At 42.0% G+C, this 134,035-nt stretch overlaps 3 protein-coding genes across 7 annotated transcripts; all 3 read left to right on the plus strand.

The window, feature by feature from the left end:
* Positions 1–811: 811 nt before the first annotated feature.
* Positions 812–51,933, plus strand: SMAP2 (small ArfGAP2). 3 transcript variants are annotated; one of them, XM_010354220.2, is made up of 10 exons: positions 812–1,360; positions 33,668–33,801; positions 36,183–36,268; positions 37,296–37,374; positions 40,893–40,979; positions 42,034–42,115; positions 43,073–43,182; positions 43,979–44,144; positions 44,584–44,900; positions 50,568–51,933. In XM_010354220.2, exons 1-10 carry the CDS (start codon positions 1,258–1,260, stop codon positions 50,691–50,693), a joined length of 1,290 nt encoding a protein of 429 aa, XP_010352522.1. In that variant the 5' UTR covers positions 812–1,257; the 3' UTR covers positions 50,694–51,933. The 3 variants fall into 3 exon arrangements, with proteins under 3 accessions (XP_010352522.1, XP_030797997.1, XP_030797996.1); XM_030942137.1 differs by lacking the exon at positions 812–1,360 and adding an exon at positions 23,049–23,183; XM_030942136.1 differs by lacking the exon at positions 812–1,360 and adding an exon at positions 30,309–30,385.
* Positions 51,934–72,868: 20,935 nt separating this feature from the next.
* Positions 72,869–87,083, plus strand: ZFP69B (ZFP69 zinc finger protein B). 2 transcript variants are annotated; one of them, XM_010354224.2, is made up of 5 exons: positions 72,869–72,936; positions 73,424–73,848; positions 79,958–80,084; positions 80,357–80,452; positions 85,798–87,038. In XM_010354224.2, exons 3-5 carry the CDS (start codon positions 80,051–80,053, stop codon positions 86,964–86,966), a joined length of 1,299 nt encoding a protein of 432 aa, XP_010352526.2. In that variant the 5' UTR covers positions 72,869–72,936; positions 73,424–73,848; positions 79,958–80,050; the 3' UTR covers positions 86,967–87,038. The 2 variants fall into 2 exon arrangements, with proteins under 2 accessions (XP_010352526.2, XP_010352524.2); XM_010354222.2 differs by lacking the exon at positions 72,869–72,936 and adding an exon at positions 77,243–77,328 and having other exon boundaries at positions 73,234–73,848; positions 85,798–87,083.
* Positions 87,084–105,387: 18,304 nt separating this feature from the next.
* On the plus strand, positions 105,388–123,993 carry ZFP69 (ZFP69 zinc finger protein). Of its 2 annotated transcripts, none has more exons than XM_030941634.1 (6): positions 105,388–106,078; positions 107,203–107,672; positions 109,939–110,030; positions 117,268–117,394; positions 117,711–117,809; positions 122,570–123,993. In XM_030941634.1, the coding sequence occupies exons 2-6, from the start codon at positions 107,546–107,548 to the stop codon at positions 123,706–123,708; spliced, it is 1,584 nt and encodes a 527-aa protein (XP_030797494.1). In that variant the 5' UTR covers positions 105,388–106,078; positions 107,203–107,545; the 3' UTR covers positions 123,709–123,993. The 2 variants fall into 2 exon arrangements, with proteins under 2 accessions (XP_030797494.1, XP_030797495.1); XM_030941635.1 differs by having other exon boundaries at positions 117,714–117,809.
* The last annotated feature ends 10,042 nt before the right edge of the window (positions 123,994–134,035 follow it).

The raw sequence follows: 134,035 nt of genomic DNA on the forward strand, positions 1-134,035 counted from the left end.
TTGTGCTCAGTGAATGAATGAATAAGTGAATGAAAACACAAGCCAGATGGCAGGTGGATCCCTAAGGAAAAGGACAGACAATGAGAAATTATCTGTAGCAAGGGTGGCTTTGTACAACGATGTTTAATAATCATTTTTAAGGAGTTGCCTGTTCTGTGCTATGCTTTAATCGCTGTCCTCCATCCTTCCCAAATAACATTCAGTAAAAGTCTGCCACACAAAGCTCGCTGTTTTGTGAGAGTTTAAGAAATGGAAGAAGACAGCAATGTCTGGGCACCAGGCCAAACAATATCCAAAAAGGCAGGAGTCACAGAGGAGAGCTAATGAGTATTAGTGAGAGCATGTATTCCAAGTGAGAGGTGACCAGAGTCCTCTGAAAATTTGGGGAGGGGGTGACGTTCTTATATTCTGGGTTAGGGGCTTGGACTCTTTTATTTGGCTGTTGGAAAAAACAAGCTGGAGGACTTTGGAGTATCCACAACGCTTAGGTTACATAAGGATGATAAGTAATTCATAGGGTTGTTGTGAGGATTATATTGGGATAATTCATGTAAAGTGCTTAACACAGTGCCTAGCGCATAGTAAGAGCTCAGTAAATGTTAGTTGTTGTCTTCCTTCACTTTCTTCCATTCCCTCCACTCCCTTTCTACCAGGCTCCATTCATTCTCTTCCAAGGACACGCAGGAGGCGTGCCCAACCCTTCCCTCCGCCCCCACCAAGCCTCGCCCCCCGCTTCTCCACCGATTGGTTGCCGAGAGGCGGAGCTGAAGGAAGAGCCCAGTGCGGCACGGTGGGGGCGGGGCGCATGCGCGGGCTGGGCAGGGTGGAGGTGGGGAGGAAGAGCTGCCGGAAGTAGGCGGCGGAGGTGGTAGAGGAGCTGACGGCAGCTGCCAGGGAAACCGAGGCGCGGGACGCAAGGCCAGCAGACAGGCCGGCCAGAGGGTCATTTCTGCGTCCGGCACCCAGGAGGCTCGTGGTCTGCCTTTTTCTGGGCTGAGGGTCTCTGGCCCCGCAGCCTCTCCTGGACGCGGGCCTGTCCCTAAGCCCGCCAAGGGGCGCCGCGCCGAGGGGCTGCGGAGTGGGGGACCGACGCCGCCGACCCGGGAAGGGGCGTCCGGCGGGGCCAGAGGAGAGGGCTCTCCCCGCTCAGGATTTGCCCCTGGGCGGGGGACCGGGAGTCCTCACCCCCGGACTGAGGCAGGGGTCTCTGGGGGCGAGGAGGGCGCGTCGCCCTCTGCCCCCGCCGGCACCCTGGCCATGACGGGCAAGTCGGTGAAGGACGTGGATCGGTACCAGGCTGTCCTGGCCAACCTGCTGCTGGAGGAGGATAACAAGTTTTGTGCGGATTGCCAGTCCAAAGGTAGCGCATCCCACCTGGCGGGCCAGGGGTCCAGCCGCGTTGGGGTGGTGGGGGTGGGCTGCGTGAAGAGGAGGTTTCTGGAGCTTAGGCCGCCCAACTCGGCTTGTAAGTGGTAACGCGTGCTGCGCTTGCAATGAGCCTGCTGGGCTTTCTGCTGCTCGGGGATTGGTGTGGGGAGAGCTTGCGAGGGCGACTGTGTGTGTGTCGGGGAGGGTGGAAGTGATGGTGCAGGTGGAAGTTGCCTGGAGTGTTCAGGTGAGAATGTCTGTATTTGAGGGCTCTGAATGAGTTCTGGGCCGGCTGTCAGTCCAGAGCTCCCAGCATGTCACTTGCAAAGCTGGGGATGAACTGCAGTGCATGCGTGTGTGTGTGTGTGTGTATGTGTGTGTGTGTGTGTGTGAGAGAGAGAGAGAGAGAGAGGAGAGAGAATGACGAGGAGGAGGAGGAGGGAAGTGAGATGGCGGAGAGGAAAACTGCTTAAATGATTTTTAAAGGTGGTGATTGTTGCTGCCTGCTCTTTAGTTAGCAACTCCTGTGATTTTGCAGCCTTTCTAAGATCTGACAAGAGTGCTTAGGTGGTTTTATTCCTCCTGGATATGTGCAGTGGGAAACTGCCTTATGCAGTGACACAGTGCGGATTTCTAGACAGCCTAGCCCTGGCTTGTAGAGTGCTTTGGAGGCCTATGTGTGAGTGGTGGCAGAAACTAGCCGATTATGCCTGTAGTGCAGGATCCGTTTAATCAGTGGAGACAGAAAGATGAATTCGATGAATTCGTTGCTTCTATGGTGATTACACTTCTAAAGGTGAAATATGATCATTGTAAATTGGCAGAACCATTTAGTCTTTGTTTTCTGTGCCCTAGAAGATTCATGATTTGATACAATTAAAAGTCTGTACAATAGGAAATCTTGGTTATTAGTGAAATGTTGGCACTTGACACTTATACAAGCTTCTGTGAATCTTTTTTTTCCTGTATTTTCTAATTCTTTTGGCATATAATTGGAGGAGTTGGGAAAATTATTTTCCCTTTGGTTGGGGAGAAATGAATAGTTACAATTTGAGGGCGACTATGCAGTGGATTTGCCAGGGTTGTTTGCCGTATAGCGTAGTGGGCATATACTATAAAACAAAGATTCAGTTATATTTGTATTTATCTGTTTTGAGAAAGGAAGGAAATACTTAATTGATGCTTTCACATAATTACCTTTTATTTTTGAAGAATAAGGTTATAAAAGGAGAACAGGGGAATGATACAATGTGACACCTAGTAATGTGTTTTAGTGACCTCTACCAATATATAGATGGAAGTGCCATTAGGAAAACAAATTCCTAGACTTATTTCCTGACTTTTTGCATTAGCAATAATTCATTTTAAAAAGTATTTTAGAATCAATTTATGTTGAGTAGGTTAGTGTCTTATAGGTTGATTACTGTTAGATCTTCTGTTAAATCTATTGGAAGAGTCTGTTGATTTTAGGAGCGTATCTTGGCTTTATTCAAATTCCCTTATGTCCTCATTTGACAGATCTTGAGTCACAGTGAAGCACCCACTGGAATGAGCATTGCTGCATTTGGAGAGTCAGATGCCATTTTGGTGACTAGAACCCCCCCCCCCATTTCTCATATTACCCTTGTACTTACTCATATTCCAATAAAATACAGCATATAGAAGAGAGAAGCTGATTCACTACTTCTTCCTCCACATTTCCATTGCTTTTTATTTATTTTATTTTTTATTTTTATGTTTTTGAGACAGATTTTCACTCTTGTCGCCCAGGGTGGAGTGCAATGGCGCAATCTCGACTCACTGCAACCTCCGCCTCACGGGTTCAAGGGATTCTCCTGCCTGAGCCTCCCGAGTACCTGGGATTACAGATGCCCACCACCATGCCCAGCTGATTTTTGTATTTTTAGTAGAGACAGGGTTTCACCATGTTGGTCAGGCTGGTCTCAAACTCCTGACCTCAGGTGATCTACCTGTCTTGGCCTCCCAAAGTGTTGGGATTACAGGCGTGAGTCACCACACCCAGCCCCAAATTTCCATTGCTTTTTATTAATAAGCTTACTGGGGATCAGGTTATGAAGTATCAGTTAATTCTTAATGAGAACTAGTAACTGCTGGCTTGTAAACTTTATTAACTACTGTTGATGGTAGACTCCTGGATCCTCAAACAATTTCTTTTCAAAAGTTCGTTTTACATTTTACCAGGTGGCTTCAGTGACTTGGTCATTGTATTGAGATGACAATGGGTCAGTCATCTTTCGATTATGACAGGCATTTGTTGAGGCCTCTGTTTATCCAGTTTATGAATTATCTATCCCATTCCACCCCTCAAAGCCCTCTCACTCTTTTTCCCCTACTATTTTCTAATTTTGGTTGTCATAATGATCATTTGGACAACTATCAGATTGTTGAAGGAAAAGATGTTTGGATCAATAAATTGTTACCTGTTAGTGCTGATAAAAAAACACATTTCATTGGAGGAGGAATTTAAAAAGTGTTGGCTAAAATGAGAATTGGGTTTCAGTTTATTTACCTGTATTCCTGGGTCCTTTCCTAAAAAATTGGAAGTTAACTGTATAGGATATGGTGAGTGATTGCTCATCTATTAATATACAGTTAGACGATGTGGCGTAGACTGTAGACCTATAAGCAGGTATTTTTGCAGTGTTCCAAAATATAACTCTTTGGCAATAACTTTTATTTTTAAATTCTTATACTTATTTAGAAACATTTATTAGTTGACTTTTAAGGTATGTGATTTAAACTTCAGAATAGAGGCTGGGTGTGGTGGCTCAAACCTGTAATCCCAGCACTTTGAGAGGCCGAGGAAGGAGGATCAGTTGAATCCAGGAGTTCAAGACCAGTCTGGGCAACACAGTGTGACCTTGTGGCTACAAATAATTTAGAAATTAGTTGGGTATGGTGGTGCGCATCTGTGGTCCCGGCTACTCAGGAGGCTGAGGCAGGAGGATCACCTGGGCACCTGAGCCCAGGAGGTCGAAGCTGCAGTGAGTCATGATCGAGTGCCACTGTGCTCCAGCCTGGGAAAGAGCAAGACCCCGTCTCAAAAATAAAACAAAACAAATAAACATCAGAATAGAGAATAAGCATGTGTTCTTTTTACTTTGTACAAGTTTTGTTGATCCTGGGGTTTTTAACTCGCTTGGGCACGAGTCTCACCAGTTTCTGGGGCCACGAAACCATTCCAGTAATTTCAGTGTGGGAAAGGAAACTTCTTTGGTGCTGCCTTTTTAAGAAATGGTATGATTTGTTCTAGGCTCAAGATGTGATTTCTTCATTACCCAAAGCCCTGGGGTTAATGTGACTTTTAGGGTGAACTTTTGGATTGACTTAGGTAGTGATAGAACAGAGGACAAAACTACTGAAAATTCCAGCTATGTGAATGGTAACTCTGGCTGATTTATTGAGTCTGGCTTCCATTTTTGGATATGGGTCATATTTCCTTCGTACTTAGGGTCATACTGGTCCAAGATTTAACTTCTAGCTCTGCAGTTCCAGATTTTATCCGTGTGTCAGGAATAACTGCTAAGCCACCCCTTCAGAGACTATGTTTTAAACTGGACACTATCTTATTTACTATGAAAGGATCTACAGTTGTCCTTTGGTATCCATGGGGGATTGGTTCCAGGAACCTTCTGGGGTACTAAAATCCACAGATGCTCGAGTCCCTGATACAAATGGCGTAGTGCTTGCATATAACTTTTATACATCCTCCATTATACTTTAAATCATCTCTAGATTACTTATAATACCTAATACAATGTTAATGCTATGCCAGTAGTTGTTACTCTGTATCATTTAGGGAATAATGACAAGGAAAAAAGTCTGCACATGTTCTGTACAGATGCAACCATCCATTTTTTACTGAATATTTTCTTTTTTTTTTTTTTTTGAGACAGGGTCTTGCTCTGCCGCCCAGGCTGGAGTGCAGTGGTGCAATTATAGCTCACTGTAGCCTCAGACTCAATCTGTCCTCCCGCTTAGCCTTCCAGAGTGCTGGGACTACAGGCATGTGCCACAGGACCCAGTCATGTTTTGGAATATTTTCAATCTGCAGTTGGTTGAATCCACAGATGCAGAATCCATTTCTAACAGAGGGCTGACTATACCTTTCTGATGACCTAAATATTTGTGTCCACTATTGGGACACTCCTTTCTTAGTGTCAAGGTTTGTGAGAAATTAAGAGGTGTTTGATGGGCAAAGATGTATTTATTCATTTACTGGATTATCTACAATTGAGACAGGGTCTCACTATGTTTCTCAGGCTGGTTCTAACTCCTGGGCTCAAGGAGTCTTCCCGTCTCAGCCTCCCAAAGTGTTGGGATTACAGGTGTGACACATCATACCCGGCAGAGCAAAGAGTTAAAAGTACAAGACATTTGATCATCTTGAGGAATATTTACCTCAGACTGAAACACCATATGAAATTCTAGAGTCTGACAGAAAGTGTAATAATTTTTTGCTTTTCCCTTCTTCTGCTACATCCCATCTCTGAAATGTTTCACCCCAGCCAACACTGCCTGCGTTCCAACTCCTATTGTATATTTTTAAATTTACATTTAAATTTACTTTTTAAAAAAGGTAGCACTTTCATGTAGTTCAAAATTCAGAAGGTCCAAAGGGGAATATATACAGTATAAAATCATTCTCCTGTCCCTCATCTCTGAGCCACCATTTTCCCTCCCTGAAAGTAACCATTGTTGGCAATTTCTTTTCTTTTTTTTTTTTTCTTTTTTTTTTTTTTTTGTGAGACAGAGTTTTGCTTTTGTCGCCCAGGCTGGAGTGCAATGGCGAGATCTTGGCTCCCTGTAACCTCTCCCTCCCGGGTTCAGGTGATTCTCCTGCCTCAGCCTCCCAAGTAGCTGGGCACCCTCTATTTTTAGTAGAGATGGGGTTTCACCATGTTGGTCAGGCTGGCCTCGAACTCCTGACCTTGGGTGATCGACTCGCCTCGGCCTCCCAAAGTGCTGGGATTACAGGTGTGAACCACCATACCTAGCCCATTGTTGGCAATTTCTTACGTGACTTTTAAGAGATAATATATGCGTAGACAAACAACAACATTTAAATATATTCCTTTGCAGTGCTTTGATGCAAACGGTAGCATATTGCCCACAGCTCTTGACATCTGCATTTTTCAATCAACAGAACATGGAGAGCACTCACTTTCCATGCACATTGAGGAGTGCTTTGTTCTTTGAGGGTGTTTTCTAAGGCTGTGACCAAGTTATCTTGATTAAGTTGAAAGATATTCTTAAATGATTTGGAAGACACTGCTCTTTCTCTCTCTTTTTTTTTGAGACGGAGTCTTGCTAAGTGCAATGGCGCTATCTTGGCTCACTGCAAACTCCACCTCCTGGGGTCAAGTTCTCCTGCCTCAGCCTCCTGAGTAGTGGGGATTACAGGCACCTGACTAACTTTTATATTTTTAGCAGAGACAAGGTTTGACCATGTTGTCAAGGCTGGTCTTGAACTCCTGAGCTCAAGTTATCTGCCCACCTTGGCCTCCCAAAATGTTGGGATTACAGGCACAAGCCACCACGCCCAGTGGACTCTGCTCTCTTTGAAGGCATCTTAGAAAGTGTCCTAGGTCCATAGACACATATAAGCCTACCGTTAAGATGGCAGAGAGGCAGAATAATGGAAGAGTCTGTAGACTTGGTGTTGGAACAGCTAGTTAAACTCCTTTACTTTGCTTATTGCAGCTTGGTGACCTGATTCCACATACACCTAACTTTCTCAGTTTAATTTTCCTAGTTTGAAAAACGAAAGTGCTTTGTAAGCTAATGTGTTACACAAATGTCTGCATTATTTATTTTCACCATTGCTGATAATAAATTTTTTTATCTTGATTTTATTAGTTTTACTTTTGACTTTATTCCCTTAAGATAGTCTGGTTACTGGAAGCCACAGTTAGAATGACTCACCCAGTAATTCCCTAGTCTTTAAGCCAAAACCATTTTCTATATATGGAGTTCTGGCATTTTTGCAAATGTGCTTTATGGTACCCTTGAGGATGGTCTCTGGATGTTTCCTGATTTCAAACTCGTATGAAAAATTAGACCAGGGAATTTCTTTGTGTAGAAATTTTCTCATAGTTGTCTTAAATTTCAACTCATGTACATTAATCTTTAGCTTTGCTTTACATTTGTTTTCTGTTGATAGCCAAGTCATTGCTTGTTAAATATTCCTTAGAAATGAACTTTCCTATCAATTTTAAATTATTTTAGCTGTATCTGTGGCACTTTTTTTTTCTTTTGAGATGGAGTCTCGCTCTGTTGCCAGACTGGAGTTCAGTGGCGCAGTCTTGGCTCACTGCAGCCTCTGCTTTCCGGGTTCAAGGGATTCTCCTGCCTCAGCCTCCCGAGTAGCTGGGATTACAGGCTCCTTCCACCACACTCAGCTAATATTTTGTATTTTTAGTAGAGACAGAGTTTCATCATATTGGCCAGACTGGTCTTGAACCCCTGACCTCAGGTGATCCGCCCACCTTAGCCTCTCAAAGTGCTGGGATTACAGGTGTGAGCCACCACGTCGTCTGTGGCACCTTTTAAAAAGTAAAAATTCCAATGGAGCTAAACAACAGAAGGAGTTCTGCTTCCATTTCTAGTTGTTAAATGCCTTTCTCTAGCCAAGATCACATACATTTCTGGGTTTTTACAGCTAGTGCACTGTCATGGGTAGATTGATATAGTTTTACTGAAAGTGATTTATCAAAATCCCCATTAGATTGTCTTTTAATGTCAACATATTAAACCTGTTCCCTGAGAGATACTTTCCTATTTGTTCTCCTTGCCCTTTAAATATCATTTGGTGCCAGTGAGATGAAGAATAGAAAATGTAATATCTTTTAGGGGAACTTTGCAAGCCTGAGATCCCCTACTACATATAGTCATTCAGAAAATGTTTCTTAAGCACTTACTACCTACTTTTTCTCAGACATTGTACCAGGATATATAGATTAAAAGAAAGGGTTTTTGGTCTCAAGGATTTTACGGTCTAATGGGGAAGCAGATGTGTACAAATATAAATGATGCAATATAGAAATTATTGTGGCATGGTATACAGGGAGAAATGAAAGCACTGAAGAAGGCAAAGAAGTCTTCCTCAGGAAGTCATGGCTTCAAAGAGAAAAGTAGGCTGTGTCTTAAAGGATAAGCATGATTTGCCAAGTGAATTTAGGGAACTTTGCATTCTAGGAAGAGGGAACAGAATGTGCAAAGCCTCCGAGGTGCACTGTTTTGTGTGTGTGTGTTGGGCGGGGGGGGGGGGGGATTCTTTAGTATATTTTGACTGCATTTTGAGGAGTGATGAGGAGTAGAGTTTGATAGATAGTTAGGATCCTGTAAGGTTAAAACCTGAGCTCTGTGGTTGACTTGCTCCGTGACACTGAGATTTTGAATATGAACTATGCTTTAGACTTCCTGTTGTGTAAGAAGCCCATAGTATTGTAGGTCTACCTGCTATTCACATGGGGTTATAAATATTGCAGGCATGAAACACTGCCTAATCGCTGAATAGTAAGAAAGGTCTGAGCACGGTGACCATAAATTCTCCATTGAAATGTACCTTTGTGGGTACATTAAATTATTTTAGCATAAGTCTAGTGAAGTGCCAGAAGTAGATATTATGTTATTTCTGGAGCTCATGATGTTGATTTTTGAGGCTGAACATGCTCTTAGGCTCAAGCAGGTCACATTTGGAATACCTGATGTGTGCTTCTGGTTGCTCAGTGCTTAGGATGCATAAACAGGTAGCAGCAGTCTCATCTCTCAGTATATATACTTTTCAGCAAATCTTTTTTTTTCTAGATAAATTAGAAAACTACCTTCTTTCTGCATTTTTCATCTGATGTCATTATGGTATGTAGGTGGCAGCTTTCTTGGGCACAGTTGTCTATATAACTGTTCACCACATGAGTCATTGTCTGTTTCTGTTCTTCTGCCTGAAAATTCCATCTTGGAAATTGTGTCATGCAATCAGTGACTGCAACATTCTACTTGTTATGTACATTGCCACTGGCTTTATATGTTGATGGACTCTACCTGCGCTACAGAGAAGGGATATTGCCACTGGCTTTATATATTATGTTGATGGACTCTACCTGCGCTACAGAGAAGGGATAAAGTGACTTATTAAATTGAGTCAGACTCAGTTCCTCCAAATGGTATTTCCTGTAAAAATGATGCCAAGCAAGAATCTGCATAAAACATACATATGCTTTACACTGTACGCACACAGTGCCTATCTTTTGTTATTGTGTCTGTTTAAATCCTTATCACAGTTGCACTCCTGTTTGATCAAGTGGCCAGTTTAACTAGATACTAGCTTTGAAGAAGTTCTGTATTGGCCCCTGGAATGTGACAGTTCCTACCACATTGAAAAGGTAAGAACCAAGTCTTTGTAGAGTAGAACACCTTAAAGTTAATCCACTTTTATCAAATTCCTCTATTGTTAAAGCAACAGTCCTGTATTGGCTAATTTTAAAAATCGTAATGTGCCACACTTTACCCGTCCCTAGAATGTAAGCTAGGGGACAGGGGTCTATGCCTGGTTTGTTCACTGTAGTATTCCCAGCACCTAGAACAGTGCTTGGCACAGATCAAGCTCTCAGTAAATATTTGTTTGAATGCATGAATTGATTTTGTCATCTGTAAATGTTTTGTTTCATATTAGAAGATACCTTTTCTAGGTTATCTGAATAATTGTTTTAATTCTTAGGAAAGCTATTAATTTTCTGAAAAATAAGTTTTAAAATATGTTTGGAAGGTCCTATGTCAGTCAAGGACCAGTCGGGAACAGAAGCCACTGTTGGTCTTATAAGCAGAGGGAATTTAAAATAGGGAATAGGTTACACAGCTGCTAGAAAAGCCAAGGAGCTAAACAGGCTGGTGAGGCACCCCATCGATTAGCAATGCCTGGGAACTACTGTGCCCACAAGGGAAATAGATGGCACACTGGTGTCACCAAGGGCTGGAAGCCCCTGTGGTCTGGTGTGAGCTGAAGCATGGAAAGAGGAGCTGTCTGGTGACAGCTGGAACTCGGCCGAGTGAGAGAGTGTGTTACCCTGGCTGCTCCCTGCTCCTGCCTCTTATCCTCGTCAGTGCCTCCCATTGATGGAACTTATCCCGAAATCATTTGGCAAAGGGAGCCTGGGAGATGTAGTTCCCTGTGATCCCAGCGCAAACAGGCAAAGACACAAAGGCACTGAATTCTCCAAGATGTAATTTCTTTCCCTTTATAGTATTTGAATTATTTTGGACAAGAGAACAGAAGGTTTTCCGGCAGATACAACGTTGAGTGCTTCTAAAGGATCTTGACTGTTGGTGAAACAATTATTAGTCCCAGGAAGTAATGTAACAACTCATAGTTTATATACTTAGGGGGTATGACTAGGCAAATTGGCTCCTATATTGAAATGTATTTGACTGTTGGCTGCTGCCAGGAGCAACTTAGGTTACTCAGAAAATAAGTTCCCACCCTGTCAATTCTGAGAAGTCTTAGGTATGGTGTATCCACATTGAGTACATCTACAACTGGACAGCTTGAATTAATAACACAGAAGCCATACACAGAGAATGTTGAGGATTGCAGCCTTAAAACATGGTACAGCTCACTCTTTTTTTTTCTTTTTTCTTTTTTTCTTTCGTTTTTTGGAGACAGAGTCTTGCTCTGTTGCCCAGGCTGGAGTGCTTTGATGCCGTCTCAGCTCACTGCCATCTCTGACTCCCGGGTTCAAGTGATTCTCATGCCTCAGCCTTCCAAGTAGCTGGGATTATAGGTGTGTGCCTCCATGCTCAGCTAATTATTTGTATTTTTGGAGTAGAGACAGGGTCTCACCACATTGGCCCGGCTGGTCTCAAACTCCTGGCCTCAAGTGATCCACCCTCCTTGGCCTCCCAAAGTGCTGGGATTGCAGACATGAGCCACCAAGCCCGGGCCTCAGCTCAGTCTTTTCTTTATAGTTAAGGTGACTGCAGTGTGGCTGTTTTATCTTGTGCTGCATGTCAGTTTGACTAGTCTTACTGATTTGTTTGTTTTACCCCACAACTTCAGATAAGTTTGCACTGGGTGAGGCAGGCAAGATCGCTGGGTCTGTTTTCTTCTACCCTGACCTGAAAAAATATTTTGTCTTGTAAGGAATGTTGCTGCTGCTCCATTTAAGGGCAGAGCTTTCCAAGTTGTGGCTACTTGTTTTCTTCTTGATTATAAAAGTGTCTAATGAGTTATATGAGACAAGTTCAGCCCTTTCTAGAAGTGCTTTTTTTGTCAATCAGGTCACCTGCATTTGGGCCTTTGCTGTATTAATGGAATTGGTGGAACTAGGCCAGCAGAGTTTTCAGTGCAGTGTGAGTATGTTTGCTTTTAGGCTGTTACTTCCCACAGTGGCCACAGATAAAGGACTCTCATTGTTTGAGTGAAGTTACCAACTGTAACAATTGTATAGATTTCCTTGTTTCTTTCTTTTCTCCAAAAAACTCATTTCCTCTTGGCAGGCGGTTACTATAATTCACAGGTGTAATGAAAATGTAATTTGGGATTTGAAAAAGCGTATCAGACTGCTTTCCAGAGTACCGGTTCTTTTCAACTGGTCCATTTCAACTTAAGAGATCCATCTGGCTCAAGCCTGTAATCCCAGCACTTTGGGAGGCCGAGACGGGTGGATCACAAGGTCAGGAGATCGAGACCATCCTGGCTAACACGGTGAAACCCCATCTCTATTAAAAAAAAAAAATACAAAAAAACTAGCCGGGCGAGGTGGTGGGCGCCTGTAGTCCCAGCTACTCGGGAGGCTGAGGCAGGAAAATGGCGTAAACCCGGGAGGCGGAGCTTGCAGTGAGCTGAGATCCGGCCACTGCACTCCAGCCTGGGCGACAGAGCGAGACTCTGTCTCCAAAAAAAAAAAAAGATCCATCTATGCATTTTTGAAGCTTCATATTTAATAAATATAATATTTCACTGCTGTGTTTGACTATTCCGTTTCCTACACTTTCTCCTTCCCTACCCTATTCTTCTGGATCCTGTGTTTCCCCACAGGCTTTGTGAATGCCGGTCCACTGATGGCTGAACTGCAGGTCTCTCCCCAGTGGACAGCCCCAGAGATGAGCCAGATCTGCCTCAGCTGTGGCCATCCGTCAGCGTAAGGTTGCTCTGGTGGTCGTCTTCAGTTTGTCCAGCTCTTCCCCTTATCTCCCATCCTCCCTCATGTGTGGCTGAAGCTTGCCCTGGAATCCCTCCTTTGTAGCATGTCACTGGGTAGTAGTAGAATTTTATTATTGTTGCTTCTTTTCATTTTCAATTAATGTTAAGTGATTCTCTGACAAATTTTGTTGACCATAGCCCTCTTTTCCCCTCAGTTTACAGATTTTCTGTAGGAATTCTGGTTTGCTTTTAAATACATATAGAATACAGTTTATTTAAGTTCTGGATTTCATAAACTCACTTGGAAACTACTTCTTTTAAAAAAAATTTCAGGTCAAAGCTTCCAAGAAGAAATTTCTTAATCTGAAACAATGAGAACTGGGTTCCTCAGGCCTCATGTCATTTCCCTTCACCCACAAACCAAATGTGTAATGCTCTCATTTTATGATGAGTTGAAACAGTGAAGCAAATGCGAGAGGGGGAGAGACCTACTCTCAGCTGTAGCTGATAAGCGTGTCCTAGCATGGTGATTTGAGCAAATAGAGCACCTTTTCTTTTCCTTTTCTTCAAATAGCCATGCTGTCTTTTGCAGCAGTTGCTGGTGATGGAAGACCATAAATCCCCAGGCTCTGTCTACCACAGAGCTTACATCTTTAGATGTGGGTTTACATGTTAATCCTGCAGTGTTACTTCACCTCATTGGTCCAAAGTGTACACACAGTATATTTTGTCGTTTAACTTCCTCTTTTCTTGTCTAACTGGAAGTCCCCAAATGTGTGGATTTAGAAAATGGTTCTATAGCGTTTCTAGTTTTGAGTTAAGGAAATTTTGTCTGAATATTATTTAGGTGGTGGTTTTTGTTCTATGCCTTCAAAAATAATTTCATACAGGATTTTCTGTGTGAACTGGTGGCGTCATATGCTGTAGTGTAAAGCTTGTAGAGAAGGGGCATTGGTGTATTTTTGTTGTTGTTGACACTTTATCACTCCTTGTAACTGACACAAACCCTGAGAAGAGAAACAGGAAGGAAACTCCCTGTTCTTACCATGATGCTTTTGTTCAAAATAGCTGAAAACAGCAGAGCTGACGGAAACCAATTTGAGTGTGACAGCTGATTTGAGAAGGAATGAATTAAGAGATGCAGGCTCTTCTGCTATGTTGAAATCGTTTTTACTGAAAGATTAGCTGTTTGGAACAGGGATTGACTTTGTCTCTCTGAAAGTAGGCATGAAGAGTTCGGTTAGAGGAACTGTTACAGATGGAGGAGAAACTTGAGGAAAGGTCTTTCCTGTAGTGTGACTACAGTATTAACATTCCCAGATTATATGAAAGAGAAAGGAAGCTTCATTAAATGCAACATTGGAATCAGGAAGACTCCAGCTTGGCTCCTCTGAGCATTCTAACTTGTTCTGAGTCTCGTCTCGACAGAAGTAGCCTGACACAAGTGGCTCAGATCAAGGGTCCATATTATGGGCAGAGTAAAAATAGGTCCCAGTTTCATTAGACTTCTCATACATTTAAGGAAAGAAAGATTTGTTGCCATAGTTGTTTTCTGTCTTACGGGATTTTAGGAGCTGGGGAGATGGGAGGATCCCTGCACTTATAATCAGTAAATGCTGTTTGTTTTTTTTAAACAACAACAACTTTATCTTTTATGATTATGAAACCTATCCCCCATGATAAAAATCATTGGAAAGTATGAAAAATATAATGATGCTGAAGATATTTTTCATAATTCTTTTTTTTTTTTTTTTTTTTGAGACAAGGTCTCTCGCTCCGTCACCCAAGCTGGAGTACAGTGGCACAATCTCAGCTCACTGCAACCTCTGTCTACCAGGCTCAAGCAGTTCTTCTGTCTAAGCCTTCCGAGTAGCTGGGACTACAGGTGCACACCACCACGCCCAGCTAACTTTTGTATTTTTAGTACAGACAGGGTTTTGCCATGTTGCCCAGGCTAGTCTCGAACTCCTGAGCTCACATCGTCTGCCTGCCTTGGCCTGCCAGAGTGCCGGGATTACAGGCATCAACCATCACACCCAGCCTTATTTTTCATAATTTTTATCACCCATTTACTTGAGCTTATACCATAATGATTTTATATCATTCGTTTTTGCTTAACATTTATTATAAGCTTATTTCATGACGTTAAAAACATTTTTTGTATCCCATCATTAGAATATGTCATTATTATCTCTTGCCCAATTGTTAATATTTGAGTTTTCAACTTTTCAACAATACAAATAAGGAAGTATAAATTTTTGTGTTGTTGTTAGAGTGATGGGTTATTTATGTGTTCAGATTTGAGTAGTCAAGTGGGCCCTCTAATTGAAAAAGTTACCAGGGGGATTCTCTGGGTTGAGCCCATGTAGAGACGGCTTTGCTCTGGGCATTATTCTGAACTGCTTCGTTGCAGTAGATGTCTGCTAAGGCAAGGAATGGGGACTTGGGAGAACCCTGGTTTCTCCATAGGGACATAAGGAACATAAGGGACATAAGGAACATAAAGAACAGCTTTATGGGTCATATCACAGCAAGATGGGCCGGCACTTTCACCTTGTATACCTGATGTGCGGAAATACCCTTGTGCCAATGACTAGCATCTTAGGTTGTTCATATAGTCCTCATTCACTTAAACTTAGTCCTCTAGGAAGATGGATTAGAGGTCCTACATTAGTAGAAAGGAGGTAACAGCTACTGCATTATTATTTTTTTTGAAGAAGGGCCTTAGACTGGAAATGAGGACAAGGACTGTGTTTTCACATCTATCTGCATACCTCATGCACAGTGTCTGGCACATAGTGTCTGTGTCCCTGTTATGAGCAGCGTTATTCTATTAATATGTGTTCAGGTCATATACTTTTTTTTTGTTTTTTGATAGTCACCCTCATACTATTAGCCCAGATAGCTGAAGATCTGTGACAGTCCAAGAAGCTGAGCAGGTGAATCTCATGGTTGCTTTGTGGTAATTGCTTCTTTGTGCCATTTCATTTCTGTGCTTCTGCCACCTGTGCTGCTTTGAAAGCTGGAGCTAGACATGAAGCGAATCCTCTGCCCTCTCAGTAGGAGGTTTTGGTGTGACACATTGTCTTGGGAAAAATGTAGCATGAAGTGTGAAACAGGAGGCTGAAATAGCAGCCCTTTAGCCCTTTCGTGGGATGGGAGTAAATATTTAGACATTGTTCTCAGGTGCTGTAGAATTTAATAGCCTTGCAGCAGTTTTAGAAACTCTCCTTGTGCCCAATGGAACAGGTTTGCTTAATTTAAAGAATCTTACTTGGGCTTTTTTGAAATTGTGATACCTCTCCCCCCGCCTTTCCCCTGCCCTGCCCCGCCAGACCTTCCCTGGGTTCATCTGCCTAATGTTCCCTTTGCAGGATCTTTCTATTCACATGGCTGGTATCTTTGCCCCACCCCCTTGTGCCATATCTTTGACCTCTACCTCGTTGTATTCTATTCTGAAACACCTAGGTTTTGAAACGTCGTGGTGAATGTTTTCCTTTTCAAAGGGCAAATCTCCATCTTTGGCTCTCCTCCCTTAAGCCAGGGCTGTTTTGATGACTGATATTCAGCACCCGCTGGACTAACCAACCATCTGTACTTTGATCCCAGAATTCATTTTGATTCTGCTGTTTGTTTAGAACTGAAAGCTCTCTAGGTTGTTTGGATGTGGTTGTGATTCAGGGAAACTGGCACTGATTTTCCATCTGTTTGCCGTTGGTTGGGACTTCCCCAGTGTGTTAGGAAAGCTGCTGTGCTGAGTTGTGAAGAGAAATTCGCATGTCCATGGTCTTGCACAAGGGCTCATTTGCTCACTTAGAAGGTTTTGTGTAGAGCCTCTGCCTGGGTGAAAGACGTGAGCTTCCCTGGAAACAATTGAAAAACATTTTCTGCCTGGCCACGCTGTCTTGAGCTCTAGTACGTTACACTATTTTTCCCTTCTGGGCTTTTTTTTGAGGAAGGGGAGTGTGGATGGGAAGAACTTCGTCTTCACAAACAGTCTCAGGTTCCCAGGAGCAGAGAGTGAATTGTATGTTGTAACTTAAAAAAAAAAAAAAAAAAGGAACACCTAAAGAACAAGATAATCAATTTAGTGACCATTATTGAGCATCTACTATGTATAACACACATTTGGGTGTGTAAAGGTGATTCTAAGTTCAGTCCAGCGGATCCTTTCTTCTGTGAACTTGGGCAAATGACTTGACCTCTCTAGGCCTTAGCTTCTCCAACTGTGCTTAGACTAGATCATTCCTAAGGTTTGTTACAATTTTAGAATTTTGTACTCTAAATGTGTATCTGTTTGTTACAGAACAAGAGAAGAGGCCTTTCCACAAAACTGACATATTCTTATGTCTCACTTCAAACTAAATGGCTTAAAAATGGTTCCTCTAGAGCACGATTTCTCAACCTCAGACTATTGACATTTTGGGTGATTCCTTGTTGTGGGCACTGTCCAGGGCATTTTAGAATGTTTAGAAGCCAGCATTCCTGTCCTCTGCCCACTAGATGCCAGTAGCACTTCCCCACCCCTCTGCCAGTTGTGACAACCAGAAGTGTCTCTAGACATCAGCATTGCCCCTTGAGGGGAAATTGTTTCTATTGGGAGCCATTGGTCTAGAGGGACAAAGATGAGACTATTTGAATATGGCCTGTTTTTAATATCAGTTTTCATATTGTTCCACTATTGCTTATTCCCTGTTTAATCAGTAAGCATGTATCAAGTGTATACTATACACAGATGAATGCTGACACTTGATTATGAGCGACTTTAATGACCATGTCAAATTTATAAATGTTGAGTCCACCAGGCCAACTTTGAAATGATTGCCCAGCTGTTAGCTCTGCAGTCCCTATATGCCTACACCCCCCAGCCTGCTGTTAGGCTTGGTCAGGGTAATAATTGAAATGTATGAAAGCATTTACTCGCAAAGGCTATCAGGTAGCAACTTAGGAAGGCCCTGGGATTGTGAGTTATGGATTGGGACTGGGTCTTGTGCATCCAGAACCTAGTATTATGATAGTTATCCCTTCAGCTTTCTAGGGGAAAAAATCCCTTGTCAATGTGGTGGTATGGGGAGTCTATCCTAGGGATGGAGGTTGAAGAGCAATCTCACTGGACAATGACCATATCACCCTTTTGAGTAGCTTCTTCTAAACACAGGCCCCTTCCCTCCCGCAGCAGGCAGGCTCACTTTGCAGCTTTAGTTTTTTGTTTTGTTTTTATTTTTAAATAGATGAGTAGATACTGGTTGTTGCAAAGAGGAAGTTAACCTGAAGTAACCTAAAAATGTAAAGAACTAAATGTCCCCAGGAGATGAAGACAGTAACTTGAGAACCAAGTTTGCATATATTACCTGAAGTGAGGTCACTAGGAAATTGGTTTAGTTATAATATCAAGTTTTAAAATATCAGGTCCACCTGGCTGACTTTGAAATGATTTGCCCAGCTGTTAGCTCAGCAGTCCCTCCCTGCACACCAACTCCACCCAGCGTGTTGTTAGCCATTGAAGTGGTGATTGAAATGCATTAGATTTCCCAACAAATCTAATCTTTGGACTTGCTACATTTGCTATAAAATATCAGTTTAGTTTTAATAACTTTGAATTTGCTCCCAGTAACCCCAGTTTTTCTCATCTGTTTTACATTCACATTCTTCACTCGGTTGGGTGCAGAAGGGTGCTTCTCGCTGATTGGGGTGAGCATCTTTGCTGGGATGCTCTGGGATTCCAAAGCCATGATTCAGACACTTAAGCCTGTGTCAGTCCCTATCCTTAGGTCCTGGCAGCCTCCGTGTTCCATTCCAGCTGAGCCTTTGCTGGAGTAATTACCCACATGGAGTCTTCAAGCCAAACAATTGTTTGTACTGAGATAGTCTCACTGTTTGGCTCCTAATGAAGTAATCTCTTTCCTGCCCTCAATGAAAGCAGCTATTTTTTGTGTCCTCCCTCCCCTATTCAGAGAAGCCATGTCTCATCCACCACTCTTCCAGCTTATTCATAAATGCTTTAAGCAGGGTCTTTGTGTAAAGGAAATTGGCTAGAGCTAAAATATCATAGGCTAACCAGGAGACAAGGAGCATTAAGGACACCCTTTCCCTTGACTTTCTATTTAGGGTATTTAAATTACCTTTGTGTGATTTTCTGTAATAAGCGATCTAAAAACTTAAATCCACATAAGCAAAATACTCATACTAGGTTTTTAAAAAGTATACTAAATTAGGCTGGGCACCGTGGTTCACGCCTGTAATCCCAGCACTTGGGGAGGCTGAGGTGAGCGCATCACTAGGTCAGGAGATCAAGACTATCCTGACTAACATGGTGAAACCCCGCCGTCTCTACTAAAAATACAAAAAATTAGCCAGGCGTGGTAGGCATGTGCCTGTAGTCCCAGGTACTGGGGAGGCTGAAGCAGGAGAATGGCGTGAACCCTGGAGGCGGAGGTTGCATTGAGCCAAGATTATGCCACTGCACTCCAACCTGGGCGACAGAGCGTGAATCCGTCTTAAAAAAAAAAAAAAGTATACTAAATTAGTATACTTTTATTTGTTGTTGTTACCTAAAGGAGCTCTCAAAAATAAAAGCTGGCCAGGCATGGTAGCACATGCCTGTAGTCCCAGCTCCTCAAGAAGCTGAGGTGGGAGGATTGCTTGAGTGCAGGAGTTTGAGGCTGCACTGCACTCTAGCTTGGGCAACAAAGCAAAACCCTATCTTAGAAGAACAAACAACCCAACAATAGAACAACCACAAATCATTGAGTGCAGCAGGAGAGGCAGCAGAGTGCTGTGGGAGTTGGAATAGGAAGGAGGAAAAGCTTCATGGGGAAAGTGGGCAGAGCAAGATTTGCACAAAAAGATGTTTTGGAAATAGAGGAAATAGGCCTTGTAAAGCTATTTGTGAGAGATTGTAAGTTGATCAACAAAGTGTAAGTAGTTCTTCTCCCTTTTTTGGAGGGGGGGGGGGACAGAGTCTTGCTCTGTCACCCAAGCTGGAGTGCAGTGGCTCAATCTTAGCTCACTGCAACCTCCACATCCCAGGTTCAAGCAACTCCCCTGCCTCAGCCTCCCAAATAGCTAGAATTACAGGCGTGAGCCACAATGCCTGGCTAATTTTTGTATTTTTAGTAGAGATGGGGTTTTAGCATGTTGGCTAGGCTGGTTTTGAACCCCTGACCTCAGGTGATCCACCAGCCTTAGCATCCCAAAGTGCTGGCATTACAGGCATGATGTACCACGCCTGGCCTCTTCTAACCTTTTTAAGGAGTATTTGCATGAACAGAATCAATGAGTTTCTTCAAGTTGACTTCTGACAATAGTCTAAGTGGTCTCCATTTCTGATTCACCCTTTTTTCCAGTTCCAAATTGCCATTATCCATGTAATTGACTCTAAAGAGAGCAAGCAAATCTATCTTCTCCAGCAGTTTTGGTCATAGATTTTTAGCTGGCTCTCTTTATCATTTGCAACTGAGTTCATTCATATGTTCCAGCAATGATTTTTTCCTTCAGTTCTAGAACTCTTTGCTTCCATCCTGTGCTTTCTTGGGAGCACAGTTCTAAGCTTTCTTAAGATAAGTGTTTCAATCACACCATCTACCATTTCCCTCAGAAGTTGTTCTCTCTTATGGGGTGTGTTTAGGATGTTTGGGGCACGAGTCACTAGGGATTGGAAGGATTTTGATGGATCTTCAAGTGACCGTGTCTTGAAGGTTAGCCATCATCAGTTCACTCCATGAAATGAAAGCTTAAGGGGGTCCACTTTTGCTCTTTTTTGAAAAAGTCAATTGTCCTCAAAGAAAGAGGTGAACCTGATCAGATTTTTAATTTTTGTCTTATTCAGTGTTTGTAGCATCAAGGGACTGGCCTCTAATGGAAGCAACTGGGGGGCCTCATTGGCTTATGTAATCAATCTCATCTCACTGACTTTACAGGGTTCTTCAAAACTGTCAGAAAATCTCTTGGCTAGCTCTTTCTCCCTCCTTAAAATACGTTGGCTCTTTACTATAAAAACAATCATAGCAGCACATACCAGAATCTCCTAGGGAAACCCCCAAAGACTTGGGCCTTGTCTCGGCTCTGAGACATAACTACCAAGATCTCTGCATAGCTTTCCCAGGACCAACTGGAAATAAATTTTTTTCATGACGATATAATTGACAAATGAAAATTATGTATGTTTACAGTATACAATGTGGTGTTTTGACATATGTGTACGTTGATTTTTGTGGCAGTCAGGAGGTCCTCTAGTTGGAACAGGGACTCACCATGTCCAAGAGTCCCTCTGTCTGTATCCCATCCCCAAATCAGAAAAAGGCCTGTGGGTCTCTGTGGGTAGGATTCACTCTCTCAGATTTCTCTGTGAGTCAGGAACATGACCAGTGGCATCTCTACACACAGTTTTAAGAGGAAGTGATGTCATTGTTGGTATACAGAAGTGAGAAGAGGAGTAATGAGAATTAAAGAAAGACCCAGATCACAGGAGAATTTAAGCCATACTTTGAAGTTTGGAGTTCAGTTGATGGTGGGGGGGTCCAGTGACATAGCTTTGAATGAGGTGATGACATTATCAGAACATATGTTGGCAGAATGTCCTTTTCGGAGCCAACAAGGTCCAAACTAGGATCCCATTCTTTCCCTCCTGAAGTCACCTGGGGAATTGAGTTGATAATAATGATACGGGATGACTGATAGTTCTTTATTCCCAGAAACATCACCCAAGTAGAAACTAGTTACCTTCCACTGGTGGGAGAGACAACAAGGAAGAGTGACAGTAAATCCCTACCTGTTAATAATAAACCAATGGCCAGGCCCAGTGGCTCATTGCCTGTAATCCCAGTACTTTGGGAAGCCAAGGTGGGAAGATCACTTGAGTCCAGGAGTTCAAAACATAGCAAGACCTCACCTCTACAAAATAATAATAATAATAATAATAATAATAATAATAATAATAATAATAAACTAAGGCAGTAAGATTATGTGGAGCCAGATTTACTAAAAGTTAATTGCCTTCCCTTCAACCTTTTTGGAGTAGTTTAATGAATTTTTGAGATAAAGTTACTGTTTTTCAGAAGAGGTAGATTTGAGATAATATGGTTAAGGTATATTGACTTGTCAGAGAGGTGTATTGACTTGTCTAAAGTCACACAGGAAATTAGTGCTGTAGTTTAGATAATCCGTATCTTTAGCTCTGTAGATAAGAAGGGCCACTTAAATAATATGAGAAAGATGAAGAATGCCTCCTTCCTTTCTCCTAGTAGACCTCAGTCTGCTTCCCTGTTGATTTCTTTGTGTTACAGGCTTTAATGTTTTTTGAGAAAAGCCATTTTAAGTTAACTACTGAATTAGCTTTAGATATAGATTGACTAATCATTTCATTAGTGAGTACTTAGCAGTGTTCTGCTTCCCTTAACCTCCTTTTTCTGGTTACCTGTTAGGAAGATAATGTGGCTTTGCTTCATCTCCATTGATAATCACAGCAGTCTGTCTAATTGCTACGTCTGTTCTATCATTGAGCTCCTGGATCAAGCTGGTTCAGCGGGCTTGTATTTTGGTTGAGTATATAAGTGGCTGCCTTCTTCCGCCAGAATCTCCAAACCTCCATCTTTATCTTGCATACTTTGATATATAAGTATGGGGGGAGTAAAAAGCAGCACCAGGATATCAAAATGGTAGGAAGACAGATTAATCGGACTCAGTATAAGGAAGGCCTTTCTACTAGTCGATGCTGTCTAATGGACAAACCGACTATCTTTTGAAATGGTACATAACTGACTTAGCGTTGGACAAGCCAGGTGGTCACCCTTAGAAGGAGGGTGCATTCTGGCCGGGCGCGGTGGCTCAAGCCTGTAATCCCAGCACTTTGGGAGGCCGAGACGGGCGGATCACGAGGTCAGGAGATCAAGACCATCCTGGCTAACACGGTGAAACCCCGTCTCTACTAAAAAAAATACAAAAATCTAGCCGGGCGAGGTGGCGGGCGCCTGTAGTCCCAGCTACTCGGGAGGCTGAGGCGGGAGAATGGCGTAAACCCGGGAGGCGGAGCTTGCAGTGAGCTGAGATCCGGCCACTGCACTCCAGCCTGGGCGACAGAGCCAGACTCCGTCTCAAAAAAAAAAAAAAAAAAAAAAAAGAAGGAGGGTGCATTCAGTGGGAGGTTGGACCCAAGAGGACTTCTAAAGTTCTTTCCACCTCTGATGTTCTCATTGTAAATTTCTTGGTGTAGGATTTACCTTTATTCTCTAATCAGTCTCAGACATGTTTTAATTTTGTCTTAGACATTTTTAAGCTTAACTTATGCTCTTTTTTCAACTGTACAAATGTGGACAGTGTTTCTTTTTGACAAACGGAAACAACATTCTTGCAAGATGGCCCAGATGGAAAGGGACTTCTCTTGCAAGTGTTCTGAAAGCAGAGGTTGATTGCATAAGCCTTTATTTTGGTCTCATGGTTCCTTAAAATGTTTGTACTTACAGAAGTTCAAAGTTACTGTTTATTGTTATTTTGGAATAAGGAACTTGATGAACTCTGTTTTGTGTAGATGAAAACATAGAGGTAAACATACCTCTCAGCAGCTCTACATAATTTTTCGAAGATCCCACTGGTGTTTCTGTGTATTCTTCCTTTTCAGTGAATCAGAGAATGGAAGGATATAATGAGTGGAACTGAGGTAACTGGCACTAGATTTGTTCTTAAAACAAATACTGCTGCTTTTTTACTTTGACTTCCAAATTTTAGGTCAGAGTTAATGACAAGCTACGTCATGTAGAATTAATCTCTTATAAAATCCAAGTTTGTTGATTTAGGTTCTTCCTCATGTGTATGTTGCATTTAACCAGTTTTCAGTGCCTGTTGTAGGCTCCAGGAACTGAATTTGATTTGTGTTTTAGGTTCCTCAAGACCTAACATCTTCATAAATTGTTTATTTCATTTTACATTTTCAGAACCATTGAGTGGTAAGCAGGAAGGGACCTAAAAATTACTGCAAACCATCTACTGTAGTAGTAGGACTGTAGTAGTAGAAAGAACTGTAGGGCTCATTGTTCACCCAATGCACCACATGGGGATCATTTCTCTACCATCCCTGAGAACTGATTACCAAGCCTCTGTTTGAACACTGCACTAACTGGGATTTTACAATTTCTGGATATGCTGCATTTGTTTTTATACAACCTTAATTGTTAGAAAATTTTTCCCCAGAGTGTGCTAAAATCAACTTCTACTCCTTAGTGCCAGTTCTGCTTTTGAAGCCTCTCCAAAGTAGCCTAATCCGTTTTCTGTGTTATACCCTATCCTTTAAGGCATGTGAAAACTTCTTCTCCTTTCATTTTGCAAATCAGGAAGAATATATACATTTATGTTGCTTGTTGGTTAACTCATTCAACACACATTTATTGTGTACCATCTTCTGTTTGCTAGCATTGTGTCAAGTGTTTGGGATAAACGATGAAGGAACATGGTCATTGCCTTCCAGAGCTCATAGTCTGTTGAGGACAAGAGAGACCTGTAAGCAACTCGAACAAGATATTAAGTATTAGAAGAACAAAGCTATTATCTGGGCTATTAGCGATAGAGGGAGTTAAGGTTTATTCCACTGGAGGGTGTCATAGATGAACTGGATTTTTAACTTTGTCAAGCAGGGAATGAGGGAGAAAGCCATTCCAGGTAGAAAGAATGGTGTAGTCAAAGAGATTTGAGTGTGTCGCATATTTCAGAATTATGACTTCCTCAGCACGTGTAAAGCACAAGGCTCTCAACAGACTTTATATATCATGTTAAGGAGTTTCAGCTTATCCTACAGCCAGTAAGAAGCCCTGGATGCTCGCGTTGTTTTATTTTTATGATGTCTATACTGGTTTTTCCCACTGCAAAATTAATAGAAAGCTCATTGCAAACAATTCAGAGAGTATATATAGAGAAGAAAATAGATGTTTCACAATCCCATTATCCAGATATAGTAATAATTTACATACATCCTTCTAGATGTTTTTTTCTGTGCATACCTGTACATTTATTCTTTTTTCTTTTCTTTTTCTTTTTTTTTTTTTTTTTTTTTTACAAGGTCTTGCTCTGTTCCCTACGATGGAGTGCCATGGTGCAATCATAGCTCATTGCAGTCTTTAATCCTTGGGCTTAAGCAATACTCCCACCTCAGCCTCCCAAGTAGCTAGGACTACAGAGGCATGCCACCACACCCAGCTCATTTATTCATATTATAAACAAATGGAATTGTTTCATGTATACTCTTTTAATACTGGATTTTAAAAATTACTATATCATGGAGATACTTTTGTATCAAATAGAGGCTCCAAAATTTTTCCCCATTAAATGGTGATACCATAATTCCTTAATGTAACCTATTGATGTTTCTAATTTTTATAAAGATGTAATAATGAACATTCTTAACATATTTCTTTGTGTACTTGACCTGTTTTTTCCCTGATGAATTCTTACAAGTGGGGTCAAAGGATTTACTTAGTTCTTTTGTTTTTTTGAGTTAGAGTGTCAATATGTTGCCCAGGCTGGCCTCAAACTCCTGGGTTCAAGTGATTCTCCACCCTCAGCCTCCTGAATAGCTGGGACTACAGACATGTTCCACTGCACCTAGCACACTTAGTTTTAATTAATTTTTTTTTTTTTTTTTTTTTTTTTTTTTTTTTTTGAGACGGAGTCTTGCACTGCCGCCCAGGCTGGAGTGCTGTGGCCGGATCTCAGCTCACTGCAAGCTCCGCCTCCCGGGTTCACGCCATTCTCCTGCCTCAGCCTCCCGAGTAGCTGGGACTACAGGCGACCGCCACCTCGCCCGGCTAATTTTTTTGTACTTTTTAGTAGAGACGGGGTTTCACCGTGTTAGCCAGGATGGTCTCGGTCTCCTGACCTCGTGATCCGCCCGTCTCGGCCTCCCAAAGTGCTGGGATTACAGGCTTGAGCCACCGCGCCCGGCCAGTTTTAATTAATTTTTTAAAAAATGTTGCCTCCCTGCTATGTTCAAGGAATCATGCTATGCTGTGGGTATATGATAGTGAATGTCACAGGTCTGGTGTCAGCTCTTGTGGCACACATTAGTGGGAAAGAATCTTAATCAAATAATTAGATAGTAACAAAATGTGGTATGATTTAGAAAAAGTAAAGGGTGGCCAGGCACAGGGGCTCACTCCTGTAATCTTAGTGCTTTGGGAGGCCAAAGTAGGAAAATCGTTTGAGGCCAGGAGTTCAAGACCAGCCTGGGCAACATAGTGAGACCCTGCCTCTTTTTTATTTCATTTATTTATTTTTAGTTTATTTTTTTCAGATGGAGCCTTGCTTTGTCACCCTGGCTGGAGTGCAGTGGTGGGATCTCGGCTCACTGTAACCTCCGCTTCCTGGGCTCATGTGATTCTCCTGCCTCAGCCTCCCAAGTAGCTGGGAGTACAGGCACATGCCATCATGTCTGGCTATTTTTTTTTTTTTTCGTATTTTTAGTAGAGATGGAGTTTCACCATGTTGGCCGGGCTGGTCTCAAACTCCTGACGTCAGGTGATCCGCCCACCTCGGCCTCCCAAAGTGTTGGGATTACAGGCGTGAGCCATCACACCTGGCCTATTTCTTTTTTTTTTCTTCATTTTTTTTTTTCCCCTCACTCTTAACAGCACTCAATGACCCATCTCTACAAAAATAAAAAATTCAGCTGAGCGTGGTGGCTCATGCCTGTGGTCCCAGCTACTTGGGAGACTGAGATGGGAGGATTGCCTGAGCCCAACAGCCCAAGGCTGCTATGAGTTATGATTGTGCCACTGCACTCCAGCCTGGGTGACAGAGCAAGACCCTGTCTCAAAAAAAAAAAAAAAAAAAGAGAGAGAAAAAAAAGAAAGGAAAGAAAGAGTAAAGGGTAAATGAAAGTTCATTGCCTTTAAAAAAAGTCCTTATCTTTTAGAGATATATGCTGAAGTATACACAGATGAAATGGTATGATGTTTAGGATTTGCTCCAGAATAATCCAAGGTTGGAGTCAAGGGGCAGTGGGTGGGAGTATAGCTGAAACAAAATTGGCCAGGAGTTGATAATTGCTGAAGCTCATGGTTAATTATGCTCTGCTTTCGTTTGTTTGAAATTTTCTATAAGGTAAAAACCAAAAGAAAGGGTAGAAGAGAGATTACAGTCGTGTTTAGACTGGGGAGCTAAGGAAAGACTCCTTTGAGGAAGAAGCATTTCAGCTGAGACCCTCGTGATGTCTAGGAGTTGGCCAGGCTGCAAGGGGCATTTGGCAGTTAGGGAGTTTTTTAGGCAGCAGGAGCAGCATGTTCAAAGGCCAGCAAGCCCTGAGGAAGGAACATGTTGGTGCCTTGAGGAAATGAAAGAAGGCTGCTGTCATAGGAATTGAGAGGCTGCGGAAGGAGGCATGGGCTAGACCTTTAAGACCTTGGAAACCATGTTAAGGATTTTGTTCTTTAATCCAATAGTAATAGAAGAATTTTAAGTAGCAGAAGGTGGCTCTGCTTCTTTAAGAGCTCAAGTTGGCTGTTTGGTGGAGAATGGTTTTGGTTTGGGCTCGAGGGAGAAGAGAATGTAAAAGTGGAGAGAGAGCTATTAGGAGGTTATTGCAGTGGTCCAAAAGAGTCTGGTAGTTTTAGATTACAGAAATAGTTATACAGATGGAGAGAAGAGATACTGATTTGACAGATATTTTTGGCTTGGTGATGTGGGGGCTGAAGGAGAGAGAGGTTTTATGATGCATAAATTTCTGGCTGACGCAATGGAATGGATGGAGGTGTAGTTGACTAAGATGAAGGAAAAAGGAAGAGATTTTGTAGCAAGAGATTGAGAGCTTAGTTTGGAATATGCTATTTAGAAAATGTGCACCAATTTACATATTTACCTCTGTGTATAAGACTACATGGAAGGTATTTATATTTAGAGGTCTGATCTGTACAGATTTGTGTTTTAGAAAGATTATTCTAGTGGGATTCTGGAGACTAATTGCTTGTTAGTCTGTGAGTTTTTTGAATTGAGGAATCTCATCTTTATTTTCTCTGCCTTTGTATCCCTAGTACTTAGCAGACAAAGTGCTTGGCACATAGGTACACAATAAATAATGTTAAGAGAATGAATGCTGGCCAGGCGCGGTGGCTCACTCCTGTAATCCCAGCACTTTGGGAAGCCGAGGCGGGCGGATCACAAGGTCAGGAGATGAGACCATCCTGGCTACCACAGTGAAACCCCGTCTCTACTAAAAATACAAAAACAAAATTAGCCGGGCAGGGTGGTGGGCGCCTGTAGTCCCGGCTACTTGGGAGGCTGAGGTAGGAGAATGGCGTGAACTCGGGAGGTGGAGCTTGCAGTGAGTCAAGATCGCGCCACTGCACTCCAGCCTGAGCGACAGAGCGAGACTCCTTCTCAAAAAAAAAAAAAAAAAAACAAAAACAAAAAGACGAATGCTTATAGGTGAGAGATGAGAAGGTCTAGGTAGAAATGGATAGATTCTGGAAAAGTTTCCAAGATAGATTCAACAGGATTTGGTTGGAAGATGGGAGAGATTTTTCTCTCCCTTCTCTTACCCTGCCCATTGAACTTTTTGACAGGTCCATTATGCCAGCAGGTCTAAATATAGGTAGCCATCAATTTATCAATTTTTTTTCTCCTCAACATTTATTTGTTTGGAACTCCATAGATTAGAACTCAATGAGGTAATTATTATAATATTAATAGTAGCTTGAAGCCCTCCATCACTCTAGTTCCCGTTTTCTGTCTGCTGAGTTTTCTGTCTTCCAGAGCCTTTCTAATCCTGGCAGCTTTGATGGTGGGGAAAGTTTCAGCAGCAAGAGGAATTTGTAGCAGTAGTTACTTAGTATGTAGAAGCTGTCCAGAAGTTGAATATAAGTTGGATATTACCTATATGCTTTCCATTTTACAAATGGAGACATAAGCCCTAGAGAAACTTGTCAAATTACATGCAACACGTCCATGTAAACCCAGGTTTTTCTGATACTGAGCTGGTACTTAGGACAGTTGATTTCTTGACTGATCAACCAAATCCATTTCCATCTACTTTTTTCATTTTCCCTGATCCCTTATTACAGAGTGATTCTATGTTAGTTTTAGTATTGCTTAATGCTGCCCAAGCCTGCTCTTAGGCTCCTGTTGAATATGTGCACTTATCTGTGACCTTGTTCTTGTGTTGTGTCAATCACTACCAGTTTACATCACTTGTCTATCCTCTTCGCTTTCAAAATTGTTTGGCATATTGCTTCTCAGCATCTCTTTTCATTTTACATTTCAAAATGGTATCTTTTATATTTTTTCCTTGATTACCATGACCAATGTGTATTGAACAATTGGTTTATCTCTCTTTATTGATACATAATAGATATACATGTTTTCATGATTATTTTGATACATTCACATAATGTGTAATAACCAAATCATGATAATGGTATATCCATCACCTTAAAGATTTATCTTTTCTTTATTCTGGGAACATTTGAATTATTCGCTTCTACCTATTTTGAGATATATGGTAGATTATTGTCTGCTATAGTCACTCTACTGATTTATTGAACACTAGGTCTTATTTCTTCTAACTGTATTTTTGTATTTTTGGGTTTTTTGAGACAGGGTCTTGCTCTGTCACCCAGGCTGGAGTGCAGTGGTGTGATCTCGGCTCGTCGCAACCTCTGACTCCTGGATTCAAGCAATTCTCCTGCCTCAGCCTCCCCAGTAGTTGGGATTACAGACGTGCCACCATGCCCGGCTAATCTTTTGTATTTTTAGTAGAGATGGGGTTTCACCATGTTGGCCAGGCTAGCTAACTATATTTTTGTACCCATTAATCAACTTCACTTCATCCTCCGTCACCCTACCCTTTCTGGCTTCTAGAACACCAATTTACTCTCTCTCCCTGAGATCCACCTTTTTTTAACTCACTGACATTTGCAGCAACATAGATGGAATTGGAGGTCATTATGTTAAAACAATTGGTTTCACTTGCATTTTTGCAAGTTTACCAGATTAAAGTAGGCTGGCCTTGCAGCAGCAATACCAGGTACTGTGGAATCCAAGTACCCACCACTTAGGCTGACAGCCTTGGGCCTTCTTTTTTTCCCTGTGTAATGGGGGCATATGCAAGCACAAGGGCAGGGTGGGGGTGTGTAGCAGAGAAAGGGAACAGGCGAGGGTTTAAAAAGTGCATTTTGAAGAAATATTTTAAGATCAATAAAGGAAGCTGCTTAAAATTTCATGTTTTCTAGAAGACTTCGAAATTGGGTCTAGGGTAAATTTCTTCTCTCTGATATTCAGTTCATTTTGGTTCTGGTATTTTAGGACCAGAACTCATATTCCTTTCCAAAAAGAAGCACTCTAGCTGAGTGCGGTGGTTCACACCTGTAATCCCAGCCCTTTGGGAGGCCAAGGCGAGTGGATCACCAGAGGTCTGGAGTTCGAGACCAGCCTGGCCAATGTGGCGAAACCCTGTCTCTATTAAAATATAGTTAGCTGGGTGTGGTGGCATGTACCTATAGTCCCAGCTACTCAGGAAGCTGAGGGAACAGAATTGCTTAAACCCAGGAGGCAGAGGTTGCAGTGAGCGAAAATCACACCAGTGCACTCCAGCCTGGGTGACAGAGTGAGACTGTCTCAAAAAAATAAAATTAAAATAAAAAGAAGCACTCCGTGGTGTTGCACAGAGTGTAGGTATATATTACATATATGAATGAGTTAACTGGCCCATATCAGGAAGATGAATGGGAAGTGGGTTCTGGAAACCTCATTCGATACCACGTCCTTATATATGGTCCTCAGTTATTGTCCCTCTGTGTTTTAGGCACTGTGAGGTGAATGCTATGGTACACATTTTATAGATGAGGAAACTACGGCTCAGTCTCTCAGAAGGTCACACAGGTAATCATTGAAGGAGCTGCGCTCAAACCTAAGTCCTTACTGGCAGCAAAGATTATACTTTTAATAACTACAACTGGCAGAGCATGGTTGCTGACACCTATAATCCCAGTGCTTTGGGAGGCTGAGGTGAGAGGATTCCTTGAGGCCAGGAGTTCACAACCAGCCTAAGCAACATAGGTAGACCTTGTCTTTAAAAAAATTTAAAAATCAGCCAGACATGGTGGTGCATGCCTGTAGTCCCAGCTACATGGGAGGCTGAGGTGGAAGAATCGCATGAGGCCAGGAGTTTGAGGTTACAGTGAGCCGTGATCTTGCCTCTGTACTCCAGCCTGGGCAACAGAGTGAGAGACCCTGTCTGTAAAAAATAAAATGAAATAAAAGTAACTACACCATTTCCCCATGTTTTCAGCCATATAAGTAACATTTGTCTCTTTTATTTTTGTTTTCTCTAGTTTCAGAATCTTTTGTGGAACATGTAGTTATTCACTAATAAATCTAGTGTCTCAAAACTAAAAGAGACTGAGTATGTGGGATATAACTATCCCTATATTCACTGGGAAAAGGTTTCAGAAGGGATGTCAGTTGGGGATCTGTGGGGGAGAAGAGGCTCTTCTCTGGCTTTCCATGAAAATACAGTTGCCTGTATTTCTGTACTGAGGTCTTGTCAGTGGCTTCAGAGTCACCCCAAGGCTCAAAGTCTTAGCCTTGCATTCCTCAGAAGCAAAACGACTTTAAGTACTCTGGAGTGTGAGCTGTGACAGTGGCTTAGACGATTGGGAATTGCCTTTTCCCATCTTAAGGCCAGGAAGCAAACAGTGTAACGTTTCACAGCTGACTTTCAATTTTTAATGAATGCGTTTGGCTTCTGACTTTGTTAGTAAACAAATACATCTTAACTGTCTTATGAGTTCTAGACTCTGGAATCTAGAGCAAAGGAAAAATGCTTTAAGAAACATGAAATATTAACTTGGTGCCATTTTAAATCTTATGTAACTTAGATCTTATTGAAGTTCCTTTATGAAAACTGTAACCTAAAATGGATATACAGCATGCTAAGAAACTCGATTTACATCAGTTTAGGGTTTTCATTTTGTGTTTGACGTGACACTCTCCCACCTGAAAAAAGTGTGCAGATCGTTTTTGTGTTTATAAGATACATTGTGGACCAACTATGTAAATCCATCTAGGAATGTGAAGGGACTAAATATCTTTTTAGAAGATAAATCTGAGCTTGTGATAACAATAAGGCATTGGGATAAAATTTCCGTCAGAGAGCACCACCTGGTGGTAATAAGGATGTTGCAGTATTTGCCATAGTAAATAAGTGATATCTTTGTCAAAAAATTACATTTTTTTTTTTTTTTAGGCGGAGTCTCGCTCTGTCACCCGGACTGGAGTGCAGTGGCCAGATCTCAGCTCACTGCAAGCTCCGCCTCTCGGGTTTACGCCATTCTCCTGCCTCAGCCTCCCGAGTAGCCGGGACTACAGGCGCCCGCCACCTCGCCCAGCTAGTTTTTGTATTTTTAGTAGAGACGGGGTTTCACCGTGTTAGCCAGGATGGTCTCAATCTCCTGACCTCATGATCCGCCCGTCTCGGCCTCCCAAAGTGCTGGGATTACAGGCTTGAGCCACCGCGCCCGGCCAAAAAATTACATTCTTATTTGTAGTAATCATGTATTCAAATTTCTAAAACTAATTTTCTGCCACATGATTGTAGCATTCCTTCATTAAAACTGCTGTCAAAACCTTCAGGCTGGCCAGGCGCAGTGGCTCACACCTGTAATCCCAGCACTTTGGGAGGCTGAAGTGGGAGAAGTGTTTGAGGCCAGGAGTTCAAGACTAGCCTGGGCAACATAGTGAGACCTTGTCTCTACAGTAAATAAACATATTAGCCAGGCAGAATGGCACATGCCTATAGTCCCAGCTACTCCAGAGGCTGAGGCAGGAGGATCGCCTGAGCCCAGGAAGACGAGGCTGCAGTGAGCTATGATGGTGCCACAGCACTCCCTGTCTGGGTGACAGCGAGACTGCCTCTAAAAATAAAAATTAAAAATTGAAAAACCTGCTGGCTAACCAAATAATTGTCTGTGTCCTAAAGAACTGAAGTCTTGTGCTCCTTGTCGTTCCAAGCGTAGGTCCCGTTTATAAAAATCAGTATCTTTTCACCTCTTTATTGCATCCTCTAATTTTTATGTCATGCTTATTTTATGTGGTAAATTTCTGCCAAGTGGGATAATGGAGAAGGAAATATTTCTGATTTTTCAGTAAGTTTTTGGCAGGTTTCATATGAGTCATTTTTTTTTCCTGGGTGAAAATTATGAAGAGGAGTGTGATAATTTTTCAGAGTGATTATTAGGATGAGTAAAGCTGGCAGGGGACGGGAGCTTCTGTAACAGTTTTGAATTAAAATTCATATTTGAGATTTCTTTTTTGTTACTATAAGCATCTTTATTATTTGGCAGTCTAGAAATGAGATACTTCAGTAGTTGAGTAAAGTAAGGACATCAGCCTAAGGGGAAAGGATCCTATTAAGTTAATGCGAATGCATATTTTATAGGCCTGGGGTTGGGGGAGGATAAACACAGTTTCAATTACAGGTTGAGCCGTGGACAATCATGCCTTATCTATCTTTCTTCCTGGTGGGAAAACCGAATATAGGCCACCACTAAAAAGTGGTGAATACAGGCCCATCACCACTAAAACGTCTCTTGGGAGAGGACTGTTTATATAAGGTGCTCAGCCAAATAGAATATGATATGGCTTTGCACTCCTGGGATTTTTCTTAATATAAGTAACAGTCTTATAACATCCGCGTTTCAACACTCGTATTAGCAGACACTGTAAAAAAAATTGTACCATGCACAAATGCCCACATACTATATAATTCTGTTTATATTAAATGTCCAGAATTGGCAATCCATAGAGATAAAAAGTAGATTCATAGTTGCCAGGGGCTGGGAGGGAAGAGTTGGGAGAAAATGGGTAGTGCCTGATAATGGGTTGGGATTTCTTTTGGAGTAATGAAAATGTTCTGGAATTAGATAATAGTAATCATTGCACAACTATGTGAATATACTAAAAACCACTGAATTTTAAACACTTAAAAATTTTAAACTAAAGAAAAGCTGACACGTGGAGGAATGAGCAGAGTCAATAAACAGGTGGTTATGGTAAAAATTCTTTCACTTATGTTCTAGCAGAAATGTCTGATAATCTAATACTGTAGTTTAGGCCTTGAATGTTGTAATTTGTACTTTATTGCCCTGTTCCTGACTTTCACAGGGCCGCGATGGGCCTCTTGGAACATTGGTGTGTTCATCTGCATTCGATGTGCTGGAATCCACAGGAATCTGGGGGTGCACATATCCAGGGTAAAGTCAGTTAACCTCGACCAGTGGACTCAAGAACAGATTCAGGTACTTAGCCCAAGAGTGAGTCAGCTGCTCCCATATATCCATGTAAAAGGAATTCCAGATGAATTTCAGTCAAACCGGGCACAAAGGCAAAGATAAAGGAAAATTTAGTTGTTAAACACTTAACGTCAAATTCTTGTACCTTAACAGAAATTTTTATTTTTTCTATTTAAGATACAAGTTATTCTACCTATATTTTACCTCCTTAAAAACAGAAATAGTCTATGGTCTAGGACTCCATGGGTCCACAAAAGTATTAAGAGGGATCTTTGGGTGATTTCTAAGACTCTTAGCACTTGCAGGTCTAAAATTTATAGTTTCGAATATTCACTTTTGGTCGGGCACAGTGGCTCAATCCCAGCACTTTGTAAGACCAAGGTGGGTGGATTGCTTGACTCCAGGAGTTCAAGACCAGCCGGGGCAACAGAGTGAGACACCTGTCTCTGCAAAATACAGAATTAAAAAGTTAGCTGGGACTGGTGGTATGTACCTGTAATCCCAGCAGTTTGAGAAGCTAAAGTGGAAGGATTGCTTGAGCCCAGAAGTTGAGGCTGCAGTTAGCCATGATCATGCCATTGCACTCTAGGCTTAGAAATAGAGTGAGACCCTGTCTCAAAAAAAAAAAAAGAAATCACTTTTTAAAAAAACCTCCAAATCATAGACTTATGGAAATATTTTATTGCTAAAATGCATACATGAATCTTTGTTTTAGACATGGAAAATATTTTAATGGTACATAATATTAAAAATATATCATTTGGCCGGGCGCGGTGGCTCAAGCCTGTAATCCCAGCACTTTGGGAGGCCGAGACGGGCGGATCACGAGGTCAGGAGATCGAGACCATCCTGGCCTACACGGTGAAACCCCGTCTCTACTAAAAAATACAAAAAAAAAAACTAGCCGGGCAAGATGGCGGGCGCCTATAGTTCCAGCTACTCGGGAGGCTGAGGCAGGAGAATGGCGTAAACCCGGGAGGCAGAGCTTGCAGTGAGCCCAGATTGCGCCACTTCACTCCAGCCTGGGCGACAGAGCGAGACTCCGTCTCAAAAAAAAAAAAAATCATTTTTGTGAACTCATCTTTTCTGTGATTGTTAATATATCTTTAGACACGTACAGACATGGAATTAAATGATAACATTTCAAATTTCAAAAATTTTAAATAAGGCCGGGCTCGGTGGCTCAAGCCTGTAATCCCAGCACTTTGGGAGGCCGAGACGGGCGGATCACGAGGTCAGGAGATCGAGACCATCCTGGCTAACACGGTGAAACCCCGTCTCTACTAAAAAAGACAACTAGCCGGGCGAGGTGGCGGGCGCCTGTAGTCCCAGCTACTCGGGAGGCTGAGGCAGGAGAATGGTGTAAACCCGGGAGGCGGAGCTTGTAGTGAGCTGAGATCCGGCCACTGCACTCGAGCCTGGGCCACAGAGCAAGACTCCGTCTCAAAAAAAAAAAAAAAAAATTAAATAAATGTAAACATAATTAACCTTAAAAGCATGTTAAATAAGACAATGTATATATTATATTTATTGTTATCATCTTAAAAAAGCTGTAACAGCTGGAATGCATACATGAATCTTGCATGCTGTTAGCTTGATGGGCTTGGAGTGAGACTCCTAAGTTAATGAGTCTGGCTGACCTAAGAGCTGTACCTTGATATAGCTCCATTATTTTTTATTCTCTTCCTACATTGAAACGCTTTAATTTTAATTTTTTCTTTCTTGGGAGTAAAAGGGAAGCCCCTCCGCCCCCCAAATCCAGTTGCTAAAGTTGGTAATGGAAATAAGAGGTTACTCTTAACGAGAAAATGACTTTAGAAATTGCTTTAGACTGTATTTATAGATGTATTAAAGGTCTAAAAAGGTGAGTTACATTTTTCAGTTACACTTTACTCTGTCTTATGAAGGAAATTATATGCCATGAAGATATTTGGGGATTTGGAGACTTAAAAAGCTCTTGGGATTTATCCCTCACAAGTGTTAAGGAGTCTACTTAAAAGCCTAATGGGAAACACATTTATTGGAATTGATTAATAGTATAAACTCAGAATGGTAACACTGATCATTGCCTGCCAAGTAGACATTTTAATTGGTAGCCGTGTATCTAAGACTGTCAAATGAGATCTTGATTTATTACTGAATTAAATGTATCTTGGTACACAGATATTTCAGTAAAAGGAACCTATGGAGTAGGGGGAAAGACAGCTTGGGGCAAATGATTGGGAATTCCTAGTAAGGTAGAGAGAATCGTGAATTGGAAATCAGAATCTTGGTTCTGACACTCTCTAGGTTGGTTCTTCAATTGTACAGTAGTGGAATTGGGTGGGAAGTTTTTCAGTTCTTTCTTGATCTCACATGCCATGTTTCTACATTCTCTTTGGTCACAGTGCATGCAAGAGATGGGAAATGGAAAGGCAAACCGACTTTATGAAGCCTATCTTCCTGAGACCTTTCGGCGACCTCAGATAGACCCGTATCTTTTCTGGAGCAACTTAGAAGGCTGAGTGGTATTCTGATGTTTGGGGAGAGTCAAACAAGACTCCAGTCCTGTAATGTGACTGGGTCATCTCTATGTGGATTAGTCCGTGTCCTTGCTTGTCCTCTGTCCTGCAACCAAGATGCACAAAAAGCATATGTATTTGCGAATGTCAGAATTGTCATATGGGGTCACTTGAAGAAGACTCACTCTGGAATTAAGATTGCAGTGATTTCACTGTGAATTCTTCCATAAAGTTACATCTCCACTAGTTTATTTTGGATCTCTGAAACTATTGTTTGATTAAAAATAGTAGTTTATTGTGCTCTGTTAACCCTAGGCAGTCAGCAAAATGGCCATTCATTTTTATCATCTTTTTATGTCTTGGGTGAAAGAATTAACTGTTGTTTACCAGTTTATCAATAACAAATAACTTTCTTCCACCATCTGTTCAACAGAGATAGCACCTAGGACACAAAACCAAATCCCCTAAAGGCAGTGCTTCTCAAAATGTAGTTTGTAGATCATCTTGTTAAAGTTCTTTTTTTTTTTTAATGGATTCAGGTGGAGCCTGTTAAATGCAGATCTGGGGCCTTGCAGAAGACCCACTTCTGCAAGAATTTGGCAGTGGGGCACAAGAGTTTATGTTTTCAAGGGGTACTTATGTGCCTTTGTTTGAGGCCTATTGACCTAAGTGCTTTAAAATAGACATTTGACTGCTTTACTTATTCTAGAACAGCCACAGATGTATAGCCACCTCCAATGTCAATTTGTAGATTAATTCCACTTGCTGCTATCATTATACTGAAGGAAAAGCATAGGAAGTAAGGATTCCCTGCTGTAACTGTGAAGGAAACATTTTAAGGCTTTGGTCAGAGAAATTGCATATGAACAGGCAGGAGCCATGTGGGGAAACCAGGCAAGAGGGAAGGAGGAGAACAATGCTCCATGGAACACAATTGACCTTTTATCTTCTTACTGTTTGAGAGGCTAGTTGGATTCATCCTTAATAAGCTTTTTGCAGAGCTGTCGAAGGATTTATTCGAGACAAATATGAGAAGAAGAAATACATGGACCGAAGTCTGGACATCAATGCCTTTAGGGTTGGTTATACATCTTTCAAGTTTTGTCCATAATAAGTAATTTGCTTATTAAATCAGGCCAGAGAACACTTTGAAGAACTGCTACCAAAATACTCCAAAACCATCTTTTAAAAAATGCAAAAGTAGACCAAGTGTGGTGGCTCATCCCCTAATCCCATCACTTTGGGAGGCTGAGGTGGGAGGATCACTTGAGCCTAGGAGTTTAAGAACAGCCTGGGCAACAAAGCAAAACCCCCATTTCTACAAAAAATTTAAAAATTAGCCAGGCATGATGGTATACATGCCTGTAGTAACGAGCTACTTGGGAGGCTGAAGTGGGAGGATCACGTGAGCCAGGGAGGTTGAGGCTGCAGTGAGCTATGATTGCACCACTTCACTCCCACCTAGGCAACGGAGTTTGACCCTGTCTCAAAATAAATTTTTAAGCAAAAGTAAAAAGTGCCAGTTACTGAATCAAGACCATGAGATATCATGAAAAAAATTTCTGCCTATCAGTGAATTCTTTGCCTTAACCTGTAGTTAGAAGGTGTTACTGATGATTCCCCGTTTTGAATTATTTCTTGAGATGGACATGTTGCATATAGTAGATCAAATAAAACAATATATGTATATATGTACTACACATATATCTATCTACATAGATATATACACACATATATACTTTTTTCCTGTAAATGAAATCAACAAAAGTAGGTGTAATTAAATCACCAGTTTCCTTCAGTGTGACCAATGTATATTTCCAGCATTACCTGCGGATAACCAGTGTGTTGGTGGACTGATTGCCAATGTGACCCTTGTTTCTGAGAAGGGTTTCAGAAGGAGGCTGACTACCAGTTGCCAAGAACACATTCCACCCTAGGCATGTTTAGAATCTGCAATACAGTATATGATAACTAGGACAAATATAACACACAGGGGGACAGACAGCGACAGCATGGTTTCTGAAAGAGGAAAATACGCCTAACTAATGACAACTAATGGAGAACCAATAGATAGGACTATTTAGACCTTTAAATAACCTTTAACAAGATTCTACAGAAAATTCTCTTAGGAATAATTGGCTATTTCTCTAGTCACAGAATTATTGAGAGTAAGGGATTCTTCACTTCCAGCACAGGTCCTACCTATCTATCATCTATTCTAGTTATGTAATAATGATATCATAGACAGTGAAGTCACTGTTTGCGTGGAGCTCTAAGCCCTTCTGGGTAATTAAAAGTTAAGCTAACTGGAATCCGCTTCAGATTGATCTTATGAAGCTGTGTGAAAAGGGCATTTAACTGGTAGGTGAATTTCAACACAGGCAAGTAAATGTAAGGTAATACATACAGTTAGGTAAAAATGATTCCTTCTCAACTTTGTATGAAGGACTCTTATCTTGCAGTCATCCAGAAAAGGGACTTGTCAGTATCATATCTGTGCCAAGAAAGAATTAACCCAGTGTGCAGCTACAGCTTGGATGGCATCATCAAAAACAGAACCCAAGCACACACATTTCCTTTTATTTGTAGAAAACTGTGGTCTGTCTGCCCAGCTCTGTTCATTGTGCCTAAAGATATGAACTCAGATGAGGTCAGCAAAGGGTATCTGAGATAATTCAGATGATGAAGGAGTAGAGTTGCTATTTGTACACAGCTATTGTAGAAACAGCAGCTCTGCCCTCAGGGTATTCATGATTACGATGCTGGTGTCCTGTACCCATGAAAGCAAGCGCGGTTACTGGATGTTTTTCTTAGGAAGGAAATAACCTCCCATTTACCAAAAAGCTATTTCAGAATTTGTTATTTAATATACTCAGATTTTTTTCATATTCTTGTGAAGATTTTTATGCCAATAATTAATATTTGCTAAGTGAAGACATTTAATATCAAATGAAAAGAAACTGGCTTTGTTAAAAACTATTCTTTTCATGTTTAACTTAAATGAAATGTCTGTATTAAAGACATACGCTTCATATGAAAAAGCTGCATGTATTGATTGTAAGATTATTTTAGAGAAAATGAAAATTAAAGTGAAATATTCATGCATACTCTCACTATCTTTGCTAGTAATTATCTTCTTGGTGTGTTCCCCTTTCTTTCTATATAGTTTCTTTTTGGAGGCATAATTATAATACAGTTATATAGACTTCTCCTGCCTTCATTCCACTTAACATATATTTCTATGTCGCTTATATGGTATTTATAATTTTTAATGGTTGCATCATCTTTCAGTGAGTAGTTAAATCACTGAAAGTAATAATTTATTTTACCATTTCCCCTCCATGGCATAAGTGTTGTTATTTAAGGTTTTTTTAGCATAAATAATTCTGGGGTGAACTTCTTGGTGCATTTAACCTTTTTCATATTTTGGACTATTTTCGTAAGATACATTACAAGATATGGTATCATCTAGGTCAAAGGATTTCAACATTTGTCTCTTCCTAGTTTTGCCAATATGCTTTGCAGAAGTTGTACCATTTGACTCTCTCTCCTCAGCATTGTATAAGAGTACTGGTTTCACTTCATCCCTACCAACATTATAGAAAGATCTTTTGCTCTGCATAAAGTGCATTTTAAATTGCATTTTTTATCACTGGCAAGACCAAACATGTTTTTCATATGTATGCTGTACTCTGTATTCTTTTTTTTTTTTTTTTTTTTTTTTTTTTTTTTTTTTGAGACGGAGTCTCGCTCTGTCTCCCGGGCTGGAGTGCAGTGGCCGGATCTCAGCTCACTGCAAGCTCCGCCTCCCAGGTTCACGCCATTCTCCTGCCTCAGCCTCCCGAGTAGCTGGGACTACAGGCGCCCGCCACCTCGCCCGGCTAGTTTTTTGTATTTTTTTAGTAGAGACGGGGTTTCACCATGTTAGCCAGGATGGTCTCGATCTCCTCTCGTGATCCAGCCGTCTCGGCCTCCCAAAGTGCTGGGATTACAGGCTTGAGCCACCGCGCCCGGCCTGTACTCTGTATTCTTAAGGTTACTTTGTGGTTTTGTTTTACATTTAGATGCATTTAGATGTTTATTTGACTTTAAAACTTAATTTTTGTTCTTGTAATCTGTAAACTTGAAATTAAGGTTTATTTTCTGACTGTTAAAAAAAGAAATGACTATTGAGAGGACCTATGATTGAATTTATGATATCACAAAGGACATAAGCTGAGTAAGATGAACTTATTTGCTAGTATACCAAGATGAGGGGCGACCTCTCAAAGCATGGGCAAATTAAATTTGGGGCACAGATGGGTAGCATACTGGTAAAATGTTTTAGCGTCTGTACAGAGCCTCGACTGCAAATATTGAGAGTCCTGAGTGGGTTAGGAGGGCGGGTGCCTAAGGTGTTTGGAAGACACCTCATACAGCATTGAGGCTAATGTGGAAGAGGTCAACTCTCATGCTCCACACCAAGACACCGCCTCTCAAGCTTGCATCAGAATCAATAGGGATTTGGGGTGTCCTTTTTGGACACTTGGAATTATAATTTATCAAACTGTTAGTCACCTTGGGCCCTGTGTTTTTTGTCTTGTTAAATCATTACAGAAAGAAAAAGATGACAAGTGGAAAAGAGGGAGCGAACCAGTTCCAGAAAAAAAGTTGGAACCTGTTGTTTTCGAGAAGGTGAAAATGGTAAGTTGGGAAGTATTTGCACTGTATGGACAGCCTAAGGTATGTGTATATTTGTGAAAGGGAGAGTAGGAGGCCTTGTGGTGAGTACCATTGCACCATCACAGCTGGGGCTAGAGGGTTCTGCATCTGGATTGGATCACCTGCTATCATCTCTGCTCTCCCGTTACCAGTTGCTGCCTAAATCTGCTCTGTAAGAGCTTCTCTTTGGGGTCAGATGGGAACTCAGGAAATGCATCTGTTCCGTCTAAGCAAGAGGCACGTTCCAAGCCAGAATGCCAAGGCTGTGGGACACCTTCTGAGCAGATGCTATTTCCACATTAGTCCTTCTCTTGTTAGACCTTCTGTACCCCATTTTCCGATTTCAATGAAGAACAGTCCAGAAGTGAGGCCATACTAGACCATTTTAAATGATCCCTTCTTATATTCTTGCTTTGTCATGTTGAAACAGACACCCTTCTTTTTCCACAGGACATATTGTGCCTGTAGTAGTAGAATCTCTAATATAAAAGCTTGGAATCTTGGGAGAGAGGACTTTACTTACTATTGCTTAAGGAAGAGTCTTTTATCATCATTCTGAATCACATTGTCTATGGACACAGTCACTAGTGATATTGGCAGAGTGAATTAGGTAATCTTTAAACCGACCTCCCTTTCAGTGTTAAAGTAAAAGGTTTTCTAACCACTGGGAGATTTGTTGGCTCTTGGCTCTTGTACCATCAGATACCTACCTTTATTCTTGGCTTTTCCTGGGACCAAAAACTGCTGCTTCTGTTGGATCCCCTGTTCTGTGGTTGTCTTGGTTTCAGAAAGATCTGTCTCTTCAGGACGCCAGACAATCACAGGCGATATCTTTGTTTTTCGCTTCAGGTTTGGTTTATGCACTTCTGCCTCCTGACTTGATTCTTTCACCTGACACTTCCTGAGTTTCGTTTCTTTGGTAACTCTTTTTGAGTAACAGTAGCCCTACCCACAAGAACACCGTGGCTTTACAGTGGAGATGGGAATAAAGAGTTCAAAAACACCTGCTTATTTCTGTAACATATTTTCACCTTAGCCACAGAAAAAAGAAGACCCACAGCTACCTCGGAAAAGCTCCCCAAAATCCACAGCGCCTGTCATGGATTTGTTGGGCCTTGGTAAGAGTTGGACTTTTCAGCTTCCATGTTCTTACAAATTTTAATGAATTCTCAGTGACCCTGGAAGATAGGTAGAGATGGGATTCTCCAGTTTTGTCTTCATTGGTAAGACTGTTCTCTTGCACTCTTCCTGATCTGTTTTATATCTGAACGGTTGCTCTAAGGAAGTGTTTACCATGACACTTTTCAGAGTGACAGTATGGTGTAGTGGTTAAGAGCATGGCCTTTGGAGCCAGTGTCCTGCTGTCTGTGACCTTGGGTAGTTTACTTAACCTCTAATATTGCTTTCCTACTCTGTGCAGTGAGAATGAGTCTCTACTTCAAAGATGTTGTTGGAAGGATTAAATGAGATAATGCCTCTAAAGCTCTTAGCCCCATGCCTGGTACATACTGAACCCTCCATAAATGTTAGCAATTTTGCTAAACAGCACCCTTGAGCCTCATGTCACTTCCCTGTACTCCACTCCCTGCCTGCATTCCTTTCATTTTTCAGATGCAGCCTGTTTCTGAGATGGCCTGTGGTCATTTTTCTCTAAACCTTTGAAATCCTGAACTAGTGATTCTACCGTTTCAGAAAGAAAGCCTGTTGTTTGCCTTTCACAGCACTGATGGTTGCACTTTGTTTCCATCCACTTCTGCTGACTTAGGTTATTGGCTACTTAGGTTTCTAATAGCCAAAAGGGAGCCAGCCAGCCCCCTACTGCGGTGCTGAAATAGCCTTCAGGCCTGGGCTTCTGCTGCCCTGTGCCTGATAGCTGGGCTACAGGCTTCCCCAGAGCACTCTGGGAATGTGGGGTAAAGCCTCTTTCGAGAAGCCCCATCCATGCTAGGTGATTCCAGAAGTCTAGATTTCTAGGTCCATGAGCTTATGGGCCACTTTTGCTTTTTGTCTAGAATAGAATGAAGGCATGGGCTTAATAAGCAGTGCTGCATCTTAACTTCGATCTCTCTTTCTAGATGCTCCTGTGTCCTGCTCCATTGCAAATAGTAAGACCGGCAATACCCTAGAGAAGGATTTAGATCTCTTGGCCTCTGTTCCATCCCCTTCTTCTTCAGGTTCCAGAAAGGTGAGTCTTGTGGGCTCCTCAGGATTAAAGAACATTCTGAAATGGGTGATTTTGATATATCTTAATCATAGAACTAAGTCATGCCTCCTTGGTGGAGTTAGACTTTGGTTTTGTTTATTCTTCATTCTTCCCTTAACATTGTGTCATTTCTGTCATAGTCTAAGATTGCTGTTCATGCCATTTTTTTCTCCTGCTCAAAAAGAGTGGGCCCTTTGAGTTGCTTCTACGGAAAGTGTGTGATACTGTGAAGGCTGATACTTGAGGCTAGCTCCTAGGCCTGAGTTACTGCCAGAGAACTGTGGGTAGGAAGACTTGAAACCTTTAATGGCTACCATTCGTGAAATGCCTGCTATGTCTCAGGCATAGTGTGAGGTGGTTTTTGTATATCATTTTGTGTATTTCATTAATAATTTCACATCTTCACCACAAACCTGCAAAGTGGGAATTTTACAGATGTAGAAATATTAGTTCATAAAAGTTACGTGACTAGCCTCTGGTTATACTAGTAAATGACTACACTGGGATCTAAACTCAGTTCCCCCTGCTGCATCATTTGTGGGTTGTTTTGTTTGTTTGTTCCTACCAAATCACATGTTTTGGTGAAGGGAAAGAATTGTAACAGAGCTTAATTATCAGGTGTTTTCAGATATTTCAATGGTAAAAATGTCAGGAAGCTATTAACTTGAACCATGAATTCTTACTGCAGATGTTAGGAACAGCAGAGAGGGAAGGGAGATCCTTAAGGAGACCCCCATGAGAACCATTTCAATTCTTCTCCTGCCCTCTTTGCCCTAAGGCTGTAGGTTCCATGCCAACTGCAGGGAGTGCTGGCTCTGTTCCTGAAAACCTGAACCTGTTTCCGGAGCCAGGGAGCAAATCAGAAGAAATAGGCAAGAAACAGCTCTCTAAAGACTCCATTCTTTCACTGTATGGATCCCAGACGCCTCAAATGCCTACTCAAGGTAGACTTCCTGGGTATCATGGCCATGTGCCAGATAGAGACATGAGGGCTTCCATGCAGGAATTATTGACTGTGACAGAGGACAGTTACTTTGGGGACCAGGATGTCATACAGCAAACAAACCTGAACATGACCAAAGTATCAGCAGATAGAAATTAATGTAACTCAGAGTCATACTTCTGTGGAGTCTGGGGTCACACTTTGGTGAAGTCTAACTCAAGGTCTGGATCTGGACCCTAAAGGGAAAATGACTCAGTCAGCAGCCCATTGGTAAGCCATAGCAGGCCTTGTAGAGACTCTAACTACTTTGCTGTGTAAAGAGCATTGTGAGTAGAGTAATCCTGAGAAATTCCAGCTGGAAAGGGGTAGCCAGGGAGAGTTTGGGCTGACTATGTTTTTCACTCTCATTTAACAGACCTGTATATGTGTTTTCTTGACAGCAATGTTCATGGCTCCTGCTCAGATGGCATATCCCACAGCCTACCCCAGCTTCCCTGGGGTTACACCTCCTAACAGCATAATGGGGAGCATGATGCCTCCACCAGTAGGCATGGTAGCTCAGCCAGGAGCTTCTGGGATGGTTGCCCCCATGGCCATGCCTGCAGGCTATATGGGTGGCATGCAGGCATCAATGATGGGTGTGCCGAATGGAATGATGACCACCCAGCAGGCTGGCTACATGGCAGGTATGGCAGCTATGCCCCAGACTGTGTATGGGGTCCAGCCAGCTCAGCAGCTGCAGTGGAACCTTACTCAGGTAAGCTATCCCTATTTTACTTGGAGCAAGAGTTTTGAGCCTTCCTCAAGTTTGTTTCTCCACTTTGTACCTCTCCACTATCCTTTGAGTCCTTTCCATGTAAATGAGATAGTGCCAGAGACATTGTTAGGTTTGCTTTTTGTTTTTTTTTCCCTAGAAGGTCTGTCTAAAGTCATCCTTTCTGAGGAAGAACTCCTCAGTTCTGTAGAATTCCTGTAGAATAAGCGCAACTGCCTAAATCTGAATCTCTCCACACATTCTCAAAAGCAAAAACAAACATACAAAAAAACCCTATACAAACAATGAATGCAGATATTCTCACAACAATCTCATTTGGTAGACAAGGTTCAAATGGCATGGCAATGGGCATATAAACACCAAATCTAGCAGAGCCAGCATCACAGAGGAGACTGTAAAAACAGAAGATGGAGCAGGGGCCTAGCAGTGATACCACAGATAAAGTAACTCCCCAGAAGGAGAAAGACCTACCCTCATCAAAGACATACTGAGAACAGGTCTGAGATGTGGCAGATTAGAACTCTGTTTACTTGGAGGATCAAAAATAAGAGACTTGAGATATATAGGAGTATAGATAGTAACCTTGGGAAAGCATTGCTTCTCGGGGAGATGGGCATGGCCTAAAAGGAGGAGGTACCCTTTGGAGGACTGGTGGTGAAGGGAAAGAAAGACACGAGAAATGGAAATGAGAATCACAAAATCGAATATATACCTTCCTCCCTCTTCCAAAATCACCACTTCACTAATAAAAGATGGTGCTCTTAATCTAAGAAATTTAGTAAGCCTCCCCAAACCCTCACACCTATTATTGCTGATTGAGAAAAAAAATAAGACCTTACAAAATAAACCAAACATGGCAGCTGACATTTGTGCAAAACTCCTACAAGAAGAAAATAGAAAATGAAAATCAAAACATTTTACATAATGAATATTCTCCCTCAAAAAGCAGTCATAAAGCAGAAGAAAATCGTTACACTATTTATCAACCTGAATTAAATGTCCTTAAACAAACATTTGCAGATAAGACAAAACACCTTAAATCAGAAATTCAAAAACTTAAAGCCAAAATGAATAAAAAACTGAATGTTGGCCGGGCGCGGTGGCTCAAGCCTGTAATCCCAGCACTTTGGGAGGCCGAGACGGGCGGATCACAAGGTCAGGAGATCGAGACCATCCTGGCTAACATGGTGAAACCCCGTCTCTACTAAAAAATACAAAAAAAAAAAACTAGCCGGGCGAGGTGGTGGCCACCTGTAGTCCCAGCTACTCGGGAGGCTGAGGCAGGAGAATGGCGTAAAAAACCCGGGAGGCGGAGCTTGCAGTGAGCTGAGATCCGGCCACTGCAGTCCAGCCTGGGCGACAGAGCGAGACTCCGTCTCAAAAAAAAAAAAAAAAAAAAAAAAAAACCTGAATGTTGTGAAATGAAAGTTTACTGAACTCAGAAAAGAAATTGAAGAAAAAGCCAAAATGTTCTTATAAAGACTGAGTTACAAGTTAGCCAAAGAACAATAGATTGAACTAAAACTATATTTGGCATTGAGGAAAGGCATGAAACAGCCAAGAGAATAAAAACTAAATATAGAAAGGAGTAAGAATCAGATGGAAATTAATATGGAAGTTAGGCAAAGAAAACCTAACGTACATATTTGGAGATGCCCAAAGAAATAAAGACAAAATAAATAAAATATGGGACAGAATTAATGAACTTAAAACTACAACACCAGAAAACTTTCTAGTAATAAAAGACTTGGATATAATAGGGGAAGAGCCCATTGTGTATCAGGGAAAATTGACCCAGAACAGTAAACTCTAAAATATATCCCAGTAAACCTACAGATTTTAAAGAACATTAAAAATATTTAGGGTGGCTGGGCACAGTGGCTTACACCTGTAATCCCAACACTTTGGGAGGCCAGGGCAGGCAGATCACAAGGTCAGGAGATCGAGACCATCCTGGCTAACACGGTGAAACCCTGTCGCTACTAAAAATACAAAAAAATTAGCCAGGTGTGGTGGTGGGCGCCTGTAGACCCAGCTACTCGGGAGGTTGAGGCAGGAGAATGGTGTGAACCCGGGAGGCGGAGCTTGTAGTGAGCCAAGATCGTGCCACTGCACTCCAGCCTGGGCAACAGAGTGAGACTCCATCTCAAAAAAAAAAAAAAAAAATATTGTTTAGGGCTCCAACCTTTTCCATATCTCCTTCTCACAAAAATCTGTCACGACAAACAGAAAATACCCAGGTTGACATCAGACTTCCTAATAGCAAAATACAAAAAGAACAACAAGGAGAGTAGTATTTTAAAGACGCTCAAGTATATGCAAGACAAGACAAGCATTTTACAGCCAAGCCAGCCAAGCTAGCCTTCAGGTATCAAGGCTGTAAAAAATAAATATGCAAGAACTCAGGTAGTATCACACTTATAAGACTCTCCTGGGGAATCTAACAGAAGATAAACTTCATCCACCTAAGAGGTGACTGGGGTCATTTTCATTTTTGTCAAAAGAACTGATGGTGAGAATTGAATGTTTAATTGAGAATCTAAGACTAAAACAAAGGTAGTGACCAGAATATACATTATATTCTGACAAACAGATACAACTAAAAATAATGGAAGGAGAAGGGAGAAAAGTTGAATAATAAATATTGTATGGGAAATAAGTACAAGTCAAAGGATGTAATAAGCTGACAAACCAAAACATGGAAGCTTGAATAAGGAAAAAGCAGACCAAGGACATTGCTAAAAAGTATTAGTATAAAGGTAATCACTAAAACAAACATGTGGGATGTTCTGAATACCAAGATAATTTTCCCTTCCCTTCCCTTTCCCCTTCCGCTTCCCTTTCCCCTTCCCCTTCCCCTCCCCCTCCCCTCCCCTTCCCTTCCCTCCCCTTCCCTTCCCTTCCCTCTCCTTTCCCCTCTCCCGTCTCCCCTCTCCCCTCTCCCTTCTGCCATCTCCCATCTCCCCTCTCCCATCTCCCCTCTCCCTTTTTCTTTTCTTTTCTGAGACAGAGTCTCACTCTGTCGCCCAGGCTGGAGTCCAGTGGCACAATCTCGGCTCACTGCAACCTCCACCTCCCGGGTTCAAGTGATTCTCCTGCCTCAGCCTCCTGAGTAGGTGGGATTACAGGCACCCACCACCACACCTGGCTAATATTTTTGTATTTTTTAGTGGAGATGGGGTTTCACCATGATGGCCAGGCTAGTCTCAAACTTCTGACCTGAAGTGATCCACCCGCATTGGCCTCTCAAAGTGCTGGGATTACAGGCATGAGCCACTGCACCCCGCTGAGAATTTTTAAAAACAGACTACAAAGTGCAGCAAATACAATAAACACAGTTAAAATATAATATGATGGAATAAAGACCAAACATACCAGTCATATCAGTAGGCAACTCTTCTATCAGAAGAAAATGATGTTCAAATTGGCTCACAATGCAACACTAGTTTTGTACTAGGTACAAAGAAATACAAAGTGATTTAACATGAAAACCAAGCAAAGGAATACCAGAGAAGTGGTATGGTGCATGTGTACTGCACATGTGCATGTATATGCTATCTTTATCAGGGTTATACTTACTTATAAAAAGTATTTTTATGTTTTTGTTTCTCTGTGGTCCGGAATAGTTTATGTAGTACTGGTCTTTGAAGGTTTTGTGGAATTCCTGTGTGAAGTTTGTGGTCCCTATTGCTTTCCTTTGTAGCAAATCTTTGATACATTTCTCTGTTTCTTCTATGGAAGTCAATTTTGGAAAACTGTATTTACCTAGATTTTCCATTTCACCGAGGTTTTCAAATTTATCAAAAGTTATGCCAAGCAGTCTCATTAATTTTTTTCAAAGAACCAGGATTTTGATTTATTGGTGCTACATTTTTCTGTTTTCCACCTCAATTTTTGGTGTATCTTTCCATATGCTTTCTATGGGTTTACTTTGTTATTTTCTAGCTTTCATAGTGGAGATTTTAATTCGCTTATTTTCATTGTTTCGTTTTTATTTACATAAGTAATGGAATGCTGTAAGTCTGATGGGAATATGTCAGAGGGACACATGAGCCGACTTCCAGTGGCTCTGACTGGCCAAATGTGAGACAATTTGAACATCAAAAAGACTAACAACAGTAATGGATTATGACACACTGAATGGAAAAAAAAAACAAAAACCCATGAGTCCATGGTGATATTTTTTAAAAACCGGATGTGGAATGGAGGGAGAAAAAGCCTTCTTTACAGAAGAATGATAGTAATTGTAAAAAGAACAAAGGATTCCCACATTTGCAAAGAAATGCCCTTCAGATTATTTATTAATTATAATGAAAGAAATATAGCCACTACCTTAGCCAAGTGATCAAATTACCGGCAATGGAACAAAGTAATATCATGTGCTTCCTGATATTTTGTACTAAGAAAGACATCGTATCTCCTCCATAGAATCTTGCCAAAAATATTTAACCTGGATCCAATTATGAGAAGATGAATCCAAACTGTGGGATATGCTACAAAATAACTGTCCTGGGTTTTTAAAAATGTCAGTGTCAGGAAGAAATGGGAGGAAGTGGTAGGGAAACTGTTCTAGATTAAAGGAAACTACAGAGATCTGAAAATGAAATGCCATGTACATTAGAATATTGTGTTAATGTTAAAATTCTGGAGTGTGTTCATGGTTTTGTGGTTCTGTTAAAGTGTTCGTTCTTACGAAGCGCCTCCTGACTTAGGAGTGAAATGTCGCGATAGCTGCAGCTTTTTTTTTTTTTTTTTTTTTTTTTAAATCTGTGGCTTTTGATGCTCATCAAAAAAATGTAAGTTTTTATATAAGGAGAGAGAGAAAATATGGCAAATGTTAACAGTTGGTGAATTTAAGGAAGAAGATATATGGGTTTTATTGTACTATTCTTTCAACTTTTATGTAAGTTTGAAATTTACTTTAAAAGTTGGTAAAGAAAAAGAATTTATATAGCAAATGTTTAGGCTCAGGAAATTCAAGGCATTTTTCTCCATAAAGTATTTTTCTGTTCACTGCTAGGGGGCCAGTCTTTCCATCAAATTCATGAAGGACCCCTGCCCTATCCTGCCCGAGGCCTTATTCCACTGACTTTTCTTCCAGCTCCTTCCCTTCTCATACACTGAAGACACATTAGTCTTTTTTACCCCCTGCCTTTGTTCATTTCGAACAGTCCAGTTCCTTTTTTTCCCCTTCTACAAATGAAAGAGCCTGCCCAAGCGCTTTCCCTGACACTGACAGTAATAGCTGTGCTGAAGATGAGGCGGGAGCACTGGGGAGGGGGCTTTCCTTTCAGCTTTTAGGATTGGCCAGGCAAGTTAACAATAGGCCCCTTTTATTTACGATGAGGGACTGGAAAGGAAAAAGAGAGGAACTCATGCTGATTTTCTGTCAACTAGATCCAGATGCCAGGATGCCTTCTTTCCCTCCCTGAGCTTTAGTCTCTGTCAACATTGCACTCCCAAAAAGTCATTCATGTACATGGCCTTGAAATGATCTGACTGCTAGGGTCCAGGGTTTACTTCCATAACAGAGTTTCCCTGTGTCTCATTCTCCCCATCCTGGCAGAGAAAGGAACTCCCACTCTGCCTTTTGCACTAATTGGTAGAATGCCCACAGCCTGGTCTGAAAGTCTCCTCTCTCCCTTTCAGATGACCCAGCAGATGGCTGGGATGAACTTCTATGGAGCCAATGGCATGATGAACTATGGACAGTCAATGAGCGGCGGAAGTGGACAGGCAGCAAATCAGACTCTCAGTCCTCAGATGTGGAAATAAAAACAAAACACCTGTATGGCTGCCATTCTCTTCAGCCCTCGCTCTCCCCTTTCCACAGCCTCCATCCCTGACCCCCATCCTCTTTTCCTACCTCTCTGTTTGGTTTAGAAATTGCTCAATAAGTCATTTGGGGTTTGGCATCCTGCCCAGCCACTTCCCAAACATGAAGACCTCTCTGTTGCTTTATGTTGTACATGCCCCATAGCCATCCCAGCGTCCTCCCCAGTCCTCTCCTGGCACCAACACCTTAGAAGTTGTTGGCAGAAGGCACTTAAACTGTGGGAGAAACGTGCACACCTTTGAGTACCTTCCCTCAAGGTTAAAGCTCCTCAGACTCTCAGAAGGGTCTATAGGTGTTGTGTATTAGGCAAACAGGGGAAAGCTTAGAGGTCCTTCTGTATGTGTTAATAAGCTGTTTCTAAGTGTTTAAATTTGAAGGGGAAGCATCATGTTCTCATGATTTATGGGAATGAAGCAAGTACTGAAATCAAATTAAATACTCCCTGGGTCCTGGGTCAGTTTGACCCTAGCGCTGGGGTGAGGCAAGCCCCCTCCTATGAGGATGAGCAAAAATACTACTCTCTTCACCCTGAGTTGCTTTCCGGATCTGGGGCTTCAGGACTTGCTGCTTCAGTCAGCCTTTATTAGCACCAAAGACTTTATGAAGATCCCACACACAGACACACATCCCTTCCCACCTCCCACCTGCCTTCAGTAGGATCTGGCTCCGTGGCTGGAGGACAAACCCCTAGAGTGGGAATGCAGAGCTTAACGTGTACTGCTTGTGTGTGCACGTGAGAGTGAGTGTGTGTGTGTGTGTGTGTGTGTGTGTGTGTGTTCCGCCTCCCATCCTCTCCCCATCTGCTCTGGGTATTTTTGTTTTTGTTTAGTTTTAGGTTTACAACAGAGAGGAGTTAATTTATCAGCAGCCTAAAACTGTTGTGTTTTTCTTACGGTTTAAAAAATGCCATGTCATTGATAACTCCCTTTCTCCCTTCCCTTCTCCCAGTCTGCTGATCACTCTTTCATGCCTGTGTATCCAGGGTGCTCTGTTTCCCCACCATTCCCAGGTGTACGAGGCAGAGGGCCGGGACAGCTTTCCTCTCAGTCATTGTTCACCCCACTTGAAAATTCAGACAAGAAAACTTTGCTTAAAAGATTTCATGTGTGGGAACTACGTTCCTGGCTGCCTTTCTCCTGTGTATGTGTAAATTCCTTAATAAATATTGCAGGGAAGGACTGTTTGCTTGGCCATTACTGTGCGTCACTCTTGGAGGAGGGTGCGTTACACTCAGGTTTTCTGTTTTCCAAAGGCAATTCTTTCACTTACTGTATTTTGGAAAATTCTGTACTTCTCATACCCAAGGGCGAGGCCCAGGCTCCAGCAGTCAGAAAGGGGGCCTCTCTCCACTGGCATCTAGAGCTGTGAGCTGAGGGAACTCCGAAGATGGGCACCTGCTAGAGTCACAGAACATCAGAGCGGCATGCCTTTCCCCCACAGATGGAGAAACTGAGACACGGAGAAAGGACATGGTTGGCTGATGTCCATTAGAGAACCCTGGGCAGAGCCGGCAGTAGCCTCCAAGTGTCTGGATTTCCAGCCCCTTGTTCTTTCCCTGTGCCATGGCAATGAAGTAGTGAATTGAAATTCCTCTCTGCCGAGAGAGCAGTAGCTTTGGCTGGTAAAGGTAACTCCCCCTCTCTGAGCTATTGGAACTGGGCCTTCCAAATCAGTGTCAGGAATCAGAAACAGGACACTCATTCCTGGGGGCGGTACGAAATACAAAGGGAAGAAAGAAGACCGTCTTTAGTCTGTTTCCTTCTCCCTTCGACTCCCTTTCTGCTCTCAACAGATGTGATCTTTGGACCCTTCCTCCCTTCTTTCCTTTGAGTACACGCTTTGAGTCCTTACAGATGTAAGTGGGAGGACAGCTCAGTGACTAGGAAAGTCGGCTCTGGGTCAGGCTGCCAGTGTTCCTATCCCTTCCTACGCTGAGCAAACTACTGAACTCCTGTGTCTCCGGGTAAAATAGGGACGATGGTAATAGGATAATAAGCAGTTCCTGTGGTATATTTAGCACACTATTGGGCACTTAGTAAGCACTCAGGTATTAGCAGGTATTGCATGCCAGATCTGTGTTAGGCAGTAGCTCATTTGACAAACTTTTAATAAGTGTCAGTAATGTGCCAAACACTGTTTTAGGCTCTAGAGACAAAGCAGTGAATAAAAACTCTCCAATCTCATAGGGTAGTGTGGTAGGAGAAATGAATAATAAACAAATAGATTTAATTCAGACAGTATAAGACAAGGGGAGAGAGTGGGTATGGGGCCATTTGGACGGAGTGGTCAGGAGAAGGTTACATTTGGACTGAGACCTGAAGACGCAGCCAGTCCATAGAGATCTGGAAAGAGTTGGAAATAGTTTGGGGGCATTAGTTTGGGAGTCGTGAGGATACATACGGGTGTTATGTAAAGCCATGAGAGCGGTTGAAGTCACTTGAGAAAATAGAGAGAACTGAGTCTGGGAACCCATCAGCATGTAGAGGTTGAGAAGGATGAATAAGATGAAGCTGAGATAGTTTCTGCTTTTAAGAAGCTCATGGTCTCATGGGGCAGCAAATTTATAATTTCTTTTTTCTGTTTTTGTTTTTGAGACAGAGTCTCGCTCTGTCACCCAAGCTGGAGTGCAGTGGTGTGATCATGGCTCACTGCAGCCTTGACCTCCTGGGCTTACACAGTCCTCCCAACTTCAGCCTCCCCAAGTAGCTGGGACCAAAGGTGTGCACCACCACACTGGGCTAATTTTATTTTATTTTTTTGTAGAGACAAGTTGCCCAGGTGAGTTCCTGTGATCCTCCCACATCGTCCTCCCATAGTGCTGGGATTACAAGCGTGGGCCACTGTGTCCAGCCTGTAATTTCCTATACAGGTGGATAATGGGAGCTGAGGTGAGGGGGGACTTAGCCCAGTCAGGAAACCTTCCTGAAGAGAGTGGCACTTGAGCTGAGTCTTAAAGGGAGAAGTAGCAGTTAACCAATGAATTGGTGTGGAGAAGAATATTCCAGACAAATAGTGTCATGTGAATAAGGATATAGAAACCTACAAGAGCATGGAACATTTTGAGAGGTACAAACATATTTCTAGGGATGATGTGAGTGTGGTGTGCTGTGGGAGAGGTGGAGCTGGACCAGGTTGGGGGGCCTTTCCACACCCTATGAAGGAGTTTAGCCCGAAGTATGAGTGGTGGAGAGACTTCGTAGATTTGAGTTTTAGATAGCTCACTCTTGCATCACTATGAACAGCACATTTGAGGAAACAAGACCAGAGGTAGGGAACCAGAAATGGCAAGAGCTGACCTAGGGCTGTGGTGGTGGGGGTAGGGGAGAATGGAGGGGCTTAGAGTAGCAGTTAATGATTGATCATGAGGCATGTGAGATGCTAAAAGGTGTTCCACAAAAATGCTAAAATAAGCATAGAAAAGACTAGATTATATCGCTTCATATCTAGAATATAGTATCTACAAAGTAATCTCTTTGAAAAGTCCTGTAGTAGACCTTTTTCTTAGTTTTCTAGCACTTACCAACACTTATTTTACCATGGAGTCAATTTCTCTGGTATATCTAATAACCATAGAATACTATTTGGGGAAAAGCAACCAGAAGAATTCTTTAGGACAGGAGTATCCTATCTTTTGGCTTCCCTGGGCCACATTGGAAGAATTGTCTTGGCCCACATGTAAAATACTGATAAAATGTGATATCTGATGAGCTAAAAAAAAAAAAAAAAACATAATTTTTTGTTCTTGTTGTTTTGTTTGTTTGTTTTGTAGAGATGGAGTCTCACTCTGTCGCCCAGGCTGACTCTCGGCTCACTGCAGCCTCTGCCTCCCTGGTTCCAGCAATTCTCCTGCCTCAGCCTCCCGAGTAGCTGGGACTACAGGCGCATGCCGCCACACCCGGCTAATTTCTTTTGTGTTTTAGTAGAGATGGGGTTTCACTGTGTTGCCCAGGCTGGTCTTGAACTCCTGAGCTCAGGCAATCCACCCAACCTCAGCCTCCCAAAGTGTTAGGATTACAGGCGTGAGCCACCAAGCCCGGCCCTCATAATGTTTTATGAATTTGTGTTGGGCCTCATTCAAAGCCATCCTGGGCCGCATGCGGACTGTGTGCCCAGGGCTAGACAAGGTGCTTTAGGAGGTAGAGTTGGGAGGTGTCAGTATTGGATAAGATGTGGGATGGAGAGGGAGGAAGCAGTCAAATCTCCCATGTTTCTAGATTATGTGAAAGAATTTACAGAAGGAAGAGAAGCTGGCTTTTCTCTAGGAAGGGAGAAGTAGATAATTAGGAGTTTGGTTTTGGGCTTGTTGAAATTGTGTTGCCTATGTTATATCCAGGTCTGGCTGACCTGGATTTAAATTGGATTTAAGAGTCTGAAGTTCAAGGAAGAGGTCAGGCTGGAGAAATTAATTTGTGAGTTAGCCCATGGAGGTGGTAACTGATACAATAGGAGATGGGTGGGAATCACCTAAGGTGGGTTTGTAAAATAACAGCAGTGGGCTGGGACAATTTGTGGGGAAATATTTATTTTTAATAGAAGTTAAGGAGGAAAGGCCCAAGAAGGAGAGGAGGTGGAATGGGGATGAGGAGGAATAGTCAGAAAGTTATGCAAAACAAAACAAAACTCTAGGAAAGTACAATGTCAAGGAACCCTAGGAACTATACTATCTAGAAAAAGGGATGATCACAAACATCAAATCAGCAGGAAAATCTAGAGAGAGAAGGATTGGTAAAAGGACTACTGAATTTAGCATTTGGAAACGGTAAACTTCAGTTGGAATGTTAGGGCCAGAAACCAGATTATAGTGAGTTGAAGGGTGGATTGAAGCAGTTGTAAAGTAGAGAAACAGGCTCTATAAAATTAAATAAACCTGGTAAGATTTAAGAATAGAAACAGAGCATGTAAATTCCAAGCCAATAAAGAGGGAAAAATTAGAAAATGCAAATAATCAAAAATATCAACCATCCTCTTGTCCCCCAAGAAAAAGGCAGGGTAAGATTTTTTTTTTTTTTTTTTTTTTTTTTAAAGCTCAGAAAAGTGGACCAAACTGAATTAAAAAGTAGTATGACTGAAACAAGTCTAAATACAAAAAATACAATGTAAATGGAATAAATAAATTTGGAATACTGACATTGTTAGATTGCACTTTTAAAATCCATTCCTAGCCGTGTGCAGTGGGTCACGCCTGTTCTCCCAGCACTTTGGGAGACCGAGGCGGGTGGATCATGAGGTCAGAGGTTTGAGACCATCCTGGCCAAGATGATGAAACCCTCTCTCTACTAAAAATACAAAAATGAGCCAGGCGTGGTGGCAGGCACCTGTAGTCCCAGTTACTCAGGACGCTGAGAAAGGAGAATCGCTTGAACCCATGAGGCGAAGGTTGCAGTGAGCCGAGATCGCGCCATCGCACTCCAGCCTGGGCAACAAGAGCGAAACTCCATCTTAAATAAAAAAATAAATAAATGTAAATAAATAAAAAAGGCCGGGCCAGTAATCCCAGACTTTGGGAGGCCGAGGTGGGTAGATCACGAGGTCAGGAGATCGAGACCATCCTGGCTAACACGGTGAAACCCTGTCTCTACTAAAAAAGTACAAAAAACTAGCTGGGCGAGGTGGCGGGCGCCTGTAGTCCCAGCTACTCAGGAGGCTGAGGCAGGAGAATGGTGTGAACCTGGGAGGCGGAGCTTGCAGTGAGCTGAGATCCGGCCACTGCACTCCAGCCTGGGCGACAGAGCGAGGCTCCGTCTCAAAAAAAACCAAAAATTCGCTATGCGGGGTGGTGTTCGCCTGTAGTCCCAGTTACTCGGGAGGCTGAGGCAGGAGAATCGCTTGAACCTGGAGGCAAAGGTTGCAGTTAGCCAAGATCTCGCCACTGCACTCCAGCCTGGGTGACAGAGCGAGACTCTGTCCCAAAATAAAATAAAATAAATAAAATTTAAAAACCCATTCCTAGCCAGATGCAGTGGTTCACGCCTGTAATCCCAGCACTTTGGGGAGCTGTGGCAGGCCAATCACTTGAGTCTTAGGAGTTTGAGACCAGCCTGGGCATCGTGGCAAAAACCATTCTCTAAAAAAATTAGCTGAATGTGGTGGCGTGTGCCTTGGTCCCAGCTCCTTGGGAGGCTAAGGCGGGAGGATTGCTTGAGCCCAGAGGTTGTGGTTTCAATGAGCTGAGATCTCCCCACTGCATTCCAGCCTGAGTGAAAGAGTGAGACCCTATCTCAAATAAATAAAATAAAATAAAAAATAGTAAAATAAAGTAAAATCCATTCCTTCTGGTATCTCGACCTTTCTTTAAGATCACTTTCCTTCACCTGAAGTAGATCCTTTGGAAGCTTCTTTAGTGAAAGTCTCTTTGAGTCGTTCCTGAAGCATAAGGATAGGAAAATGTTTAAAATAAAGGAATGGAAAAAAAAGAAAAAAAGAAAAATAAATAAAAAATAAAAATAAAAAAAAGGAATGGAACAAGCAAGATCAGGCAAATGCAAAACCAAAAGTTAATGGGGATCCTTTGTATCATTTATATTTATATTTTCAAAATAGACTTTCAGACAAAAAGCATTACAGGTTGAGCATCCTAACCTGAAAACTCAAAATTCGAAATGCTCTAAAATATCAGCACTGACACGACACCACAAGTGAAAAATTCCACACCTGACCTCATGTGATGGGGTCACAGTCAAAACTTTGTTTCTTGCACAAAATTATCTAAAACATTGTGTAAAATTACCTTCAGTTGGCCGGGCCTGGTGGCTCAAGCCTGTAATCCCAGCACTTTTGGGAGGCCGAGACGGGCAGATCACGAGGTCAGGAGATCGAGACCATCCTGGCTAATATGGTGAAACCCTGTCTCTACTAAAAAATACAAAAAACTAGCCGGGCAAGGTGGTGGGCGCCTGTAGTCCCAGCTACTCGGGAGGCTGAGGCAGGAAAATGGCGTAAACCCGGGAGGCAGAGCTTGCAGTGAGCTGAGATCCGGCCACTGCACCCCAGCCTGGGTGACAGAGCAAGACTCTGTTTCAAAGAAAAAAAAAAAGTTCCTTCAGTCTATGTGTATAGGATGTATATGAAATAAATGAATTTTATATTTAGACTTGTGTCCTGTTCCCAAGATATCTCATTATCATTATGTATATGTAAATATTCTTAAATATGAAAAAATCCAAAATCTGAAACACTTCTGGTCAAGCATTTTGGATAAGGGATACTCATCCTGTATTAGAAAGAGAAAAGAACTCTATGTAGTAATAAAAGGTTCAATGCACAAGGAAAATATTACAGTTCTAAACCAGTATGCATTCTTAAAGCCTCATAGTACAAATTTATAGAACTTCATGGAAAAAGAATCCATCATAATTGTGTGAAAATTCTCCACCAGGTTTTTTTTTTTTTTTTTTTTGTGGAAATTCAAAAGCTGATTCAAAAATTTATGTGGAAATGCAAAGGATCTAGAATAGCCATGACAATCTTGGAAAAAGAAAGAATAAATTTGGGCGGGGCACAGTGGCTCACACCTCTAATCCCAGCACTTTGGGACGTTGAGGTGGGTGGAACACCTGAGGTCGGGAGTTTGAGATTAGCCTGACCAACATGGAGAAACCTCATCTCTACTAAAAATACAAAATTAGCCGGGCATGGTGGCACATGCCTGTAATCCCAGCTACTCGGGAGGCTGAGGTAAGAGAATCGCTTGAACCTGGGAGGCAGAGGTTGCGGTGAGCCAAGATGGTACCATTGCACTCCAGCCTGGGCAACGAGAGTGAAACTCCATCTAAAAATAAATAAATACGTAAATAAATAAAGAATAAATTTGAAAGGATTACACTACCAGATTTTAAGATTTCTTATGAAACTACAGTAATTAAGACAGTGTGGAATCAGTGCAGGATAGACATATTAACCACTGGAATAGAATACAGGACCCAGAAATAACCCCAGGCACATATTGATTTATGAAGGGGGCAATGCAATGCAATGGATTAAGGGTAGTCTTTTTAAGAACAGACACTGGGACATTAGATAAGCATAGAGAAAAAGTGAAAGTTGACCCCTACCTCATACCATAACAATAAATGAATTCTAGGCTGGGCACAGTGGCTCACAGTTGTAATCCCAGCACTTTGGGAGGCCAAGGAGGATGGATCACTTGAGGCCAGGAATTCGAGACCAATCTGGCCAACATGGTGAAACCACATCTCTACTAAAAATACAAAAATTAGCCAGGTGTGGTAGCACGTGCCTGTTATCCTAGCTACTCAGGAGGCTGAAGCGAGAGGATCGTTTAAACCCAGGAAGCAGAGGTTGCAGTGAGCTGAGATCACACCACTGCACTCCAGCCTGGGTGAGAGAGCAGGACGCCATCTCAATAAATCAATAAAATACATAAATAAATAAATTCTACATAGATTGTAGATCTAGTGTGAAACTTTAAAAAATTAAGCTCCTAAAAGATAATAGGAGAGACTATCATCATGCCCGTGTGGAGAAGCCTTAGGAGTTAAAAAGCACTAATCATAAAGGTAAGATTGATAAAGTTGATTAGATTAAAATTAAGAACATTTATGATTCCACTAAGAGAGCAGAAAGGCTTGCCACAGAGTAAGATAAGATATTTGAAACACATATGATAAAGGCATTGTATCCAGAATATATGAAGAATGCCAGCAAAATAAGAAAAAGACAGTTTATTAGAAAAATCAGAATAGGCACTTCAAGAAGACTAACATTGAAGACTTTGAAGAATGACTAACATTGAAGAAATGCTGAATCTCATTAGTAGTTAGGGAAATTAAAACAAAACAAAACAAAACACGAGACATCATGAAATACCTATCAGAATGGCTAAAATAAAAGATCATTCTAAGTGTTGACAAGAATGTGTAGCAACAGAAACTAGTAGGAGTGTAAATTGACATGATTACTTGGAGAATGGTTTAATTGTATCATTGGCTAGATAGACAACCCTATGACCCAACAATTCTGCTCCTAGATATATACCAAGTGGAAATAGATTGAGCATTAAAAGACATGCACAAGAATGTTCTGGAAGCATTCATAATAGCTCCAAACTGGAAACAATCTAGATGCCCAGCAGCAGGAAAATGGATAGATTATAGTATATTCCTGCAATAGAATACTATACAGTAATAGGAATGATCAGACTACAGTTGGCCAGGGCACAGTGGCTAAACATAGGACAATAAATCCAAAATCTGTGGTAGGTGCATTCGTATCAGTAAATACCACCAGACCTTAAATGACATCTTTCCCTTCTTGATTGAGCACTCAATATTTTCCTAAGAATTCCTCATGTTTTTTTCCGATGACTGTGTAAGTCTCCTCCTCTGTGTGCTTCCTGTTTGCTTCCTAGTGTGATATGTTGTACCCAAAATAAACTGTGACATTCTTAACAAAAATATTTAACCTCAACCTAATCAAGTTTCTAGACCTAACTTCCAGCTTCTAGGAAGATTGAAAAACATTTTTCTTTTCTTTTCTTTTTTTTTGAGACAGAGTCTCGCTCTGGGGCCCAGGCTGGAGTGCAGCGGGGCGATCTCAATTCATTGCAACCTCTGCCTCCCAGGTTCAAGCAATTCTCCTGCCTCAGCCTCCTGAGTAGCTGGCACTGCAGGTGTGTGCCACCATGTCCAGCTAATTTTTGTATTTTTAGTAGAGACCAGGTTTCACCATGTTGGCCAGGCTGGTCTCAAACTCCTGACCTCAAGCAATCCACCCACCTCAGCCTCCCAAAGTGCTGGGATTACAGGCGTGAGCCGCCACACCCAGCCTGCACCCTTAAATTTTGTATCACCTAAAATCTGTCCATTTTCAATTTTGCCATTTATCCCAAGAATGTCTTTTGATGCTTTTCTTTTTTTTTTTTTTTTTTTTTTTGAGACGGAGTCTTGCTCTGTCGCCCAGGCTGGAGTACAGTGGCCGGATCTCAGCTCACTGCAAGCTCCGCCTCCCGGGTTTACGCCATTCTCCTGCCTCAGCCTCCCGAGTAGCTGGGACTACAGGCGCCTGCCACCTCGCCCAGCTAGTTTTTTGTATTTTTTAGTAGAGACGGGGTTTCACCATGTTAGCCAGGATGGTCTCGATCTCCTGACCTCGTGATCCGCCCGTCTCGGCCTCCCAAAGTGCTGGGATTACAGGCTTGAGCCACCGCGCCCGGCCTGATGCTTTTCTTTTTAAACCAAGATACAGTCTAGATTTATGCATTGCATGTGGTTATTATGTCTATTTGGTTTCCTTTAGTTTCGAACAGTGTCTCTCCCCCCCCCTTTTTTTTTTCTCGTGAGAATGACTTTTTGAGGGGCTCAAGCCAATTAGTTGGTAGAAAGTTCTGTGTTTTTTAATCTTCCTGGAAGCTGGAAGTTAGGTCTAGAAACTTGATTAGGTTGAAGTTAAATATTTTTCTCAATAATTTATCAGTGTATTTTGGGTACATCATATCACACCAGGAAGCAAACAGGAAGCACACAGAGGAGGAGACTTACACAGTCATCAGAAAAAAAAAAACCATGAGGAATTCTTAGGAAAATACTGAGTGCTCAGTCAAGAAGAGAAAGGTGTCATTTAAGGTCTGGCGGTATTTATTGATATGAATGCACCTACCACAGATTTTGGATTTCATGTCCTATGTTTAGCAGCTGGGCATGTTTTTCATAGAGAAAGCTGAACATAATATTGGCCTATCTATTCTAAAAGCTGAGATGACAGAAATGCCTTTGTATAATGTGGAGAAAGGAATTTAAGAATAATTCTGGAACAAATTACCAAATATGTTTATGTTATCCCTTTTCCCAACCCATCCCTGCCTGGCAGGATCCTGAAGACATTCCCTTTACCAAAGTCTTGAGGCATACTTTGTTCACAAGAGTACTGGGATCATTACAACATGATTTAGTAGGAGTTCATAAAATGTTGGTGAAGTATATTTCCTTCTTCTGTGTTTTTTTTTTTTTTTTTTTTTTTGACAGGGTCTCACTCTGTTACCCAGGCTGAAGTGCAGTAACTCACTGCACCCTCAAACTCCTGAGGCTTAAGGGATCCTCACACTTCAATCTCCTGAGTAGCTGGGACTACAGGTGTGGGACTACGTGCCCATGCCCATGTAATTCCTATTTTTAGCGTAGTTGTAATGATTCCAACAGTAGCCTTTAACGATGACCCTCGTGCAATTTATGGTATTCAAAATGGATACCAAGATCTTTGGAGGTGGTTAACTGGAGATAGGGTCCTAGATAAATGGCAGATCACTGAGGCCCTACTTGATCTGTATAGGCAAAAATTTATCCAGATTTGGAGGCAGATATCAAGACAGAAATGCAGCTCCATATTCTCTTGCGAGACTTAAGCTAGTTTGCAGATTCAGAGCCTATTCAATAATGGAGAGGCCATGTATCCTGAGGAGGGAGCTGGTAAAAGTGCTGTCAGTACAGAATGTGTATCATCACCATTTTCTTGATAAATGTGTATTACTATTTTTGTCTGGATAGCTGTACACTAGGGAAACTATACAAACACTTGGGCAACAAGTGGACACTAGCTGTTAGCTATTACTAATTCCCAGATACCCATGATGTTATTGTCTGCTTCTCAGAGCTCATATGGGGACCAGGTAATGATGGAGTTTTGTTTTGTTTTGTTTGTTTTGAGACGGAGTCTCCTACTGTCGCCCAAGCTAGAATGCAGTGGTGCATTCTCAGCTCACTGCAATCTCTGCCTCCCAGGTTCAAGTGATTTTCCTGCCTCAACCTCACCAGTAGCTGGGATTACAGGCGTGTACCACCATGCCTGGCTAATTTTTGTAGTTTTAGTAGAGACCAGGGTTTTGCCATGTTGGCCAGGTTGGTCTCGCCATTCTCCTGCCTCAGCCTCCCCAGTAGCTGGGACTACAGGCGCCCGCCACCGCGCCCAGCTAGTTTTTTGTATTTTTTGGTAGAGACGGGGTTTCACCGGGTTAGCCAGGATAGTCTCGATCTCCTGACCTCGTGATCCGCCCGTCTCGGCCTCCCAATGTGCTGGGATTACAGGCTTGAGCCACCGCGCCCGGCCGGCTAATTTTTGTGTGTGTGGTTTTGTTGTTGTTGTTGTTGTTTGTTTGTTTGTTTGTTTGTTTTGAGATGGAGTCTGGCTCTGTCACTCAGGCTGGAGTGCAGTGGCGCAATCTCAGTCCACTGCAAACTCTGCCTCCCAGGTTCACACCATTCTCCTGCCTCAGCCTCGGGAGTAGCTGGGACTACAGGCGCCTGCCACCACGCCTGGCTAATTTTGTGTGTGTTTTTAGTAGAGACGTGGTTTCACTGTGTTAGCCAGGATGGTCTCAATCTCCTGACCTCGTGATCTGCCCACTTGGCCTCCCAAAGTGCTGGGATTACAGGTGTGAGCCACCACGCCCGGCCATTTTTTGTGTTTTTAGTAGAGATGGGGTTTTGCCATGTTGCCCAGGCTGGTCTCAATCTCCTGACCTCATGATCTGCCCACTTGGCCTCCTAAAGTGCTGGGATTACAGGTGTGAGCCACCACGCCCGGCCATTTTTTGTGTTTTTAGTAGAGATGGGGTTTTGCCATGTTGCCCAGGCTGGTCTCAATCTCCTGACCTCGTGATCCACCCGCCTCGGCCTCCCAAAGTGTTGGGATTACAGGCGTGAGCCACCGCGCCTGGCCTGTGTTCTATTTGCAGCATTGCTTTCACTCCGCATTTTTAGGGGGTACTTCAGGCAACCTATTTCTCTGCTTTTCAGGATTCTGCAAGGGAAGTTGGGTTCCTCTTGTCTTTCCCCTCTGCCCACTTAGGATTCAGCCTTTTCAGGACTCATAAGTCCGTCACCATTCATTTATTTGTTTTCCAGTTTCCAAAAGTTTTTGTTATTTTTCTTCTCCTCCACTCGATGTGTCCCTGTGGGTTCATGCCTCTGGCTTTAAATCCCTTTTTCTACAGTAATGATTTTTGATGAGGGAGCTAAATGCGTATGTTCCAACTACTCCCTTTAAATAGAATTTAAGACAGAGAATAGAAAGGAATAAAGGCCAGGGAAGGAGGCCCTTCTTTTGAGAAGGAATTCAGTTTTCCAGGGAGGGGAATTGTAGACTGAAAGTCTCTCAAAGAAAAGGGCACCTGTGGGATGAAGGTGGGGACTGTTGTCCTGGTGAAGCCCTACATTGTTGGGTACTTTCTCTTTAGGAAAGTCCAAGTTAACTACAGCTTTAATTCTGAATTTCCCTGACTCTCTCCTAAAATTAGCATAAAAACTGCAGTCTGGTTTATTAATTTTGTGGGAGCTTAAGGCAAGAAAGATGAGTGTGGCTTTGTTCTGTCCCATTGTCTCCCAGGAGAGAGAAGGGGCATTAGCTTTGAGTACCCATTCCGAGTGAAACCAGTAGCTGAAAAGTGACCCAAGATCCTGGAGGATTGTTCCAGAGAGGAGGACAAGAGAAGAGCAATAACTTTCTGTTTGCCCTTGTGTGTTAGTGAAGGTTGTTCTTTGAAGAGAAAGGATTCCAGCAAAACCCTAGATGAAGTGGGGTGGCAAGATGACCTATAAACTGAATGAACTCACTAGAAGCAGAAGCTCAGAACCAGAGGTGACTGTGACTCTGAAAGATGATTTCAATTATTGTGTATTTATGTCTTTAACTGTGTAATTGAAGTGTATTCTACATAAAGGAAAGTATACAAATTATAAATGTATACCTTGATGAATTGTCTGTTTATTCATTTTTATTACTAAGAGAAATGTAACTGGCACATTAAAGATGAAATTTCAAGGATGTCATTCCTTGGGATGAGGGTGGTATAGGCTGGTAAGACATGATAACTCACCTTACAAGAACTCCATAACTTACAGGCTTATTGTTCATGCATTCAGTGACTGCCTGGTTTATGTTATCTCAGAAGCAGACCCTAAGGATTGCAGTGCAAGTAGTTTATTTAGGAAACACAGGAAATATCAATAGGGAGATGGGGAAATGAGACAGGAAAAGGAAGATAACCAATAAAGGATACACTTTGAAGTTAGCTACTATCGCAGGAGACTGGAGCTTAATCTCAGTGAAACTGGGAACCTGCAAAATACAATATTCAGAATTATGCCACCTAGTGGTGAGCAGACCAGGCATTCTCATACCAACTCCCAAATGTCATTGGTTGAGGGCTGTTGGTGGGACTATGGTGGAATGGTCAGTATTAATTCTCAGATATTCGGGGCAGCCCAGCTTCTGGCAGAGAGATGCAGATACTGGCCTCTGGCATTTGCTGGAGGCACTGGAAGTTCTCAAGGATATGCACAGGACAGAAACAGCATTGGCTACTGTAACTAAACCTTCCATGATACATCTTAGGAGTATGGATAGTACAGATGATGCGGAGTGCTAGTGTGAATTCCTCCTATGTTGTTTTCAGCATTCTTCTGCTGGAAGTTGACGATCATTATTCATAGAAAATATGTAGGAGGATATATAATTGCAAATTGGAACTGGACCTCACTGTCAGTCTTGATAATGTGATTCTATCATGAATCAGTGATGAAAATGGTATTTCTAAAGGGTAAGGCTGGAGATTGTAATGGAAATGTGAACAGTGGTAGTGATTTGAATAAAGTTTACTGATTGTGCACAGGAAGAACCTGGGCATGAAGGTTTAAAGCAAATACCTAACAAAGCTGTTAAAATTGACAATCGTATAAGAGTGGGTCACTGAATTCTCTGTTTCGCAGTTCTGTGATGAGATGGGCAATGATTTCAAGCAGCTTCTCATTTTGTTCAGAAGCTCATTGGTTTTCCCTCAGAAGAATCCCTATTTATCTCTTCAAGATGCTAAAACATCTTTATCTTTCCGGATTACATACCTTTTATAATAGCACGTGCCTAACTGGCACTGGCTATATCACGTGAACAATCTAAATTCAGTCCTGCAAGGCAAGGTTTAAACCAGTTTTCCACTTGAGAGATCAAGTGCATTAAATTACAGTGTTGTGTAACTGGAGTTGTGGGGTATGCCTCTTTATAATGGTGAGTCAGGTTCCTTTTGCTTGAATGATATGGTTTTTAACTCATCTGAACTGAAATGATACGGTTATTAACTCCCTGAAATTGTATTGTTGAAGATTATGAAGAGACACTTAAATGACTTGATAAAATGTCTTCATTGGGCTGGGCGTGGTGGCTCACGCCTGTAATTCCAACACTTTGGGAGGCCGAGGTGGGTGGATCATGAGGTCAAAAGATCGAGACCATCCTGGCCAACATGGTGAAACCCGTCTCTACTAAAAATACAAAAATTAGCTGGGCATGGTGGTGTGTGCCTATAGTCCCAGCTACTCAGGAGGCTGAGGCAGGAGAATCGCTTGAACCCGGGAGGCAGAGGTTGCAGTGAGCCGAGATTGCGCCATTGCACTCCAACCTGCTGACAGAGCGAGACTCTGTCTCAAAAAAAAAAGAAAAAGTCTTCATTGGGGTTTTCAGAATCCGATGGCAGAGATGAATAGATAAGGAACCCTCTCCTCACCATCTTTGGAGACATGACCAAATAACTTGACACATTTTGAAGAACAGATTCTGGATATTGTATTAGATGTCCTATTGAAATACAGTTTGTTAAACAAAAATTTCTCGTAATTTTGGTTAGTTTATAATTCCATCAGAGAATACAGTTAAGTATGTTGCCTTTACACACTATGCATACTTATAAATTAGGGTTTCCAGTCGTGAAAAATAGAAACACAGAAGCTCATCTTTTTTTTTTTTTTTTTTTTTAAACAGGGTCTTGCCCAGGCTAGAGTGCAGTGGCGCAGTCTTGACTCACTGCAGCCTAGGCCTCCTGGGCTCAGGCGATCCTCCCACCTCAGCCTTCTGAGTAGCTGGGACTACAGGCATGCACCACCATGCCTGGCTAATTTTGTTTATTTATAAAATTTAATTTAATTTTTTTTGAGACAAAGTTTTGCTCTTGTTGCTCAGGCTGGAGTACAATGGTGCAATCTCAGCTCACTGCAACATCCGCCTCCTGGGTTCAAGCAATTCTCCTGCCTCAGCCTCCTGAGTAGCTGGGATTACAGGCATGCGCCACCATGCCAGGCTAATTTTGTATTTTTGGTAGAGATGGGGTTTCTCCATGTTGGTCAGGCTGGTCTCGAACTCCCGACCTCAGGTGATCCACCTGCCTCGGCCTCCCAAAGTCCTGGGATTACAGGTGTGAGTCACCGTGCCTGGCCTTGTTTATTTATTTTTTTTAAGATGGAGTCTCCCAATGTTGCTCAGGCTGATCTCAAACTCTTGGGCTCAAGCGATCCTCTCACCTGAGCTTGAGCCAATCTTTTTTTTTTTTTTTTAATAAGGCCTTTTTTTTTTAAATAACTGATAATAAGCCAACTATCTCTCCCTTTTTAAACTGATAAAGTTTTTTTTGTTTTGAGATGGAGTCTCGCTGTGTCGTCCAAGCTGGAGTGTGTAGAGGTGTGATCTCGGCTCACTGCAACCTCCACTTCCCAGGTTCAAGCGATTCTCTTGCCTCAGTCTCCCGAGTAGCTAGGATTACAGGCACCCATCACCACGCCCAGCTAATTTTTTGTATTTTTAGTAAAGATGGGGTTTCACTATGTTGGCCAGGGTGGTCTTGAACTCCTGACCTCATGATCTGCCCAACTCGGCCTCCTAAAGTGTTGGGATTACATGTATGAGCCACCGTGTCTGGCCCTACTAATTTCTACGTGCTCATTTCTAAAGCAAGGAAGATATTTGTTTTGTGTGTATTTCTTATGAGGCAACTATCTTACATCAATTCTCCTATTAATTCTAGCAGTCTTTATTAGAGACTTTTTCTAGATATTGTATCATGTCATCAGCAAAAAAGATATAGCTCTACCTCTCCTTTTCCAATATTTGTGCCAGTTTTCTTATTTTATTTGACAAATACTCTAAGACAGTGTTACAAACTAATATGATGCAAGTTTCTGATTTTATTTGAAACTGTTTTATTGTTACACTATTTAGGGTGCCATTTACAATTTTTATTTTTATAAATAGTCTTTCTTAGAAGTAAAATCTTAGTCTGTTTGGACTGCTATTACAGAAGACCATAGACTGAGTGTCTTCTAAACAACAGAAATCTATTTCTCACAGTTCTGAAATCTGGGAAGTCTAAGATCAAGGTTTGAGCAGATGGTTCCCAGAGGCCATCTTGTGGGTGTGTCCTTATATGGTAGAAGGAAGGGACAGGGAGCTCTCTGGGGCCTCTTTTATAAGGTGTCAGATACAAAAGAAGTTCCTCTTCAAAGGTTTGACTTGCTCAACATCCCGTTCTTTGTTCCCTACTTCCAAGGCCAAACCAACTTCCTTATCCTTTGTGCCTCCTTATCTTAGTTTCAATAAATAAGTTTCCCACCGGTCCTTATCTACAGAGACCACATCTGCTACCCACTCTGTAAATTATCCCTGCGGTCGCAACAGCTCTTCCTTTGGAAACTGGCTTTCTCACCAGTGTCACCACATTCCAAATTAGCCAATTGGGTTCAGCTTAGATTGTGCGGTCCAACTCCAGCCAATGGAGGCAGGACACAGTGACAGGAACAAGCTGCATTAGGGATAAAAACCCCTTCCCTCCTTTGTTTGGAGTGCTCTCGTGGTGGCCAAATCTGCAAACAGCACCCTTCTACAGAAGTAAATTTTGCCTTGCTAAGAAATTCTTTAAGTGCTCGTTTTCTTTGCGACTCCAAGCTTTACTTCTAACATAAGGGTAGCAGTCCCACTCATGAAGCCTCCACCCTCATGACCTAATCACCTCCAAATACCATCACATTGGGAGTTAGGGTTTAATATAGGAATTTTGTGGGGATGAAACATTCAGTCTATACCAAGTAATCTCCTTCTATTCCTATTTTACTTTTTCAGTATATGAGTTTACTTTTTTAGTATATGAGTTTTTAGTATATGAATTAGAACAACGGTTGGCAAACCGTAAATGCTCTTTACTTGTTAAGCAGATAATGATGTACCAGAAATGACTGCTAAAGTTTATTAAAGTCTTTTTCACTGACTATTAACATGATCATACAGTTTTTCCTCTTGAATTTGATGTTTTAGGTTATGTTAATATGCTTCCTGGTATTGGAACACCCTTATATTCCTGGGAAAAACTTGGTTGGTCATATCTATTTTTAAAAATTCATCACTAGTTCTATTTGTGAATATTTTATTTAGAATATTTGTACTCACGGTCATAAATTAATCTATAGTTTTCTTTTTTGTAAATGAAAAATCATGGTTTAGTATTAAAGTTCTACTTCTGTTATTAAAGAATTAAGGAACATTCATCTTTTTCCTTAGTCTGAAACATTTCCCCTTTGTTGGGAACTGCTAACTGTTCATGGGGTGGGTGCCCAGAAGCCAAGTCTTTCTACCATGACACTCGCTGGCCCCTGGTCAAAGCTGAATGATCAAATGATCCTGCCAAAATTTGGAATTCTGAACTGAGTAACAAAACTGAAAGTTGCCAGAACTGAATCATATTAAGGGTGGTGGTTTAGAGGGCATCTCTCTAGGCATTTGCTTTGTGGTGCTCAGAAATCCTCTGGTTCCTAAACTTCCACAGGCGAGGCTTACCAGTTCTTCCTCAAATTCCTGAAGACTCCAGAATCCTTCCAACAACAACAATAATAATAATCATTTTAACTTAGAAAGCAATTCTGGTGAGCTAGTTACTTGCAAATAATAGAGCCTTAATCACAAAACTATGTATAGAATAGTTTCTTATCCCAAAACTATGTCTAGAATCACCTTTATGTGAACATACTAACAGCTCTGCTTTTACTTTAAAACAAAAGTTTACTTTGACTAGGATATGGGGTAATCTAAAAAATTAAAAAGTGAAAAAGAAAACAAAACTTTCTTGAAATTATGTGATGTGTAACACTTATGGCAGGAACCCAACTTGATTTGTTCTTGCTATGGGCTGAATGTTTGTATTCCCCCAGAAACGAATATGTCGAAGCCCTAACCCCCAAAGTGACTGTATTTGGAGATGGGGCCTTTATAGAAGTAATAAGTTTAAATGAGGTCACAGGGGTGGGTCCCTGATCTGGTAGGATTAGTGTCCTTAAAAGAAGAGACATCAGAGAGCTCACTCTCCTCAAGCACACAAGAAGAGGTCTTGTGAGCATACAAGGAGATGGTGGCTGCCTACAAGCCAAGAGAAGAGGCCTCGGAAGGAAACCTATCTTATTCACACCTTGACCTTGATCTTGGACTTCCCAGCCTCCAAAACTCTAAGAAAATTAATTTCTGTTGGTTAAGCCACCCAGTCTGTGGTATTTTGTTGTCCACCAGAGAAGACTCATACTGTTCCCCAAATGGCTAACTAGTTGTCCTAATGATACTTGTTGAATAATCCATCATTACCCAGCTGTTTTGAAATGCCAGCTTTACAATATACTAAATTTAAATAAAGTGTCAAGTCTGTTTCTGAGTTTCCAATTTCATCTCACTGATTTACGAACATATTTTGGCACTAGCTTTATTTTGATTATTTTGCCTCCATAATACAAGGTAATATCTGGTAGGGCAAGTCTGCCTTCATTATGGTTGGAAAACATTATTGGCCATTCTGGAACACTTGCCATACTAGCTAAATTTTAGAATCATTTAGTTTAGTAAAAAGAAAAGCTGGTTTTATTTTTATTTTTATTTATTTATTTTTTTGAGATGGAGTCTTGCTCTGTCACCCAGGCTAGAATGCAGTGGCGCAATCTTGGCTCCCTACAACCTCCACCTCTCGGGTTCAAGCGATTCTCTTGCCTCAGCCTCCTGAGTAGCTGGGATTACAGACACATACCACCACACCCAACTAATTTTTGTATTTTTAGTAGAGACGAGGTTTCGCCATGTTGGCCAGGCTGGTCTCGAACTCCTGAGCTCAGGTGATCCACCCGCCTTGGCCTCCTAAAGTGCTGAGATTACAGGAGTGAGCCACCATGTCTGGCCAAAAAAGTTGAAATTTTTATTGGGATGCATCACAGTTTATGTGAACTGGAGGAAAAGTGACATGCTTAGAATGTTCTATTCCAACTCGTGAATATGTTATATCACTATTCTCACCATTTAAACAAAAAAATGGAGTTTTATTTATAATTTCCTGCATAATTCTTGTTTATTCTTAGCTGTATTTTTCTGATATTTTATTATGAAAACATACACATATACAGAAAAATTGAAAGAATTTTACTGTACAGCATCCCTATACCACTACTTAGATTCTACCATTAACATTTTATTTTATTTTATGCTGTATTTTTGTTGAGTAGCAGATAGGAACATAGACTACCTGTGTTCACCACTTGTAAGCTACATGATCTTGGGCAAGTTATTCAACTTCTCCAAACCTCAGTTTTCTTATCTGTAAAGTGGGAATAATAATAGTACTTACTTCAAGCGGTTGCTATGATGACAAAATCAGTTAAAATATGAAATGCACTTAGGACACAGCCTCATATTCTGTAACTATTATATGCTAGTGTGTTCATCAGCTTGGGCTGCTGTAACAAAATACTATTGACTGGGTGGCTTAAACCATGGAAGTTTGGCCGGGCGCAGTGGCTCATGCCTGTAATCCCAGCACTTTGGGAGGCTGAGGCGGGAGGATCATGAGGTCAGGAGTTTGAGACCAGCCTGGCCAACATAGTGGAACCCCATCTCTACTAAAAATACAAAAAATTAGCTGGGCGTGGTGGCGGGCGCCTGTAGTCCCAGCTGCGTGAGACGCTGAGGCAGGAGAATCGGCTTGAAGCCGGGAGGTGGAGCTTGCAGTGAGTTGAGATTGCGCCACTGCACTCCAGCCTGGGCAACAGTGCGAGGCTCCATCAAAACACACACACACACACACACACACACACACACACACACACACACACACACACAAAATTTATTTTCTCAGTGTGGAGACTAGGAAGTCCCACATATGGTCCAGCTGGGTTCGTTTCTGACTAGGGCTATATTCCCGGCTTGGAGACAAAAGCCTTCTCCATAAGTCCTCACATGGCCTTTCCTGAGAGCCTGCAGCGCCTGGAGAGGAGAGGGGGAAAAAAAGGAGAAAGGGAGAGGGAGGGTGATAGCAAACTCTCTAATGTCTCTTCTTATGAGGACACTGATCCTGTCAGAGCAGGGTCCCACCCTTATTTATGACTTCATGTAACCTTAATGACTTCCATAAAGGCCCTATCTCTAAATACCCTCCAAATACAATAGGGGTTAGGGCTTCAAGATAAATTTTGGGGAACCCAAACATTCGGTTCATAACAGCTAGCAAGTACTATAATTGTATTCTATTTCCTAAGTTGTGGTTTTTGTAAACTATTGATGTAGAAATGTATTTGGAGTGATGTACTCCTATTTTGTTGGAGGGAAAAAACTCAGCAATAAAACAGCATTACAGTATAGTTGCTTTTGTGGAAAATATATAACAATGCATGAAAAACGTTGTGTGTGTGTAGGAAAGGCTGTACACCAACTGTTAGCAAGGTTACCGCTGCTTGCTGAAATTATAGGCAATAATTTTTTGTGTGTGTATTTTCTGGCATTTCAGAAATACAAGGTAAGCAATAAACATGAGAACTTTTATTGAATACTAGAACAGAAAACTGTTGTGGTATTCTTTTAACAATACACCAGAATCCATTCAACAGTCTGCTGATAATAAATAACTGGCATGTACATAATATTTAGGGAAAATGCTATGGATTATTTTACACCAGTGTCGTTTCACCAAAAAACGTGATGCCGATGGCTCTCTTTTGTCAAGGGTTTCAAAGGCTCACCCTAAACGTTCACGTGCATTTTCCCAGCGGAGGAAAGATGGTTGTTCTTCATCAGAGTCTGCGGCCCAAGAACGCAGGCTCCTCCCGCAGGAGCCAGGCTGATGATGCTCGCAGGGATCGGATCCTGGGAGACCCTGAAAGGAGCGAACCCGGCACGCACCGGTGGGGGCGTCTGCGCTCGCGGAGCGGCTCCCGGGGAGGACGCTGGGAACGATGCTCCGGGGAGGACGCTGGGAACGATGCTCCGGACAGCCGCTGCGCAGGCGCACGGGGCCTCGGCTGCCCGCCGCGGCGCTACAAGGGAGCGTGGCGGCGCAGTGCCGGGACCTGGCGGCAACGGTGGGAAGGCGGGGCGTGCCGGCCCAGCGGGGAGAGGGTGAGCGGGTGGCTGTCCCGGGCTTGGGGAGCTGGGCGAGCCGGGAAGCGCGAGTTCCGCCCGCGGCCACCCCGTCGCGCGCGGTGCTCTCCGCAGCCCCGGAGTCGTGCTTAGACAAAGGCTGGGAGGGCAGGGCCGGGCAGGTCCCGCTCTGAGGGGAAGACTTAGCCTCTCATTTGGGGAGGAGGAGACGGGGTCTAGCGGTTTCGCGGTTTGCTACAGCCGGCTAGGGAAAGAGCTGGGATTCCAAATCCCCGGCTATACACATAATTACTGCCCCAAACAAAGAATTGGATTGTATTTATCTCTTTGTGCTTCCTGACACCTGCGCGGTGCTTTGAACTTTGTGGGCTGTGTCTGCCCACCGCCTCCGTGTATCGTTTGTAAACATTTTTACAGTGATCCATATACGTTCTAGCGTTCTGCCCTATGACTGAGCCTCCTTGGTCCTTTGCTGATGCTAATGTCTTCTGCCCGGCATCTGCAGGGGCTGCTGAGAGTAAATACTTGGCGCCTCCAGCTGCTGGGCGAGGAGACAGATGGAGCTCAAGTTGGGAGATGCGCCCTGAGAGCTGATGACAGACACAAGTCCAGATCTCGGATTTTGATACTGTATGTTCTCTGGGTTCCTGAGAGAGGACATTGAGGAGTAGGAGTCGGCGATTAAAGGAGATCGGTGCAATTGGGAAGCCTCCTGTCAGAGGTTCCAGCAATTTCCTCATCAGAGGTGGACAAGCCCTATGGGCTAAGACAGAGGGTCCTCAGAAAGGAGTACAGACGCCATCATGCTGCAGCAGCTCCTGATCACCCTGCCCACCGAGGCCAGCACCTGGGTGAAGTTGCATCATCCAAAGAAGGCCACGGAGGGGGTGGCCCTGTGGGAGGATGTGACTAAAATGTTTAAAGGAGAAGGTGAGAATAAACTGATGGGTGGGAGGGAGGAAAAGCAGTCCCCTCTAGTGTGAGACGGAATGAGTCACTTGAGTGGAAGCATCTCTTAGATGAATGGGTGGAAGGTTTCTGGAGTTCTTGATTGTGGCTCCTAGTCTGGGGTTTTCCTAAGTAGTAGTGGTCAGTTCAGCCTAAGACCAGTATTTCAGTGTCATGGTAATGTATATTATTTATTTTCATCTTTCCCATGGCCATGTGGGGCAGGATGAACTTAACCTGATTTTTCTTATTCTAACAGTGGGGAAATGTAAATCAAATGGGAGGCCTGCCCAGGGTCACACAGGAACTTAGTGGCTAGGTCAGAAGCAGCAGCAGCAGGGGAAGTACCAAGTAAGCCTGGAGTAACTTGTACTAGAAATCAAAGAAGAGCTTAAAGACTAATGGATATGTGTCAAAAGAGGCCAGGTTTAAGGGTCTGTCACTTGACAGATTTGGGAAAGCTTAAGTATCCAAACTGATGGTAACACCTTGAATAAGTAAATTCCACATGATCAGTTTGACACTTAAAATAGAGAAAGATGGGGGGAATTTCATGTGCAAACATTGGAGGTAATTAATACACTGATTCCTTACTTTGAAAAATAGGTTATTATGGGAATGAATGATCCATTTACCTTGCCTTTTAGATCCTCTTCAGCTGGGGAGGGAAAGCTTTTTACGGAAAATGCCTGCCAATAATAAAGATAGAAAGAGGCCAGGTATGGTGGCTCATGCCTGTAATCCCAGCAATTTGGGAGGCCGAGGCAGGCAGATTGCTTGAGACCAGGAATTTGAGGCCAAGAGTTTGAGACCAGCCTGGCCAACATGACGAAACCCTATCTCTACTAAAAATACAAATATTAACTGGGCGTGGTGGTGCATGCCTGCAATCCCAGCTATTCCTGAGGCTGAGGCACGAGAATCGCTTCAACCAGGAAAGCGGAGGTTTCAGTGAGCTGAGATGGCGCCACTGCACTCCAGGCTGGGTGACAGAGCAAGACTTTGTCTCAGAAATAAATAAATAGATAAATAAATAAATGTAGAAAGAATGATAGAATCTTTTACCATAAATAAAATAATTGAAAGGTTCATGGGGAACAGATACTTACATGATATCAAAGTATTATTCCCTCAAATTACTTACTAAATGGCAAGGAATGAACAGAATTTTCCAATGGTGAGGTGTGGTGGTCACAGTTTTAACCAAATGTCTCAGTAATGGGATAGCTGGGCATTTTATACTTTCCGGATACTGTAATATAAAGCACCTGGTACCACCTACAAGGTATTCTTACCAAAAATGTTTAACGTGATTCTAAATTAAATTTAAAGACTGAACTGCTGGTTTACAGAAAATACAGGGGATGGAGAAATAAGATAAATCCACCTTGAGGATACAGTCAGACTGTTCTTGTATCTTAAAAAGACAACGTCATGAAGAAAGGAGAAATACTTATTCTAGAGTAAAAGAGACTAGAGGTAACAACCACTTTGAATGTGTGAGCCTTAATTAACTCCTGGTTTGGAAAAAATCCAGAATAAAAGTTGAGGAAACGGTTGAGGAAATGTGAATATGGACTGAATATTTAGATGATACTATGGAATTATTGTTAATTTTCATAGATGTAATAAATGGTATTGTAGTTATACAAGAGAAGATCCTTATTTGAAATCTTTAGGGATAAAGTATTATGATGCAGACAACTTTAAAATGCTTCAGAAAAAATGTAGATCAGTAAAGCAAATATGGTAAATATTAACAATTGTTGAATCTAGATGTGGATGTATGGATGTTCAATAGTCATGATAAAAAGTTGGAGTAAAATACAAAGTTATTCACGTGCCTTAATTCCTAGTGCTTTTTTTTTTTTTTTTTTTTTTTTGAGATGGAGTCTCGCTCTGTCACCCAAGCTGGAGTCCAATGGCGGGACCTTGGCTTACTGCAACCTCTGCCTCCCAGGTTCAAGTGATTCTCATGCCTCAGCCTCCTGAGTAGCTGGTATTACAGGTGTGCACCATGACACCCAGCTAAGTTTTTTGTATTTTTAGTAGAGATAGGGTTTCACCATGTTGGCCAGGCTGGTCTTGAACTCCTGATCTCAAGTGATCTGCCCACCTCGCCCGGCCTCCAGTGCATTTTTTTTTCTTTTTTTTTTTGAGACAAAGTCTTGCCTGCTCTGTCACCCAGGCTGGGGTGCAGTGGCGCGATCTCGCTCACTGCAACCTCCGCCTCCCGTGTTCAAGTGATTCTCCTGCCTCAGCCTCCCAAGTAGCTGGGATTACAGGCACCTGCCACCACACCCAGCTAATTTTTGCATTTTTAGTAGAGACGGGGTTATACTATCTTGGCCAGGCTGGTCACGAACTCCTGACCTCGTGATCCACCCACCTCAGCCTCCCAAAGTGCTGGGATTACAGGCGTGAGCCACTGTGGCCGGCCTGTAGTGCATATTTTTAATACCTCAAATTCAGCCAAAATTACTTAAATTCTAGAAAGCTGACAGTGTGTTATGTGTAGCACTTTAGCAGATGGAAAAAAATGAGCAAGATAGTTTCCATCCATACCCTCATTAATACTCAATTGAGAGAGATAATTATACAAATAAAGTAAAAAGCAGCCTGAGATAGATACTAGAACAGATATAAAAACCAAGCTTTTGGGAAGCATAGGAGAGAATAAACTTTCTTCTCATTAAGGGTGTCTGGGAAAACTTTACTTGAACTGGGCCTGAAGGATATCTCAGTTTTTCACCAAATAGGATTTGGGTGGGGTACTATCCAGCTGTGTTCAAAGAATGGTACTAGGATTGTGTGGGTAGGTGTGTCCAGTGAATGAAGGATAATGTTTAGAGAAGATAATACTTAGAGAAGCCATGGACTGGTTGTGGAGGATCTTGAAATCTATGTTGATTAGCTGGGCATAGTGGCACACGCCTGTAATCCCAGCTACTCGGGAGGCTGAGGCACGAGAATCTTTTGAACCTGGGAGGTGGAAGTTGCAGTGAGCCAAGATTATGCCACTGCCCTCCAGCCTGGGTGACAGAGCAAGACTCTGTCTCAAAATAATAATAATAATAATAAAATAACAAAAAGGAAATCTATATTGAAGTGTTTACATTTTTCTTTCTTGTCAGTCGGGAAACCTTTGAGGATTTTTGAACAAAAGATTGGCCTGAGAGATCTCTAAGACCATTGGGAAATATCAATGGTGAAAGCAGCTTACAGCATGTCCTCCTTATTAAGGAGGCCCTTGAGTCGCTCTAAATGTCCCTGTTTGTGAACGTTTTTGGGAAGAAGCCACACTGAGTGGGTCTGTAGGCAGTTTCTCTGGGTGATATGGGGAGATACAAACCTCATGGCTCTTTTCCTTCCCCAGCTCTGCTGTCTGAGGATGCTGATGAGACCCAGGGAGAAAGTTTAGACAGTAGAGTGGCCCTTGGACCCCTGACAGCAGAATCCCAGGTGGGTTGGAGTTTCTGGTCACTCTCTTGACATTGGTTCTCAGATTTTAAGAACACTGGAATTTGATTTTCTTTGACTCAACTTCCTGGATTGGCCTTTCTTTTTTTTCTTTTTTTTTTTTTTGAGACGGATAGTGGTGCGATCTCGGCTCACTGCAAGCTCTGCCTCCCAGGTTCACGCCATTCTCCTGCCTCAGTCTCCCAAGTAGCTGGGACTACAGGCGCCCGCCACCATGCCCGGCGAATTTTTTGTATTTTTAGTAGAGACGGGGTTTCACCGTGTTAGCCAGGATGGTCTCAATCTCCTGACCTCGTGATCCACCCATCTCAGCCTTCCAAAGTGCTGGGATTACAGGCGTGAACCACCACGCCCGGCTGATTGGCTTTTTTTAGCCTGTTCTTCCTTAGAAAACCAGGCCACATCAGTTGATTTCACAGGTAATTTCCCCACCAGTAGTAACCCTCCACAGGAAACCTCTTTTTTTGCCAACCTCTAGCCGTTTATCCAACAAATATATTGTGCTGAGGCCGCATGTGTGTTTGAGAGAGAAAAGGAGATAGAGAGGAGAAGAAGTATGTAATGTAGTCCTTGCCCATGAAATTCACGTATCATCTGGGAGAAAGACAAACATGAGTCATTTTAAGCAACATTTAAAAGTCAACAGAATCAGTTTCTGATATTCTTGGACATGTGTACACTTCATTGATGACCTTTAAGTGAGGATTTTTGGTCAAGTCCTAGAGCAGGACTGTAACTGAGAAAAGAAATGATTTTCTTTTCAGATTTCAGCTTTCAGAGAGGATACTGGCAGGTCATGAAGAGCATGAGCTAAATAGGCTAATCAGAAAAGGAGGGAAAACTTCAAAGAGCAGTTTAACAGTGTGCCGTGTGTCCTAAAGGAATTAATCAGAAAACTGATAGCACTGGCGAAACTCTGCACTACCAAACCCCAGAGGCATAGGGAAACTCAAGAAAATCAGAGAGTAGTCCGAGAAATAGAAGAGGGTATTATTAGAGAACAGAAGAGTTTTAAAGTGGAGTGATCTTGGCTCCCAAAATCACATGGTTTAATCATGTGTTTAAATCACAGGGTTTAATCCTATGTCTTTAACTTTTCTCAAATTCAGCTTTCTCATAGGTTAAATGTGGGTGCTAACATCAGCCTAATAGGCCTGAAATGCATTTCAGAATTATTTACAATACAAAAAGCATTAAAATATTCTCTATACTTAGGGGATTTGCTGTTATTTCAGCCTCCCAGCATCTGAATTCTCTTAGCTTTTGGGAGGTTTTTTTTTTTTAATTATTATACTTGAAGTTCTGGGATACATGTGCAGAATGTGCAGGTTTATTACATAGGTATACACGTGCTATGCTGGTTTGCTGCACCCATCAACCCGTCATCTACGTTAGGTATTTCTGCTAATGCTATCCCTCCCCTAGCCCCCATCCCCTGACAGGCCCCAGTGTGTGATGTTCCCCTCCCTGTGTCCATGTGATCTCAGTGTTCAACTCCCACTTATGAGTGAGAACATGCGGTGTTTTGTTTTCTGTTCCTGTGTTAGTTTGCTGAGAATGATGGTTTCCAGCTTCATCCATGTCCCTGCAAAGGACATGAACTCATCATTTTTTATGGCTGCATAGTATTCCATGGTGTATATGTGCCACATTTTCTTTATCCAGTCTATCATTGATGGGCATTTGGGTTGGTTCCAAAGTTTTGCTATTGTGAACAGTGCTGCAATACACATATATGTGCATGTGTCTTTATAGTAGAATTATTTATAATCCTTTGGGTATATACCCAGTAGTGGGATTGCTGGGTCAAACGGTATTGCTGGTTCTAGATCCTTGAGGAATCGCCACACTGTCTTGCACAATTGTTGAACTAATTTACACTCCCACCAACAGTGTAACAGCATTCCTATTTCTCCACATCCTCCCCAGCATCTGCTGTTGCCTGACTTTTTAATGATTGCCGTTCTAACTGGCATGAGATGGTATCTCATTGTGGTTTTGATTTGCATTTCTCTAACGGAGTATTTTTTAAAAATAAGTGTCAAATGGTTATTTGTTTTTTGTAGATCATACATAATAGACCCTTATATTTCTTACCCCAGCATGTCTATCTCTGTCCAGATGTCTCCTAGTAAGGCAGAATTCATGCTCCCTCCAAAAATGTGCTGTTCTCTCATACTTTTATTATTAACAGAAAAACCTAGGTAAGGTTATTTTACCCATGCTGAAGTATTCTCATTTTAACCAATTCTTTCAGCCCAAGAAAAGTCCCTGTCTTCTCTTGTGGCCTTAGCCCCTTCTGAACTCCCCACTTCCCCAAATACTCCTGAACTTTATTGTCTTTAATCAAAATTACTGTACACTGTACTGTGACCTTCTTTAATATTTCATGAATATTTTCCCTTCAGCCAGATGTAAGTTGCAGAGGTAGCTTACATGTTTTATGGATTGTTTTATAAACTCCATTTTATGTAATCTATAATCATTATAATAAATTAAATGATTAGCAAGAGAGTATCCAGGAAAACTTGACTAGAATCTCTTAGCTTCTAGACAAGGTCAGAAAAACTTCCTGAAGTCTAGCTGAAAAGGAACATATTTGATGTTCTAGGAACTATTAACCTTCAAGGACGTATCTGTGGACTTCACTCAGGAGGAGTGGGGGCAGCTGGCCCCTGCTCACCGGAATCTGTACCGGGAGGTGATGCTGGAGAACTATGGGAACCTGGTCTCAGTGGGTAAGGATGGGCTTCTCTTGAAAATAGGATGTACATATTGGATGAAAACCTTTGTTTCTCAATTAAGTGCTTTGTTTGGGGTTTGGGTTGTATATTAGAGGTTTTCTGTTTCCTTCTGAACACCCAGTCAGGATTGCTATGCTCTCTTCTGCTCTGTTCTTTCTACTCTATTCTGCTTTCTTTAGAAGGCCTGAATACCAAAGAACCATATTTAAATTCTTGGGATGGCTCTGTGATCTCAGCACATACAGTCTTTTCTTCCCCATAAGCAGGATATCAGCTTTCCAAACCTGGCGTGATTTCCCAGTTGGAGAAAGGAGAAGAACCATGGCTGATGGAGAGAGAGATTTCAGGAGTACCAAGTTCAGGTAAGTGCAAGGCAGGTGGGGCCTTTGTGATGTCAGCCAGAGAATTCCCCTCAAGGCCTTCTCCAAGCTGTGGGGAAGACTGAGGCCCTGCAGATGGTACATTCAAGAAAGTTGATTCTGTTATCTCTATCACCCTTTTCCCACACTTGCATCTTCTCATTAGTCTCTCTGGAGTCAGAGGAAAAGAGATGCCTTTCTCATCAGGGTTAACCTTCATCATTTCTTCTGCTCTGACTTTCATGATTTTTACCTCTTTCCCAGTATTCTAAACCTTGCTCTGATCATAGTTTATTTCCCATGTACATTTAGATTTACACAGGTCTCTCCTCGTTAAACACACTCCACTTCAGTGGACTCTCATGTCGTTTTACCATCGGTTTCACTTTCTCTCAATGATTTCATTTTCAATCTTTTTTCTAATCCTTATTCTGTGATCACAGTTTCAATTGTAACTGTCTCATTTTAACTTGTGTAATTTAACTTTTCATGCCAGAAAATGTATGGCTCTTTGAGAAATCAACCACAGAATTCGTTCTTAGCAGATCCAATGGCTTTTAACAGTCTTCGTTAACATTTAAGTTCAGTAATAATGACAGTATTTACCTGGGTTCTCTGAATGATAGTTGGGTTCTCTGTGAGTCCCACATTAGCTTTGTCTTAGAAATGAGGAAAAGGAGGCTGATTAAGAAATGTATACAGGGCCGGGCGCGGTGGCTCAAGCCTGTAATCCCAGCACTTTGGGAGGCCGAGACGGGCGGATCACGAGGTCAGGAGATCGAGACCATCCTGGCTAACATGGTGAAACCCCGTCTCTACTAAAAATACAAAAACTAGCCGGGCGAGGTGGCGGGCGCCTGTAGTCCCAGCTACTCGGGAGGCTGAGGCAGGAGAATGGCGTAAACCCGGGAGGCGGAGCTTGCAGTGAGCTGAGATCCGGCCACGGCGCTCCAGTCCGGGCGACAGAGCGAGACTCCGTCTCAAAAAAAAAAAAAAAAAAAGAAATGTATACAGGGCAGTTAGCCACTACTTGGTAGACTCAGTATCTTAATTCTAATCATTCTGACCCCACAGTTTGTGTGTTCTTGCGGCACTATTTTACATGGCTGCATTAGATTATACATATAGTCCTTGTCACCTTAATATCCTTTCCTCTATCAACTAGTTTAATAATTTTTGTCTCCTCTATTTCTCTTGTTGCTTTTTCAGTGCTTCTCATCAGTGTCTTTTTTAATGCAGATACATGATTTCTGCCTAGGTCAGGATATGAACTTATTCCTTGATCATATACTGATCTGGAGAAATTGTTTTTTTTTTTTCTTTTTTGAGATAGAGTCTTGCTCTGTCACCCAGGCTGGAGTGCTGTGGTAGAGTCTTGGCTCACTGCAACCTCCACCTCCTGGGTTCAAGCAATTCTCCTACCTTAGCCTCCCAAGTAGCTGGGATTACACGTGTGAGCCACTGTGCCCGGCTAATCATTTTTGTATTTTTAGTAGAGACAGGGTTTCACTATGTTGGCCAGGCTGGTCTCAAACTCTTGGCCTCAAGTGATCTGCCTACTTGGCCTCCTAAAGTGCTAGGATTACAGGCATGAGCCACTGCAGTGGGCCCTGGAGAAATTGTTTAGGTCACTGGACAGTTCCTCTTCATCTGGTGATTCAGAAGGATTCTTCTGCCTGTGGCTCCTCTGTCCCCTAGGGTTTCCTCATCATCTGCATTTAGACACACAGAATAAGCGAGGAGTTATAATAGAATAAGCAAAGGAGTTCATTTGGCAGGTTTTTATGGGCCGGTCTAAGGTGGTTCACATCACTTTAACTTTCATTCTCGGAACAGGAGAGACCTTCATGACTTCACTCAATCTAATTCAAGGGAGATTGGGAAATATACTCAGTTGTATGTCCAAAATCGGGGAGAACAGAGTTTAGGGAATAACCAGCAGTCTCTGCCACGATTTCTGAGGAACCTTTGTCTTTTTTACACTGCTGTTCTATTTCTGTACAAACTCCCACAGATGTTTTGTGATGGTTTCAACTATTCCTTCCATGCCCATATTCTCCTTATTTTCATCTTTGTTTTATATATCCATATGAACCCTATTCTTACGTATCTCTGGCATTTATGACATCTCCACATAGAAGCACTGTACTTCAAACCCAGTACATCCAAAAACAGAAGCCATCTCATCTAAACAAGTTTCTCATCCTAACCTCCCCTGTTCTTTCAGTCTCTAGAAATCATGGTATCATCAAGAACATTAAGCATGTTTTCTACTTTGTTTTTCCCTGGTTCCCTACAGTTTTTTCCTTAATATTACCTGTTTGATCCGCTTGTACTGTTCATCTGTGTTGAGGCAACACTAAGGCAAATTTCCATCATTTTATGCCTGAGTTACTAAACTTTCAAGTTGCATTTGCTGATGTCTTACTTTCTTTTTCTGAATCTTCTTGAATGTTACGGCCAAATTTGGCCACTTGAAATACCACATTTATCTTGCTTTTGCCTTTAAAAGAAAAATTAAACATCTCCCTATTCCCTGTAATCAGTAATCTAAACATCTCTGCTTGCTTTTTAAGCTGACTCCAAAATTTATTCAGCTATTTCTGAGCTCTTTTTGTGTGTTGTTACTAAAGTGAGGTTAGAAATACTAAGGAATAAGATTTTTTTGTGAACAGGAAGTATTGGTGCTTTAGGTTGGCAGAGCCCAAAATGGATGGATAGGAATGTAAGGGTAAATATCAGAGAAACTCCTTCATCCAAAAATTTTATGCCAGGTATACTGTGAATACAATATATATTCTCTATCCTTAAAGATTTTACAGAGTAATTAACATTTTATCACAAATTGAGAAGCCATTTTCTACCTCTTATATTGGCAAAAAATATGAAGGTTGATCAAATCCAGTGAGTATGCAGGGAAAGGCACCCATATTTGCTGAGTGTGCACACATCCACAACCCATCAGTTTCTCTAGTAAAGCCAATGAAATACTGACAGGAGTATACAAACATTTATGTATGATGATGTACTATGGTGTAATTTTATAACAGTGAAAAATTGGAGACAAGTGAAATGTTTTTCAGTAGGGACAAGTCAAATTATGTTATGTCCATGCAGTAGAATGCAATGCGGTTGTAGAAAAAATAAGATAGCCTAGTTAGGTGGTTTACATTGTCTTCCCAGCAACTCAGAAGGCTGAGACAGGAGAATCACTTGAGTCGAGGAGTTGGAGACCAGCCTGAGCAACATAGCATGATCCCATGTCTAAAATATAATAATAATAATTTAAAAAAAAATTTTTTTTTTTTTTGAGACGGAGTCCCGCTCTGTCACCCAGGCTGGACTGCTGTGGCTGGATCTCAGCTCACTACAAGCTCCGCCTCCTGGGTTCACGCCATTCTCCTAAAAATTTTTAAAATAAAGAATGAGATAAAACTTAATGTACAGATATAAAAAGAGGCCCATAAAGATGTAGACTTAAGGCTGGGTGTGGTGCCAATAACAAAGGTAGAAGGAGGCCAGGCATGATGGCCAACACCTGTAATCGCAGCACTTTGGGAGGCTGAGGCAGGCAGATCACTTGAGGTCAGGAGTTCGAGACCAGCCTGACCAACACAGCAAAACCCCATTTCTACTAAAAGTACAAAAATTAGCGGCCAGGCATGGTGACTCATGCCTGTAATCCCGGCACTTTGGGAGGCCAAGGCAAGCAGATCACAATGTCAAGAGGTTGAGACCATCCTGGCCAACATGGTGAAACCCCGTCTCTACTAAAAACAGGTAAATTAGCTGGGTGTGGTGGCGCATGCTTGTAGTCCCAGCTACTTGGGAGGCTGAGACAGGAGAATCACTTGAACCCGGGAGGCGGAGCTTGCAGTGAGCAGAGATCGTGCCACTGCACTCCAGCCTGGCAACAGAGTGGGACTCTGTCTCAAGAAAAAAAAAAAAAATTAGCCAGGTGTGGTGGCACATGCTTGTGACCCCAGCTGCTCAGGAGGCGGAAGCAGGAGAATTGCTTGAATTTCGAAGGCGGAGATTGCAGTAAGTCAAGATCGCACCACTCCACTCCAGCCTGGGTGACACGAGACTCTGTCTCAAAAAACAAACAAACAAAAAGATATAGAGTTAAAACAGATGTAGATATGTATATGATTTTTATTTTGCACAGATGTATACTTAAGACCATATATGTACAAATGCATACATTCACATATACATTTTGGTGGGAAATGCATGAATAGAGACATTTCAGAATCCTCAACCACTGGAGGGAATTTTATCCCAGTTAGGGAGATGCTATCCTTTGTTAAAAGTCAGTGCATTCCTACATTATTCAGTGTTTTATTTAGTGTTTAAAAGTATTTGAGATACCTTTTAAAATACTTTTTTGTAAAAAAAAGAAAATTTTATCATAGAAATATGGGCTTGAGATGATATGATGTTAGAATCCTATCTTCCACCCAGGCATGGTGGCTTACACCTGTAATCCTAGCACTTTGGGAGGCTGAGGCAGGTGGATTGCTTGAGCTCAGGAGTTTGAGACCAGCCTGGGCAACATGGTGAAAACCCCTCTCTACAAAAAATACAAAAACTAGCCAGGTGTGTTGGCATGTGCCTGAAGTTCTAGCTACTTGGGGGACTGAGGTGGGAGGATTGCTTGAGCCTGGTAAGTTGAGGCTGCAGTGAGCCATGATCATGCCACTGCACTCCAGTCTAGGTGACAGAGTGACAGACCCTGTCAAAAACAATATTCTGTCTTCCTTGATCTTATCTTCTGATATTTGCTCTTATTGTCTTATTAGTTTATTTCCTCTTGCAGTTCACATGGATGTGCTCCTCTAATTTCTTAAAGTCATTTTACATACTTTTTTCTTTGAGACAGAGTCTTGCTCTGTTGACTAGGCTGGAGTGCAGTGGTGTGATTACAAGCTGAGATGTGAAGTGATCTTCCCAACTCAGCCTCCCAAGTAGCTAGGACTACAGGCACACACCACCATGCCTGGTTTGTTTGTTTGTTTGCTTGTTTGTTTTTGTAGAGACAGGGTCTCTTTATGTTGTCCAGGCTGGTCTTGAACTCCTGGGCTCAAGCAATCCTCCTGCCTCAGCCTCCTAAAGTACTGGGATGATAGGCATGAGCCACTGCACCTGGCCCACCTTACATACTTCTAACAGCTTCTTTTCTCTACTTCTTCACTTACATTCATATCAGCTCTCTAGAATCACATTTGAAGACAATCCAAAACTCCTGTACCTAGTAATATATATTTTGTCCTCCCATTCTCACTGTGGCAATTAATTTTTTAAAGTGCAGGGAATATGGGTCATTTTTACTTTTTTCTTTCTTTCAGACTTGGAAAGCAAAACAAAAACCAAAGAGTCAGCCTTACAGAATGATATTTCGTGGGAAGAATTACATTGTGGCCTAATGATGGAAAGATCTACAAAAGGAAGCACCATGTATTCCACCTTGGGAAGAATCTCCAAATGTAATAAGCTAGAAAGCCAACAAGAGAACCAAAGAATGGGTGAGGGGCAAATCCCCTTGATGTGCAAGAAAACATTCACTCAGGAGAGAGGCCAAGAATCTAATAGATTTGAGAAAAGAATTAATGTGAAGTCCGAAGTTATACCAGGACCAATAGGTCTTCCAAGAAAAAGAGATCGTAAATATGACACATCTGGAAAGAGAAGCAGATACAATATAGATTTAGTTAATCATTCAAGGAGTTATACAAAAATGAAGACCTTTGAATGTAATATTTGTGAAAAAATCTTCAAACAGCTTATTCACCTTACTGAACACATGAGAATTCATACCGGGGAGAAACCTTTCAGATGTAAGGAATGTGGAAAAGCCTTTAGCCAAAGTTCATCTCTTATTCCACATCAGAGAATTCATACTGGTGAGAAACCCTATGAATGTAAGGAATGTGGGAAAACCTTCAGACATCCTTCATCACTTACTCAGCATGTTAGAATTCATACTGGGGAGAAGCCCTATGAATGTAGGGTATGTGAGAAAGCCTTCAGCCAAAGCATTGGACTGATCCAGCATTTGAGAACTCATGTTAGAGATAAACCTTTTACCTGCAAAGACTGTGGAAAAACGTTTTTCCAGATTAGACACCTTAGGCAACATGAGATTATTCATACTGGTGTGAAACCCTATATTTGTAATGTATGTAGTAAAACCTTCAGCCATAGCACATACCTAACTCAACACCAGAGAACTCATACTGGAGAAAGACCATATAAATGTAAGGAATGTGGGAAAGCCTTTAGCCAGAGAATACACCTTTCTATCCATCAGAGAGTCCATACTGGAGTAAAACCTTATGAATGCAGTCACTGTGGGAAAGCCTTTAGGCATGATTCATCCTTTGCTAAACATCAGAGAATTCATACTGGAGAAAAACCTTATGATTGTAATGAGTGTGGAAAAGCCTTCAGCTGTAGTTCATCCCTTATTAGACACTGCAAAACACATTTAAGAAATACCTTCAGCAATGTTGTATGAAATATACTAAATATACTAAACATCAAAGAATCTATGTTGGAGCAAAAGATTCAAAATCAGTGGTTCCCTGATTTTTTTATTTCCAAAAACACATTTTAAAAAAATGGTTTGGCACAATGTTACCAACTATTATTTTTGCCATATTAAAAACACAACCACCTATTATCAGCATTGTTTCAGAAAAGAAAGGACATTTTAATATTTTAAAATGTAGGAACAGTTCCCCCCTCCTTTTGTTTTTTTTCTTTTTCTTTTTTTGAGATGGAGCCGCTCTGTCACCTGGGCTGGAGTGCAGTGACTTGATCTCAGCTCACTGCAACCTCCACCTCCTGAGCTCAAGCTATTCTCCTGCCCCAGCCTCCTGAGTAGCTGGGATTACAGGTGCCCACCACCACGCCCGGCTAATTTTTGTATTTTTAGTAGAGACAGGATTTCACCATGTTGGCCAGGCTGGTCTTGAACCATTGACCTCAGGTGATCCACCTGTCTCAGCCTCCCAAAGTGCTGGGATTACAGGTGTGAGCCACAGTGCCTGCCCCCAATCCCCCAGCCTTTTTTAAAAGACAGTTTCTTGGGAGGCTGAGGTGGGTGGATCACGAGGTCAGAAGATCGAGACCATCCTGGCTAACATGGTGAAACTCCGTCTCTACTAAAAATACAAAAAAAAAAAAAAATTAGCCAGGCATGGTGGCGAGCACCGGTAGTCCCAGCTACTCGGGAGGCTGAGGCAGGAGAATGGCATGAACCCGGGAGGCGGAGCTTGCAGTGAGCCGAGATCGTACCACTGCACTCCAGCCTGGGCGAAAGACTGAGACTCCGTCTCAAAAAAAAAAAAAAAAAAAAAAAAAAACATGGTTTCACTCTTGCCCAGGCTGGAGTGCAGTGATGTAATCATGGTTCACTGCAGCCTCAAACTCCTGGGCTCAAGCAGTCTTCCTGCCTCAGCCTCCCAAGTAGCTAGGACTACAGATGTGTACCACTATGTCTGGCTAATTTATTATTGTTATTATTATTATTATTATTAGTAGTAGTAGTAGTAGTAGTAGTAGTAGTAGTAGTAGTAGTAGTATTTGTAGAGACAGTCTCACTATGTTGCTGGGCTGGTCTCAAACTCCTGGCTCCAAGCAGTTCTCCCACCTCAGTCTCCCAATATGCTGCGATTACAGACATGAGGCGCCATGTCTGGCCAGGAACAGCCTTTTATATTATGTCAGCTTTATGACAAACACCCACTTTTGTCTTTACTTTTCTCAGTTCACTACGTGCCAGTGAAATTTCGTGGCATGTTAGTGATCTGTGGATTGACTTTTGAGAAACACTGTTTTAAATATCCCTTTGATAAATCAGAATAAAATATAATACAGCGTTTTACTCTAGCCCTTTATATGGCTAGAAGAGGTAGAAATTAAAACGTTGATTCTCATTTCTAGAAGAAAAAATGTGAAAGGGAGTTTTCTAGAATTGATAACTGTACATGAGATACTTATTTATATTTTTTATTTTTCTATAGAGCAAGAATTGGCAAACTTTCTGTAAAGGGCCAGGTAGTAAAAACGTTAGGTGTTGTGGTCCCTGTCACAACTATTCAACTTCCCCATTTTAGTACAAAAATAGCCAGAGACAATATATAAACCAGAGTATCTGAACCTTGGCACTGCCAATATTTTGGACTGGATCATACTTTGCTATAGGAAGCTGCCCTGTGCATCCTGGGATGTTTAGGGGCATCCTTGGCTTCTACCCACAAGATGCCAGCATTCAATGCTGATAGCTGCCCCTCCCCCAAGTTGTGACAGCCAAAAATGTCTCCAGACATTGCCAGGTGTACCTGGAGGCCAAAATTGTCCCTGGTTGAGACCCACTGATGAATGTGTGCAATAGTGGTTCCCATAAACTGCATTTAAAAAACAGCTGTTAGGTTTCATTTGGCTCAAAGGTTGTCATTTTTCACTCCCCCCACCAACATAGAGTATGTAAAATGATGAGAAATGACAACAGACTATCATTTAGTATCAGATTAGTATGTGTATATGCCATAAATTATTTCCTTAGTGATTCCTTTAGTATTTTGTTGCAATAATTCTTTAAACACTACATTTGTGATGCTGTCTTGGAGCCTAGGAATTAGTTTTGGAGATATTTATGCAGACTTCCATCTATAATGATGGGTTTTTTATTGTTGTTAATCCATAAATATTTTGAGATGTATCTCTAAAAAACGAGCACTCAGAAAACATAACCACAATGCCATTATTATACCTACAAAAATTAACCACAATTCCTTAAAACAATGATGCCTTTTTGAAGACAGATATATTGAGACTTCATTCTGGGGAGAAACCTTTCGGATAACTGTATTTAACTTTTCCTTTGCCAAGCATACAGTATTAGATTTGAAATACACTTTGTATCAAGTGGAAGTGTCTCTTAAGATAGCCCCTAGAACAACACATCAAGAGGCCCACCAAAGAGGACCAGAGAAAGATGACTGCAGGAGCCATGCACAGGCAGGGAAATATGGAGAGAAAATGGAGGAACTGGCTCCTAATGCTTCACTATACTTAATGAAATAGATACTCCATCCTTACAGACATAATTGGAAGTAAGTCAAGTTCCACTTCTTACTGTTTTATGTGGAGAAAGAACAAAAACATGAGTATTGTAAGTGTGAATTATCCAAAGTAAAGCTATAAATCCAGAATATATACCAGTATCTCTAGAATTTTTTATGTTACTACATTTACTTAAAAAAAAAGCTGGCCTCTAACTCTTAAGTCCTGTATGACTTTGATGGACAGAGAAAGAGTGGGGGCATACACTGTTTCTTAAAATTGTTCTACCATGTTTTTATGGTCTTAGATTTCCCAATAATTTGAATTTCTCCAATTCCTCATTTCCCTGAAAGACATGACTATGACTTTTCTCTATAGTTCCTGCCTCAGTGATCTCATACAGTCTTTGGCTTAAAATACCATCTCTGTTGGCCGGGCGCGGTGGCTCAAGCCTGTAATCCCAGCACTTTGGGAGGCCGAGACGGGCGGATCACGAGGTCAGGAGATCGAGACCATCCTGGCTAACACGGTGAAACCCCGTCTCTACTAAAAATACAAAAACTAGCCGGGCGAGGTGGCGGGCGCCTGTAGTCCCAGCTACTTGGGAGGCTGAGGCAGGAGAATGGCGTAAACCCGGGAGGCGGAGCTTGCAGTGAGCTGAGATCTGGCCACTGCACTCCAGTCCCAGCGACAGAGCGAGACTCCGCCTCAAAAAAAAAAAAAAAAAAAAAAAAAATACCATCTCTGTTTAACAACTGCCAGATTCACATCTCCAGCCCCCACCTCTCCCAAACTCCAGCCTTGTTCTAACCTTTGGGCCGTTTCACTAGCTGTTGCAGATGTCCTATACCCTGACCTTCTCATCTTTGCTCAATTTTTGCCTTCTTACTGAAGCCTATCCTGTCTATACTATTTAATACTGCAGCTGTCTGCCTTCCAAATCAAGAAATCCCATACCCCTTTCACCTGCTCTATGTTTTTCACATCACCTATCACCTTCTAACACCCTAGATACCTCACATATTTGTGTTTCTTGTTTACTGTTGTTTCCCCTGGCTGTAATGTAAGCTCCATGGGTGCAGGGGCCTTTGTTTTGTTCACTGATGTATCACAAGTGCCTAAAACAGTGCCTGGCACACAGAAGGGACTCAGTAAATATGTATTGAATGGTTTTGACTTGAACTGAATTGAACTATGTATTCATTATGAAAATAAAGAAATGTAATCCATATACTTTCCCACCTACATTTTATATGTGAGAAAATATTTTTTGTTTGTTTCCTTTTTCTTTTCTGTGCAAGTGGACCAACATTTGAGAATCATATACCTTTGAGAATCATAACTGACATACTTTAAGATAAAAGGGTATTTCTAAGTTAATTTGGTTTGGTTGTTTTTGTTTGTTTGTTGAGACAAAGTCTCACTATGTTGCTCAGGCTGGAGTGCAGCAGCATGATCATGGCTTATTGTGGCCTCAACTTTCTGGGCTCAAGTGATCCTCCCACCTCAACAACCCAAGTAGCTGAGACCATAGGCACATACCACCACACCTGGCTAATTTTTGTATTTTTTGTGGGATGGGGTTTTGCCGTGTTTCACAGGCTGGTCTTGAAAACTCCTGAGCTCAGGCAATTACCTGCCTCAGCCTCCAAAAGTGCTGGAATTACAAGCATGAGCCACTGTGCCCAGCCTAATTTGTTTAAAATGCATTTAAATATGGCTGATTAACAGCAAGATTTATTTCGTGGACCTGAGTGCATGAGCAAAATGGAGCATATAAAAGACAATAGAGGAGAATATAGAAGCAGACATGAGATGTCAAGTTTTTGGTGGTGAGAAAATAGAAGAGTGGTGACTGACTTAGCAGAGCCTGCAGAAAAGTATACTGGCACAAGGATGTTCCTGGGAAGACAGAGGCCTTGGAGACCATGGGCATTATGGAAGAAAGAGGGCTGAAAACAGGGATTCATTGAAATTCTATCATCAGATCCTTAGACCCCCTCACCTACCCATACAGCTGGTTGTTATGCACACATTCCTCCCTCATGCTTTCTTCATCCCATTACGCTTTCCTCATCTCAAAGGAGACTAGATGCTTATTCTCTGGTGAAGGACTGGTCTCCCAATGTGCTGGGATTACAGACATGAGCCGCCATGTCCAGCCAGGAGCAGCCCTTTACATTATATCAGCTTTATGACAAACTCCCAAATTTGTTCTTACTTTTCTCACTTCACTATGGGCCAATAAAAATTTCATGTCATGCTAGTGACTGTGGATTGACTTTGGTGTCATTGATTCCGGAGTTGTTCTAGAATCAGGGACACCAGACAGTAGAGACTGGGGTAAAAATATGGCTGAAATGGTGACTAATGTAAGGCTGCATATTGAACTGTGGGGCCCTCAGCACCGTTTTCTAGTGAAAACCAGACTTTCATCCCTTCAACCATCTTCCATCCAGCCCCAGCAGGTGATTGGAGGAATCCTCTGGGGAAACTGGTTGAGAGGCTGGGCGTGGTGGTGGCTCATGCCTGTAATTCTAGCACTTTGGGAGGCCAAAGCTGGTAGATCTCCTGAGCTCAGAAGTTCAAGACCAGCATGAGCAACATGGTAAAACCCCATCTCTACCAAAAATACGAAAATTTAGCCAGGCATGGTGGCACGCACCTGTGGTCCCAGCTACTCAGGAGGCTATGGGGGGAAGATCGCTTGAGCCTGGGAGGCAGAGGTTGCAGTGAACCAAGATTGCTCTACTGCACTCCAACCTAGGTGACAGAGTGAGACTCCATCTCAAAAAAAGAAAAGAAAAGAAAAGAAAAGAAAGGAAGGAAGGAAGGAAGGAAGGAAGGAAGGAAGGAAGGAAGGAAGGAAGGAAGGAAGGAAGGAAGGAAGGAAGGAAGGAAGGAAAGAAGGAAGGAAGGAGAAAGAAAGAGAAAAAGAAACTGGGTAGCTCCAAAGAAAAGGTACTGACATTTGTGGATACTTACGTGAAACATAGAGGTCAATTTACTGTATTAGTCCACTTTCACACTGCTATAAAGAAATACCCAAGACTGGGTAATTTATAAAGGAAAGAGGTTTAATTGACTCACAGTTCCACATGGCTGGAGAAGTCTCAGGAAACTTACAATCATGGCAGAAGAAGAAGGAGAAGCACATCCTTCACGAAATGGCAGGAGAGAGAAAAATGAAGGAGGAACTTCCAAACACATAAAACCATCAGATCTTGTGAGAACTTACTATCACAAGAACAGCATGGGGGAAATTACCCCCGTGATCCAATCACCTTTCTCCCTTGACACATGGGGATTACAAATTGAGATGAGATTCAGGTGGGGACACAGAGCCAAACCATATCAATGGCCTAAACACCCTGCATGTTAAGTCCAAGCTTCCAGTCTCCATAAAGAGAAGAGAAAATGAATGGTAGGAAATACATACATATACATAAGACAGTTTTTCAGAATCAAAGGACACAAATATTCACATTTAAAGGGTCCTCTGCCCAGCACAGTAATTACCAATAGCTAACATTTATTAATTTACAATGTGCCAGGCACTGTTCTAAGTGCTTTATACATTTCAACTAATTTGATTCTCAAAATCTTCTGAAGTGAATGCTAATATTATTCCCATTTCACAAATGAGGAGACAGAGACATATAGAAGTTAAGCAAGTAAGGACACTCAGGTAGTAAATGGCAGATCTGGGTTTTGAATCCAGGCAATCTGCTTCTCAAAAGAACCCACATCAAGGAACATAATTATGAAGTATTAAATACACAGAGCAAAAGAAAACACCCTAAAGGCTTCTGGGGCAAGACAATAGGTCATTTGCCTTTATGGAAAGCAGAAAAATCTTTAGATTTCTCACAGCAGTAATCAAGCACCGTCTTCAAAATGTTGAGAAAATGGGCAGGGCACAGCAACTCACGCCTGTAATCCCAACACTGAGAGGCCAAGGCAGGAAGATCACTTAAGGCCAGGAGTTTGAGACCAGCCTGGGAAAACACATTGAGACCCTGTCTCTACAAAAAATAGAACTGGCTGGGTGTGGTTGCATGTGCCTGTCGTCCTAGCTGCTTTGGAGGCTGAGGCAGGAGGATGGCTTGATCCCAGACCGTGGTCACACCACTGCACTTTAGCCTGGGCAACAGAGTGAAACCCTATGTCTAAAAATAAAAAAGATTTCTTGAGAAAAATGACTTTCAGCCTAGGGTTCTATGCCCAGCCAACTACCAATCAAATGTGAGGGCAAAATAAAAACATTTAATATGCCAGGTATCCAAATTTATCTTCTCTGCACCCTTTCTTAGGAAGCTGGAGGAGGATGTGCTCTATCAAGACAAGAGAGTAAACAACAAAAAGAGAGGGAGCTAAAGGATCTACAGAACAAGTGCTTCCAACCAGGAGGGCAGAAAATAGACTCAATTTTTAGACTCATGAAATGAGGTAATTAATACCTAGTCTCTGGGATTCATGTAAAAACACTCCTAAGATAGACACTTACTTTAATCTCCTTCCAGTTTTATTTGTGGGTGTCATTCCATTTTCATATTTAAAAATATTTTACTTATCACTTTATACGGAATTTTTTTTTCATCTTTCAAATTCCAGCGTATCTTTGTGTTTTATTTTCTCAGAATATTTTTCTGACTTTTCTGGATGTTAGCATCACTGATAGGTTATTTCCTATATTTTAAGTTAGTGTTTTTACATCCAATGCAATTGAAGATCTAAACTTTTCTTTTCTTCCTCTCCTTTCCTTTCCTTTCCTTTCCTTTTCCTTTTCCTTTTCCTTTTCCTTTTCCTTGAGACGGAGTTTCACTCTTGTCACCCAGGCTGGAGTGCAATGGCGCGATCTTGGCTCACCACAACCTTTGCCTTTCGGGTTCAAGCAATTCTCCTGCCTCAGCCTCCCAAGTAGTTGGGATTACATGCACCCACTACTACACCTGGATAATTTTTGTATTTTTAGTAGAGATGGGGTTTCACCATGTTGGCCAGGCTGGTCTTGAACTCCTGACCTCAGGTGATCCACCCACCTCGGCCTCCCTAAGTCCTGGGATTACAGGTGTGAGCCACCTCACCCAGCTTAAACATTTCTGCTTTCCAAATTTCTAATCAATTATCCAAAGACCTTGCATTTTATGTCATCCCTTCTTAATTGATTGTATATGTCAACACATTCTATATACCTCTACATATATGACCTTACTCAAAACTACATCATCCCTACGAAGTGGGATGGAATTATTTTTCCTCACTATTAAATTGTTCTCAGATCTTAAGCATTCATAGCAGAGTGGTAAAGAACTTGAGCTCAAGAATCATTAAAAACTATATTCAAATTCCAGCTTGATCACACCCTACCTTTGTAATCTTAGTCAAATTACTTAATTTTTCTTAGTCTTATTTTTCCATTTGTAAAGAGGCATTTGTAATAGGCACTACACAACAGGTTTATTATACCAGGCATATACAATGACTCAAAAATAAAAGCTACTAATATTGTATTTTGTATTTTTTACTTGTTATAAAAAAGTAAATGCTCATTTATTAAAGCACAGGGATAGGTAAACAAAACAAACATGACAGAACCTAGATATTAGCAATGTTAAAACTTTCAGGCAAAAATACAAATACTGTATGATTCTACTTATATGAGGTATCTAGGGTAGTCATACTAGTAGAGACAGAAAGTGGAATGGTGGCTGAGGGAAAAGGAAAAAGAAGAATTGTTTAATGGGTATAGAGCTTCATATTTGCAAGATGAAATTCTAGAGATCTGTTTCACAATAATGTGACTATACTGAACACTACTAAACTGTACACTTAAAAATGATTAAGATGGGCTGGGTGCAGTAGCTCATGCCTGTAATCCCAGCACTTTGGGAGGCCGAGAGAGGGCAGATCACCTGAGGTCAGGAGTTCGAGACCAGCCTGGCCAACATGGTGAAACCTGTCTCTACTAAAAGTACAAAAATAAATTAGCCGGGCATGGTGGTGGGCACCTGTCGTCTCAGCTACTTAGAAGGCTGAGGCAGGAGAATCGCTTGAATCTGGGAGGCGAAGGTTTCAGTGAACTGAGATTGTGCCACTGCACTCCAGCTTGGGTGACAAGAGCGAGACTCCAAAAAAAAAAAAAAATATGATTAAGATGATACATTTTATGTCACGTGGTTTTCACCACAATAAAAAATTTGGAGTATTTCTTTCCAGCAGACGCATTTTAGTACCCAGTTTTGAAAATTTCTTCAAATTCACTTGTGCTAATGCCATATCATCTCTTCACCGACCATTCCTGATCACATGCTGCTTTCCCTACCCGGCTTTTGGTCATGATTTTGCAAACACCCTCAACTCCATATATGTATGTTGCTAAGACTCAAATTTATATTTCCAGCCCCAAATTCTGTCTGCACTTGAGACTCCTAGTGCATACTTCATTCTTGGATATGTATTAGGCATCTCAAATTTAATAGGACCATTTCTGAACCTGCTTTATCCCCTATATTTCCTGCTTCAGTAAATGGGAACACTCGGTTGCCCAAGCTGAAATTCTGAGAATCATCCTTGACTCCTTTCTTTTATACTCTTCATTCAACCCATCAGAAATTTCTGAGTTGAATCTTCAAAATATATCTTTTCTCATCCTCTCCACTGCTACCACTTAGTCCAATTCACCATTCTCTCACTTGGCTTCCTGAACACTTGCGTCCCCCACAGTTTATTATCCTCCAGATAGCAGCCAAATGATTGTATTAAAACATAACTCAGATTATGCTGTTTCTCACTTCTAAAGTCTTCAAAGGCTTCCCATTTCTCTCCGAATACATCCAAATTCGTACCATGGTTTGCCTCAAGCCATCCTGGATTCCTTGCCAGTCCATGCATATGCCCACACACGCTTTACCTCGGGGCCTTTTTCTTCTGCTAAGATGCTTGCTTTCTCCAGGTATCAATAGGGTCCACTTCCTGACTTCTTTTAGGTCTCTGTTCAAATTGCATCTTATCAGAGGGATGTCCCTTGATTACCCTGTGTAAAACAGCTCCCCACTTCTTATAGATATTCACTTTTGGATTGATTGTATTTTATTATTCTTTTCCCCCTCTTTGCTATTCTGAAGTTGCATGCTCTGCTTCTGTTCTTTTAGTTCTGAAAGATACAATATGCATTTTTAGAACGCTTTGTTAAATTACAATATGCATACAGAAAATGACATATATAGATAGATAACTATCTTGATGAATCTTCAAAATTAAACATACCTATGTAACCACCTCGTGGATTAAGAATAAAAATTATAGCCGGGCGCGGTGGCTCAAGCCTGTATGGCTCAAGCCTGTAATCCCAGCACTTTGGGAGGCCGAGACGGGCGGATCACGAGGTCAGGAGATCGAGACCATCCTGGCTAATACGGTGAAACCCCGTCTCTACTAAAAAATACAGAAAACTAGCCGGGCGACGAGGCGGGCGCCTGTAGTCCCAGCTACTCGGGAGGCTGAGACAGGAGAATGGCGTGAACCCGGGAGGCGGAGCTTGCAGTGAGCTGGGATCCGGCCACTGCACTCCAACCTGGGCGGCAGAGCAAGACTCCGTCTCAAAAAACAAAAAACAAAAAACAAAAAACAAAAAAACAAAAAAAGAATAAAAATTATAGCATTCCAGAAGCCACCAGAGACCCCCCCCACTTCCATTCACTACCCTTCAAAGGGTTACTTCTAACACCATAGATTAATTTCACCTGTTTTTGTACTTTTAAATAATGGAATCACACTGCGTGTGTTCTTCTGTGTCGGGCTTCTTTTTTGCTCAAAGCTGTTTGTGAGCTTCATCAATATTGTGTATTGTTGTTTGTTTTCATTGCTGTCTATACTTGATTATGTGAATATACCGATATTTATTTATCCATTCTACTGTTGACGGGCTGCTACGAGCATTTTAGTATGTGTCTTTTAGGGAACATATTTATGCATTTCTGTTGAGTATATACCCAGGGGCAGCATTGCTGGGTCCTAGTATTCGGCTTCAGTAGATACTGCCAAGTACTTTTCCAAAATAGTTGTACCAGTGTACAGTCTCATCAGCAGTATTTGAAAAATCTAGTCCTTAATTTTAGTCTATGTTAATGTATCATTTTTTCTTTATGTTTAGTACTTTCTATAGCATGTAATAAATCTGTGCCTATATTAAGGTTGTAAAACCTTCTCTGATTTTCTTCTAAAAAGTTTTATTATTTTATATTTAGATCTCCAATCCATTTGGAATATTTTTGTATATGTTGTAAACCAGGAGTTAATATGAATATCCAATTGACCCAGCACGAATTTATTAAGAATACCTTCCTTTCCCCACCCCTGTCATATGTAAGGTGATGGTCTATGTGTATATTTGCATCTGGACTCTATTCCTTTCATTGTTCAGTTGATCTATTCTTACACCAACAGCTACCTCATTGTCTTAGTTACTATAATTATATATTAGTCTTCATATTCAGTAATATGCCCTTCCAGCTAAAAATACACATAAAAATTCCAGCCAAAAAATGACTGGGCATGGTGGCTCACACCTGTAATCCCAGCACTTTGGGAGCCCAAGGCAGGCAGATCACTTGAGGCCAGGAGTCTGAGACCAGCCTGGCCAACATGACAAAACCCTTCTCCACTAAAAACACAAAAATTAGCTGGGTGTGGTGTTGCATGCCTGTGATCCCAGCTACTCAGGAAGCTGAGGCATGAGAATCGCTTGAACACAGGAGGCGGAGGTTGCACTGAGCCGAGATGGCACCTCTGCACCCCAGCCTGGGCAACAGGGAGAGACTCTGTCTCAAAAACAAAATATATATATAATATATGTATATATGTATACACACACATGCATACATTATATATATACACATATACTCAATATGCTATATCTATTTTTTAAACCTCATGGATTACTGAGATTTTTAGTCTATTATTTACGTTCACTTAGGTTTAGTCATATGTTTTTTACTTTGTTCTTTTTTCCTCTTTGCATTTTTAAAATTTTTGTTTTTCAATTACTTTTTCTTTGGTAGAGATAGGGTCTCGTTTTGTAGCTCAGGTTGGTCTCGAACTCCTGGCTTCAAGTGATCCTCCCACCTCAGCCTCCCAAAGTGCTAGGATTATAGGCATGAGCCACCATGCCCAGCCCTCTTTGCATCTTTGCATCTGGAATCATTTTCTTTTTTCTTTCTTTTATTTTTTTTGAGGCAGAGTCTCACTCTATTGTCCAAGCTGGAGCGTGGTGGTGTGATCTTGGCTCACTGCAACCTCTGCCTCTTGGGTTCAAGCAATTCTCATGCCTCAGCCTCCGAAGTAGCTGGGATTACAGGCATGCACCACCAGATCTGGCTAAGTTTTGTATTTTTAGTAGAGAAAGGGTTTCACCATGTTGGCCAGGCTGGTCTCGAACTCCTGGCCTCAAGTAAGCCTCCTGCCTCAACCTCCCAGTGTTGGAATTACAGGCATGAGCCACTGTGCCCAGACTGGAATCATTTTCTTTTTGCCTACAGCTCAAACTTGAGAATTTCCTGTAATGTAGTCTGCTGGTGGTAAATAAACTCTCTGTTTTTGTTTGTCTAAAAATGTCTTCATTTCATCTCTGTTCTTTTTTTTTTTTTTTTTTTTTTTTTTTTCTGAGACAGCATCCCACTCTGTTGCTTAGGCTAGAATGCAATGGCAAAATCATGCTCAATGCAACCTCAACTTTCCAGGCTCAAGTGATCCTCTCACCTCAGCCTTCCAAGTAGCTGGGACTACAGGCATGTGCCACCATGTCCAGCTAATTTTTAAATATTTTATAGAGATGGGGGTCTCACTATGTTGCCAGGGCTAGTCTCGAACTCCTGGGCTCAAGCGATCCACCCTCCTCGGCCTCCAAAATGTTGGGATTATAGGTGTGATCCCAACCTGTGCCAAGCCATCTTTATTCTTGAAGGATTTTTTTTTTTTTTTTTTTTTTTTTTACAATGCATTGAATTCTGGGTTGTTGGTTATTTCCTCACAACACTTTGAAGATTTCATCCCACTATCTTTTGGATTTCATTAATACTGATGATATTAATACCACTTAATACTGTCACAATGTCACCTGAGTTAGTTATTAATTGTGGTGCCATTCATTGTATTAGTTATGGATTGCTGCATAACAGATAACCCCAAAATGTAGTGGCTTAATAAAACAAACATTTTTTAATCTCACTAAATTTGTAGTTTTACTCTAATGTGTGGATTTCTTTTACTAGAACGTTTTCAGGGATCAAAAATTCAGAAGCTAATTAGATGACAGGTTCTGGGTGAAGGAAGTAGTCAAGATGAATTGCAGTCGAGACGCTGGCTGAGATTGAAATCATCTGAACGCTGCCTGAAGGAACGGGATATGCTTCCAAGATGGCTCACTCACATGGCTGGTAAGTTCATCCTGGTTACTCAGATGGTTTTCTTGAGAGCAAGCAATCAAAGAGTATGCAGGGCAGAAATGGCAATGTCTTTAATGACTTAGCTTTGGAAATCATACACCATAACTTCCACCACATTCCATTCTTTTTTTTTTTTTTTTTTTTTTGAGATGGAGTCTCGTTCTGTCGCCCAGGCTTACTGCAAGCTCCGCCTCCCAGGTTCACGCCATTCTCCTGCCTCAGACTCCCGAGTAGCTGAGACAACAGGCGCTCGCCACCACGCTCGGCTAATTTGATCCGCCAGCCTCCGCCTCCCAAAGTGCTGGGATTACAGGTGTGAGCCACTGTGCCCGGTCTACTTTCCATTCTTTAGAAGTGAGTTGGCCTCACATTCGAGAGAGTCTCCAATATTTAGAAACCATCACAGCCACACTTACCATTTTCTCTTTGCCTTTAGTGTTTTTGAGACTGAGCAGGGACTCCTTCTTAGGGGACTGGGAGACCCCCAGGCATGACAATAAAGGAAAATACTGAATTTCTTCAAAGGAAATTCCAGGCACCTAGCTATCTCTGAAAAGTAAATAAGTAACTTGTTAAGCAAGAAGGAAGGTAATAGTAGCCTAAAACAATAGCCAAGGAAGTTGGAGTTCAAAGATGTTTGGTTTCCCTGTAGAAACCAAAGATGACATCTTTTTGAGACAGAGTCTCGCTGTCACCCAGGCTGGAGTGCACTGGCGCGATCTCAGCTCACTGCAAGCTCCGCCTCTCGGGTTCACGCCATTCTCCTGCCTCAGCCTCCCGAGTAGCTGGGACTACAGATGCCCGCCACCACGCCCGGCTAACCTTTTGTATTTTTAGTAGAGACAGGGTTTCTCCGTGTTAGCCAGGATGGTCTTGATCTCCTGACCTTGTGATCTGCCCGCCTCGGCCTCCCAAAGTGCTGGGATTACAGGCATGAGCCACCTTGCCTGGCCAAGATGACATCTTAACATGTCCCTAAGTGGTCTTTCAGAAACCCGGACCCCACCACTGAGGATCCCTAACTGAACAGATCTGCTGGCAAGTAGACCTCACATAGGGAGAATTGAAGATTAAACTCCGATCATAGTGTTTTGCTCTAAATTTATTCCGGAGGGGCCTGGAGGGAATTATAGCCGCAAACCAGTTAACATTTTCCTCTGCTGATCCCAAGTTTTAAGACAAAGCGTCTCTTCCTTAACCAACTGCAAATCAGAAAATCCTGAAATCTATTACCTGTAAGCCACCCCCACCCCACACGCCACCCCCTCTTCAAGATATCCCACCCTTTTAGGCCAAAACTAACGTGCACTCTCCATGTATTGATTTACAGTTTTGCCTGTAGCTTCTGCTTTCCTGAAATTTACCCCTGCCTTTACAAACCCTTACCTGCCAGCCATGGAGGAGGTCACAATTTGATCATTAGCTGCTTGGTCCTCCTTGCTTGGTGCTCTGCAAAGAAATGCCTTCCTTTCTACCACTGCAACCTCAGTGTGGATATCTGTTTTTACTGCACCAGGCAAGTGGACCCCAGTTTGGTTCTATAACAATTTGTAGTTTTACTATAACGCGTGGATTTCTTCTACTAGGTGTAGATTTCTTTGACTAGATAAATAAAAGGGTTTATTTATCCCACTAGAGGGTTTATTTATCCCACTATGGCATCTTATATCTGTGACCTGATTGCTTTCATAGGTACTAAAAATATTCAGCCCTTATTTCTTCAAATACTATCTCTGCCCTAGCTTTATCTCTTGTTAAACTTAGTTTGATCCTCTTAGTGTATTCTCTCTCTTACTCTGTCTTCTGTAGAGTACATTTTTTGTTTCTCAGTGCTTTATTCTAGATGATTTCTTGTGACCTACCTTCCTTTCAATTTATTCTCCATTCAGCAATGTCTAATCTGCCATTAGCTGAGTTCTTAATTTAATTACTGTATTTCTCAGTCATAGAATAGAAGTCTACTTACTTCTTTTTAAAATCTGCTCTATCACTTTGTATGGTTTTTAGGTACCTGACAAAATTGTCCAAGTTATCTTTTTTATTTCTTCGGGCAAAGAAAATATTATTTTATTTTACTTTTTTTCCTAAAAACTCTAATAGTTAAGCAAGAAAATATACATATATTTTAAGCCAGGGTCTTGCTCTGTCACGCAGGCTGAAGTGCAGTGTTATGACCGTGATTTACTGCAGCATCAACCTACTGGACTTAAGTGATCCTCCCACCTCAGCCTCTTGAGGAGCTGGGACTTCAGGCCTGTGCCACCATGCCTGGCTAATTTTTGATATTTTGTAGAGACAGGGTTTTGCCACGTTGCCCAAGCTGGTCTTGAATTCCTGAGCTCAAGCAATCCAGCTGCCTTGGCCTCCCAGGGTGCCGGGATTATAGACATAAGCCACTGTGTCCGACCCAAGAAAATATTATTTTGTAGTTTGCATCAAATAATTCCAAAAACAGTTTTTTCTGCAGGTCTGTTTCCAGTGTTTGTGTTTCTGCTGGTTCTCACTAAAATAGTCTAGTTTCTTTGTGTACCTGGTTACCTTTAATTCTGTATTTGACATTGTCTATGAAAACTTACCTCTAGGAAAAATGTGGGCCCTACAATTATAAGGCTTTCCTCCAAAAAGGATTCATATTTGCTTTTGCCAAGCATCTGGTGACACCATAGTCAGAGACAGTCTTAAACTAAGATCATGTCTGAGACAGGCAATTTGATCCAGTCTGTAAATTCCTTTTAAGCTGTTCCATTTTCAATTCATCCTCACCCTGAGGCTGTTGCCCTTTGGGGTCCCAGTTATTGTAAGGAGGGTCTTCTTCTTCTTCTTTTTTTTTTTTTTTTTGAGATGGAGTTTTGCTCTTGTTGCCCAGGCTGGCACGATCTTGGCTCACCGAAACCTCCACTTCCTGGGTTCAAGTGATTCTCCTGCCTCAGTCTCCCAAGTAGCTGGGATTACAGGCATGTGCCACCATGCTCAGCGAATTTTTGTATTTTTGGTAGAGACGGGGTTTCTCCATGTTGGTCAGGCTGGTTTCGAACTCCCAACCTCAGGTGATCTGCCCACCTTGGCCACCCAAAGTCCTGGGATTACAGGCGTGAGCCACCATGGCCGGCAGTAAGGAGGGTCTTCTATTTTACTCCCCACTCATCGTGTTTTACTTTTTTTCTTCTTTGAAGTTGAAAAGGACAATTATCATTTTCCTTCTAGGTAAATGCCGTCAGGACAAAAGCAGCTTCCAAGCTGTGTTACTTACCTGGATTCTGGCTTTTTTTTTTTTTTTTTCTGAGACAGGGTCTTGCTCTGTCACCCAGGCTGGAGTGCAGTGGCACGATCATAGCTCACTGCAGCCTCCAGCTCCTGGGTCCAAGTGATCCTCCCATGTCGGCCTCCCAAGTAGTTAGGCCTACAGGGTGTGAACCACTGTGATGGACCTCCTACTATCTTTTCATATGTTAGATGCCTTGTTACGGACTCAACAGACCCATTCACGAGACCCTAACCAATATGACTGTGTTCAGAAATGGGGCCTTTACAGAGGTGATTAAGTTAAAATGAAGCATTAGGGTGTCCTCTAAGCCAATCTGACTGGTATTCTTATAAAAAGAGGAAGTGTGGACACAGAGAGCACCAGGGACACGCACACACACACACACGAAACTGATGCAAGCCAAAATCCGAGCTTAGCCTAGGAGAATTCTTACCTTTGCCGGGGAAAGAATTCAAGGGTGAGTTGGTGGTGTTAGTAATCTTTTATTGAACCGTACTGTTCCTTCTGGAGCAGGGATAACTCATAGGCCGTGCACTCATAGTTGGCAATGTGTGGGCTTTGGGCAACTGTGTTTATATTCACTTATAATCACTTTCAATTACATGCAAATTAAGGAGTAGGTTATTTAGAACTCTCTAGGGAAACGTTATAGTTTCCAGGTCATTGCCACAGAAAGGGACGGTGACTTCCAGGTCACTGCCATGGCGCTTGTAAACTGTCTTGGCACTAGTGGGAATATCTTATGATAATGAGCAATGAGAGTGGCTAGGGACCTCTTTCCTCACCATCTGCTGGTTTTTGCAGGTTTTTACACTTCATCCCTTAGCTACCAGGGAAATAAGTCCTGCAGCTCTCCTACCTCAAAACCATGTGAAGACAAAGAAGGTGTCCATCTGCAAGCCAAGGGGATAGACCTTAGACAAACCAAATCTGCCCACACTTTATCTTGTATTTCTAGCCTCCAGAACTGTGAGAAATTTCTGTTGTTTTAGCTAATCTGTGATTTCTTTAATGGCAGCCCTAGCAAACTAATAACACGCTTTTAAGAACATTAAAAATATATATTACTGCTGGGCACAGTGGCTCACGCCTGTAAGCCCAGCACTTTGGGAGGCCAAGGTGGGTGGATCACTTGAGGCCAGGAGTTTGAGACCAGCCTAGTCAACATGGTGAAACCCCATCTCTACTAAAAATACAAAACTTAGTCAGGCTTAGTGGCAGGCACCTGTAATCCCAGTTACTCAGGAGGCTGACGCGGGGAGAACTGCTTGAACCCGGGAGGTGGAGGTTGCAGTGAGCGGAGATCATGCCACTATACTCCAGCCTAGGGGACGGAGACTCTGTCTCAAGAATAATTATATATATATGCCGGGTGCGGTGGTTCACACCTGTAATCCCAGCACTTTGGGAGGCCGAGGTGGATCCATCACTTGAGGTCCGCAGTTTGAGACTAGCCTGACCAACATGGAGACACCCCGTCTCTACTAAAAACACAAAATTAGCTGGGCATGGTGGTGCATGCCTGTAGTCCCAGCTACTCCAGACTCTGAGGCAAGAGAATCGCTTGAATCCAGGAGGCGGAGGTTGTGGTGAGCCGACATAATACCATTGCACTCCAGCCTGGGCAACAAGAGCAAAACTCCGTCTCAAGAAAAAAAAAATTATATATATACACACACACACACACACACACACACATATATATGTATTCCAGAATTTTATTTTTTAATTTTATTGTTGTTTTCTACAGTGGGTTGATACAAATATCCTAGCCCACCATCTCCCCACTCTGTTTTCCTTTTCTTCATGGTCCTCACCATCGCCTGGGGTATTATCTATTTATTTTTCTATTTGTTACTGTCAGTTAATTTCAATGTAATTAACTTCCAAGAAAGCAGAACTGCATTTTGTTAACTGCTGTATACTTAGGGCCTATAAGAATGTGGGGGTAGATCTTACACGCTCAGGATAGATAACTGAATGAATGAGTTAATGAATGAATGACAGAGAAGGCGCTTCACCGGAAAGGCTGAAGGAGGTCTCCCAAGGACCGCTGTGAGGAAATGTGGGGCGGTGTGGCTGCGTGGCCGATAGCCACGGTTCCGGGCGGCCCTTGGGGGCGCGCTCCGGCGGCTTCCAGCTTCCGGGTTCGAGGGCGCGCGCTGCTTCCCGGGAGAGGGCGGGCTCCGCGGCCGTCCCCCGTAGGCGGAGCCGGCGGCCAGGGCTCACAACCCGCCGGAAGACGCGCGGGTTGTGGCTGCTGCTGCTGCTGCTGCTGCTGCAGCGGGACCGCGTGGGGTGGGCCCCGGAGCCACCAGAGCTGAAGCGAGAGCGGCCGGCGGTGCTAGCGGCCGGGAGGGCGCGGCCGGAGGGCAGAGGCCAGGCGAGACGCTCGGCTGCGGCCTAAGAGGCTGGGCTGGGTGGGCTTGGCTGCAGCCGCCGGTCCCGTGTTAAGGCGGCAGCCAGGCAGGTGTATCCTCGCCCGGGTCTGCAAGACGCCGGCTCAGGGCACACCTCCCATTCCGGCCCTCAAAGCCTCGCTCCTGGGGGCGCGGCTGGGAAAGCCCACCCGCCTGGGCGGGCCGCTGATGGGAATTTGGAGCAGAGCCTCGTCCACTCCGGAGGCCGAGGGTCCTCTGGGCTTCCGAAGGAAGCCGACCTCAACACTGGACGCTTTTTGGGGAATGATTGCGTTGAGTGGAGATGTGGTCTGTCTGTAAAAGGCTGGGAGGGAACAATATCTGTTACCACTCAGTCCGTCTCTAAAGAGACACTCTACTGCTGAAAACCTCAAGAGCGAGCGCTCCCACGCCCCCATCTCTGGTCCTACCTGGGTCCAAGGCGGATGTGGTGAGTAGGAGTCTATGTGCAGTCTTTAAGTCAGAGGGTGGCATGTCTAGGAGCACTGTGAGGGTGGGGCATCTTCTATATGAAGCTTCTCAGCCATTAACTGTTTCCCAAGTAAGATTCGAAAATTCCTGCACTTTGGTAACAAGACCTTTTATGTATTCAGGGGTGGGATATGTTTCACAAGCTCCAATTTCTAGAACACACGCAGCTCCTGTCTCTGCATATAGTCTCACACACACACACACACACACACACACATACCCATAAGTCACATACCCATCCTTCTCCAACAAACTTCAAAAAGTTAGGCCAGCTCCCTTCCCACATAGTTCCGACTGTTCTTGGGGTGCCGTATACTTTGGACTTGGTCACGGTGAAAGCACCTGGTTAGATTCTAGGGGTTGGTTGAAATGATGGATTTGAGTTGTTTCCAAATTTGCCTATTACCATTCTGCAATGGTCCTTATTATACTACATTTACACCATTTGAAGACACACCCTCTTTCCCAATCTTAACATTTCTGAAACCAAGATGCATCTTCCCAGTGTGGGTCAAAGGAACTTGCCAGCTGCTGGCCATCTGCGTGGGTGGTGACGTGGCTGTCACTGCTTGCTCATGCCAAAATTCAGCTATGTCATTATTATGTCATATTTTGAACTTTAAATTCAGATTTAATTGTTTCTAAAAACAACTTTAAAAACTAATGCTGTGATTCAGCAATATGATAACAGGTTTATAACAATGTTTGTTAAGGGTTTACTGTATGCCTAGCATTGTCTCAACCAACACTACAACTCTATAGAATACAATTATTATCTCCATTTTATAGATTAAGAAACTGAAGCTGAGAGTTGAAGTGTCTTAGAGCTTTTAAGTGCAAGTGTCAGAGTTCTAAGCCAAGCTGTCTGATTTCAAAGCCTGCCTTCCTAAACTCCGTCTGTATCCAGGCAGAAGATGCATGCAGCTTACAAGGAGGGAAGACAAGGCAGGGTCTGTGCATGTTTGTACACCTTTGCATGTTTGTGTGTGTATGTATGGACCTGGAGATGGAGCCACATCCAGGAACATGTATTATATTTATTCCTGCATGGATAACATTTTCTCTTTTTTTGGTGTTTTGCAGTTTTAAATATATTTCTGCAGATTCTGGAGTTCTGGAGACAAGTGCTTCTGGATCCCTCTTCCCTTCCCTTTTGCTCCTTTAAAGAGTATGGAGACATGAACTCAAACCTAACTAACTGGCTGCCTCCCAAAGAAAGTGCTTGATTTAAAGGGGAGTTCGTTTTCCAGAATTGTTAGTCACGTCAGCCTCTAGGAACCCCCAGGTCCTGGTGCTGCAGGGACACACCAAAGTCCTGAGGGCAGATGATTGGAATCTGAGCAACACCCCACAGCTGTGAAGCCTCTCATCAGAGCTTCTGGCAATTTCCTCACCAGAAGTGGACAAGTCCAGTCAGGCAGTCATCATGCCACAGCAACTTCTGATCACCCTGCCTACCAAGGCCAGCACCTGGGTGAAGTTGCAGCATCCAAAGAAGGCCACGGAGGGGTTGCCCCTGTGGGAGGATGTGACTAAAATGTTTGAAGGAAAGGGTGAGAATGGACTGATGGAGGGGGAAGAAGGGGATCTCATTTGTGTGGGAAAAGATGGGTACACACTTCATTGAAGTGGAGAGAAAGAGGGAGAGAAGGTTCTTTGGGGTTCATTTCTTGTGGTTTTTGGGAAGGGGACAGCTGTGAGGGAAAATCTTGGGCTTCAGCATGAACTCCTTGTGACACATGCTTTCAGCTGCTCTCATCACCCATCTTCAGATACCACATGGGGCATGAAGACAGAATACATGGTGTTCTCCGCCAGTGGTGCCTGAGTGTGGGAATGTGATTCACAGACAGGGGTCTACGATTTCTGCCCTCCTTAAGTCCTCTTAGGGTTTTCCTGCACACGTTCCAGTTGTTTTCACCCCAGCCCAATATTTATCACAAGTATCATTGTTTTCATCTGCTGAGAGGCAGGAATGACATGCCAGATATCTCTCATGTTATCCTGAACTGTGGGAGTGATGCCCAAAAATCACACCTTCTTTAGTGGTCTGGTTAGCAGTAAATAGAAGGATGGAGGAAGTCATGTGTCTCATGTGGTGTTTTAGTTCATACCTTTAATACTTTACATTCAGCCAATATTTATTGTTTTAGCCGTGTCAGGCAGGGACTTCGGCTAAGCATCTTAAAAGATGGAAAAATGAATAATTATCTCTAATTCTGATTACTAGTGGATGGAGACAGGCATACACCTCAATCAAAATAATAGAAAGCAGCCTAAGAAAAGTCCTTTTGGAACACAAGAGACCGGACACTTTATTCCGGTTGGAATTTTTTTTTTTTTGTGTGACGAAGTCTTGCTCTGTTGCCTAGGCAGGAGTGCAGTGGCGCGATCTCGGCTCACTGCAGCCTCTGCCTCCCAGGCTCAAGCGATTCTCCTGCCTCAGCCTCCCGAGCAGCTGGGACTACAGGTGCCCGCTACCGTACCGGCTAATTTTTGTGTTTTTTTTTTCATATTTGATAGCAGCTTTTTTTCATTGGTTACAAAATCTAAGCCCATATACAAAATTAGGAACACATTTAGATGCCTCTTTTGAAAGAATGTTTTAGTCTTTTTAAACTGAGTTAAAAAAATTAAAACCATGCAATTTTTAAACACTGCTTTGAAAACTGAAAAGTGCAGCAATATACTTAGTTTCCTTTATCTACGAAATGGTGCAATTCCAATTAAAAACTGGTAAGGTCACAACAAATTGAATCAAGGAAATGCATACAAATGTTTGCACTACCTGATGGTAATGTTTATTTGAATGTTAGTTTGCACTTTAAAACAGGAAAGAGGAAATAGGAATCATCAGAGTAGAGGCCCAACTTTAATCATAATGTATGCAAATTTTAAAAGGTAGTCAGTGAAGGAAAGTCCAGAAGAAACTAAACTGGAAGGGGTACAATTCACAATATCAAGAAGATTTGGACTTCAAGGGTTTCACCGAAGTTTATGACTTTAATTACCTTTTACATTGTTATAGTTTTTGTATTTTTAGTAGAGACAGGGTTTCACCATATTGGCCAGGCTGGTCTCGAACTCCTCACCTCGTGATCCACCTGCCTCAGCCTCCCAAAGTGCTGGGATTACAGGCATGAGCCACTGCGCCCGGCCTGGTTGTATGTATTTAAGAAATTTTCACAGAGCAGGTAGCATTGATTTGGGCCTTGAAGAATGTCTTAGGTTTTTTGTGTAGATTTGGGGAAAGGATACACAAGTGGGTGCCTTGAAGAAAATGGGGAATCTTTAGTCCGACTGAGAATCTTTAGCCTGACTGACTAAGAATGTGATGGGTGGGTGTGTCCCATGTATAAAGGATGGTAGTGTAGCAGTACCCATTGTTGAGAAAATATGCTTTGGGCAGATTGTAGAGTGCCTTGAAGTCCATGGTGAAGTGTATGGATTTTTCTTTCTTGTCAGTGGAGAACCTTTGATGATTTTTGAACAAAGGAGTGGCCTGTTAGAGCTGTGCTTTTGGACCAGTATTGACCATTGGTAGAGTTTTTTGGAGGGGGAGTGGGATTTAAAGAATTCTCCATTTAAATACTTTGTTCTCTCATACATAGTTTTTGATCATCGGGAAACATTAATGCCCAAAGCAACTTGCAGCAGGTCCTCCTCATTAAGGAGGCTTCAGGCTGCTCTTGAGTCACTCTCAATGTCCCCCTTTGTGAACCTCTTCAGGGAGAAGCCACATTGAGTGGGTCTGCAGGCAGTTTCTCTATTTGGGTGATTTTGGGAGATAAAAAGCTCATGGCTCTTTACCTTCCCCAGCTCTGCTGTCTCAGGATGCTGATGACATAAAGACCCAGAGAGAAAGTTTAGAGGATGAAGTGACCCCTGGACTCCCGACAGCAGAATCCCATGTGAGTAGGGATTCGTCTCATTTTCTTGACATTGCTGCTTGTTTTTTTAGGGTATATATCCTGTCTTTTTTGCAGAGGTGGGAGTGGTGGTGAGGTAGGGTATTAAGACTAACAAATTCAACCTGGGGAGCTCAATGCAAGTTGCCCTTTTACAGAAAATTGGGCTCCAGTGGTGGCAATTTCCCTACTCATAGGGGTCTCCCTCCATGTCACTCTTGTTTCTCACCAACATCTACATCTAGTATTATGCTACTTTCTATAAAGAAAGTGAAATGAGTGACATAATTCTAGCCCCAAAAAACCAATTGATACCACTTGAGATCTAAGAGAAATCTCAATAAAATACTCAGAATCAAAATGGGTAAGAAGGTTCTGACTTTCTTAGTGATATACACGTATTACTGTGAACTTGGAGAGGTGACCTTAAGTGTAATATTCAGAACAGAGGTCAAACCAGAACCAAAGGAGAAGTGAGTAGGGAAGAAATAGGCCACACAGTACACACATCAGACAGGCTGGGCAGGAAAGCTAGAGTAGCCACTGAGAGCAGCTACAACACGGTGTCACAAATGGGATAGTCTGTACTGCCTATTGGAAACATAGATGAAATGGAAGAAAAATTGTAAAATAAATGTGAGAGAAAGACTTAAAGAGGAGACCTTATTGGAGGACAGAAGAGTTTTAAGTGAAATGAACTGGAGTTCTGAAATTAGATGGTACAACATCTAATTTCTAGTTACTCAGTGATCTGGGGCAATTACTTTAGCTTTTTTTTTTTTGAGATGGAGTTTCAAGTTTAAAGTAAAGAGATGAAAAAGCTATACTGTACAAACAATAATTAAAAGAACATTGGAGGTATATATTATATCACACAAAGTGGATTTCTGGAAAAGAAATATTACTAGGCAAAAAGGGACATTTCATAATAATAAGAGGGTCAACAGTTCTAAGTGTTTATACATGTGATGACAGAACTTCAAAATAAAGCAAAATTGACAAAACTAAAGAGGGAGATAGACAAAATCACAATAATTAGAAACTGTAACACTCCTCTCAGTAATTGATGAGTAGACAAAAACTCATCAAGGATACAGAAGATTTGAACAACACTATCAACCAATTTAACCTAATTAACACTTACGGAAGGAACACTACGCCTAACAACTATAGACCATATATTCTTTTTAAAAAATAGTGATCTCCTTTTAAAATGAGATCTGGGGGTGGGGTGGAATCAGCGGTGGATCAGCTCGGCATGGAGTGGGATACTGATTAAAAAGGGGCATGAGGGAACGTTCTGAGATGGCGGAAATGTTCTCTATCTTGATTCGATTACATGATATTACATATATCAAAATCAAACTACACCTTTTTTAAATTTTTTTTTTTTTTTTTTTTTGTAGAGACTGAGTCTCACTTTGTAGCTCCGACTGCAGTGCACTGGTACAATCATAGCTCACTGCAACCTCAAACTCCTGGGCTTGAGCAGTTCTCCTGCCTAAGCCTCCCAAGTAGCTAGGACTACAGGAACATGCCACCATACTCTGCCAATTAAAAAAATGACACAAAAAAATAGGGTCTCACTATGTTGCCCAACTGGTCTCAAACTCTTGAGCTCAAGCAATCCTTCTGCCTCAGCCTCCCAAAGTGCTGGGATTACAGATAAGCCCATTGCACCCAGCCCAAACTATACACTTTCTTAGTGTATTTTCCTGTATGTAAATTGTACTTCAATTTTTTAAAATGTAATCCTTTAATCCCATCAGTTTATGATAAATGTAGGAAGTGAAAAATTCCAGATAGGAGAATGTAGCGATAGCTCTTTAGACTATTATCGTTACTTCTTCCATATTACTATAAATAAAGCTGCAATATATTCCAATCCTAGATGGCAGATATTAGCATTTGAACTTCTTATTTGAGGAAACTGAGACTGTAAAAAGCTAAAGTGGCTGGATGTGGTGGCTCACACAGGTTCCAGCACTTTGGGAGCCCGGTGGGCAGATCACCTGAGGTCAGGAGTTTGAGACCAGCCTGGCCAACGTGGAGAAACCCCATCTCCACTAAAAATACAAAGTTAGCCAGACGTGGTGGCGCATGCCTGTAATCCCAGCTACTCAGGAGGCTGAGGCAGGAGAATCACTTGAACCCGGGAAGTAGAGGTTGCATGAGCCGAGATTGCGCCACTGCACTCCAGCCTGGGCAACAAGAGCAAAACTCCATCTCAAAAAAAATAATAATAAAATAAAATAAAAAATAAAGCAATCAGTATGGTTGGGTCTGAGTGTATACTTTTGTTTTTGTTTGCTATTTATCCTATCTAGCCTTTGTTTTTATGTTTCTCTTTTCCTGCCTTCTTATTTTTTGTTTGGTTTTGTTTTTTTAAAGACGGAGTCTCACTTTGTCACCCAGGCTGGAGTCCAGTGGTGTGACCTCGGTTCACTACAACCTCCGCCTCCTGGGTTCAAGTGATTCTCCTGCCTCAGCCTCCCGAGTAGCTGAGATTATAGGCGCCTGCCACAACGCTCAGCTAATTTTGTATTTTTAGTAGAGTTGGGGTTTCACCATGTTGGCTAGGCTGCTCTCAAACTCCTAACCTCAAGTTACCTGCCCACCTCAGCCTTCGAAAGTGCTGGAATTACAGGTGTGAGCGACTGTGCCCAGCCTTTTTCTGCCTTCTTTTGCATTGAATCATTTTTCCAATATTCCATTTTATGTCCTCTAATGACTTTTAAGCTACAGTTCTTTGAATTTTTTTTTTTTAATTGAGACAGAGTCTTGCTCTGTCACCCAGGCTGGAGTGCAGTGGCACGATCTCAGCTCATTGCAACCTCTGCGTCCTGGGTTCAAGCAATTCTCCTGCCTCAGCCTCCTGAGTAGGTGAGACTACAGATGCGTGCCACCACACCTGGCTAATTTTTTTTTGTATTTTTAGCAGACACGTGGTTTCACTGTGCTAGCCAGGGTGGTCTCGATCTCCTGACCTCGTGATCCGCCTGCCTTGCCCTCCCAAAATGCTGAGATTGTAGGCGTGAGCCACCCCGCCCAGCCTGCTTTTTGTTTTTGTTTTGTTTTGTTTTGTTTTTTTGAGACAGAGTTTCACTCTTGTTGCCCAGGCTGGAGTATAGTGGCACGATGTCAGCTCACTGCAACCTCCGCCTTCCAGGTTCAAGCGATTCTCCTGCCTCAGCCTCTTGAATAGCTGGGATTACAAGTTCCCACCACCATGCCCAGCTAATTTTTGTATTTTTAGTAGAGATGCGGTTTCTCCATGGTGGCCAGGCTGGTCTCAAACTCCTGACCTAAGGTGATCCATCCACCTTGGCCTCCCAGAGTACGGGGATTACAGGCGTGAACCATTGAGTCTGGCCACTTCTTTGATTTGTTTTTAGTGGTTGCTCTAACAACCACTAAAAACAGTCATATTATATGCGAAGCCATATAATATTAATTCAGAGTAACTGTGGAATGTTACACATTGTATTTAACATTACACATGTTACAAAAGTAACATTCCACAGTTACTCTGAATTAGTGTTTTATGGCTTCACATATGATATGAAAGACTTACATTATATTTTCGTATACTCCTTCCCACTCTTAGCATTTTGTCAATATACATTTTGTTTTACATGTAAAAACACCACAGTACATTGTTCTTAGTTTTGCTTTTAATAGTAAACTGTCTTATAACAAATTATGAACATGGAAAAAAACACTTCTTTCATATTTGCCCTCATATTTATCCATTTAGGCACTCTACCTTTTTTCCTTTCATTCCAGGTTTCTATCTTGCATTATTTCCTTTCAGCTTAAAGAACTTTGTTTAGCATTTCTTATAATGTGGGTGTCCTGGTGACAAATTCTCACAACTTTCATTGATCTAAAGATTTCTTTATATTCCTATTTGAGGATCTTATTGGGTGAAGAATTCTAGGTTGACTGCTTTTTCTTTAAGTACTTTAACAATGTTCCATTATCTTTTAGATTGTATTATCTGTGATGAGAAGGCAGCTGTTATTCTGTTTATGTGATGTATCTGTTTTTTTTCTTTTTCTTTTTCTTTTTTTTTTTGAGACAGAGTCTCGCTCTGTCGCCCAAGCCGGAGTGCAGTGGCGCGATCTCGGCTCGCTGTAAGCTCTGCCTCCTGGGTTCACACCATTCTCCTGCCTCAGCCTCCCGAGTAGCTGGGACTACAGGCGCCCACCACCACGCCCGGCTAATTGTTTGTATTTTTGGTAGAGACAGGGTTTCACCATGTTAGCCAGGATGGTCTCAATCTCCTGACCTTGTGATCTGCCCGCCTCAGCCTCCCGAAGTGCTGGGATTACAGGCGTGAGCCACCGCACCTGGCCAATGTGTCTGTTTTATACCAACTTTTATCTGATGTGCATAGGTGTGATTTGTTGTTGTTGTTGTTGTTGGAGACGAGTCTTGCTCTGTCATCCAGGCAGGAGTGCAGTGGCATGATCTTGGCCCACTGCAACCTCCACCTCCTGGGTTCAAGCAATCCTCTCACGTCAGCTTCTCAAGTAGCTAGGACACACCCAGGCTTATTTTTTAAAATTTTTTAATTATTTTTTTTGTTTGCTTTTAGTAGAGATGGGGTTTCACCACGTTGGCCATGCTGGTCTCAAACTCCTGACCTCAAGTGATCTGCCGCCATGGCCTCCCAAAGTGCTGAGATTACAGACATGAGCCACAGTGCCTTGCTGTGATTTTCTTTTGAGTTTATCCTTTTTGGGGTTTGCTGAGCTTCTTGGATCTGTGGGTTGATTTTTTCCCCGTTAGTTTGGAAAATCTTCAGCCATTATTTTTCAAATATTTTTTCTACCTATTCTGTCTTCTGAGATTGCTCTTTCTCCCTCCCTTCTTCCTTCTTGCCTTCTTCCCTTCCTCTCTCCTTCCCTCCCTCCATCTCTCCCTCCCTCCCTCCTCTACCACTCAGGCTTAAGCGATCCTCCTACCTCAGCCTCCTGAGCTCCTGAGTAGCTGGGGCTACAGGTGTGCGCCACCATGCATGACTAATTTTTGTATTTTTTTGTAGAGATAGGTAGGGTCTTCCTATGTTGCCTAGGCTGGTCTCAAACTCCTGAGCTAAAGCAATCCTCCTGCCTTGGCCTTACGAAGTGCTGGGATTACAGGCATGAGCCACCCCACCTAGCCCTGAGATTCTAATTGCATGTATAATAGACCACTTGATATTATCCCACATATGTTTTTCCTCTTGGTACTCTAGTTTGAATGATATTTATTGACCCATCTTAAGTTTCACTGATCACTGATCTTATCTTCATCATGGTCTAATCTACTTTAAGCCCATCCAATGAATTTTGTAGATACTGTATTTTTCACTTGTAGAATTTTCATTTACAGTTGATTCTTTTTTTATTTTTTTTTGAGATGGAGTCTTGCTCTGTCGCCAGGCTGGAGTGCAGTAGCCAGATCTCGGCTCACTGCGACCTCTGCCTCCTGGGTTCAAGCGATTCTCCTGCCTCAGCCTTCCGAGTAGCTGGGCTACAGGCGTACACCACCTTGCCTGGCTAATTTTTGTATTTTTAGTAGAGACGGGGTTTTACCATGTTGGCCAGGATGGTCTTAATCTCTTGACCTCGTGATCTGCCTCCCAAAGTGCTGGGATTACAGGCGTGAGCCACCACACCCGGCCTAGAGTTGATTCTTGAGTAGCGCAGATTTGAACTGTGCAGGTCCACTTCTATACAGACTTTTTTCAATAAATATATTGAAACATTTTTTGGAGATTTGTGACAATTTGGAAAAACTTGCAGATGGACTGTGTGGTCTAGGAGTATCGAAAAATTAAGAAAAAGTTAGGTATGTTATGAATACATAAAACATATGTAGATACTAGTCTATTTTATTTACTACCATAACAGATACACGTATCTATTATAAAAAGTTTAAAATTTTCAAAGCTTGTACGGACTATTCATGGTGCCATTCGCAGTTGAGAGAAATATAAACAAATGTAAAGATGCAGTATTAAATCACTACTGCATAAACTATAGTACACATATTGCATTACTATGATAATTTTGTAGCTATCTCCTGTGGCTATTGTAGTGAGCCCAGGTGTTTCAGGTATCTACTTAAAATTCAGTGTGATGCTAAGCATCTCTGCATTAGCACTTCATCTCTCCAGAAATTGCATATCACAGTAAAAAGTCATCTCTTGACCAGGCACAGTGTCTCATGCCTGTAATCCCAACACTTAGAAGGACCAAGGCAGGAGTGTATGTGTATATACATACATATATGTGTGTGTTTTGTATGTATACACACACACACACACACACACACACACACACACATATATAGTTTCTTCATTTGTTTTGGTTTGTTCTATTTCCAAACCCTTTCGTCTCTCTGGTGGTTAAGGTGAGGGGCTCCTCCTAAAGCTGTGGCTGAACTCTGGCTGTCACACAGCTTTTTGATTGAGTATACTTCTAATTAGCCCATGCCACCAATGCTGAGGGCTTTCCTTTTTATCTTTTTAGCATTTGAGCTTAGAAAGGGATTAGACTGCAGTTCCAGACAGTTTTGTTCATTTTTACATTAAACTCCAGCAGGGCCTCAGAATTCAGGCTCAGTAAGAAAGCATAGGTCTTTGTGACAATAAGTGTGTGAGGTGGTGGGGGAACCTCTATCCCCATCCCACCCTGTCCCTCATCTCCACCTCTCTGATTTCATCTCCTTCCACTCTCTAATCAACCAGGCTACCTCTAGTCATGCTGTTCACTTTCCTATTCCTCAAGCCAAGGATGCTCTCACCTTAGGTCCTTTGCACCTGCCCAGGATGCTCTTCTCTCAGATTTCCATGTGGTTCTCTCTTTTACTGAATTTATGTCTCTGGTCAAATATCGCCCTTTTAGAGAGTCTTCCCCAACCACTTTACATAAAGGATTATCCTACCCTCACTGTGGTTCTCCCAATGTCTCTTATTCTGCTTAATTTTTTTTCTTAGGCATGTATCACCATCTGTCTTTCTATATGTTACATTATTTATAGTAATCTCCAGATTAGAGATCCAGACAGACTACAGTTCCAGACAGTTTTGTTGATCAAATTTGGAGATCAAAGGATCTCCAAACAGATCTAGAGAAGGCTCCTGATAAAAGTAAGTTTAGAATCTCTCAGAATTTAGAATACCATCAAAACTCCTTGGAACTTAACAGAAGTGGTCTCCGGCTAAACAGAAATGTGTTTGATGTTCTAGGAATTGTTGACTTTCAAGGACATATCTGTTAACTTCACCCAGGAAGAGTGGGGACAGTTAGCTCCTGCTTATCAGAATCTGTACCGAGAGGTGATGCTGGAGAACTACAGCAACTTGGTGTCAGTGGGTAAGACTTGGCTATCCATGCATCCGGAAACCCACCCATTATAGGACAGTCATTATTTTAAATTGTTGATGTGTGGATTCCTTGAGGCTTGATTTTAGGTTCTGTATTAAAGATGTCTTATTCCCTTTGAAAACCTAGTGAGGGCATATCCGATTTGACTTTCTTGGGGAACAACTTTACTACACAGAGTTAGAATAGAAAGACCCACCCCTTTTCACTTGTGGAGGCCCTGAATACCAGAAGACTCGAACAAAACTCTGGGGATGGTTCTTAGACATCAGCATAAACATTCACACTCTTTTTTTTACTACATAAGCAGGATATCAACTTTCCAAACCTAGTGTGATATCCCAATTAGAGAAAGGAGAAGAGCCATGGATGGCAGAGAAAGAAGGCCCAGGAGATCCCAGTTCAGGTGAGACCAAGTGTGTTAGTCTGTTTTTGTGTTGCTATAAAGGGATACCTGAGACTCCATAATTTATAAAGAAAAGTTTAATTGGCGAATGGTTCTGCAGACTGTACAGGAAGCATGGCGCTGGCATCTGCTCCTGGTGAGGGCCTCAGGAAGCTTACAGTCATGGTGAAAGGCATATCACATGGTGGGAGCTGGAGCATGAGAGTGAAGGAGGAGGTGCCAGGCTCTTTTTCTTTTTCTTTTTCCTTCTTTCTTTCTTTTTTTTTTTTTTAGACAGAGTCTCGCACTGTTGCCAGGCTGGAGTACAGTGGTGCAATCTTGGCTCACTGCAACCTCCGCCTCTGGGGTTCAAGCAATTCTCCTGCCTCAGCCTCCCGAGTAGCTGGGACTACAGTTACGCGCCACCACGCTCAGCTAATTTTTGTATTTTTAGTAGAAATGGGGTTTCACCGTGTTGGCCAGGATGGTCTCAATCTCGACCTTGTGATCTGCCCGCCTCGGCCTTCCAAAGTGCTGGGATTTCAGGCGTGAGCCACCGTGCCCAGCCGGTGCTAGGCTTTTTAAACAACCAGATCTCACGTGAACTCAGAGTGAGAACTCACTCATTACCATGGGGAGGACACTCATTCGTGAATGATCCATCCCCATGACCCAACACCTCCCACCAGGCCCCACCTCCAACACTGGGGATCACGTTTCACCATGAGATTTGGAGGGGATAAATATTCAAACCAAATCACCAAGGCAGATGGAATTTTAATATATAGGTCAGAGTGCTCAAAGCCTCGGCTGTGGGGAGGGCTCAGACCACTATATGGAGCCTCCAGTAAACTAATATCACCCTTCCTTACCCCTTTGCTTCACTGAGCCCTTGCAAAAGTCTCTCTGGAGTTGGAGGAAAGAGCAGTCTTGTCCTCATTAAGGTTGAGCTTGATTTTCCCTTTCTCCAGTATCCTAAGGGCTGCCGATCTAAAGCTTTCTCTAAGCAGTGAGATGTATGTGGTATTTTTACAGAAATTCAATCTCTTTCCAAGACTCTCACTGCATTGTACAAATCGTTAATTTTCCTACACTCCATTTTTACTTTTTGCCAATGTTCATTTTATAATTCCAGCTTCGATTCTCATTCTCTTTTTAACTTACATATCTTAAGCTTTTGTAACAGCTACTTCATGAAAACTGTAAGAGAAATTACCAAAGGATTCCTTCTCACCAAATCTTGTGGTCCCTAACAGTCTCCTCAAACTTTGCTTTTATTTTATTGTGAAATATTTTAGACTTTCAGAAAGGCATAGAAAACATTATAACACATTTATGTGTAGCTTCCACTTAGACTAAGAAATGAAACAGAGTTGAAGCTCCACTGTCCCCCTTACACCTTTTGAAATAACCACTCTGCATTGAAATACCATTCCCATGTCTTCATGCTTTTATTGCATGTATAATGTAGTAAAAGCAGTCCATGTATATTAGTGTATACGTATTAAACAATATATAGCATTGTTTTACATGTTCTTTTTCTTTAAATAAATGGTGTATATACTTCTTCCTTTTGCTTTTCTCATTCAACACTGGTGATATTCCCCAGTATGTTATTCTAGTTCATTCATTTCCATTGAGTTAATAAGCCACAATTTTCTTATTCATTTTCCTGTTGATAGACATTTACATTGTTTCCAAATTTGGGAGTTACAAATATTCTGCAGCAAAACTTTGTGTCCATAACTTCTTGTATACATAATGCAAGTGTTTCTCTAAGATAGTTGGTAGAAGCAAAATTGTTGGGTTGTAGAATATATGCACTTTCATTTTGCTGGGTATTACCAATTTGCTCTTCAAAGCAGTTACACCAGTTTATTCTCCCATTAACAGGGCTTGAGAGTTTCTATAACTCAGCATCTTTGTCAACAATTTGTTATTGCCAAACTTTAAGATTTTTGTAAATTCACTGGATTATGGTATCTTGTTTCTTTCATTTTCCTGATTACTAGTGAAAGGAAGTATATTTCTCATGTTCATTGACCATCCATCCATCTCTTCTTCTGTCCTTACGCTAATGCCAGGCTCTTCTGTTAATTACCTGTTTATATCCCTTGCCAATGTTTCTATAATCTTTTTTCTTACAGATTTGTAGAAAAAAAAAAGTGTGTGTGTGTATGTGTGTATTCATTCTGGATAATAATCCTTGATAGCTTTATGTTTTGCAAATGTTTACTCTAGGTCAGTGGCCTATCTTTGACTTTTCAAAATTAGTGTCTTTTGATAGATGTGAGTTTCTCAATTTAATGTTACTGAATTTATCAGGTTTTTCTTTATTGTTTGTGCTTTTTAAGAAACCGTTTTATGCCTTGTTATTCTCCTTTTTTGTATACTTTTTAAAAAATTGTTTTTAGAGACTGGGTCTTACTATGTTGCCCAAGCTAGCCTCGAAGTCCTGGGCTCAAGTGATTCTTCTGCCTCACCCTCTTTAGTAGGTGGGACTACAGGTGCATGCTGCTGTGCCCTGCTGTCCTCCATTTTATCATATGTGTGTATCATACATATATGTTTCTACATATTCCTATATTTTCAAAGTTTTGCTTTTCACATTTAGGTTTAATTCATCTGGAATTTATTTTATATAAATACATTTGTATGTATGAGGTGGAAATCTGATTAACTTTTTCCACATGGATAATCAGTCCAGGAATAGTTAATGCTGCTGTGTCACCTGTCAAGTTTCTTTATATGTTTGGGTCTATTTCTGTTTTGCATATTCTTTTTCTATCGTGTTCCTCTCTTTATGTTGTTTTATTATTTTGTTTTTCTGTCCTTACTCTAATGCCAGGGTATCTTAAAAACTTTCATAGTGAGACTTAATATGTGGTAGAGGTAGTTCACCCACCTTGTTCTTTAAAATTGTTCTGGTTATTCTTGGTTTGTTTATTTGAATTATGTAATCAGAACATCAAATCACACCCACAGATACTCTGCTGGCATTTTGATTGGAATAGAATTGAATTTCTAGATCAATTTTGGGGGAGTTAACACTGTTGTGCTATCGAATCCTCCTGTCCAGGAATATGATATAGCACTCCATTTATTGATATTTCCTAATTTTTTTGGGTAACATTTCAGGATTTTCTCCTGTACATATTGTACATTTTTTGTTAGATTGATTCTGAAAATCTTACATTTTGTTGCTATTGTAGGTGGTATTTTTTTTCCTTTCCTTTTCCCCAAGCCTCAGTCATGAACAGGTATATTTTAAAAAATTATGTTGCTGGCCAGGTGTGGTGGCTCATGCCTATAATCCCAGCACTTTGGGAGGCCAAGGTGGGCAGATCACCTGAGGTCAGGAGTTCGAGACCAGCCTGACCAACATGGTGAAACCCTGTCTCTACTAAAAATACAAAATTAGCCAGGCGTGGTGGTGCATGCCTGTAATCCCAGCTACTCGGGAGGCTGAGGCAGAAGAATCGCCTGAACCCGGGGTGTGGAGGTTGCAGTGAGCCGAGATCGTGCCATTGCACTCCAGCCTGGGCAACAAGAGCGAAACTCCGCCTCAAAAAAAAAAAAAAAAATTATGTTGCTGGTATGTAATAACAAACCTGATTTGGAATATTGACCTTTTATGCAGCCACCTTGTTTTATTCTGTTATTAATCCAATCATTGTTTGTATATTTTCCTGGGTTTTCTCTTCCTCAACTTACAATAATGAAAATAATAATAAAAGCTACCATGAATGTTCTTTCCCAGCCTCTGGATGAAATCTCAAAGAGTTCCATTGATGATCCCATTCCTTTAAATAACGAGAACAGTCTTGACTTTAGTAAAATGCCTATTTAGTTCAGTGCAATAATAAAAACTCCTAACTTCATTCAAAACTAAATCCTCTCTTCTTCCCCACTTGCTTGAGACTCTCTCATGCTCGGATACTGAATTAGGGAGGGATGCATAAATGGCTTCTTTTCTTTTCCCCGTCATCTTCTTTTCCTCCTCCCCTATTCAAGACCAGAATCAGGACCTGCAGAGTGTAGATATTATTAGACATTATTATTGTCTGTCATCATTTAGAATTTGACATTTTGAATTGCTAATGATCCATCTATGTTGGCTAAAAAATCTTATAAGAAATTATACCTTTCAGGAATACATACAGACCTGTCAGTTGAAATACTAGTAATGGTGCAACAAATTGATCAAGTAAAAATCTTAAAGAGATTTTCCTAGAACCTAGCAGCAGTCTGGGTTTCTTACAAGTCTCCTTTGTATAAGTAATACTTTCACGAACATATTAGTAACCATAGAAAGAAATAGATATATATATATATACACACACACACACACACAAGTTTCAATGAAAGACAGCATAATGTTCTTGTGTATATTCTTAGCTCAAACCGTATTTTTTGAACTATAATGTCTCCTGCTGCTGCCAGAGTGGGGAGGGAAACATCTTTTTATCTTTCTGAGATTGTTTTCAAAAAGTAGTTGTCAATTAAAATATTTATATTCTTAAGTCATAGGTCTGAAATTTTATTACTTAGTATTATTAGAGCTGGACTAAAAGACTCAAATATATATATATATATATATAATATGACACTTTTAACCTGTTCATTGTTTCTTAATTTGCTTTCCCATTACTTCTCCAAGCAGGATAATCATATTTCAATATAGTCAAAATCTCATGCACTTATCCATATTGTTGTCTCAATCTCTGTTCCATAACCACTACAGCAATTGGTTTTTCAAAGCTTTTTTTCATTTCTTTCAGACTTGAAGAGTAAAATGGAAACCATTGAGTCAACTGCAAAGAGTGCCATTTCACAGGAGCGCTTATATCATGGCTTTATGATGGAAAGGTTCATGAGAGATGATATAATTTATTCCACATTGAGAAAAGTCTCCACATATGATGATGTCTTAGAAAGGCACCAGGAAACTTGTGTGAGAGATGTGAGACAAGCCATCTTGACCCATAAGAAGAGAGTCCAAGAAACTAACAAATTTGGGGAAAATATAATTGTGCGTTCAAATGTTGTTATTGAACAGAGGCACCATAAATATGATACACCTACAAAGCGGAACACATACAAATTAGATTTGATTAATCATCCAACAAGTTACATAAGAACGAAAACCTATGAATGTAATATATGTGAAAAAATCTTCAAACAGCCTATTCACCTTACTGAACATATGAGAATTCATACTGGTGAGAAACCTTTCAGATGTAAGGAATGTGGAAGGGCCTTTAGTCAAAGTGCATCCCTCAGTACACACCAGAGAATCCATACTGGTGAGAAACCTTTTGAATGTGAGGAATGTGGGAAAGCCTTCAGACATCGCTCATCACTTAATCAGCATCATAGAACTCACACTGGGGAGAAACCCTATGTATGTGATAAATGTCAGAAAGCTTTCAGCCAGAACATTAGCTTGGTTCAACATTTGAGGACTCATTCTGGAGAGAAACCCTTTACTTGCAATGAATGTGGGAAAACCTTTAGACAGATTAGACACCTTAGTGAACATATAAGAATTCATACTGGGGAGAAGCCCTATGCATGCACTGCATGTTGTAAAACCTTTAGTCATAGAGCATATCTAACGCATCACCAGAGGATCCATACTGGGGAGAGACCCTACAAATGTAAAGAATGTGGAAAAGCCTTTAGGCAGAGGATACACCTTAGCAACCATAAAACTGTTCATACGGGAGTGAAAGCATATGAATGCAATCGCTGTGGAAAAGCCTATAGGCATGATTCATCCTTTAAAAAACATCAGAGACATCACACTGGAGAAAAACCTTATGAATGTAACGAATGTGGAAAAGCCTTCAGCTATAACTCATCACTTAGTCGACACCATGAAATACACAGGAGGAATGCCTTCCGAAATAATGTGTAAAAACAGGTATTTGACATGAGAACAAAAGCCAAGTGTAAATTGGTGATTTAGAATGCTTTAAAATTTCAGGACTCAAATATGAGGAATTGGTGTAATGATGCCAACTTTTAATTTTTCCCATTGTAAATAAACATTACATTGACAGGTACTGACTACTAACACCTCTATAAAAAGTACTTAAGATTAAAATCTGGTCCTTCAAATTAAATGAATTCAGCATTATGAAAAATTAACAACATATTTTTTTTCTGATTTCACGGTGGATTAAATTATTCTTCATGGGTATTCATGATTTGCAGACCAGCATTTGGGAACTATAACTTAAAATATCACCAACCCTATTTTTTTTAATTAAAATTTTATATTTTTGGCCAGGCATAGTGGCTTGTGCCTGTAATCCCAGCACTTTGGGAGGTCAAGGAAGGAGGATCACTTAACAGAAGTCAAGACCAGCCTAGACAACATAGCAAGACCCATCTCTGCAAAAAAGTTTTTAAAAAATTAGCCAGGCGTGGTAGCATGTGCCTGTAGTCCTAGCTGTGCAGGAGGCTGAAGCAGAAGGATCACTTGAGCCCATGAGTTTAAGGCTGCAATGAGCTGTGATCACACCACCGCATTTCAGGTGGGCAACAGAGTGAGACCCTGTTTCTGCAAAAAAGAATAAAATAATGTATTTTTTAATGGAGAAAGCTTTCACATGGTATAAAGTCCAGAAGGTGGAAACAATTGTATACAGTGAAAAGCCTCCTTCCTGTATTTCCTACCACTGATTTCTGCATAGAGGCAACCATTTTAAATAATTTTTTGTGTATCCATTCAGCTTTTTAAAATTTATATCTAAGCGAATACAAATATACAGTTTTCCTTTGTCTTTTTGTTGTTGTTTGTTTTGAGATGGAGTCTCACTCTGTTGCCCAGGCTGGAGTGCGGTGGCACTGTGTCAGCTCACTGCAGCCTATGCCTCAAGGGTTCAAGCAATTCCCTGCCTCAGCTTCCCGACTAGCTGGGATTACAGGAGCCCGCCACCATGCCTGGCTAATTTTTGTATTTTTAGTAGACACAGAGTGTCACCATGCCGGCCAGACTGGTCTTGAACTCCTGACCTCAGGCGATCTGCCTGCCTCAGCCTCCCAAAGTGCTAGGATTACAGGCGTGAGCCACCACGCCTGGCCTCCTTTGTCTTTTTAAGCAGAAATGGCCACCTCCTATACAAACACATCTGCAAGTTACCTTTTTTTTTTTTTGAGACAGAGTCTCACTCTGTCACCCAGCTGGAGTGCAGTGGTGCGATCTCAGCTCACTGCAACCTCCACCTCCCAGGTTCAAGCGATTCTCCTACCTGAGCCTCCCGAGTAGCTGGGATTACAGGTGCATACCACCACACCCAGCTGATTTTTGTTATTTTTCAGTAGAGATGGGGTTTCACCATGTTGGCCAGGCTGGTCTCAAATTCCTGACCTCAGGTGATCCACCCACCTAGGCCTCCCAAAGTGCTGGGATTACAGGTGTGAGCCACTGTGCCCAGCCTGCATGTTACTTTTATTACATGATAATATAGGCCAGTTGCAGTGGCTCATCCCTGTAATTCCAGCAATTTGGGAGGCCAAGACAGAAGGATTGCTTGAGCCCAGGAGTTTGAGACCACCCTGGGCAACATAGTGATACCCAGTCTCTAGAAAAAATTTAAAAATTAGTTGGGTGTGGTGGTGGCACTCATCTGTGGTCCCAGCTACTTGGGAGGCTGAGGTGGAGGTTTGCTTAAGTCTGGGAGATCGAGGCTGCAGTCAGCCATGATCATACCTCTGCACTCCAGCCTGAGCAACAGAGTGAGACTCTGTCTCAAAAACAAAAACCAAACAACATATCATAGATGTCATTCCTCTTCACTATATAAAGTGCCTACTTATTCTTTTTTATAGCTGCATAGTATTCCATGGTATAAATGTACTTCACTATGGATGGGTTTTGGTTATTTTCTGTCTTTTGTTTACACAGTGTTCAATGAATAGTCTTACACATTTTTGTTTCACACACATGTAAGTATGTAGGATAAATTCCTAGAACTGGAATTTCTGTGCTAGAGAGTATGTGTGGAGGGTTTTTTGTTTGTTTTTTGGGGTTTTTTTTCTTTTCTTTTTTTTTTTTTTTTGAACATAGTCTCCCAGGCTGGAGTGCAGTGACACAATCTCGGCTCACTGCATCCTCTGCCTCTTGGGCTCAAGTGGTTCTACTGCCTACAGCCTCCTGAGTAGCTGAGATTACAGGCATGTGCCACCATGCCCAGCTGATTTTTGTATTTTAGTAGAGACAGGGTTTCGCCATATTGGCCAGGCTGGTCTTGAACTCCTGGCCTCAAACAATCCACCCGCCTCAGCCTCCCAAAGTACTGGGATTACAGATGGGAGCCCCTGCACCCAGCCAAGAGTATATGTGTTTTTATTATAGATATTGGCAAATGGGCCTTCACAGAGGTTTGGACCTATTTATTTTCTCACTGGCAAGATATGGAACTGTAGGAGCCATATCTGATGCTGAAGCATCTCCTAGACCTGGATCAACAGGCCTATCTGCCATCTGAGGAGCATCAGCTTGTTTCAATAACATGGCCTAGAAGGACCAGGTGGGCTGCACCCCCTAGAAACAGTGACCACTTTCCATACCTGGAGCCAGAGAGGAATCTGCATCTTGATTGGTAGCCAAGTTCACCAAAGTCTCAGCCGGAGAAGGAGACACCTTTCCACCAACTGTTCCAGTCTCTGATTTAATGAGGCTGGAACTGTTTGATGGATGAGAGTCCTTTTAAGGAAACTGATCCTTTTAGATTGTAAAAGATAAAAGGATCAGTCTCTTTAAAAGGACTCATTGCAGTGAATATAATCTTGGCTGCAATCCTGATTGGAATGGAAGAGAACTGATGATTGAGGCAAGGTATTTAGGATGGCAGGGTCTACCATGAATGATAGCCTGAACATACATAGCATTTTACAGGATGCTTGTGTTAGAGAGTTATAGTTAACACATGGAAGGAGACAGCAGGAGACAAAACTTTCTAATGAAAATTAATGAATGAGCATTAATTAAAATTGCTTACGATGTGGTGAAAGCCAAATACCAAAGCCAGCCCCACAGTGATTTTGAACGTGTTTTATTTTTAAACCTGATAACATTTTATGAAAGTGTTAGTGATTCTGTGTTAATGGATTTCCCATCAGGTCCCTCCCCACAGCCACTACTCCAGTTACAATCCAACACCTGGCACTTAAGATCCTCATTATCTCTAGTCCTACCTTATAGCTTCAACTTCCGTTTACTTTTCTCCTTCCCATATGGGCTCTGACCAAAGTCAGTATGTTAGGGTTCTTTAGGTTGCAAATAACTAGAAATCAACTGGGGCTACCTGAAGCCTCAAAGGAGGATGATGTTATTAGAGGGATATGGGGGTATCTCATGGAATTCAGGGGCTGTGATACATGCTCACAGTGGACTGGGACCAGGTCTTGAAGGACTTTGGGAAACCCAAATTGTTTTTTCCTCTCCATCTTTCACCTCTGTTTCTGTCTTCATTCTGGCCCTGCCTTTTTAAACACCTGATTGCAAATCATGGTTACTGTCAATTCCATATTTTACATATATTCAGTTTCCATCACCCAGACAAAAGCAGTCTTCTCTTTCTCATTTTCGGTGTAAAATTCCTGGGGTAAGGATTCTTATTGGCCCAGGTAGGTCAGGTGCCCACCCTTAAATCAATTGTAGGCAGAGATGTCAGGTTTTATGAGAACCATATGGATGGGGTGGCTTGAAAGGCAGGAGAGCAGTTCCCGGAGGAAGGGTTTAGTGTTTGTAGAGTTCCAAATCTTACCCATTCTTCAATGCCAGCTCATGGAATCAGGATTTTGGAGCTGAGAAGGGTTTAGGAACTCACCTAATCTAAACCCATAAATGGAGAATAACCATCTTCAATTACTCATATCTTATAGCTCAGTCACATTTTTTTAGCACATTTACTCCAAATTTGTCATCCTAGCTTTTCATACACCTGCTTTTAATTGGCTGAATATAGCCATACTTTGCCATTTTAAAGAAGTTTACTTCTTAGGTTTACTACTGCTCCAGGAAGCCTTATGTTATGCTTCAGAGCCTACCCACTGGCTTGGCTTGTTATCAGTGCCTGTGTGTTTATTATGTTTACCCCATAGGCACTATTCCCTCCCTTTGCTGATGACAGAAATGTCCTTCTCTAGGGGTGTGTCAGTAGGCATAGTCTCTTGTCTAGCTAGACATTTTGTCCAAGTGATTTTTTTTTTTTTTTTTTTTTGATATGAAGTCTTGCTCTGTCCCCTAGACTGGAGTGCAGTGGCGTGATCTCGGCTCACTGCAACCTCTGCCTTCCAGGTTCTAGCAATTCTCATGCCTCAGCCTCCCGAGTAGCTGGGATTACAGGCGTTCACCACCATGCCTGGCTAATTTTTTTGTATTTTATAGTAGAGATGAGGTTTCACCATGTTGACCAGGCCAGTTTCACACTCCTGACCTCAAGTGATCTGCCTGCCACGGCCTCCAGAGTGATGGGATTACATCCGTGAGCCACTGCGCCTGGCCTGTTTGATTTATTATATTGACATCCCAACACTTTTTTTTTGAACGCTAATTTTATTTGTATTATTTATTTATTTATTTTTTAAAGACAGGGCCTTGCTCTGTTTCCTAGACTGGAGTGCAGTGGTCCAATCCATAGCTCACTGCAGCGTTGAACTGTGCTCAATCCTCCCACCTCAACCTCCCAAGTAGTTAAGACTACAGGCCCACATCACCATGTCCAGCTAATTTTTAAAATTTTCTGTAGAGATAGGAGCTCACTTTGTTGCCCAGGCTAGTGTCAAACTCCTGGCCTCAAGTGATCCTCCCACCTCAGCTTCCCAAAGTGCTGGGATTACAGGCATGAGCCATCGTTCCCAGCCCCAACACTTCTTACTCTATATCTCTCTCTTAGAAATCTCTCCTGAGCTCCAGATCATTATACTCAACGTCCAACTGGGTATCTCCACTTGGCTATCCCACAGTCACTTCAAAGTCAATATGTCCAAAACTCAACTCATAATCTTTTCAATAAAATCTGTATTCCATAACCCAGGAAGTGGTACCACCATCTACCCATTTCTCCAGCTTAAATATCTTCCTCTCATCCATTACCTCCCCCAATCAGTCACAAAGTCCTGTATATTCTCCTCAGTCTTTTTCTCTCCATTTCCGTTACCAATGTGTCAATCAGGTTCTTAGCACTGTCTAACTGCTTAAAAGATTCCAGGCCGGGCGCGGTGGCTCAAGCCTGTAATCCCAGCACTTTGGGAGGCCGAGACGGGTGGATCACGAGGTCAGGAGATCGAGACCATCCTGGCTAACACGGTGAAACCCCATCTCTACTAAAAATACAAAAAAAAAAAAAAAACTAGCTGGGCGAGGTGGCGGGCGCCTGTAGTCCCAGCTACTCGGGAGGCTGAGGCAGGAGAATGGCGTAAACCCGGGAGGCGGAGCTTGCAGTGAGCTGAGATCCGGCCACCGCACTCCAGCCTGGGCGACAGAGCGAGACTCCGTCTCAACAAAAAAACAAAAAATAAATAAATAAATAAATAAAATAAAAGATTCCAAACTAGTGTTTCTATTTGTAATTTGGATTAATCTCTCTAGCCTCCCCACTGCTTCTAGAGTAATCATTCTAAAACACATGTCTAATCAAACCACATCATTGCTTGAAATCCCTCAATGATTTCTCATAACTTTAAAATAAAGGTAAGCCTGAGCAACATAGTGAGAACTTCTGTCTACAAAAATTTAAAAATTAGGCCGGGTGTGGTGGCTCATGCCTGTAATCCCAGCACTTTTGGAGGCTGAGGCAGGTGGATCCCCTGAGGTCAGGAGTTCGAGACCAGCCTGACCAACATGATGAAACCCTGTCTCTACTAAAAATACAAAAAGTAGCCGGGCGTACTGGCACATGCCTGTAATCCCAGCTACTCAGGAGGCTGAGGCAGGAGAATCGCTTGGACCCAGGAGGCGGAGGTTGCAGTGAGCGGAGATTGCGCCACTGCACTCCAGCCTGGGGGACAGAGCGAGACTTCGTCTCAAAAAAAAAATTTAATTAAATTAGCTGGGCATCGTGGTGCATGCCTGTAGTCTCAGCTACTAGGGAGGCTGAAGTGGGAGGATTACTTGAACCCAGGAGGCAGAGGTTACAGTGAGCCAAGATTGCACCACTGCCCTCCAGCCTGGGTGACAGAGCAAGACCCTAAGAAAAAAAAAAAAAAGGTAAATTTCTTAGTACAGACCAGTATAGAACATTTCATGTTTGTCTAGAAGTGGCTCCCAAATTTCCACCCAAGCATATTTTGCTCCAGCTATAAAGACCTTATGGTTCCCTAAATATTCCATGGTATTTCATGGTTTCTGGTCCTCAGTGGTGCAATTTTCTCTTCTAACTTCTTCTTCTTTTTTTTTTTTTTTTTTTTTTGAGATGGAATCTCTCTCTGTCACCCAGGCTGGAGTGCAGTAACACCATCTCGACTCACTGCAACCTCTGCCTCCTGGGTTCAAGCAATTCTACTGTCTCAGCCTCCCGAGTAGCTGGGATTAGTTGCTTGCGACCATGCCTGGCTAATTTTTGTATTTTTAGTAGAGACCGGGTTTCCCCATGTTGGCCAGGCTGGTCTCAAACTCGACCTCAGGTGATCCTCCCTCCTTGGCCTCCCAAAGTGCTGAGATTACAGGTGTCAGTCACCGTGCCCAGCCCAACTTCTTTATTTAGTTAGTTCCCACTCATCCTCTCAGATTTAGTTTGCATCATACAAGGAAATGACATGTGATACACCTCACAAAATTTATACCTTTCTTGGATGAGTCCTTGAATTCTTGGCTGGATTGACTAAAGAGACAGGCCTTATCCTATAGGATTTAAGACCAGAAAGTGACAATGTGGGGTTTAAATTTTATAAAATTACTATGAAATCAGTTTGGGAGAACCACATCTCAACATGAGGCAATAGCCCAGTGCAGTAATTTACCACTTCAATTTGCTTTACATTGTTACTTGCTCCACGTCCCTCTTCTCTTCTTATTCTTGCTACCATGTGCTTAACACCTTCCAAATTAAAAAACAAAAACAAAAACAAAAACCTCTAATCCTTGCCTCAGGCTCTGTTTTCTAGAAGACTCTGGCTAAGACAGGCATAGAGCTTAACCCCAGTTTAGCAATCAGGATCAATTTCTGTACTTATGTTTCAGCTATTAGGGAAACAGACTTCCTTTTTTCCCACAATGGACACAAATCTGAAAGGCTTTCATGGTCCTGGAAGCTACTAGCAGAGGAAGAGGAGGGAGGCTGCCTGGATATGGAGCAAACACAGGAGAAACAGAGCCAAGAAATGGAAAGAGAAAACTCCTTGACACAAGGGTTCATAATGTACCATATCCGAAGCTGCCTTCTTTTAGCAGAAGCATGCCCCAGTGTTTCATCCTTAGCTCATTCTCACCCCCCACAGCTTCCTAGTCTAGGGCTACCTCCTCCTGCTTTCTCCAACTAAAAATGTCCCTTTCAATTGCAAGAAATTGGAGTTTGACTCAAGAGAGAGGCTGATTGTCATATAAGGAATAGAAGATTCTCAAATACAGAATATTGTCAATGGAGATCTCTTGAGCATGTAAAGAGTATGCCGATTATTGCTTCTATACCTGTGAGGAACACAATTAGAGCAAGATAAATTCTCTTCCTTTAAGGCTCTGATCCTCTAGAGCAGCACTGTACAACAGAGATATAATGTAAGCCACAACACAAATGCAAACATATATGTAATTTTACATTTTCTAGCAGTTACATTAATACAACAAAAAACAGCAAATAAAATTATTATTATTAATTTTTTGAGACAGAGTCTCACTCTGTCACCCAGGCTGGAGTGTAGTAGTACAGTCTTGGCTCACTGCAACCTCTGCCTCCTGGGTTCAAGTAATTCTCACACCTCAGCCTCCTGAGTAGCTGGGACTACAGGCACATGCCACCATGCCCGGCTAATTTTTGTATTTTTAGTAGAGATGGGCTTTTGCCATGTTGGCCAGGGTGGTTTTGAACTCCTGATCTCAGGTGATCCACCCACCTTGGCCTCCCATAGTGCTGGGATTACAGGCACACCCAGCTTAATTTTAAAATGTTTTATTTAACTCAGTTTTATTAGTCTGTTCTCATGCTGCCAATAAAGACATACCTGAGACTGGCTAATTTATAAAGGAAAGAGGTTTAATGGACTCACCATTGTGCATGGCTGGAGAGGCCTCACAATCAAGGCGGGAGGCGAAGGAAGAGTAGGCATGTCTTACGTGGCAGCAGGCAAGAAGCTTGTGTAGGGGAACTCCCCTTTATAAAACCATCAGATATTGTGAGACTTATTCAGTATCATGGGAATAGCACAGGAAAAACTCGCCCCCATGATTCAATTGCCTACCACTGGGTCCTTCCCATAACATATGGGGATTATTACAATTCAAGGTGAGATTTGGGTGGAAACACAGAGTCAAACCATATTACCAGTATATCCAAAGCATTATCATCTCAACATTTAGTCAGTGTAAACATTATTAGTGAGTTATTTAACCTTTTTTTTTTTTGTACTCAGTCTTCAAAGTGCTTGCAAATTTCATAGCACATTTCATTTCATTTTGGACTAGCCACATTTCAAGTGTTCAAGAGCCACATGTGACTAGTGGCTACTGTATTGGACAGTGCAGCTCTAGGAGTAATCACATAAAGACTTACTCTGATATATGGAGGATTGTACTCAGTACAATGTTACGGGTACAATCCTGTGCTCCAAAAGACCAAGGAGGGAAGAATGGACACAGAGAAAAATGGGCCATTTGTGTCTAACAGTATTTTGATGGTTACAGACCTGGAGGTAGAAGAACCAAATCAATGACTTTTGCATACAGGTGGGCCTTAAGGACTCAGACTTCCTAGGATAGCCTTTTGAGGGAAAGGGCATTCTTTTCTCAGTTTTGAGACCCACAGTCTTTAAGCTGAAAGTTTTGGGGAGTATGGTACTATGTTTTGGATATTTATTTTCCCCACAAATTCCATGACTGTTTCTAAATCTCTTCTGCTTCACTCTACCCAGTGTCATTGCCCCTCAAACTCTATTTGAAGAGTGGTCCATGTGTGAAGGGGCTGGGGAGGGGTTTTCCTGGCATTCAGTTTACATCTCAAGTAAGAAAGGTTATGTTGGGGAAGAGGCAGAAAGTTTTTGCAGCCTCAATCCAGAAATGCCTTCTCATATCTCAGTGGATTAAAAAGCATTTCCTCAATGATATGGTTTGGTTGTGTCCCAACCCAAACCTCATCTTGAACTGTAGCTCCCATAATTCCCACATATCATGGGGAGGTACGGGGTAGGAGGTAATTGAATCTTGGGGGCAGGTCTTTCCTATGCTGTTCTCGTGATAGTGAATAAATCTCAAAAGATCTGATGGTTTTGTTTTGTTTTTGTTTCTGAGACGGAGTTTCACTCTTGTTGCCCAGGCTGGAGTGCAGTGGCACAATCTCAGCTCACTGCAACCTCCGCCTCCTGGGTTCAAGCGATTCTCCTGCCTCAGCCTCCCGAGTAGCTGGGATTACAGGCATCTGCCATCATAGTTGGCTAATTTTTTGTATTTTTGGTAGAGACAGGAGTTCACCATGTTGGCCAGGCTGGTCTCAACTCCTGACCTCAAGTGATCCACCGACCTGGGCCTCCCAAAGTGTTGGTATTACAGGCATGAGCCACTACGCCTGGCCAATTTAATGTTTTTCTATTTTTGTTTTAAAATATTTACCTCTTCTAAGTCCAAAGATATGTTCCTACATTATATTCTAAAGGCTTTATAGTTTAGGATTTCACATTTAGGTCTTAATCCAACTGGAATTGATTTTTGTGATGAAATGAGAGAGGTCCTGTTTTGTTTTGTTTTTTTGTTTTGTTTTGAGACAGAGTCTCCCTCTGTTGCCCAGGCTGGAGTGCAGTGGTGTGATCTCTGCTCACTGCAACCTCCGCCTCCTGGTTCAAGCAACTCTCCTGCCTCAGCCTCCCGAGTAGCTGGGACTACAGGTGTGTGCCACCACACCCAGGTCAATTTTGTACTTTTTAGTAGAGACAGGGTTTTACCATGTTGGCCAGGATGGTCTCGATCTCTTAACCTCGTGATCCTCCCGCCTCGGCCTCCCAAAGTGCTGGGATTACAGGTGTGAGCCACCGTGCCTGGCCTTCATATTGTCAGAACCTTCATTGAATAGACCATCTTTTCTCCATGG

This window comes from Rhinopithecus roxellana, chromosome 12 (assembly GCF_007565055.1).
Source record: "Rhinopithecus roxellana isolate Shanxi Qingling chromosome 12, ASM756505v1, whole genome shotgun sequence".
Lineage (NCBI taxonomy): Eukaryota > Metazoa > Chordata > Mammalia > Primates > Cercopithecidae > Rhinopithecus > Rhinopithecus roxellana.

What these genes read in the sequence shown, in the direction of transcription:
- ZFP69 (XM_030941634.1), top strand. Translation starts at nt 107,546, where the DNA reads ATGCCACAGCAACTTCTGATCACCCTGCCTACCAAGGCCAGCACCTGG. An exon ending in TAAAATGTTTGAAGGAAAGG is followed by an intron (nt 107,673 to 109,938) that starts GTGAGAATGGAC and finishes TACCTTCCCCAG; the next exon opens with CTCTGCTGTCTCAGGATGCT. An exon ending in CCCAGGAGATCCCAGTTCAG is followed by an intron (nt 117,810 to 122,569) that starts GTGAGACCAAGT and finishes CATTTCTTTCAG; the next exon opens with ACTTGAAGAGTAAAATGGAA.
- ZFP69B (XM_010354222.2), top strand. Translation starts at nt 73,722, where the DNA reads ATGCTGCAGCAGCTCCTGATCACCCTGCCCACCGAGGCCAGCACCTGG. An exon ending in CCCTGACAGCAGAATCCCAG is followed by an intron (nt 77,329 to 79,957) that starts GTGGGTTGGAGT and finishes TTGATGTTCTAG; the next exon opens with GAACTATTAACCTTCAAGGA. An exon ending in TGGGAACCTGGTCTCAGTGG is followed by an intron (nt 80,085 to 80,356) that starts GTAAGGATGGGC and finishes CCCCATAAGCAG; the next exon opens with GATATCAGCTTTCCAAACCT.
- SMAP2 (XM_010354220.2), top strand. Translation starts at nt 1,258, where the DNA reads ATGACGGGCAAGTCGGTGAAGGACGTGGATCGGTACCAGGCTGTCCTG. An exon ending in GGACTCAAGAACAGATTCAG is followed by an intron (nt 33,802 to 36,182) that starts GTACTTAGCCCA and finishes CTTTGGTCACAG; the next exon opens with TGCATGCAAGAGATGGGAAA. An exon ending in TGCAGTGGAACCTTACTCAG is followed by an intron (nt 44,901 to 50,567) that starts GTAAGCTATCCC and finishes TCTCCCTTTCAG; the next exon opens with ATGACCCAGCAGATGGCTGG.